Source organism: Mastacembelus armatus, chromosome 21, assembly GCF_900324485.2.
Source record: "Mastacembelus armatus chromosome 21, fMasArm1.2, whole genome shotgun sequence".
Classification (NCBI taxonomy): Eukaryota; Metazoa; Chordata; class Actinopteri; order Synbranchiformes; family Mastacembelidae; genus Mastacembelus; species Mastacembelus armatus.
This window is the reverse complement of record NC_046653.1, coordinates 15639360-15748031: the sequence shown is the minus strand read 5'-3', so window position 1 is coordinate 15748031 and position 108672 is coordinate 15639360. Positions and strand designations below refer to the sequence as shown.

Sequence of the window (108672 nt, the reverse complement as noted above, 5' to 3'; positions counted from 1 at the left end):
TGTCTGTATAATAGACATTTTCAACCCCCCCCACCCATTTAGCTGCAATTTGAGACACAAACCAGTCTTTCAGCTTTAGGCTTTACGTGCTGTTTCTCAATATCAGAACACCAATGGCAGAGAAATGGGTGTCATAAACAGAATGGCAATTGCAATATTTCCAAAGGCGCTGTTTCATTCCCTTTTGGTGGCCCACTAGGACAGATTCTGTCTTTAATGTGGGTTATTAAAGGTTCATAGCACTATGATGCCATGGGATGCTTTAGCTAAATCTGTGCTTAACAGTGCACCAGCACAGACAAGTGACAAAAAGAGGGCACTACATTAGGGCAGGGTGTGGGCTAAATTAGACTAAAATGCAATGTTCCTTTATTTATATTTTTCCATACAGTAGTTATAGGACATTATGCAGCCCCGCTTACCTGCAACAGAATGAGCCTGTAACATTTTATATCATAGATAGACATGTTTGAGCTCAGAGTATCTTGAGAACCTAAAGGGGAACTTCACCAGTGGAAAAGAGGATGTTTCTGAAAACTAGGTCCCCTTTGGTGCTTTGTGTTTACCAGGTGAGGATTACCTGTCACAGCTAATTTGCATAGGAGGACAGACAAAACAAAGCCCACAGTGCACATGTCTTACAACCACTGTCAATGTATGGCATTTTAGTTATATCACAATATAAGTCATATTGTTATTCATTATTGTCAATGTGACTACATTGCCACCACATCAATGAATAGCCACACCAGGGCCTAAAAAATGTGTTGAAACAATGCATCTGTCACAGTAAGTAAATTAAAAACGAGCCAATAAAATATAAACCTCACAAAGGCAGGCAATTGCTGCTATTGTATTGGATTGCATTGTTCAAGTATTGGTTTCATTTGGTCAAAATCCTGTATCACCGAACAAAAGCACCTGCCCCATGTTGCTGGGTCCCAACGGGCCCTACACACCCCCATGTTCATTATGTGGCAACTAGTGTGTGACCGTATAATTATTTTGTGTCAAATATGGGGATGTCATACTATATGCACCACGAGAACACTGTAGAGATCGGCAGGATGAGGTCTTAAACATGAATCATTTCACATCATGTGGGTGTACTACCGCCATCTAGGGGCTAGTAGCATACCAGTTGATATTTCACAAAAGGAGCATACTGTCTCTCGGATCATGCCCTGCTGACTCATACAATCATACATACAGTTATTAACCTGTCAGCTGCACAAGAGCAGAGATTCCCATTTAATGTCCTACAGAAATCACATACAAGTCCAAAACTGCAACTGCTCATGTACAACCTATGCCTAATGTAGCCGGTTCCCAGTGTTTTAAATAGAAAAAAAATGAAATTAGGTCTCATAAGAATTTTTTTTTTTACCTAATATCCCCCTCAAAATCTACTTGTACTAGAGAATTGACAATGAATCACTAGAAAAAAATTACCGCCCACATGTACCTGTGTGGTTCCAGTGAGACAGAAATCATAAACAGCAACCCTCCCAGCAGGTTGCTCACTGTACTACTTATTATATTCCTACTCTACTGTATAATTGTGCTCTGTACTGTAAAGTGCCTCTTGGAAAGCTGTTAAGCTGATCAAAAGAGCAATTACCATTTATGTTCAGAAATGTGAATTATATTTTACAAAAGCTCATTATACTGTTGTTGCAATTATGTTCAACACTTGTCAAAAATGGCATCGACCATCAGAAGTGTTAATGTAATTGTCTGAAACCAAACCAAACCTCTATTTTGCAAGCCCACTCACAGGACCTGTGTGGGCCAAACATGCATTCTCTCATTCTTTAGATGGTTAGTGGATGTAAGCTCCCAAGGCTGCACCTATCCCACTGAGAAATGACATAACGGGAAGTCTGATGAGAATCTGCTAGGAGTCCTACTCAGAACCTCGCCACCAAATAAGTGGATCAAACGCAAAGCCGCCCTCTTATCACCACTTCCCCTGTCTGTTTGGTGGACTCTGGTATCTGATGAAGCCTTATCATGGTCATACAGTGCTGGTTCACATGTCATGTTATCACAAAGGTCCCTTCCCCCCAGGTCTCCCACAGGAAGGGTCTGTTCCCTGGGCACTACATGCCAAGTATCTCAGCTGCCTTATGGTGAGGCAAAGAAATGCAGTCAGAGAGGTCTATGAATTTGGCCATGATCCGACCAATGTTTCTGTCAGACTTCATACTACTCAACTTAAATGAAGTCCATTAGAAAAAAGATGAGCTTTATCACTTTTTATTGAAGTTAATCTGACGTATTCTGGTGCAGAATGTTCGGCATTACTTAGTTACACTCAGATTTTAACAGAACACTTGCCCAGTTAACCTGAAAGTGAAAATGTCATATAAACAGATCACACTAAGTGCCAGGATGATGTATTCAGTATGTCTTAGAAAAAATAAGCTTCTTTCTGTCAAGATTAACTTTTAGATTAAGTCAATATTAGCATGTTTTGATTAAATAATAATAATTTAGTTACAGTGACTAGAATAAAATAGAAAATGGAAATGTGAGATCTAGTTTGTAATGTATTGTTTTGAGCATACAATGATTATAATTTGATTAGCTCTCATCCACATATTATTAACGCCTCTTAGCCTTGGCTAGATTTTAATACATGATAAATAAATAAATACTGCTGGAATCAACTTGATTGGTTTGTATTGGGCCTTTTTTTTGCAGTGTGTTCTGTTTCATAAATGGCATGAGTCATATGTGACAGTAGCCTATAATTACCTGTGTGAGTGGATAATAACTCACCTTTTTAATTAACAGCAGGAGCAACTTAAACAGGCGCTTCACACAGATTGTGCGCTCCATTCTTACTTTCTGATGTTTGAGGGAAATTAACTTAAGCGTGTGACGTTGTTCTTAATTGTGATTAAAACTGTTAAAGGGGGAAGATCTGAGTCAGAGCATGTGGGAGTTGGACGGACGGGGTGTCTCTTGGGACTCCAGGCGCGTTATTTCATAATACTCAGCATGGTGACGCGCAGGGAACCTGCTGCTGCTGCTGTGAAACTGTGCTGCTCCGTCCTTCCGTCTGGACGCATGGCAGAGATATGAATCTCATTTTACACCTCTTTATTCGCAAGCTGATCAGATAAAAAAAAAAGATATGTCCGCTCAAGGATTGTTAAGCAGTGTCTTTTCGTGCTCGCTAAGCCCCAAAACTATATCTAAGCGGGGGCTGAGGCAGACCAGGAGCTTGGACCCGGCGTTGATAAGACACTATGGTACCGAGGCTGACGAGACGTGGTATAAGGTCAGTGACCTGACGGTTTCATAGCGCAGATCTCTCTTACCTGTTTTGTGATTTTATTGACTGAATTCTGTGACCGCAAACAGAAAACCTGTTTTTACTAAAGATATCTGGACTTTACTGAACTTGTCGATTCGATTCCTCCACAGTTACAGGTTTTAGATCCGCTCACAGACGTGTAGGCTTTTTGGGGGATTACATGGTTTTGATAATGATTTTTGAAAGCTTGGCTCACAGTGTGATGTTATTTGGCCATTGCCTTAAATCCATAGCGCAGAGAACTTGCGCACATGAAGCCAAATATCCAAGCAGCTACAGGATGGTTGGCTCTTAAATGATGGTTGGCTCTTTCTTCTAAATGTACACTTGGTACAAAGACATCATAGGAAGGAATCAAATTGAAAACGTGAACTGAAACTATTGCAACAAACCAAATCTATGACTAATGGGAGCAACACAATTCTCTTTGTGTGGACCTTCGATGCTCTAGATTTGTTGCTTTTGTCACTGGCAACTAAAGGTGATTCAGCTCATTTCTTTTGGTTAAATAATGTCACCAGAATTCTTTGCTTGTCCTAGCTTGCTGATATTTATTGAAAAGTGGTATGACTGGGAAACTTTGTCACATTTGGCAAAAGTTTCTGTCAGGTAAGCTTATTTCTCACATCATTATATAAACTCTGAGGTGGAGCTCTGGAAAAAGCATGGAAGTGGCTGTGGTGGCTGTCGATTTAACAATTTCTTGCAGAGTATCAAGCCTCCAAACGGATAACAACTTGTGTATTGTTAATCTGTGCAAGACCATTGCTTTTGAATATCTGTATGAGCCTGAAAACCCAAAGAGTCGTGGTCATCCCACAACTGTAACTATGTTTTCAATTTAAAAAAAAATGTTTTAAGAAAAAGAAATAACATATTGGCCTGAGAAAAAAACAATTTCTTTACATTTTCTAAAGTGATGCATTACCACATCTCATGAAACCATAACAGTGTATTAAATGCTCAGTCAAAAGCACTGTTACAAAAAACTTTCTATATTATGAAAGGAAGCAAACCCCCTGAGTTCTCACTGCACATTAGCTAACACATACTTTATTTAAAATCCAGCAGAATGTTCATGTGCATGTCTTTTTAAAATAAGCAATAAATCTATTTTACAGTAGACTTATAATATCTGGCAGTGTTACAGCTTCAGAATTAGCACCATGCTTGTACTTCTTTGCTTAAGCTGGTTTTAATGGTAACACAGTTTGTTTAGTTATGGAAATGTATTAAAATGTGACATTATAATAGGCTAGTGACAAATACCTGCTCTCTGGTCTCTTTTACAGTAATTCAAAAGAACCCCAATCCTAGAGCAATGTAATCACAATAAGTCTGAATGAAGATGATTAATATTGGAGACATGTCTGTGTCAGAGAAGATATTTAATGTGATTTATAACTTTGGGGAGTGCTGATGTGCTCCACCCAAGCCTTGTAAAATTAGAAAATATTAAGTTCAATGCATAAAACTACCTTTTCACATACTGTGAAAATCAGGTTAATATATGTATTTATGTAGAATGTAGCCTAATTCTTCTAATAACTACTGATTTTTACCTCTACTAATATCTTTTGTGGTATTTGTAGGCAGTACTGCTGTACAGTAGTACTGTACAGTAAAAAACTCTAGCCAGTTTCCTCAAATCTGAGGTGAGAGATTGTTCCTGGAGAATCACATGGCCATGCTGTCAGCTTAAGCTTACAGTAAGTAAGCGTCTTACAGTATAAAAAAAACCCGTTCTGAGTCACTAATTTGAGCCATATTTTCTGTGTGCAATGTCCAATCAAAAGTTCATTCAGCAGCAGATAAATTCATGATTACACTGAAGAAGCCATTTTCTCCTTTGCATATATAGCACTGCTGCATCTCGACCCATAAGAGCCCCAGCTCTACAAAACTGTCATAAAAGGAGATCTACTATATGTCTTGTAACTCAGGTTGCTAATAATGAATCTCAAGGGCAGAGAATGGTAGCATAACCCTGGCATGGAAATGCATCTTGTCCCTTGTTTAAAATGAGTGGAGGAGCGTGGTATTTTTGATCTATGTTATGAATGACCTTGTGTTTTCCTGAGGTTTAATACCACTGTGGTCTGTTCGAGGTGTACTCACCCTATATCTCGGTAGTCTCAGCAGCTGAGATGAAAAGCAGAGACATCTGGTTTACATGAAGAAAGCCTCAACTCTTATTTCTCACAATACAGCAGCATGACCTGATCCTTTGCTGCAGTCCCTCAGGCACATATTTATTCCCACAGCAGACTGTGTCTAGTCATATGGGATGGAACTAAACCTGCTGGTTTGCAACTGCACCATCACTGCATCCAGTTTGTGTGTGATAAGAGAAAAACTAGATATAAACACAGGTGTGATATAATTGTGCCAAATCAAATTTTTCAACTTCCACTGTCAAGTACCATTGTATGGTTACACAACTGACATATATGATCCAGCATCAATAGCTGGCTGTAAAAACCAAACTCAGCTCACCCTCACATCACGTTGGATTTTTGTTGGTTTGGAGAGGACATGTCCACTTATACTTAGATTTTTTGTTTTTACCTAACAACCTGCAATACTATAATCTGCACTAATCTCCTGTGTACAACATTCTAGCATCTTGCACTGTGCAACTGATCTCCAATGTTCTGCAGACAAAAAGCATAACAGTCCCACTGCAAGTCACTTACTGTTTGATATGAATGAGGTGGATCATTTATCTCGTTATAGTCAAATTTCATTCAATCTGATTTTGCATTTCATTTTGATCAGTTACTGGACTAGCTTCTGGATATCAGAGACATAGTGAGATAAATGAAAATACTGGCTTTATATATATTATGAATTAGCATTCGGTGTCAAATTCTTTTTCAGCATTTTATTTTAATAACATCCATATTAAATCTTGTCTATATAAGTGGGCGATTTTGACAAGACCCAAGAGTGTGTGATATATTTTTCTTTTCATCTGATGTTATAGAGAAATAATTTTGAAAGCCTAAGAAACTCAAAGTAGCCAGATTAGATATGAAACTCTAAAATGTATCCCCACTTCTTATGTCTGCCTTTGGAAAAAAGTAGATTGCAAGAACTTGTAAGGCCTTTAGAGGGAGCCATTCATCATTCTGACGTAGTGAAGTAGTGACAAAATGAGGACATTAATCACTAGGGTTATACCAAGGGTTAAGGCTTGATAGGATGTGTGCACAGATCTTGCATCAAGCCAAACTTAAAAAACTTTAGTTTTATCAAATAGACATGTCTTTCCTGTTACTGTTGCTGTCATTCATTTTTACACTGCTGCTGTGGCTCGTTGATTGTACTGTGGTGGAATCGATCAATGACACACAGAGAGAAAAGCCTGAGAGTACTATAGTGGTGGAGTGTTTAGATGAAAAGGCGTCCGCATTCCTCTGAGCTCCACTGAGGAGAGGTGGCCTGAAGGAGAAAGAGTTTGCAGGAAACTGAAAATGGTTCTGCATTACAAAGCCTCTTTAATCTCACAAAGGAAATTAAATTTGTAAAATGTAAGATGAAAATGTACCGTGGCTTCAGAAGGTAATGAGACCACTTCACTCTTTTGCAAACCTTGTTGTGTGGTTAATTTAATTCTGAAGCATCTGAACTCCATCTTCAGGTCTCTGCACAGATGTTCTATGAGGTTTAGATCTGAGCTTTGGACAGTCCACTCAGACAGTTAGAGACTTATCCCAAAGCCACTCCAGTGCTGAGCATGTAATCATCAGGTCATTGTAATGCTGAAAGGTGAACTGTCACCCAAAGCTCAGGTTTCAAATCTCACGAAACTCTTTTATTTGGCTGAATTCATCTCTGCCTCAACTGTGACCAGCATTCTGACCACAGCTCCCCATAGCATGATGCTACTAACCCCATGTTTCACCGGGTGTTAGCCCGATGATAAGTCTGGTGTTGACCAGACATAGTACTTGGTGTTTTGCATAAGGTTTTGAGTTTTGGTCTCATGTTATATTTTGGATAAAACCCACAATTAAGGTGCAGCATGTTTGCTGTTTTATCAACAGGCACTGCACTGCTGTAACTCACGCGTTTGACTTGCTCTCCACAGCAGCAACGACTGCTGAGGCTCATGGGTGTTGTAGTTTTTAGTGCGCCCCTTTTTTTTCTTTTTTTCTTTCTTTTTTTGACTAATAAGAAACAGTCTTGATAATAAGCATAAACATAATTCTGCCACTATAGCCCTACTGTTTTTGTTGACTAATATCACGTGTGTGTGTGACGTGAAGGCCACCCACAGGTGAAGACATCCAGGTTGCAGCTGTCTTTCGTTAACTTCTGACCTGACACCGCAGTATTGGCCTGTCCTCTCCACCCCTCCCTGTCTTTATCCGCGCGGGGGGGGTTGCGTCTCGCCGCGGTGTAAATCTGAACATCTGAACCTGCTGCACTTTCCGGTGCACGTTATAGCTCAGACCTGGATCCAGGCTGTGGCTGCGAGCATGTGCGCTGTATTTACTTTTGGGCGTTTCGTCTGAAAGTCAGATGGCGTCGCTCGGTTTGTTTTGGCAGTGAGTGGTGGGCTGCGAGTTTGAAAGAGGTGACCTGTCGTCTCTGTAATGGGGGATCCCCTTCTCCAGCGGAACATCAAGTATCTCGTGAGTACCTGCTGTTGTTGGTGTGGCACAAAATGACTGTGTTGGTTTCCCACTGGCTCTAAAGTGGAGGAAACAGTGAAATGTATATTACACTGGAAAAATCCTGGGTTATCAGAAAAACAATCACTTTTTTTTTTTCATCGAGCTTTGCAGTTTTATTGAAGCCCTCACAGCTCAGCTCATATTATTTTTGGTGTTTTTTGCACACTCAAGTCATTTCCTCTCTTATTTAACAACTGCTATAGCTTATTCATGTTCCACTGCTCCAAATAGCTTTTAATAATAACAGAGGCTTTCAAGGTTTTATATGGCATTACCCTGAAATACTGATATCTGCCTTTACATGCCAAACTGTATAGGGCATATGTTTATCTGTGTTTATTTTAAGAGCAGCAGGAATGAGCAGTCTAATTGAATAACGTTTTGTGTTGATGCATGTAGTTTTTATGTTTTAAAGGACACTGCAATGTTGTTTTGGTTTTGTCAGCACTGTTTTGTCAGACACTTGTAAAAAATAAAAAGAGGAGAAGATAATGGGTGAAAGGTTTGTCAGCGAATGCTGTTTTTAAACCTCCGACACAGAATTTATTCCAGATCTCCAAACAAACGATGTGGACAGGGTCTAAGGGCTCTTAAACATTTCCCTAAATGTCCTATTTAACGTCTGATGTAGCACTGGGGGGACATTCATCACTGGATCTAATTCAAGTGCAGCTGATTAGTGGAATTTGAACTTTCTTTCAGGCTATATTGTATGAACTACCTTGCACGTTTCCTCTTATTGTATTGCAGTGAGCGATAACAAAAGCTTTGTCTTTCAGCAAGCCCTTCAATTAAAATGAGGTCCTGTATAGCCAAGGAAAGTGCTCTTTGGTGTGTATTAAACGGATTATTGGTAGATACAGTACATCGCAGCAGGAACATTTGCTCTATTAATGGCTTTGTCGTAATGTTATATAAATAGATTTGAAAAGAATGATTACTATTGCTATCAAAATCAATTCATTAGTAGTATTAAGTACTAAATAGCACTAACTAGTTAGAAAAAACCTTCTACAAGTCAAAAGTTATTTAGAATTATTAGTTACAACCATTGATTAGATTTGATTTGATTTTTATTCACTTATTCATCTTCTATATAATTACCATGTCTTGTAGTGAACTGAGTTTCAGTCATGTACAAAGTGATTGTGCACTTCATGTCTGGGCATGATACTCTGAATCCTGTTATTTTGTAATACCTAAGGGGTATTGCATAAAAATTGTCTACACAGTACAGGGAATTCCACAAACGAAGTGAGAAGCTGTGAGATAGGGGCATCACTTCGCTGATGGACAGAAACTGTGGTAACCCAGCTCACCATCACATCAGATAGGAAGATACTTTCCACTCCCATATAGTCACTGCACAAGAATGTCTGAACAAAATGGGTAAATAACAGTAAACATGACTCATTCATGTGACTTGATCAACTGCTGCCATGCAAAAAAAGGCATAAGGAGATTACAGTCTGTGTGTCCTCCCATTCACTGCTCATTCTATCAGACCAGTGCTGGTGTCTGTCAGCCTGTTGCATATTATTTTAAGAGAGTGCATGTTAGTAGAAGTTAATCTATTTAAAATATCCAGTTCTCTCTAATATTCTACTGTACTTTGTCGTACTGTTTGTGTACCAGATAAAAGTATGCCAATGTAGCACAGTCCTAATTCTCATTTAATGGAAAGGAGCCACCTTAGTGTAAGCCTTATCCTGATAAAGAGTAACTAAGCCTCTTTGGAACATGGTTCATATGATTGGCTTGACTGTGCTGGAACAAAGTTCTGTAATCTCCAGCATGGAGATGCTCAAAGGTTGAGGATTTCAAATCAGATTATTTCCCCTGTCATTAGTACTGTGCTAAATCTTCAGAATGGCTCATCTGTAGCAATGTTTACTAATGTAGTATTGGTTATTAAGTGTTTTTTCAATTTGGATAGCTGATCAGTTATTCAAAAATCAGAGAAGTAACAGCAGATGATCAATGTTGTCTTTATTATGAGCTTGAAAGTTCAGGCATACTTAGGAGTCGGTAGAGTGACTGGTCATGAATTTTGATAGATATATCTCATTTTGTGTGTGTGTGTGTGTGTGCATGTGTGCGTGCATGTGTGCGTTCTTAGGGTGACTTCACCTGGAACAGCGTGTCAGGACACAGCGTTGGCCTGAAGCCCGTCCCTCTGCAAAGCCTCTCAGAGTTGGAGAGGGTTCGTCTGCAGGATGTGGCCTTCAGGCGATTGCTTCGGGACCGCGACCTGGGCTGCCACATCACCATCCCTAAATGTACTAAAACACACACACACACATATACACTTACAGTGCCTTTGTTATCCACCAAGCTGTTTTATATATATAGCTTGGTGGTATAGTTTGTCCCTGCATGTCTTATAAAACACATGCAGAACAGCAAAAATGCAGGAAATCTTTCCCTCCCTCATCTTGGTTGTGTAAGGGTGGTGTGCTCATAAGCTCCTGCTGCTTTATGATTTCATGCCATGGTGCAAGCTTTTCTACTTTTACCATACAATACTGGGCTGATTCATAACTGCCCACAGAAATCCTTTTAAAAACTGGATTAGTTTTCCACATAGAAACCATTTTAGCAGGGTGTCAACAAAGGTTGTTTTGTCACATAACTCCTTCATAAGGGTTGCGCTCACTTTACATCTTTGTCTTGGCACGTTCTAAACAGCTCGCTTGTGTTTACTATCTCTTTTTAAATTGACCCAATAGTGGTTTAGGAAATTAGCCTTAGGAATATCAAGTGGAGCAAGAGAGTACATGAGCTTATTAACTAAGACTTGCATTTAATTGCAACACCCCTGCTTTGTTTCAGGTGGCTACAAGCACAAGAAGTTACTTAGGAGGACGTTTGATTCATTATCTAAAGAGAAGAGCAAAGACAAAGGTAATGTGGCTCAAGATATACTCAAATTTGTAGCCACATACAGCATGTTAAATTGCATGGTCGTTTTGTTCCCACATTTTTTTTTTTTTTTTATAAAGAACATTTCACTGCCTTATTGCAGCATTGTATAATAGACATATGGAAGGGATCTCAGTGCTTGTCTTAACAAATTGTGTTCACATAACACACTTCATAATTTTGTTAGCTCTCTTTTAGGTTTGTGAGAATGTCACTGAGTGCTGTCAGACTCGTATTCCCCTCCACTTTGTAGCCCAGTCACCCTCTGATGGTTGTAAATGTGCTCTTTGATCCTCTTGGCTGAAGCTGTGCAGACACTTTTAAGCAGCTGCTGTCGGCTGTTTATACCCATGTAACACTGAGTGATCAGAATCTTCATAGTAGGGTAAAGAAAATCCCAAGAGGGAGCCCTGATCTCCAACCACTGCACTGCCCCGCCCGCTGCAACAATTTAGCAGGAAAGTGATGTTCTCTGTCAAACAGGCAGTTGAGGGAAATAACAAAAACAATCTTAAGTGGTGGCTCATTCATTACAGCCTGTCCTCTGGCATGGCCAGCCCCCTCTTTCCTCTTTTCCCTTTTTGTTTACAAAGGCACTTCAGAAAGTATGTGCTCCCTCATTGTGAATATTGCAAGTGTACGGCAGAACACTGATCATGGCATGTCTCTTATCGTATTTCATACCGCAATGAATGAAAATATGAAGTGAATGCAAACATAATAGTTTTGGACAGTTTCTGTGAAGAGTACAAGACCCAAAAGGTTAATATTCTGTCCTGACCAACCATCAATTTTAAGTCTCCGTGTCTTGTCCTTATCCCTCATACAGAGACCGTGCCCCAGGTGTTTGGCATACCGCTGTCACAGGTCATTTCCAATGACCGTACAAACAAACAGCGCCATGATTCCCCACGGGTGGAGCACAGTGACCCTACTGAATTGATGCTATCCTTCCTTCACCTCACCTCCAGCTTCAAAAGGGCAAACAAAGAGTTCTCCAGCAGCACCTCATCTCTTAGCTCCGCCTCTGAGCCACCAAATGAGTCATCTTTTCTAAGCCCACCAGACCCACGGACACGTAGGAGGGTAGGCTTCTGTGTCCATAAATCTGACACACTATTGTAGAGCAACAGGGGATCTCTCTGGTTCCATTTGTACACTCGATTCTCCTGGGGGTTTAACCTATTTGGATAATTACTCAGTGGGTGGATGATCCAGCCATTAAATTCCTGTACTGCATTTTATCAGTCACAGCAGTGACTCTATGTATGGTTGTTACCCATCTGCCTGACAGGGTGGAGTGTCTGTGGATTGCATCACTGACCTTGATGATAACCAGTCTCGGCTCTTGGAGGCCCTCCAGCTGTCCCTGCCAGAAGAGGCAGCTGGCAACAGGAAGAAGCACCACGACAAAAAGCTCAGCCTTAACCCTATTTACAGACAGGTGCCCAGGGTAGTGGACCTCTGCTGCCAGCACCTAGAAAAATACGGTACATATTATCAAAGTTAAATAGTCACATTCTGATGAAGTAGTGATAAAAGCCTTGTGAATCAATTTGAATGTCTTTGAGGTTGAACATTAGACACGATGTTGGCACTAAGAGCACATCTTTAACTTCGCCTAGGTTTACAGACAGTTGGAATTTTCCGTGTTGGGAGTTCCAAGAAGAGAGTACGACAGGTACAGTACAATGCCAGCCTGCTTCGTTTCAAACAACTCTGCACTTTCCTTAACTGCTTGAATGTTGGGCCGTATTTTTGCTGCATTAGTTGTCACAATATTTTATCCAGCTTCGGGAGGATTTTGACCAGGGATGGGAGGTGCGCTTGGACGAAGAGCACAATATCCATGATGTGGCTGCGTTGCTGAAAGAATTCCTCAGAGACTTGCCCGACCCACTGCTGACAAGAGAACTCTACATGGCATTCATCAACACAATACGTGAGGAACACACACGTGCTTGTATATACACACAAAAACAACTCACTTCAGTCCCTCACTGTTAATGGGATAAATTATTTTGTTCCCTTGTTGTTTATGTGAAATTGACCTCAGCTGGTGGGCTTCTTTTTTCTGCAGTGCTGGATTTTTCAGACCAAGAGAGTGCCATCCAGCTCTTGATATTTTTGCTTCCTCCCTGTAACAGCGACACACTGCAGCGCATCCTCTGCTTGTTGTCCACTGTGGTAGCAAATGCTGAAGACTGCCTGGACAATGAGGGGCAAAAGGTAAAGAAACTTAACATACCCTGTTTTTATGGCGGTATAGAGAGGAGTGCAAGCAACATGTAGCAACATCAGATCTACTGTACAGTGTATAGACAGAGACAAGCTTTTGATGTTTCGATTCAATTTGGGTCTTTAATCTTGTTCTAACAAAGTCCCAAGGACCAACTTTGCAGACAGCACATCACGCATTTGATAACTCCAAACAGCAAATACAGAAATTGTGTTAAGGAACTAAGAAGGCATCACAGAATAATGCTGTGAAACTGTTGTACAAGATGAATGTGATTATGATGAATCCCAACAGTTACTGGAAGGTAGTAGGACAGATGTATGCTACATGTGCAGCCTCTGATTTGAAGAAAGTGTTTGTGCCACAGTGTAGTGCCATTATGCATGATGATCCATTTTGGATGTCTTGATTAAATGATGCACAACCAGCAGCGCCCTGCATTACAATAAGCACACAAACTCTGTGCTTCTGCATACATCATACTGTTTGCCATAATTTGTCATTCCCCTAGTTTACATGCAGTAAACAACAGGAAGTGCAGGGAAACTGTGACATTGTGGGAATACATTCTATAAACACAGTTTATTTCAACGCTCATGTTTTTTTTTTTTTCCAACTGTATACTCTGCACTTATTAGACAATATTATTTTCTCCATTAAACCAACTCCTCATTATATAGTGAACCATTTTTTTAAAAATAAGATTTAAAATAAGTAGCGTGACAGGCTGTGAATATAATAATGATTAATCCATGTTTCATGTGACCACGTCCATGTTTCTGTATTCCATTTCAGCCAGTGCTTTCATGCATGGCGATATTCATTTCGGCACATGCATTTAAATATGAACTCATTATCCTCGTGCATGTGACCTTGCACTCATCATCTGAATTCAGCCAAAGTCCCTTTAAGTTGTAATGATCATCTATTAATGTTAATCTTACTCTTTGAGTGCTAATCCTTACAATGGAGATTAATAGTTTCCCACGGATTTAAAGCCGTTTTATTCTTGGCCTCGATCCTAGGGCATACATACTGTACTGCTGAACAAGAGGCCAGCTTGTTCACTTTGAACAAATGTACGCAGGGCCAGCCTTATTGAAGGTGATGGGCATGTGTTAAATGCAGATTTCCTACATGCTGTAAATACTAGGCGAACGGAACGGTGTACTGAGCATCTTAGCTTCATTGTTTTCTTTTATAACTTTTTTTTTTCAGTCTCAAAAACATTTCAGATAAAAATTAAGTTGTCATGTGTGAAGTTAAGGAGCAAAGCTGCTGTAAGATAAGACTGAATAGATCCTACTCATACTCTACTGTACCATGCAAAAGTGTTTTTGGAATGACCACATTACTGTAGTTGAATAAATACCAGCCACCCTATCCAGTGGAAGTTTCTGTGTATGCACATGTATGTTCAGCAGGATGTTCAGGCAACTACATATTCTCCTCCTGTTTTTTTTTTTAGGTCACAGGAAACAAGATGACATCACTAAATTTAGCTACCATTTTTGGACCAAACCTCTTACACAAACAAAAGAACTCAGACAAAGAGTTTGCTGTGCAGAGTTTTGCTCGTGCAGAAGAGAGCACAGCTGTCATCAGCGTGGTCCAAAGGATGATCAGCACATATGATACACTGTTTATGGTAAGCAAGTGCAGACCAAATGGCATAAACCCAGACTCAAACAATCTCAAGGTCTTAGTCAGATATATATATATTTTCTGGGCAAAAAAAGTGTTTATGTGAAATCCTTAGGCTTAATGGAGTGGAATCACCTAATGAAATGTGAACATTAGCTTTATAGGTCTAGAAAAACACTAAGCTTTTACAGTCACTTATAAAACAGTATCACAGTAAAACACAGAAATCCATGCAATTTGTTTTTTGTTCCTCAACCTTGTAAAATTAAGTTCAGTCCATGGCAAATGACAAGCCTCGCTGCAGAGGTTAAAAAGAAGCATTCCAGACTGTGTTATTTATAAAAAATGACGGAGCAAGGACATCTACTTACGTTTTCTGCATTTCACCAGAAACCTAAGTGGAGATGCACTTTGCTAGAGTGTCTGTTAAGCTCATCAGACATTTTCTCTGCATCATTAACACTATCTTTCCAAACTGCTGCTAATTGTTGTCTCCTTATACCATGCAAACATCTTCATATCTCTGCATATTACATATTGCATTAAAGATACTGTGCAGCTACTGGGAATGCAAAATTATAGGTGCACAAGAGCAATACACAAAAGGGTAAACCTTATTCTGTATACAGTATAGTATTATTAACTCTTTCATATGGAGAAGTGTAATTTTTTTTGTCATTGTCTTTTCAGTTGAGATGTGATATAAATGCTTTGACAAAGAAGACAATTTTACAACAGCCGTCTCATTATTATTATAAGGTTCAGTGAAGCTGCGTTTTGGTTCTTTCAGGTTCCCCCTGACCTGCAGAATGAGGTGCTGATGAGTTTGCTAGAAACAGATCCTGATGTTGTGGATTATTTACTCCGGAGGAAGGCCTCACAGTACTGGTTAGTTCCGCCTTTTGTCTCATTGTTTGCAAGTGGGTGTGTGTCTGTGTGTGTGAGTGAATGTGTCCCTGAATGAAACGTACATTATGTGTAACGATCACTCCGTGCTGATATGTTTTTGTAAGACAGCCAGACATATTATTTAAAGTAAAATAATTAATTTGACATTATTTGTTTCTGCAGCGATCCAGGGCTTCACAGGTCCGAAGAATCCTTCCCTGTAACTGAGAGACGCTTGTCTGAAGACTCCATCAAAGCATCCAGTGGAGAGGTGTCTCCCTATGACAACAACTCCCCTGTCTTGTCGGATCGACTGCTGTGTAAATACCCAGATGACAACAGTCCTCTGTCAGACAAGGTCCCCAGACTTTCTGGGCAGTGCAAACTCAGTGACCATTCCAAAGAAGGATCTGGCAGCACATCACCCACGCTTTCTATTGACAAAGGTGAATCTAATTAATTACAGGGTTGTAGTATTATAAAGTATATATATAATATATAACTATTTAACTAAGCTAAGCTAACCAGCTGCTTGTTTTCATTGTTTTGTTTTCTAAAGGCAAAATGTTTTAATTTTGCTATGCAGAACAGCAATTGATCATGTGTCTTTGATTATGAACAAACCAGTCTTGTGTTTTAGCTTTTGAGAAATAACTCACCTAAAAACATGAGTACTGTAAAATGATTAAGGCTAGGTGAACAGCTGCCTTTATAGAGGTAGCACAGATACAATGATCTGTTAAACTGAATGAGTAATCCTCCTCATTCTTTTGTTTCTTTTAGAGCCCTCAACAATTTGTGACAATGATCATTTCTGGAACACCTGGCATGAGCTGCTGAATAAGGATTTCATGGACAATCACGTCACTGGTAATATAATACTCTACATGGTGCTGAAGATAGTACTTGAGATGTTTGCTGATGTTAATGAATGGTTTCTCCCAGGCTCCCCTGGAGGAGACGTGTCGGAATCTGAATCGTGTGGATCATCAGAGGAGCTGAGCAGTCCCCAAGGTAACAGCAGCCTGCCTATCAGGACAACACAAACCTCATTGGGTGCTTTGGAATGCAGACCACACCTCCCTGTGACTCGTAGCAGCAGCGGTCCTCATGACCAGAGAGGACAGACACAAGCAGAGTTATTACATCAAAGACTGAGTGGCCAATCAGGAGCCATTAGCGTGGACAACTTGACAGAAAGGACAGAACACCCTGTGTGTCCATTGCTTAAGGTCAGGACTGATAATTTGCCTCATCTTCACTACACTGGGCCACTGAGGGAGACCCATATTTCTCATTCCACACACTCTCTCTTCAAGTATCATCCTGACCTCCAATCACCACAACAGTCCCAGCAGAGCTCAGGCCCCCAGACTGTAGATACAACAGATTCCTCTGTGCCTGAACCAGAAAACGGCACTGGTGCACCAGAGTGGCAGACAGAGAGGTTGCATATGTGGCAGATACTATCCAAAGGAAACGCAGATGCCATGCCAGAAACCTTGGTCTGATGTACCTTAGGACTTTAAACTATACTGAATATAACTTTTAGAGGTGAGGGTCAGTCTCCAATTTTTTCCCTTTGACAGACTTTGACAGATGTTTTTATTGTTCTATTATTTTGCAGGGATGTTTAACTGTGTATACATGTTTTTGTTGTGTACATAAACATGATATCAAATGATTGTTTTATGTAATTGTGTATATTTTTATAGTTTAGAGATGTCTCTATTTTGATGTGTTGTCGGTTATTTGAAACCCAACCATCAAACACATGTATTACTTATGAATGTCACAATTAGACTTGAAAGCTATTAGTGTTCAGTTTGAAGCAATGAATGTTTTTAATGCTGAATGTAAAAAACAGAAATTCCATTTGTGTTATCATGTTGTTTTAAATGTATAATACTTTGGATATATACTCTGGTACTTTATTACTGAGCTTTGTTACAGTCTCTAGTTGTAATGATCTTAGATGCAGAAATGCTGCAGACCATGGCTATGTTCCCACTCATGTATTGATTATTGTATATTTTTAAGAAAACTTAAACTAGAGGGTGTCTTTTGAATAAGGGTTATTATAGTACATTAATTATAATATGGTCGATTGCTAGAGGTTAATGAACTGTCACATTTCAGAACTTTTCTGTTTATACATAGACATCTACTTTCTCTATTTAAATGCAGGAGTGACTATACAGCAGCATTATTTACAGGAATATACATTATTTGTAAATTTACAGCCCTTTGTAATTTAATGGAAAACAATTATATGCAGCCCTAGCAGCTGTCACTTTGCAGCAGCAACAGTGATTTGTTTCCCGCTTTCCTTCATAAAACTAATCTCAGCGTGTCCTGTTTGATACATCTAAATTCAGTGGAAACTAAATAGCACTCAGTAAAGTAATGCATTGTTTTCCCTAATCATTGGCATCAGTCTGACTGGATTGGCCACGCTCCTGAAGACATAGCTCTTTGTTCTGTTTGTTCTGTCTTCTAAACGGTGCACACATCCTGGGTTTAACAAAAAGGAAAAATGAAGTTGTATCAGTTCTGTCAAGTGACAAACCACTACAGAGACAAGAGGCTGTCTTTATATTTTGAAATTCATAAGGCCTCTCTATTTCTTCAGGGTAAAGCAATGAATAGGAACAAAAAAGGCAACATGCTTGTGGTAAACCTTGCCAAATCTGATTTTGACAGTGATGTAGTATTGCCAAAAATGATATGCTTATATCAATTGCTCCAAATAATAAGTATAAGTTAGCGGTGCTGCGGTGGTTAACACTGTCACATCACAGGAAGGAGGTTCTGGGTTGGAATTCGTTCAAAACGGGGGCCTTTCAGTGTGGCATTTGCATGTGCTCTGGTTTCCTTTAGTTTGGGGTTAAATTAACTGGTGACTCTAAATTGCCTGTAGCTGTGGATGTGAGGGTTTGTTTGTTTATGTATCAGACCTGTGATAGACTGGCAATCTGTCCAAGGTGTACCCTGCCTCTCACCCAGTTTCAGATGGGATTGACTCCATCCCCCCATGATCCTGAATAATAAGGATACCAGGATAAGCAGTAGATGATGGATAGATGCAGGTTACTTTTATAAAAACGAACCAATGAATTTTAATGGGATTTCTGTGTCTTTATTATGTCACAGTAGGTAGCCTACTTACGAAACATAGATGTAATTGTATGCTATTTCTCTTTATACATATTAATGTGTACCTTTGGGAAGTGATTGCATAATTAAGTTCATTTCAACTCATTTATTATTTCTAATATTAGTCTATTTTTCATATGTAATGGCCTATTATATAGATTTGTGTTATTACTAATTTAAAGTGGCCACAGCTTATAAATTCAAATATATTAGCACCAGTGTGAAAAGGGAATGAGAAAGCGAAGAAATGCCTACAGGGCGCATATTGAACTCTTCTAGGAGCCATGTTGTTTGGTGCCAGCTAACAATCTAACTTGACCTTTTCCCCTAGGAGTTCATTCAGGAATCAGCATGAAGTTAAATCAATGTTTCATTGTAGTGTCGTGTAATGCATCTACCCTTTCATCCCGACAACACAGAAGCAATTACCTTAGTTGGCCACATGAGGGCAAGATGACACCAGGAAATGATTTTCTTTGGTTTTCTTGCCTCTTCAGGCTGATCACTGTGGATCTATACAGTGGGTATGAATAATTAATTCCACAGTTAATAGTGTTAGTTAGGATTCATTCTTTTTAGACTCCTTTTCCCACCATGGCAGAGATGGTGGTGATTTCATCTCATATGGCCTGTTTTTAAACATCTAATTTTACATTCTACATTCATTCATCTTGTGATTCTATACTTTAAGGGTACGTGCTGTTTTATTAAATCTTGCTTCATGTGAATTAAAATAAATTTGTGCTGAGCAGTGATTGCACACTAACATTTGTGCACGCTAACAGTGCACAAATGTTTTAGCTACACAAAACTGCAAGAAATACTCTAAGTGGGCAATGATGAAGAAAACGTGAGCCATTGAAATCTGTTACAGATTGCACATAGTTTATATAAGTCTGCAAGTGCATATTTGAGGATACACCAGAATAATTACTTTCCTTAAAAAGATGGAAATGATTATGATTACTGGAACTGTGTATTATAATTTGCAGTTTAAAAGTATAGTATGTATAATCTGATTATGTTTTGATTGTGAATTGTTCAGCCTTATTAAAATCTTGCCCCATTAAACAAAACCAGGGGAATTCCTCAACACCACGATTTGTGGTAAAACTTTCTAGGCCACCACACCGTCCCATTCTGTTGAGACCAAAGGGACAGAACAGGATGTCTGGATGTGTTTTACAGAGAATGCAGCCTCACTGTAGTTAGCTATCCTTTATGCATCTGCACCACAAATGGAGTAGTCTGCCTTCACACTATCAAATTTAATGTTTTAATCACCAACAGGCAAAGCTTTGCCAAAAATAGTCTGGGGATGCTTTTTTTTTCTTTATTTCTGACCTGCCTCCCAAAAGCAAACAATTAAGATTAAATATTTAATTTCACATCTTATCTTTGCAGCACTAATGGATGTAAATTGATCCTTTGGCAGAGAGCTGCAACTGTTCCCAACAGGGGGTCCATCCTGTCTGAGTCTGCTCACTGGCATCAGAAGCAGCTGCGGGGAGGACAGAAGAAGGTCACAGCCAAAATGAGGCTGAATGTCCAGAAACAAGAGAGCCCCGGCCCTGGGGTTTCAAGGTCGAGATCGATATACAAATCTCTGCAGAACCAAAATAAAGCTCGGTGGAGCTCATTAAGGTGTTGGTTTGCCACAAAACACTTTCAAATGCTACAAAGCCTCAGGCCATTTTCCATCACTTTAGACACCCACTCTGGACTACATAATATGCTGCTTTTCAATAAGTTGCTATACATCTTAAATGCTTACTGACCTCAGGGATGTACTCCCAGATTTTGTTACAGCACCCAAGGGCAGATCTAAATTTCAAATTTTCCTCCCAGTTTCCTGTTGATGTTTTGAAATTTAACACGATCAGGGACTGTACCTTTAAGTGAAATAAAAATTCTTCCCATCAGTCACTGTTGCAATAAGTTTATGTGCTGTGCTCACATTTTGAAAAGTTTAGACAGAAATTATTTTGTGCTGATTTATGATTCCACTTGTCCTCTTTTGTATTTGAAAATGCATTTATTTGGCCTTTGTTAAGAACGCCACACAGCAATAAAAGTGCATGAATGTCCATTATTTCAGTAATGGAAAAATGTGAAACACAATAGTCAGCAGGCTATTAATAAATGCAAGAGTGACACAGGACCCAAATGTCAATAAGAGTGGCTTAAAGGAGTCATGGTCATGACTGGGTAATGAAGTTTATTTAAAGGGGGAAAAAAAGTGCAAGATTAAGGGATTAGCAGTGATTGCATTAAGCCTCTCAGCTTAGTCCAGTTCAACACTTTATGAACTAAATGTGAAGTTTGAGATAACAAGTGTTTCACTGATAAGACAAGTTCAAGCAATTTGGTGCAATTTTTGACTCACTTTGGATTCTGAGCGACACTCCAGCCTTCTTTAGGGGAGGGTGTTTGAAATAATGCTTTCGAGTTGGATTTCTTTAATTTTTAATTCAATTTCAGGCTTTCAAAATTGATTTATTTATCTGTTTTGAGATTATCAGGCCAGTATAGCGGGAAATATGTTCTCATCTCCCCCTATTTTCTACAATCTCAGTGAGGCAACACAAGAGCTGTGTTTATGCAGCCCACAAAATCTAATTTCATTCACCCCATCTGTTCTGCCTCATGGTCCAATTGGAATAAATTTGATTAATACTTCTCATTTTGAAACAAGGACCATGTTGCACCCAGTAAAACAGTAGAAGACATGTTAAATTTTGTTCATTTTGACGCTTTGTTCAAATGATCACTGTAAATGAAGGCTATGAAATGCTAGACAATATAATAATGTAATAAATGCAGCTGTGTTGTCCAAAATACACCACGGTTTTAGTGGAGACACATCCTCTAGTCTCCTTGAGTCCACATGATACAAGGCAGCAGTTCATTTGGGATGCATGCTGTGTATCGGGTGGGACAGGGGATCAAGTTGGGTCAAATTCAATATGTCAGCTCTTTGGCAGGCCGGGCAGTGAATTATTCGCTGTTTCAAACAGTGTTAGCAACACACTTCATAGCAACCAAAAGGCATTTTGCAACAGGCAGTTTTATTCAGCTTTAAAACTTGCGCAACAAACTGAAAATTATGTGGCTGACAATGACGCCCATGCAACACCAGAAATTAGAGCATCCAGATGTTTCCCTCTAAAGCTTGTTGTTATCTGGTTTGTTTTATGGGGCAGCTATGAACACAGAGGGCCAACTGATTCTTTCCCTTTCTGATTTTATGTTATTATTATCCTCTGACGGTCGAGTTGAGACTGAGACTGTCATCAACTCATTTAGCCACTTAGCATATCTGTGTGTTTTAGCGGGCCCGTTTTGCAACTGATACACAACTGACGCACTGTGCTGTTACATGAAATCTGTTCCATATGTCAGACATGCATATGATTCAAGAAGGTGCAGTAAACAAAAAATGGAAACGACAATGCCTATGCAACTCTTTCGTTTAAGTATTTTGTAGCGAAATACATTAAAATGATAGTAACTTGGAGAGGAAAAGGCAGTTCCCAGCATGCTGTAGGTGAGGTCTATTAAAATTCCATGTAATTCCTGCATGTGCACAGACTGCAAGAGACATTGTTGCTTAGAGACTCTGGAAGACACAACATTAAATCAAGCTTCAAACATATAATCTTGCTGTTTATGCATCAAAAAAAAAAAATGCCAGCAGTTAATAATTAAACAGGGGATCAACCTGGGTAATTATCGCAGAGTGACTTCAAAAGTGAAACACTTCTAAGAGCTAAAATGCAAACACAAATACACCCAGTAACATGGCTGTGTGCCCATGAGTCAAGAAAGGATTTAATCAGCAGCTTCAACATTTCACACTATTTTCCTAAAGAAGACAAGTGAGCAGCAGTTGAAGTTCTCTCTGTCCTGCATCTTGGTTTTGCCTTGATTTCTGTTGGTTTTAATATTAGTTTTGAAAAACATGCTGATTTGGCAGAATCCAATAACGCGTCATGTTTTTTTGTGATGCCGTCATGTATTGCCTCGATTTGCAGGTTATCCAGGAGAAATATGTCATTTTTGTAGCCCTGAGAAAACACTGAATACACAAAATTATGCAAAAATACATAAAGGGGTAAAATCTGTGCAATAATACCTTCCAATTTTAAAGTGTTTAGTTGCTTCCAGGTTTAAGGAGTCCATGATTTAGACAGTGCTCCCTTGGTCTCAGCTAAGTTTTATAAACTGTAAGCTTTTATTGACTAGTCTTTAAAGAGCATTGATTTTCTAGTGTAACAGAGTTCAATTATGAATGCAGCTTATTAATAAGAAAGCAGAAACCCCTTCCAACAGAGAAGGACTAACAGAGCTAAACACTTAGAGCATCACAGGTTATAAGTGTTTTTTTTTTTTGTTTTTTTTATCAGTATTTGAATATCTGGCACCAAAATCATCAAATTAGTTTCAGCAGATCTGAGCACATGGTTCTGATTTGTAAGTGACTTCTGAAAGATGACACAGCCTTTTTTTAAGCTTCCTTTCTCTATTTTTGTTCCCAGAAGGCAAATGTGCCAGCAATCTCCAGCAGCACATCTGTTGCACATCTTCAATGCAGATTATTTGAAGATGTTCCGCTGTTTCTTCAATCTCAGCAGCGACGGCCGGAGCAATATCGATAAGAAACTAATGAAACAAAATCTCATTCACAAAGTGCAGCAGCACAATCTGCACAATTGTTTAAAAGCAGTCTAATAATAATAAACTTCCTGACCACTTACTTTCAACACTCATGGTTTGATCCTGCCTATATAATATTTCAAATCGCTGCACAGCCAAACACTTTGGTTAATCTGGTTGATCGGATTTCTGCTGAGGTTAATGTTGTGGGTTGGCTGAGCTAAAAACTTGCTGAACCATCAAACACAATTATGCTCAAAGCAATGATAAAGGTGTAATTATCCCACCTTAACAGGTGTGTGAAAAGCCCCTCTAACCCCTAAACTTTTTTCCTACCCGGTGTCTTCCTATGTAGGCAGAGACCTGGAATGTGAAACCTGTTGCAAACACTTTCTGATCAAAAAAGCAGATGGCACGTTTTGTCTTCAGTAATTTAGACTGTATGAATGCTCAAAACACAACGCAAACTACTGCTGAATTGTTATAATGAACTTCACTTTTCAGCCCATGCTGTTCTGATCTAATAGATGTTGATTGTTTTTAGTGGAGCCAGTGACACTAGAGGATTAGCCAATATTCCTTTCAAGCCAGATAAGATCAATTCAACGGATCCTATCCAAACCCACTTTCAAATATTTCATTATGAAGCTCCAGTGACTGCTCCTCAACCTCGAGCTCCACATGAAGAAAGTCTCGAATGTATTTGTCTCCAGCAAAAACAAGCATGACCTGCAGAAGTATGAGCAGGGGCGTTGTCGATTAACTCCGAGAACAACTTTGTCTATGTTTGACCCTGAGACAAGCGAAAGCATTATGTGAGATTAGTTCAACATGAGCTTGCTGATTTAGTCTTTGAGGTTGACTACTTCTGTGGAGAAGAGATTTTTTCATGTATTTTCAATGCTATAGCCCGCCACAATGCTTCTAAACGATTTTAAGAAGGGAACTGGCAACATCATTTCTAAAGAGTTTTTACAAGAACTTTTGCACATGATCACACATGACTTGTGCACCTCCTACACTGTTTTATTAATTTTTTAGTAAGGTGGTTTTAACTTTACTGGATAGCCTGTGTGGTTTGTACTTCTGCTTTCTTTGATCCAATAAAAGCCGTATAGGCCTACAGAGTGCTAGGTTTCTTATATCTCCCCAAGTGACCTTGTCAAATTCCAACGCTTTCCAATCCATTTTTCAGTTGTGTTTTTAGCATGTGGCCACTTGGGCTTTGAGATTTGCCCTCTAATAGAAATGATTTAAGAACCGAAAAATTCTCTATTTCTTTTTTCCATTCAAGCAGTCCTTCTTTTTGGTCTGTCATGGCCATTACAGCCTCACAGCGCCTTGGTGGACAAGTATGCATTGTTAATACTAATATTCAGATTTTACTTTGATAAAACTTTATCTTGGAGGAAAAGATAAAGTTCTGTCTCCTGAAAATGTTGATAACCAGGACCTTTTTCCACTTGATAGATGTACACCCAATTCCTCAAATATGATCTCATTATTGCAAGTATGGAATTGTGTTTTCAGACTGACTCATCTATCTCACAGGATGAATGCTCATTAGGGTGGAGGAAACCAATTCTCTCATGCTTAATAACAAGCTTTTTTTCTTTGTCACTTTCTGCTTGCCGGCGGCTGTCTGTGCTTTAAGCTTGAGCCTTATTTTTCTCTGCTCTGTATGGAAATGCCCAAGGCGATGAAAAAAAGCCCTGTACTCCTATTATTTAATGCTGATCTACAATGTATCACCAGCCAATTCAGCCTTAGACACACATTTTCATAAATTTTATTTTCTCTTTACCCACATAAAAGATAGAAACCCACTCATTAACAACACCATTGCTACTGTGACTATAAGAAATGATACAAGTTGTTATAGTCAACTTTTCATGGTACTGTCGATGTACTATATGTCTTTCTCTAATATTTCATTTAATGCCACCTCACCAAACTATCCCTCCCAGGAAGTTTTTCGTGCTCCTGTGTAAACCTGTAGAGCAGATGAGAGTCAGAGTGTGTGTCAGTGTGGTATGTGTGTGTACACACCCCAATGAAGGGGAGTGTACATGCAGACAGAACACCTTCAAACTTCTGTCTGGTTTACCTCAGGGAAAGTACCAGCTGCTGGAGTCATATTCTGTATTAGCCTAGTATTTATTCTGTGGGGAGAGACACTGAACACCGCAGCCATGGGGAAGCAGGTAAGATCTGATAAAGAGATGTTTAGTGGTAATGGGTTAAGGGAGGTTAATTGGTGTTAGAGCTTGATTCTGATGGGCAATGCTAATCCTTCCAAAATGAGAGGCGGAACAACTGACTTGCACTTTTGTTGTTTTGACTCTAATGACTTAAATCCTGATGCATAAAGTTTGATAAAGTATCTGCCAAAGGTGAAGTTGTGGCGAAATGGATTTTTAATCATTTTTTACAGTAACAGTCGTTAATTCCACATTATGTGAAATAAATGCTGATTTCTTCTAAGTGACTCTAAAGCGGTTTGCACAATCAGGAAAAATACTAATGGCACACATGCATGGATGCACAGGAATGAACAACATATTCGTGGTGTGTTTGTGTCTCTTAGTAAAGAAGTTACTAATGTTGTCCTAATAACAGGTTTTGTCCTGTTTGCACATGCATCACATCAGATCACATCACATCAGTTACATACATTTCTGAGATATCAGCTTCCTTATAAACCCACTGCTGCCAAATTACTAAACTGGCAAAACTACATTTCCTCTGCACACAAAATACTTTGTTGTTGCACTTTAGTTTTTCAATGATTTTTTTTCAAGGACTGTGGCATTGCTCTCCCCTTGACTTTTGTTTTGTTGAGGACCAGAGCAATGTTATGTTGTTTTAAGAGAGAACAGAATGTGTAATTGTGCCAGATAACTGTGGATAGGAAACTCTGGTGAATTCATTTTGGTTTTCAGTACTTTTCTTCATGCAGACATCAAGGTCTGCTATTGTTCTGAAATGCCCCCAATCCCTCTGTTTGAGGAGACTGGAACTATTTTTTTTTCTTGGTATGTCCTTTGTGATTCTTTTTTTTTTTTAATGTTGTAAACTGACAAGGGAAGACAATTTATTTGCATGTATTATTATTTCCCTTAGTGCTTCGGACATCTGATGATTGTTTTTTTTTTTAAATCTATTTTTTATAATCTTACATGGCTCTGTTTCTTCGTTCTTCATTCCAAATTATAAACACCACTGTCTCCATCGGTTTAGTGGTGCCAGATCCATCAGCAGCTGTGAGATATCTGGGCCTGCTTGCTGTGACAGGGTGAAAAGCTAATGCTGGTTCATTCTCATTGTCAGTGCCAATAAGTGTACATAGGAAAAGGGTGAATGTGTGTGTGTGTGTGTGTTTGTGTTTGTGTGTGTCTGTGTCTGTGTGTAAACGTACCATACTGTGCAGCTGAATCATATTCTTTTATCAGCAATACTTCAACAAGAATACCAAATGTTTAATCCATTTGAAACTCAAGAGAATGTGCTTCACAGGCCAAGATTGCAGATTGAGCAACGTGTCCTACACTGTCTTTAAGGAATGCTTTGTTGACATGTAGATGGCGCGTATATGGGGATATTTTGCAGGGCCACACCGAGCCAAGTTTCACAGCAAAGGCAGAAAAGCGATCAGTTTGACTGTTTTTTAACCCTCTCATCTGTAACACAACAGAGACAGGCCTTTTACATCTATGTGTTTTATTGACTGGGGGTTATTACTGATAGTGCAGGATGTAACAGTGACATCACTGTCAAAAGTGGCTGTTCCAGAGTGTTTTGAAAACATCCCTTAGTCCAGATACAGTTGACCCAGATCCCAGCAGCTGGGCTTCTGCCTTTGGCTCTGATGGTCTCCTTGGACACAGGAACACAGAACACCACAACAGATGTTCAGACCTCCTCCAGCATTTCTTGGTGTAGGAGGTTTTAGAGTAATTGTGTAGTGTCTCTGACTGCAGGATAGAGAAACACTGTTAAACTGCTTAAGCCTTAAACCTGTTTATGGGAGGTAAAAGTGTAACTCTCAGTATCCAGTAACTGCCTATGTTGGATAGGTACTTCCTTTAAATCCTGCTTGTAAAAACACAGTTTTGGGTGGAGTTAGAAAATGTTAGAGTGATTCTCTGAGAAGATAACTTCAGTGGTGTTCAGTGGAGATTCCTGATAAAGATGTGACACAAGTTTTCTGCATAAGATCTCTCAGAAGCTGGAAGCAATTACAGAAACTACTTCTCCAAACAAAAAAAAAAAACAAAAAAAATGTAGCAGCCATTCACCGCACCCTTTTAAATGGATACACAGGGAAAAAATATAAAAGCCAAGACTTTCAGGCTGTGAGGCTGTGGTGTGGACTAAACATGACACGTGATCATACTTTCCCAAAACTCCTTCACCGTTTCAGTTCAAAGTGAAAACCAAAGACAGGACCATTTCTCATTGTGTTGCTTTTAACCACAATGGATACCTGGTTATCTTGGTGAATTATGTATAAACTTTTTTTTTTTTTTTTTTAAATCTTTTGATCATGTCTTATTATAACTTCATGTTCATCAGTCTATGAAAGTAAATAGTTACCCACTACTACAGTTTCATATATGGAGAATAATGGTATGTCAATGTAAGCTTTTGCCTGGATGAGCCTTTCACGTCATATTCAGTCACATGAGTAAGCCTTTATTTGTTTGCTAAACCATATTAGAGATGAGAACTAGGCTCACAATTGATCCAGTTGTCGGCAAAACCATGAACGCAGTGCCAACACAGCTGCAGTATGCACAGCGGAAAAGAATCAAATCCAGGTCAATGCCCACAACAGTCCTATAAGCGCTACCAGCTGATCATAAAACACAGAAAATGCATATCGACACTGGCTGAAGTGATGTGTGCAGCATTTTTTCAACATTTCATTTTGTATGTTTCATTTAACAATGAACCGATTAAAAGGCGGCTGTTTTCTCTGGGATACTCCCTTAAATCACACCTCTGTTGAAGGTTTAAGATAAATCACCTTAAGTGTTAATTGGCTTGGTACTAAGGTGTTCATTTATTTGGTTAGTGTTTGAATTAATTGTGTGCTCAGTTATGGGCAGTATGCCTTGGGGATGAAAGCAATTAAAATCTTGAACCTTTGCCATAGCGGGGGCTGGCTATGCTTTCATCTTATTGTTTATTAGCAAAATGATGATTTGCTTTTTTGGACTATGCTATTTAGACTAAACAGTTATTACTGTTTAGATCCGGATTTTCTTGATGACAAAGCTTGTGCTAACTCAATTAGACGTGTGCAGTCAGACTTTAATTACTGTGGTTTCTGAGAACTTAATAACAAAAGTACACAAAAAAGACATTCTGTTTTGTGTTGCCTTGCCTGTGTACGAGGTCAGCGATGTGATGAGTACTGTTTCTGAGCGGCTGAATACATTTATTGTGATGATGTATAGAGCTGTGTGTTAAATGCAATGATGCAGTGCAGCCCTGGAGACTGAGCCCATCTGTTCGGGCCTGGTTGTGCAGTCAGAAACTCATCAAAATGTGATCCCCAAGGTTTACTGCCCCCCACCCCCACACCCAACCCCTTTGTCTCTTCATTTTGTTACCTCTTTGTTTTATTGCTGAGAGGGTGATGTGCCCCGGGTAAGAGCTCAACCCCAGACGGGGTTGACGGGGGGGATTGGTTGCTGGGCCCAGTCATTAATGGAGACAGTAGCCATGAAATGACCCAGTGGAAGTGACGCATCCTGGGCATGTTTTATGCTCATGTGAGCATAAGGCTGAGTCTGTGGCAGGGTGGGGAGCACTACCAATGATAGAGGGAGTGTAGCCAGGATGAGACTAGGCAGGATGCTGCTGTACTGAAAAAGAAAGCTGAGACATCAATCTGATTTTCACAGGATCACCTTGGACCATAGCACCAAAGTAAGGTTTACTGCATTTTTTTCCGCTATTAAATTCAATGGCAAAAGTACTGTAGTTTGCTTTAGGTAACAATTCTGGTGAAGTTTTTTTGATTATATCCAGTCTGTCTTTCTCTGGTCAGTGTGAAAGTGTTTGCTTACATTTGCTTTTCTGCTTAGTGTAAATTGGTACACCTCAAAATAACATAGAATGGATACGTAGAATTTCTTTGATCACTGCAAAGATGAGTTTTCAGTCGTTCTGCAGCTGAGCACCATACTCTAGTCTCCAAATGTCTCCTATTCTGGTACCGAAGAGAAATCCTGTTTCTTTTCCACACATCGCAGTTTATGTAACATTGGATTTCACGCCCATTTTATTCCAACTTATCTTCTCTTTCAGGAGGGCTTTTCTGGCCCATTTCAGGTCTTTTATCAATTAATACAGCTCGCTGTGCCAGCTGCCACCAAGAGAACGCCTCAGGCCGCAAACGGCCTTATTTAATGAGGATGAATATTTGTTTGTTTTGGGCAATAATTTCAAGAGTCCTGTTACTTATTGATAATGGAATATGTGTACAGTATAATGCAACATATTCTCTTGAAGTAATTGTTTTAGGATTACATCATGAAAGCACCAGTTACACAAATACATAAACAATAATAATACATTATATTTGATGAAATATTTTTGTCCATTTGCTGCCACAGAAACTTTGTGTGCTTGTCTGGCTCAAGGATGGAGTTTGGATTAAGTGCGGACAGTTGCTAAAACCGCAGTCCAGACAAGTTTTCTTTTTGGGAATGACTAAAACAGAAACAGACATTTTTCCACTTAATGGTTGTGACAGTCCAGAAGGGGTGTGACTTTGGGTTGACCCTAGTAAACCATTTTCACCTTCAAAAACACACTGCCCTCAAATGGCACTGTGATGCCCCAGTCCATGTAAATGTCAGTTTTATGGCATTTTACTGCACTGAAATGAATCTCAATATAAGAGTTGGAAGTAGCAAAGTCATTTGTCATACACAGTTTATGGATGTATAGCAGTGTATGGCCTTGGGTGGTGCCAGTAATACTTTTTTTCTGTAGATTTCCTTGCTGTTGTAAAAGACTGGAGATGCGGCATACATATGAGAATATGAGAATTGATGTGGGAATAATGTAACATTGTCTGTCTGTGTTTGTTTGCGTTACAAGGGAAATTGATTTTTGCTGTGCTGTTTACAAGTCCATTAGTGTGTTGACAATGTGTGCAGAATAAGCCAAGTAAAGGAGTCACACTGGAAGCCATGTTAAATTTGTCTATTGTTTCCCTTTACTTGTCAGCCCGGTCACTAGGAGTAGAGTGACCCTTCTTAGGTATTGTTGTCCTGCTGACACTGTTTTATACGCCTATCTTTTCCATACAAAATGCAGCAGACTTTAGATTGGCACTGGATGTTGGAAGGAACTGAAGAGTGACAGACAGCAGTAGGCTTGACTGAGAAACAAACAAGCTGTGAAGAGAGAGCTGAAGGTTTGCCAGTGAAAAGATTAGAGTGGCATTTGGCTCAAACGCCAAGATGCATCGATGCTTTTGCCACAGTGTCATGGCAACGCAAGCTTTATGCTTTCCTCCCAGTCCCCCTACTGAGTGTCCAGACTGTACCAAAGAGCCATTTAAAGATCTTGTGATTATTCACAGTGGCCATTTAAATAGCTGATCATGTACAACAACATTTTTGTGAATTCAAACAGGCATTAGCTATGTCAGCTTTGATTGTTCACTCATCTCCATGACTATAGTTTATTATGAATGGAGTGTAATGTGTGAGTGTACTATAACAGAACACATAACCTCAGCTAAGTATCTCTACAGGCCCCTCTGCCCCTGCACTCCCATTTGTCATGCATGGCACCTCTCTTCCCTTGTGACCAATCAGGAGTACCTCCTTGGCATCTAGAAACACCAACCCCCCTTACCACCTCATCATCAGATGTGATTGACAGCCTCCCACAGGAAGGAGGGGGGTTATTTACCTCTTTATGTTCTCATGGGACTAAGTTAATGATCCCAGCCAGCAAAATAATACAAAGAGGGAAAAGCCTGAGAAGTCGGCGCCTGGTTGAGCCATTTGGAGCAGTTTCGGCTTCTTTTACAGAGGATTAGAAAAAAGAGGCTGTGTGAGGAGAATTTCAGAGATAGAGATGAGACAGACGAAGCAGCAGAGCCTAGACAGAAAGTAGGAGCTAAAGAGAGGCTTCAGAGGAAATCTGGTATTTTCGCTTCCTGGTCTTTATTTTGGCATTCATCTGTCACCCGGACTATGCACTGTCTGATTGACTGACTAACAAACTCCAAGGTAAGGGATCCTAGCTTTATTTCCAGTGGGTGATGATTTTAAGTCTCCTTTAATTCTGTGTTTGACTTTAAAGTTAGGCTTTGAAAAGTTTTTGTGTGTTAAAATAAATGTGCTTTGCAGAAATTGAGAAAATTATAACTGGATTCCATGATTTCATTGTGAAGATTACAATGAAAACAAAACATCAGTGGTGATGTTATGGTCAGCAACGGTTGTTTTTTTTTTCAGTGGTTTTCTCTGCAACTGAATTATTTTTAGGCTTCATTGCGTGTGATTCCATGCTGCACATTTTCTATATACTGCCATAACAATTTGATTTGCATTGGGTGTCTTGCAATTACGAAGATGTCAGTGTGTTTATATTACTTTTTCAAGTCATTACCTGCCTTAACATACCATACAATCTAAATTGTTTTCATTGCACTCACCTTTCCTTCAATACTTTATTGAACCCTCCAGGCTAAAGTGAAATGCATGAACTCCTGGCGGGGGCTCTGGGTTATTCTCAGTCCAAATCAATCCATGCCTTATGCACTGTGGTTTTACCACATAACATAAACATTTGCCCTACACAGACATAGTGTATCAAAAACACTGACTTGGTGGTGCTGATCAGGTCGTCTTAGCTAATGGCCTCTAAATACAAACCTCAAACCTCATAGTTAAACTATTATCGTGGGCTTAAACCCAGAACTGCGAAACTGATCAAACTTTATATGATCAGCATCACTGTTCGGGTGCCAATTGTGTTAACCAGCACATGTTCGTGTTGGGAACATTTTCCATGCAAGAGTGGTGAACAGATGCCAGCGATCTGAGACAGCTTTCAACACTATCTAAGTCGGCTGTTGCAACCACACTACATTCCTATGTGTTTTTATTTCAGGAAAAGCATTCCCATGTAAAAACAAAGGGTGTGATCACTTTGAGAAACAAACTTGCTACAGTATTTGATAAAAGGTAACATCCATATCCAGTGTGGTGTAGTTGATCAACATCTATGCTGATGAACATGTCAGCTGCCATTAGTTTAAGGCTGTTCTGCTGCTGTAAACAATGGATGTATTGATTATTTTAATATACAATATTTCTGTAGCATTTAATCATCATTGATTACTGCTTATGCACTATTTAATTGGACTGTATTGAGTCTTACAATAACCATTAAACCCATTTCCAAATGCAATAATCTAGATTATACTTATTAGTAAGAAATAGACATGTTGCCTTAATGTGATCATTACGCATAAATATTTTTGTACCAATACGCAAAATTGTGCAAATATCACGAAAGAATGTGTTTTAATGCACTGATTGTTTTCGTTATTAGGGTGAGCCCTGAGTGACAGACCAAACCAGCATAAGTCCCACCCCTTTGATATGATTGGCTACTACAACAATTTGCAGCACACTGTGTCTACATGGGATAGGTACAGCTCTCAGTGACAGGACAGAAAGGGTGGAAAGTTTCAATCCTCTTGCTGGTTTTCAGTAGACTTGGAGAACAGAGAAAACTCCCAGAAAGCAGAGAGTTCAGACCACTGCAGTGGATCAGCTCTGCAGAGCCCCAGACATCAGCACTGACTCACTTTAAAGGCGGCTCTTTCCTTTCTTGCCTTTTTATGGATGTAATCATGTGGCGGGTAAGTCATAGGGGTCATTCTTACCTCAGTCCGTATTTTGTGTTACTGTGGCCCTATGTTTTGCAATCAAAACAGTGTGTCATCATTTGTTTCCAAGCCTCCAGGCAGGTTTCTGTACAAGTGCTGAGGTTGTTTGGCCTTGTCATGTTCACAGATTCCTTCATGTTTTTAACTGTGGAGAAATACTTAAAGGATAAGATGACTAAGTGAAAAGACTGAGGGGAATTTTCTGATTAAAAATAGTCAGTGAGAGAGGGAGTAGCTTTCCAGTTTCAAAGCAGCTTTTCAGTATATGTTGTTGGATTGTCTAAAATATATACTACTACATGAGTTGTAGCTAAAAAAAATATTGCCAGAGAAATCATTGTCTGTGTACAATCAGAGAAAGGCTACGCTTTCCCTCTTCTCATCATAAAAGTTTTGTATTACCTTTACTCAAACATAAAGCTCCACTGCAGCACAGAGGGAGATAAAACCAACCTTTCATCCATAACCTGGAAACCTTATGACCTACAAAATACCATTTACTCAGCTGATAAGATAAAAGATACAGACATTTCTCCTTGCTCCAGATAGAATATGCCCTGGTAGTACCTCAGGACACAGTTTGTGACAGATCTACATAAATAAAGACAGACAAGAGTCATTTTACATGAAGCTAATGAAGTGTAAAGCTGGGACATTGCAGTCAAGTCTCTGGTTACCCTTATTAATTAGTAACTTATCTTGTTCCTGTGAGGAGGAATGTTAGACATCTTCCCACCAGAGTGCACTGCCTTTGATCACTAGTGTGACAAATAGATATAAAGCTGTCACCATGACAACATACGGATAAGCACTGGTTTTAAGAGAAGGAGAAGGTACCATTTATTGGAGAGCAGACATACGAATATTAATGGGTACTCTTATTATTAATATTATTATTATTATTTAAAATAGAGTAATTAGATTGATTGAATTTGCAACTTGTCTTAATTGCAGTCATTAGGTCAATTCGCCTTTAGCCTAACTGTTAAATGTTAATAACAGTCATGGTAATTTTTAAATTTATAATAAATTTTAATGTCCTCTCTTAGGATCAATGAACATATTTGCTGTATTTTCTAAACCAGCCACATGATGTCACTCTTTGAACATTTTCCCCAGAAATAAAACCTCATTCTGGCTATAGGGTAAATTACTTATCCACACATGAGGTGGGTCAGAGAAATAGGTGTTTTTTTGTGTGTGTGTGTGTGTGTTTTGGTTTTAAATAAAATGCGTGCCTCAGTAATTTAGAGCTCCATGAGACATTTCTTTTTCTGTATGGACTTCTAAGTAGCAGGCTGCAGCTGCATGCTTGGAAAGTTCCTGTGGCTGTGGAAATGATAGTCTTTTCCCGCTGATGCCACCTGCCAAGCCGCGGAGAGGAAATGAAAGTTTGGTGAAACTTTTGATGCAGACCATGATGACCTCCAGAGCCCAGACATAAAAAAATGAAAGTCAAAGAAACATTTTGTTTAGATGACCTTTAGGTCTCTATTTCCAACTCTAAGTCTGTGAAAAAGTCATTTGTTACAAATACTATGCACATACATTTTTGTTGCTACTACTTCATCTGGAGCTTCATTATAAAACATCCTGCTCAGTCGGGAAGGAAGCTCAAGCCTCTGAATGGAAAGTTGACTTGAGTCATCCCTTGTTTTCACTATAAATGTGTGTTAACATCAGCTTTCCAAATGAGTGCACAGCAAAAACCTATAAAACTGACACTCTTTTCTATGTAATCCTGTCTGTTAGATGAGTTCTGTAGAGTCAGTAGCATGTTCAGATTAGTTATTAACTTGCCCTCCATAATGATTTCAATAACATAAATAAATGTGGGTTCAGGGCCTGGCTCTGTGAAGCTGATTTCAGTAATGTGTGCAGCTGCAGATCAGGTACAGTTGTCAGTCTAATCAGCTGGCTTGTGCTACCACAGCTGTAAATTACATTAGGTCTGAGTGGGCCACTGCTGAGCTGGCTGCTTTAGGGAGCAGCAACAGGCCACACATTGGTCACAGCTATGCTGTGAAGACAGGATTACAGATAAATATGTTAGGTGTCTGCCCCGGGAAAGAACACAATGAGCAATCACACACGTTCAGTCTGTGAATACATGGTTCAGAGCCACCATTAAGAATAAGACCATAACCAAAACTATTAGAAAGTGCTTGAGTAGAGAATTGCCTTTCTATCTATCTTGTAATTGTTCCATCTCTAAATGACCCATTACTTCCCAATGAAATAAAACTACAAATGTAAAGTTAGCACTCCATTTCGTCGTTAGAAGCGCCACACATTACAATTTCAACAGATACATTACAAAGAATAGTTGAATGTAAATGCAATTTGTTGTCCTAAAGGACACCTCGAGTTTTCCTCCTCACACTGTCTGCAATAGCAGACGTGGCTGTTAAAGCAATATAGAGATATACTGCTTTAGTGATATAAGGCTATGACTTTACAGAGGTTTATGGTTATTTGATTTAAATGTATATAGCTTGTGCCATTTCTGTCTTACAGGCGGTTTATTGTAGCTGAGTGAATGGAGATTGTCATTGATCATTACATTTAATACATTTTCATATTTTAACTCTTCTGCCTTCTGCATGCAACAGCAGCCATAGTGAAACAGTGCATTAATATATACTACTGTCTATTAGGATTGAGGTAGGCAAGGTAATAAAACTTTATCTACACAATATTATGAGGCCTTGCATGTGCGTCACTATAAGGAAAGCAATTTTCCTTTTCATTGAAGCACTGTATAAATTCACCTGATCAGTCAGACCTTTGCAACTCAGTGCTTAAAAGTGTTACCTCAATTTGATAAGTCTGATGGTCTCATGATACTAAATTCCATCCCAGTTGGAGACTATATAATAGAAACTTGGGCAGTGCCTGTTGCATTCCTATGTGCGTCTCCCAAGCCATGTAACTCACACCCACCGTTCTGTCTGAACTTTAGCATTTCTTTCATATTTCTCAATGTCTCAGAGAGGATAGTCACGCTGGGGACTTGAATTCAAATAGAGCACAGTGGGGGTGTGTCTAGAAATACAGGCACATGGTAACCAGATGGTACCTCAGTGATTCCCACATGAGGGCCAACTGGGACAGAGTTGGATGTAGCAGATGATGTTATGTAGTGTGTATTAGTGTATGTCTTCATTTGTAGCCTTGTCTAACAGAGGAGATGCTTAGTGCTTCTTTCACATTTTGCTGCTAGGAGGTTTATTTGGAGTTTTATAAAGTAGACAGACTATTAGTTTAGTTTTTGGAGTTGTTTGATTTTTCTTTTTAAATTGTGGCACTCGTGGGGTTCTACATTTCCTGTTCCTGTGGAGGGACATAGAACAGACCATGGTGTAATTAAGTGGTTCCATGTCATCTTGTTTGTTGGTTGCTGAGGGTATCACAGAGCTCTGTCCCACATAGATGGGTTTTGCTGCTTCTCAGGCTGCCTCTCACCTCTGTTTGTGTCTTCAGCCTTTCTCTCTGAATCCCCAGTGGCATAGCCAGGAAAAGTTCCAATCCACAGCATTGTGCTGCTAGAAGCAGAGGGATGGTCACACAACGAAATCTGAAACTGATCCCGATGCTTTGAATTTCTCAATGGGCAGGGCAGAGGACACTAACCTGCCTGTGTGGATGGGCTGGGGCTCTGTTCAATCCTGCCTTCACTTATTTTCTGATTTTGACCCTGTCTCTCTCGCTCTCTCTCTCAGTCTCTCGCTGTTGTCTGCTCTCTCTCTTCTTCCAGTACTGGCCAGAGCTCCAGCAGTAGGTGGAGCTGGCTTTCCTGGAATTGTCGGGCAACTTTTCCTGTTGTGCTTGCTACCTCTTGCTCAATCTCTTGCTTAATGACAGCTCTGCTGCAGGATTACTGGGGCTGTGAAGACTTGTGCCATCTGGATGCCCGTCTCTACAGCATGCTGGTGTTTACGGCTAGTGCATTTGTTGTCATAAATATATTTTCATGATTCAGGTCAGAAGTTTTCCTTCAGCAAAAATGTCTCGGCAGTGCAAAGTGGGGCGAAATCCATCGGTGGGTAAACTGTATGAATGGGAGAGCTTTCAGGAGTGTGTATGCACTTGGGACTGTAATGCAGTTTGGAGTGGCTCTTTACCACAGTCTTCTTTTACAGGCTTTTTATAACTTCAGGGTATTTTGTACCACAGGCAATGACATCAGAGGATTAAGCTTCTTTGCATTGTCTTTGTCATACAAAGATCTTTATTCATTTTGTATTTAGGACAGCCTGGTTGAATTCAAAACTTAACCTGTTTGATGAGACTTGCACAGATTCAGGAGCTGCTTCACTAAAAATGTGAATGTCTTGTATCTTAGCATGAAACACTGTCAAATAACGTGCAAATAATTCTGTAGTTTCATGTCAAACAGTTTACTTACTCTGTGGAAAGTAGTTTGGTTTAGACTATTTATAAAATTGCACAAATTAGTTAAAAATTGATCTCCACAAACATAAAGTTTAAAATTGTACCTGAAAAAAAGGCGTTTGCTGGTAAAATACCAGCTTTATATATTTGTGCAAATGGTTGATGTGGTTAATATGTCTTGTTTAGCACTGAGAGGTTTACGTAGTGAACTGGCTGTCTGTGATCCTCTATAATAATTTGTAGACACCTGCATTTGCGCTTTGTCTTTAAAGAACAGAATAACAGAGAAACAAAGGCCCACAGATCAGCCTCATAGTCACTAGAGACAAGTGCAACAATCACCTCTTGTCTGGCACAGTACAGTGGGATAGCTGCATGTCTGTGAAGATTTGAATAAGAATGGAAAGAACAAACCCAGGACTGTATCCTCACAACTTCAAAAGGCTACTTGTGTTCGACGATCCTGATAATGAGCTTTTGCCTTCTTCACACATAATGAGTGGAGGTAGAGAGTTCACATTGAGAGACGCTGTGAGCACAGTGTGTCCACTCGCAGCTGGGGTGTCTGACTGGATGGGAACAAAGGCTTAGTGTGTGTGAAAGTGTGGAGCCCCAGCCATCAGCAAGCAGGCCAATAGACTTCTGCTTGGCTGAGCTGTCAGTCCTCAGTGGCCTGCTGGCCTGCAGACTACAGTAGGAACACATGGGGACAGGCAACTATTCCTGTGCCAAATTAGAAAGAGTCACCGCAGCATTCTCTAAGTTTTAAGTTAAGCCAAATAGAGCATGCAGAAGTCTGATCTATGCACTGTATGCAAACACGCGTTTTGGATGCAATAGTCTCCTGCTTGCTCGTTTTATTTTCCCAATTTGCTTCATTACCATAATCAGATATCTTACAAATATTTACATAATATTCATATTCAGATTCAGCTTGGAATGGAAATCAAATGAGACTTACTTAAGATACAGATGAATAATTTTGTTATTATTATCATAAGTACTTGATAATGAAGAGAGAATATGCATGATGTGTGCTTTGTTCATAAAAAATAGTAAGATGCCTGGTAGAATTTCTTCATGCAGTTTATTTTGAATGTCCTTCAGTCCAACAATATTCAACGAAAAATTCAAAATCTTTACAAGACAAACTTCAGTAATGGAATGTTTTGTATTTCTGCTTGAATTTGATTATTTGAATAGTTGTCCACACGTTTTCTGTTGATTGACTGTTAGTCAGATAATAATTTCAGTTCAGCTAGACATGATGCAAAGTAAATTATAAACTTCTATTCAAGGTTTGTTTACAACCTCTTTTTTTAGCTACCATCACTTTCTGATTCATTTCTTTGTCATCTTTACAGATAGCTGATCAGCTTCCCTGGATTTCGCTGACAACCCCTGTTTGTTTTGCCTGAAGATGGAAACACTGGAGTCAGAGCTGACCTGCCCAATCTGTCTGGAGCTCTTTGAGGACCCACTGCTCTTGCCCTGTGCTCACAGCCTTTGTTTCAACTGTGCTCATCGTATCCTGGTCTCCCACTGCACCCCCAGTGAGCCAATTCAGTCCATCACCGCCTTTCAGTGCCCAACCTGTCGCTATGTCATCACCCTCAACCAGAGGGGCCTAGAGGGACTCAAACGCAACGTAACCCTGCAGAACATCATTGACCGCTACCAGAAGGCTTCTCAAAGCGGACCTAATTCTCCCAACGAGACTCGGCGTGAGAGAGCCGTCCCCATCAGCAAAGCCATGACATCTCCTAATGACCGGGTGCAGTGTCAGTTCTGTGAGCAGGACCCGCCACAGGATGCTGTGAAGACCTGCGTCACATGTGAGGTGTCATACTGCGATGAGTGTCTGAAGGCCACCCACCCCAACAAGAAGCCTTTTACGGGCCACCGTCTAATCGAGCCCTTGCTGGACTCCCATCTGCGAGGGCTTATGTGCCTGGAGCATGAGGATGAGAAGGTCAACATGTACTGTGTGACAGATGAACAGTTGATCTGTGCATTGTGTAAGCTAGTTGGCCGACACCGAGACCACCAAGTAGCAGCACTCAGTGAGCGATATGACAAACTCAAGGTAAGAAATGATCTGTAGTTTGAGAAATGCTTGGAGAGCGAGATCTATTATTGAAAAAAAATGCCAAAAACCCCTTTTCAGCTGACACACATTTTGACAAAAACTTGTGAAAAGAGCTCCGATTAGAAAATGTGTTGAATTTACATTTTATAAAAAATTGTATGCCTTTGAATCCCCGCTTGATTTTTGAAATCTGTGCTGTCACTGAACCACAGTTCATTAGTAAATTCTAAAAAGACCATAGATACAGAAAATTTCAAAGATTCATTCAGAAATTTCCATTTATTCAAAAGACATAATGTTGGTGCATAAAACAAATCCTCAGCACTTTCAGTTCTTTTCCCTGTACAACTGTGATAATGAAACTATTTTAAAGGGAAATTCTTACTTTTGAAGTGTTTTTGTATAAATATATATATATTAATGGCTAATATAATCTTACTTGTAAGTGCAATGCAATTACAATTGCAAGTTAAATGCTGAATAATACTATGGCGATTTAGAAGTATCTCTGTGAATCAATTTACTGTTGAAAATCAAATGTGAAGAAAGGGTTTTCTTTAACCAAAGCGAGACGGTAACAGGATTACAGACAATTGCAAGCTTTATCTTTTGAGATCAAATTTATCGAAAGAAATGTCATTATAATTAGAATATATACAGTGAAATAAACTCAAAGCTAAATGTTAGGCCACCTAAAGAGTAAGAATGCTGCCATAGTTTGAGCTTAGGTGGAAATGCTCACTTTCAGCAGATGGGGTAATATCAATAAAGCATGAGAAGAGACTGTTTGCTGGAGTGTACAAAAAAAGTGGATGTGCATTTCTTCCATTGTTGATGTGAATTAGGTCTTGTCATAAGAGCAAGAGTGAGTCTCCATCATGGCTCTAGCAACCTCATGGGATCATTTTATTGGCAATGCAAGGCAATCATCCCGTGGAGCTTAATTTTGAAGCCTTTAACAGAAAAACAACCAAGGAAGGCAATTTTTATTTGGATCTTCAAAATATCTACTATTTGTTAGGGAATAACTTAGTTAAGTCAATATTTTGCCCAAGTTCATCTTAATGTTTATCCAGAGAACTGCATGACATAGAGTGCATGAAATAAAAATGAGGGTGCTTGTTTTCACAAACACTCACAGCTTTGCATGCCTCTCAAAAGGAAGGTTTACTGTATCACAAATAATACTCAAAACCTGCTTGTGCCTGTTTCTCTGTTTCACAATACTTGGTCACCATGGGACTGGGATGCAAATGACCTTTTTGCAACATTTTGGCAAGATAAATCAGAGGATCAGTCTTAACCTGTCTCCTTTGTTTGATCATGCTGTCACAATGCAGAAATCTCCTGGCCGCTTTCTCTGTATGGGGCGTGATCGTTCACACCAGGAGACAGACCAGGTGATCAGCATCATTTCTTTCATTACACATTCAGGGCCGGTTTATGTGATGCAACGGCCCAAACCTGAATGTTTCCAAGGGCTCTAATTCATTTAGTCACCCAAAACCAACACCACAAGGGAGTGATATACATCCTGTGCTGGTTGCAAAAAGAGGGCACATAGTAATTGATATGGTAATGTGGCCTTGGTGGTTCTTAATATGACTAATACGGTATTCTTCTTTGTGTTTTTAGCGTTCATTCTAGTAGATAATGCATTGTTCTTTCATTTTTAATAAGCACACCCTCCAAAGTGCTAAAGGAAAGTACATTGTTGGATGAATTGGCATGAATAGAGTCCTTTGTCTTCTGTTAGGCGTGACTAGCTATAATCTCTTATATATGCTGTATATATCTAGTTCCTTGATGTAATTTTACACTGAGAGCTATTCTACTAATTTATAGTTTTATTTGCTTTCATGTCTCATTGACCTCACATTACGTGCAGTTAGCTGCATTGTTAGACGTCTCAAGTGACAGAGGAAACAGCATTTCCCATCTCAGAGAGAAATTGTTTTTTTCTTGTGGCACGCAGGCTAGGACCCAGGCGGCGTGCAGCTGAGCTTGTTCATAATTGTAGTTTTTTCCAAACACATGTTTACACCAACAAGGGCCTCACATTACTGAAAAATTCCCACTGTGACAGTGTAAAAATGTGAGTATATGTGCATGAATGTGCAAGCACATATAATACAATAATTTATTTGGTCTGTTTTGTCATTCTGTGAAAAAACCCTGGTCTGGTATTATATTTGTGAAAGGGAGAAGAACCTTTTCCCTACATGTTGACAAGAAAAAAACCCAGGTTGCCAGCCTGTCTCAGAGCTTATACCATTTGTAAACAGAAAAATAACAGTCATACTTGCAGGCAATTTCAAGTCTCGACAGTATTTGAGATGAATAGCTTGAAATGTGGGAAGAAACCCATGTAAACACATGGAAAATATGCAGATTTAAGCACCAGGAATGAAATTCAGATCCAAAACCTTTCTATAGTTAAGTGACTAATCCACAGTGCTGCCGTATCTAATAGTAAAAAAGGCTACAGCAGTTAAAGTCACAGCCAAATAAAATAACCTTTTCTTTTTTAAAAGGTTTACTGTCCAAGTCTTAAGTAAGTTTATACAGTTCTCAAAAAAGACTCATGTCTAGGTATCATTAGTTTTTTCAGCTAAACCCTTGAAGATATCTTAACTACAGTGCACTGTGTTTGAAAGGCACCAGGGACCCTCTGGCCTGTACCTTTCTCATGCAGAACTTGCATGTCAGTAAAAAATTGCTGACAGCTCACAGTATTTCTTATTCTTTAACTCAGAGAGATGGCACCTTGTGATTTTAGCAGTCAATATATGCCATGGTAAAAAAAATAGCATTACTCTACACATTACATCTCATGTCATAAAGACCTGGTAAAAAAAAATCATTCAGTATCTTCTATGATAGATTATTTAATTAATGTCATTCAAATGTACGTCTTTTAAATTCAGTCAAAAGGTGAATAAACCATTGTCTAAATTCAAATTTCAAAGATGTTTGCCTTCACTCCACTGACTGACGTGCCTTTTAGAAGACCTGTATTCACAGCAGACATTTTGACTTGTCAGAGGAGGAAAAGCAGTTAATGATGGCTCTGTTCTTTTTAAGTTCTCCAGTAAACCGTGACAGCGAGACAGTGAGCTTCTATGCACAATATGAGCCATGTCTTATTATTTGCACCTGTGCTTTTCATTTTAAAATAGGCTACAGTTTATGTATCCAGTATATAGCCTGACATACAGAGCGGTACGAATATAAACACGTAAAGTTAATAAATGTATAAATGTTATTTTTGCCGAAGTAGTTCTTAAGTAATATTTGTAAAACAGACATATATTTGAAATGATCAGAGATAATTTACAATAGCACCACTGTTCTGTCCAGTATGATCACTATAATGTGTATTTGTGAAGCTCATTGAGAGCAGATATGTAACAGGACCTGTGGTGATTACAGGATGAAGTGACAACCTTTGACAGTGGATACAATTTTCTAATGTTGACACAGGATAAAACTCCAAGTTCTGACAGTGACCTGTCAGGACTGTGAGAGGAAGGAAGAGAGACTGGCCACAGCAAAGGTGTGGGACCAGAAGCATTCGCGTACAAAAGGAAGCTGCTTTTCTTTCCTCTCATCAGCTTCAAATGATTTTAGGAAAGAGACGTCCATTAGAGAGAGCTGTCTAAACACATTCAGAGTATTAAAGTTGCAAGAGAAGCCTTTTTTTTGGTGCACTGAGAAAATCCAGTAGGCTACAGCAAAATGAGAGGAACCCACTTTATCGCTCCCACTTTCTGTCTTTTCCGTTTACTCTTCCTCTCTCTCTCTGGCTGTAATGATGCGATACTTGTCATAATAAAAAAACACTCACAACAGGCTTTTAAGTTTTTAGATTTGTCAATAACTTCAGGTTGATATGTTGTGTTTCATGTGTCCGTTTTAAAATCATCGCTACCTGCAACTCAGTATCTGAAATGGCTTTCAACACCTTCTTTCCCATAAATAAATCATATATGTGGGAGCAGTAAAATAAAGCTTCTGCTATTTTAGTACACTATGACGCACACATCTTATAAAATCACAATGGGAAACATCTAATATGAAACAGGTCTCCCCACTATTTGCTCCAAGCTTTGGCTTTCTTTGGATAAAAGGAAATCATGTTGAAAATTATATTTTTGGTTCAGTTAAGTCAATCCAAATTTTATTTATGTAGCCCATAATTACAAATTACAAAGTTAACATTAAAATCATTTTTTGAAGGAAACCTACTTTTAAGTGAATATTAACCCCATGCTTTAATCAATGCTTCAGTGTATGTTTTTCTTAAACCTTGCGTTATAGTGTTATTTCCTGGGCAGTGCATGTTGAAGAGATTGTAAGTAAATATGACAATACGATTACAGACCATTCAGATATATGAAAGTTTTAATAATAGATTAATACAATAACTTTTCTCCTTTTATCCGTCTGTGCAATTAAACAGCGGTCACTCAATTTTGGAACTATGCATCCTTTTCTACACCTATGTTTTTGATTTTGGAGTAACCACACATTTGTTTTCATTTAAATCATTGATAATACACTTTAATGAAATGACTCATTAATCTTTTATTTAAGGAAAGTAATACTTGCAATATCAAAAGGCATTTTGTATCACCACAGTACACAGTCATCATGCTGCCCAATTACAGTAAGAGATTGAGTTTGAAACATAAGCCTTTGATCTGAGTCAGTGATTAACACAGCCAGGGTTTAGTTGTCCAAATCACTGGCAGATGCTCTGCTAAGCTCTGTGGCCTCAGCAGGCAGGCAGTATGATGGGATCTTTGGCACACAGAGAGGAGTGGGGGGCTGCACACTCAACAGAGACTAAATGTAACCAGTCATATCCAGTAGCAACCTTGTGTGTCCTCTCCTGAGCTTGTTACACCCAGGGCAGATATGGCCCTTATGTCCCCTATTCGCATAACTCCCCCCCAAGATTTATTCATCTGTTTACAGTTCGGGGGGGGAGGGTACAGTGTGGAATGAAATATTCTTTTCAATTTTGTTTTGCAGCAAGCCCTGGATTCCAACCTCAGCAATCTAATCAAGAGGACCAGTGAGTTGGAAAGTCTGATGAGCAAACTTATCCAAACCTGCCAACATGTGGAGGTGAGGTTGTTTATCTGTTCCCTTTCAGTTGTGCGCTCTTAGTTTCTGTGGTATTTCATGGACAACAATCCCTTAAATTATTTACACCATGATGAATTACTGTATCTGAGAGTGGCTTTTCATCATGTCAACAAGATTAAGTGCTCAGTAGTCTATAGATCAATAATATCTGTAATATGTCAGTAGTTTGCTGCAAATTGAGTATTTTCAGAACCAGTGTGGGCTCACATTTGACTAGATACTATTTGAGTCCTCGAAAATCAAATAAGGGATGGTCATGATGTGTGATCGGGTGACCTCTCCAGGGTGTATCCCTGCCTTCCACCCAAAGAGAGCTGGGATAGGCTCCAGCAGATCCCCGTGACCCTGGTTAAGGAATAAGTGGGTATAGATGATGGATGGATGGATGGACGATGTGTGATATAGAACACATATTTTTACTACATGCATGTATTTGCGGCATTATTTCACCATAGATTCATCTCTGACCTTGCTTAACACAGATAATGAAGCATGCTGGGGGCGAGTGTCACTTTATTAAAGATAAGCCATCACTTCATGCTGCATGTTTACCACAGTGGCTGTGATGGTGCATGTGTTTGGGATAAAAAAGACAAAATGAACAAGGTTAGCTGATGCCCTACTTGAGAGAATGACATAAATTAAAGACACCACTGTATTTCTGTCATATGAGGTTTGCATGAAATTAATTGTACTGTTAGTAACACACTTTATATTTCCAAACTTGCAGATGTGCAGCAGGGAATTTTGTCAAAGCAAATGAATTAGACTTCCATCATTGACCGGTTCTTATCTGTGCTTATCGTTCTGTCTAGGTAAATGCGTCGCGACAAGAAAACAAGTTGCTGGAGGAGTGTGACCTGCTGATTAATATCATACAGCAGCGAAGACAAATAATAGCTACCAAGATAAAAGAGGGAAAGGTACTGTTTATCACCTTTTGTGTCTTGATAACCTTTGTTTATGTATCACCCTGTGTTTTGGCTTACTTCCCCACATGGCTAACAAGCTATTTTACAACTCACCTTCTGAGCACAGTGTTTTTACAATGCAGCAATTACCAACCACACTTACTGGATAAAATCCTGTAGCTTTGAAATGTTACACAAGCAGGACTAGATATATACTTCTAAAGAATCAATGACACATTTTTCTTGAATTCATTAGTAGTAAAACATCTTTGCACAGTTTAAATTGATATTTCTGTGTATGTGGCATTATTGAAAGTATATACTTAAAATTATACTTTTTAGCTGTACAGACTTTTGAAGAGGATCCGTTTTGGAAAATAAGCTTGAAATTACAAAATGAAATTACCAAGAAATTATAGGGTCACTGCTAATTTCCCTCTGCATTCCAGTTGGAAATGTATACCTACGTTCTTAAATCTATTTTCAGTAGGAAAAATATGGCAGTGCAGTCAACAATTTTTTTTTTTTACCCAACATGCTTTCAGGTTGTGTTGTTGTACCTTTATAGCCCAGGGTAGCTTCAGTTGCATGAGAAAATGTGCAATGCACTGATGGTTCAGCAAAAGCTTTCTGACATTTCAGCTTACTGTCAAGTCTGTTCTCCTTTCTGACCCTAAAGCTCAGACAGCTGTCAACATCTCCTCAGATGTGTTTGTATAAATTCTTTTATTTGGCTTTGTGCACTTGTTCTGACATACAAACCACAAAATGTATTGCTGTGCTATGTCCAGTATCACTCCTCAGCTCTGGAGTACTTCTGGCACAAAGTCCATACATTTAATGTGAAGGTGCAAAGCTATCGTTTCCCTTCCTTTTCCCCTGTTAGTTGCTATTAGAGAGGCCCTGGCATGCGGTGCCATACTCAGTGTCAGTAGGATGAACCCTGCATCCTGTGATCGCCCCCTCTGGAGGAGCATGCTTTCCTTCCTCACCCCGTGCCTCATGTCACGTTCTGAGGTCGCTTCCAGTCACTAAACCAATGAGGCACAGATGGGGTATAAGAGGGTCTCCTTACTATGGCAGTGTCATAAATACACCTCTCATGCCAGTGTAGCATATGGAGTAGAACAGGCTGCAGCTCATAGTGTTGTGAGTGCTACACAGCTGAAAAATCAAATTGTCAAAGGTGTAAATCAGATTCTTCCCCAGTAGGGTTTTCTAATAGGCAAGGTCAAATCAAATCTAGCATCTGGCATGTGGTGCAACATACAGGAAGTTGTACGTTGGTTGGTTTATTTACCAAGCTTTTCATTTATCGACATGCCCAGGCTGTGAGATTGAGGAAGCTGGCCCAGCAAATAGCCAGCTGCAAGCAATGCATCGAGAGGTCCTCTGCCCTCATCTCTCAGGCCGACCAAACCCTCAAGGAGACAGACCACGCTCGCTTCCTTCAGACGGCTAAAAGTATCTGTGAGAGGTGAGGTGACAGTGAAATGCAACACTATCAACATATACAGTATACAGTGAATAAAAACGTAACGATCTCTTGTATGTACTTCTTTATTACAGAGTGTCAATGGCAACTGCATCCTCCCAAATACTGTTACCAGAAATTAACCTGAATGACACGTTTGATAGTTTTGCTTTAGACTTCACAAGGGAGAAGAAAATGCTAGAAAGCTTGGATTACCTCACAGGTGAGTGTGAGGGTCATTTAGCTACTATGCAAATTTTGATAAATTTGGTGCAGACTTTGCACTGTGTGGTTCCTTTATCCAAACAGAGCACTTAAAATTATCCTCACCTTATCCTTCATTCATGGATTCATACAATTTGAAGGTTTTAGCATTGATAGAAGTGGGGAGCTTATATTTAAACTATAACTGCTGGGGAGTGATGAAAAAACTAAAAAGCTAAAAATGCCAGGCTGCAGTTAAGCTTTATTTCCCACTGAATGAAACAGGTTTGATTGTTTATGCTCAGTGCCTGTTGTGCAGTGTGAATTTAACTCTGCATGGGGGCTGCAATTCTAATCGCTGGAGGAACTGCTACCTAGCTTAATTACACTTGTCAGGATAAAAAACACAAATGGATGGTACTATTTACCACCGCTGGACTCTGCAATGTATTCCTGTTTGTTATTTTTATGTTGTTGTGCACAGAATGGAATCCACTCAGCTTTCGTTATTGTCTTAGAACACCGTTTATCTTTTGTATTCCCTTTGCAGCACCAAATCCACCAGTAATCCGGGAGGAATTATCTACGGCTTCATATGACACGATCACGGTTCATTGGACATCAGATGATGAGTTCTCTGTTGTATCATATGAACTTCAGTACGCCATCTTCACCAGCCAGTCTAATGTTGTCAGTAAGTCTATATGCAGTGCTCTGGTGGGATTACAGTATAATGTTTATGGCGGAAAACATGAAAATGCTGCAGGGATTTGAAAGGGATTTCACTGAAGGACTTGTTTGGGGGCTTTGCTACAACATCCAAATATAATAATGTATTGTAGCTACAGGAGAGGAGAGCTCTGTCCTGGCTCTTATGGTTAATTGGATGTTACCATAATATAATGCAATGTTTGTAGTGTCTAGGAAGGGACATGGAAAAAATAACAGCTCAGATTGGATTTAAATCCAGATGCACATCATACGCTCAACATTATCTCGGGGGGTTCGAATGAGCAGCAGACCGTTTGAACTGATTGCTCTAACAAGGCCACAACAGGCTTGCTCAAGCAATTTATTCTCATCTGCCTCAGTGCTCAAGCTCAAATGAGTGGTAATGTGACTATATTTGATGACACAAAAATACAACACTGTTGTCTCGCTTCTTAGGTTTTTGTGTTAAACTGGTTTGTTCCTTGTCAGTGATTGTTTGTATTGTATGTCTGGGCTGCAGGTTTGTGTAACTCAGCTGACAGCTGGATGATTGTACCAAACATCAAGCAAAATCACTACACTGTGCATGGACTCCAGTCTGGCACAAAGTATATTTTTATAGTGAAGGCCATAAACCAGGCTGGAAACCGTAGCAGTGAACCCGGGAAACTCAAGACAAACAGTAAGTGAAATTCAGCATCTATACAAACTTTGATGTATCATTAATTACCCCTGAGAATTATAACACACTTTATAAATCAGCATTTCAGATTGTCTCAGAAATGTCATCATTTTTTTTTTTTTCTTTTTTTCTTTTAAGGTCAGCCATTCAAATTAGATCCAAAGTCTGCTCACCGGAAGCTGAGAGTGTCACATGACAACCTGACAGTGGAGAGGGACGAGACATCATCCAAGAAGAGTCACAGTCAGGATCGCTTCTCCAGCCACAGCAGCTATGGTGTCACGGGAAATGTGTACATCGACAGTGGCCGACATTACTGGGAGGCTCTGATAGGAGGAAGCACATGGTAAAAACATTTACCTATTGGTCTGTCCACCGTTTTGGTCCAGGTTAAAATATCTAAACTATTAGATGGAATCTCATCAACTACACACATTCATATTTGCCACAGAACAGCAGTAGAATACCAGCATAGCAGAATTAGCAGCACCTAAATACAAAATTTGAAGCCTAACTGTAGACTTGTCCTTCTGTTTATTTCATCATGCATAGGTTTACAGTTTAAGAAATGTACCAACATTAATGATATTGTCCTTTTCACTTTTTTATTGGTGCTGCAGGTTTGCAGTGGGCATTGCTTACAAATCAGCTCCAAAGCACGAATGGATCGGCAAAAACTCAGGCTCCTGGGTACTATCTCGTTGTAACAACTCCTGGGTGGTTCGTCATAACAGTAAAGAGATTCCCATCGAGCCTTCACCCCACTTGCGACGTCTTGGAGTATTGCTGGACTATGACTCTGGATCTCTTTCTTTCTACGACGCCGTAGGCTCTCAGCACTTGTACACATTCGACATTGCCTTTTCTCAGCCAGTCTGTCCCGTGTTCAATGTTTGGAACCGGTGTTTAACAGTCCTCACTGGACTGCCCATCCCAGATCACTTAGAGGTGACAGATTACAACTAACAAATCCTATTCTACTGGATTTTCCGGGTGTACCCAAAAAAAAAAAAAACCCAGACTGACTGCACCTTTTTAACTGTGATGACCACTTTCCTAATGTTGGCAAAAGGAGAATAAAAACAGCAGCTGACTGTGATGCAATTAATTGACTTGTACATTCCTGATCAAGCCCATCTTTAAAGTAAATGTAATTATTTAAGAAATTATTTCCAGGAATTTGTAAATGTATTTCTTTGCTTTGCACATTTATATACATTACGTTGCTGGATGGTTTATGGGTTTTGTTTCAGTTTAAAATTCATAATGATATTTTCAAATAGGGTCCATTTTTTATTTTTAAATTAATATTGAATGTCTTTATATTCCTGTGTTGCCAAGGGGGTTGATGATAAAAGACTAAGTTAGAAGCAGAATTTGATTATATTGTTTTTCAAACTGTTGTATTACAGGCTATTTTAAATGTAATGTTTTTTAAAGATCTTTTTAAGTTAGAACTTAATGACAAAGTTGTCACTGTAACGTGCATTTCTAAGCCACAATCACATTTCATTGTCATTGCTTTTGTGAGGAAAAGGCGCATAAATGGATCAAATAATAGCAGTTACCAACACTTTCACTTAGAATTTTTTTCATTTGAAATCACTCAATTCAGAAAATTTCACATATTTATAATCTTCAAATCTTTACTCCAGCATTATAAGATCATTCATTTTCTCACTGTAGCAGTTTCAAACAACTTCTAAATCCATACTTAAGTTTTCTGTCCGATAAGATGTAATAAAAGTGACTTCATTCACTTACATGCGTGACTTCCTCGTCTTCAACATCTTCATTTTAAGATGCACCTCATGCTAAAAATGCCTCTCAGTAAGAATATTATTTAATACACTGTACACTTGTTTACACTCATTTTTACTTGTTAATGGAACTAGCCTTTACAATAGCACAGTGAAAAGGAAACTTTATCACCACAGAGGAAAGTGTCAGTCTTGTTTTACTGGACTCTCTATGACCTATACAGAGCTAAAATACAACTTCTGACAAGATCTGCTCTGACATCTCTCTTTGTACCAGAGTAACATGGCTTGAATTCTGCAACGTCTCCTTTCAACTAAAGTAGACAAGAGCCAAAAAAAAAAAAAAAAAAAAAAAACCTGAACTCTGTGTGACCTCCCAATAGACACCCTGCAGGCAGCTGTAATATGTGAACACTAACTCATCCATTTAATACCATCAAGATTTGTTTTACATTTTAAGATATTTTGCATTATACTGAGGTAATACAAAATGTTATAATGTATATTCCGTGGCACTCGAGCAGAAAAACTGTTGTGGTGTGCCTAAATAAGAGGCACGGTGCAAAACAAAATTACATTTCTTTTTTGTATAATTTTATCATATACAGTGCGTACTGAGGGAAATGATATAAAAGATAAATGTTGTCTTAAGTACAAATGGTCATTGAGTGTGTGGAGTCTGTGCAATGATCTCATCAGTGATGGTACAGTATATTAAAACAAAAACACATATAAAATATGTAACCATATTTGTCTAGTGACTGCTTTCTACTGTCCATTAGAAGATAGAAAAAAACAATGCAGCAAAGAACAGAGACTCATAGACACTATTTTTGTTCTTCACTGCTTTCTCTTCTACATGACTGAACAAAGACATACAAAGTAAGGTTGGCAGCCTAAGGTTAAAGCTCTGTACGTTGGGGGAGAAGAAAATTTGTCTTTACATGTCTGACTGCACTAACAATGAGTCTGTTCAAATACTTTTTGCTGAGTGAGTACCTGGACAATAGTAAGTAATTTGCCAATATGATTAAAAAGAACAGAAAATCTCAATTTGGAGTATTTAAACTGTGCCCCAGGGCTCCACCTGCTGGATTTTGATTTGCTGCTGTCGGACACAGTCTGTCACACCCACAAATAGAAGTTTGGCTATTTTTCCTGTGGTGTTAGTGTTGTAATGATAGTATGGGTTTCAGCTATTACTTTGGGCATATCTGAGACTGATTTAATTTAAGACAACTACAGAATAAATAATAGTCAGGAACAATAAGAAAAAAATGTAAACTGGTTACCATATACTCTTAGATACCACATACTATTAACTGTTAATGAAACATTGAAGTTCTGAATGAAGTTCTTGTAAACAAAAATAAAACAATATAAGACAGTTGTATGCTTATCACTTATCTGTTATTTATCTATTTATGCATCACAGTTTAAACCTGGTAAACTTTATTATGCATGGACAGTTAATTATGAAGTGACTAATGCACTTAACACAAATATGATTAGTTTGTTAAGAGCATTTTACTGCAACTTGTTGAGCTGACTCTTGTTGCAATCACTTTACCCCTTTCAAAGGGTCATCTGAGGGCTGCTGAGCTATGGGGCAGGAAAGAAGAAGATGAAAACATGACAAAATAATAATAATACAAAAAAAACAAATAAGCAAACAAAAAGAAATTTCTAATTCGTAAATATATTTTAAAAGTCTTCTTGAACCTTTGCTTTTGCAATGAAACATTAGAAATTTCAAGAATAATACTAATATGATATAATATTTCTCGAGTTTGTATAGCCGGTCACGTGGTTTAAACGCTCACTTCCCCCAAGCCCCGCCCACACTCCCGGAACAGGAAGTATCTGCGCGTTGCTGGTGACGTTGATGGTGTCCACACTGACGATGGCGTCCACGGATGTGTCCCTGCCAGAGCTGACTGATAAAGAAACTCGGGAGAAACTGTCCCTGTGGGATCGGCGCACTGATGCCATGGCTCCCCTTACGGAGAAACAAATGGACTCTGTCCTGGAGATTCGAACCGCGGCTGAAACGCTTTCTCTCCCCTCTGAGGTGAGAAGACTCCAGTATCAGCTAGCCAGCTAATAAAGCTGCTAACTTACTTTCTAAACGCAAGTGAGGTGAACTTAACCCCGAAACCGTCTCCGTGCCAGCTTATTTTACCTTTCTGCAATGTTAACGTGATAGTGTGGGACTTAATGTATGTTATTCTGTGGGCTACCTAACGTCAGCGGGGTTACGCTTGCCTCGCCACGTCGAGCTCTCCAGCTAGTTAGCTCCAAGCAGAGGTTTGTTGAGTCCGCTTTAAAACCCGGAGACCTGTGTTGTTTTTGCAGCTTCCCATTGAAGACTTGTGTAGTCTTTCCTCCCGGTCCCTGCAGTCCCCGTTCACAGCGACTGTACCCGCCTCAACAGAGGACGTCCTGCTCAAGGGTTTCCAGATGCTTGACATGGAAAATGATAGGGTAGAAACTGCACAGCAGGTGATTGTTATTATTATTATTATTTTGATCAGCAGAGAACAGAGCTTAGTCTTTTAGACTTCCTACACCGTGATAACATTTCTGTTTTTAATATTATGCCAATTTGTGTTGCAGTTCTTTGCCTGGTTTGCCAAGTTACAGGCAAACATGGACCAGGACGAGAACGCGAAATACAGGTGCATACATTTCAAGAGCTTTATAGTAGACTGTGGGGCTTGTAAAGGTTATAGCTTATATTTTAGAGGAGGGTGCGTCCAGAAACACACACATGTATAGATAATCACAAGTCTGCGATGAGGAAGGTTTGAAGTTTATGTTTCAATGTGGACTCAGTTGTAATAAAAGGTAGAGATCTGTTACTGCCCTGCTCTGTGTGGCTTTAACCACATCAGATCTTTTGCCTTTGACAGTTGATAGATTTCATTTGCCTTGACATTTGTTAGTAGTAGAGCTGCGTTACTTTGTTTCTCTGGGGAAGCAAACAGATAATATATCTCCTTTCCATTCAGGAAAACAAGAGATGACCTAAACTGCTACCAAGAACAATGCGATGCAATTCTGAAAGATGTTAGCACAGCTCTAGAGCACTTGGACTCCCTCCAGAAACAGTACCTGTTTGTGTCCAATAAGACTGGCACCCTACATGAGGCCTGTGAACAGCTTTTAAAAGAACAGGTAAGATCACTACTCTTCTTTCCTTTTTTTAAAAAAAAAAAAATCCAGCTTATTTGATATGCTTATCAGGTTGTATTCTTAGTTAACATATTTATTTATAGTAGTCCATCTAAGCCTTTTAAGATGAAAGATTTTTAAATGTTTATAAGCATGAAAATCCTTGTCAAACCAAGAAACTGCAGAATTATCTGTAATGTTGGTATGGTGTTAACTTCAGAATTGTGAGGCTATAAAAACAAGTGTGGTAGCACTCAGAAGAGTCTCACTAGGTTTCTGGAATTACTGTGCATTATCTAGTTCAGAACAGCCTGACATAAATAAAAGCTTGTCTGAATATAACACGGAATACCAAGCATTCTGCAGTCTGCTGTTTGTTCTTTCTGTGGCATGTTTAATCTTATTGACACTGCAGTTTTCTTACTTTTTTTCTCGCTTTTTTCCAACTCTCGCAGATAGCTGCTAATGTTCACAAATATATGTAGATTGGACCATTCGAGGAACTTGAAATGAACTGAAATTAAACTGTCACGCCTTATTGTGTCAACTGTGCTTTGTTGTTTTCTCTCTTTGCAGTCAGAGCTTGTTGATTTGGCAGAGAGCATACAGCAGAAACTGTCATATTTTAATGAGTTAGAAAACATAAACACGGTAGGCTGGATTTCTTTTTGTCTTCTTTGAACATTTGATAACTTAATCTGAGTAGCATGAATTATGTGTCAGTGAGCTGGTTAATTAAAATTATTGTAATTATTAAGAATGAGCAACTATGTCTTAGATTAAAAGCATTCCAAAAAAACTTTGATTTCAACTACATTTCTTATGTAATTATCGAAACAGAGCTTCACCCTCAAACCTTACAAATATAACAGAAAATCTGTAAAGCCAGTTTTGCTGATTTTACTTTGACTTGAAAAAACCCCACATTTTCTGGCAGTGGTGACTTTCAAATGCAAAAGCAAACATGTCGATGATCAAGACCAAGAGCTGGAAGATTCCAGTTATATATGTTTTTGGAATGAATTCCAACGTAGCTTTTTCTTTGTCTTTATAGAAACTAAACTCGCCAACTTTGTCTGTAAATAGCGAAGGCTTTATACCAATGCTTTCAAAACTGGATGACTGTATCGAATATGTTGCTTCACATGTAAGTATTTTGCTCTCTTGACAGAATTTCACTTATGGCTGTGCAGGTCTAGTTATACTTCCAGTGACACTCAATCATGTATTTAAGCAGTAAATGTGCTGTAATGTGTGTGTGTGTGTGCGTGTGCGTGTGTGTGTGTGTGTGTACACGTATGTATATATAGCAATGGTGTTTGAAAGACTTTTTGGTCAGAGATGATTTGTAAGATAATTGCATTGTTAAGATTTTAATAGCTCACTGTTTACTTGTTCCAACTGCAGAAATGTGCTGTCTTTACTTTATAATATAATTGATGCACTTGTGTGTACCACAATTAAAACGGTCTATTTTTATTTATTGCAGCCCAATTTCAAGGACTATCCAGTTTATTTGGGCAAGTTTAAACAATGTCTTTCTAAAGCTATGCACTTCATGAAGATCCACATTGTAAACACTATGCAGAATCTAACAAGCCAGTTAACAAAAAGGGTAAGAATACATCACCTGTCTTCCTCCTACACAGTCAGCAGCCTTACATAGAGGCATTGATAATGTATGAACCTAGTCCCAGTTGATTTTATTTTTTTCTTTCTGTCTCCCTCAGGATCCAATGGGCTTGACTAATGCAGACAATGCTTTTACACTTTACTATGTGAAGTTTAGAGCAGCTGCACCTAAAGTTAGCGTGAGTGTACTGCTCTATTTTATCCAACTCAGTTTATACAGGACAACATTTTGCACAGATCATTAGGTGTAATGCAGTGATATTTTTATTGACCTTTTTTTCCTTTCAGTCACTGATTGAGCAAATAGAACAGAGAGCAGAGAGGATTCCAGAGTGAGTATCCAAAAGTGAAAGTAGTAGCATTATAGTAGAATCTGTTTATGTATATATAGTTTTATTTTTTTTTTACATCCTTGTGCTAAATTAACTCCTCTCCTTATATTGACGTGAGCAGATACCATCAGCTCCTAGATGAAATTCATCAGTGCTACCTTGACCAGAGAGAGCAGCTTCTCAGTCCCAGCATCACGTCCACCATTACTGACCTAACCAACCAAAACAGCAAAGACCACTGTGCTCTGGTAAGGCATGACTAGTTCAAAGCAGGAGCTGCCCTTTAGATGTAGTAAAATGACATTTAAGCTTGCAATGAAATGGCCAGTATGGACCCTCTGTGATATTTTCTGGAGTGTCTGGTAAAGGCACAAAGCTGTGGGCATGATTAATGAGCATAATTTGGGATTGTGCACATCAGGCATCCAGAGCTTTGTCCTTTTTTTTTTTTTTTTTGTTCATTAGTGCATTGCTGTGTAGAGACATGCTGTTGTTAGTATACCCTCTGTCATACCTCATCTAAAGCTGTGAGTCACCTCACTGTGGTCCTCCTGTGTTTGAAAATGTAATTGTTTAATTCTAATTATTGGTCAGCTTTTTTAATTCTAATGTAATACTTTAGACAAACCAGTTTTGACACCTGGGCAGCCTATGTTTAGAGGGTTTTGTGGCATTTCAAATATTTCACTAATTGGCTTGATGGAAAAGCTACCATTAAAGGTCAGAATTTCATGCAGTTAAACATCATAACAGCAGCCTAGTGTCCTGAGATTTGTCTTTTTACTTTAAAGGTTATGCATCTTGTTAATGATTGCTGAAATAGGTTGCTACATCTTCTATGTATGAGGATGTGTTTGCTTCAAGTGGCAGCCAAAGCAGAGTATTGGCAGAAACTGCAGCGGGCGATTATAATGTGTATTTATACAGGTTCGCAGTGGCTGTGCCTTTATGGTTCACGTGTGCCAGGATGAACACCAGCTGTACAATGAGTTCTTCTCTAAACCTACACCTAAACTAGAGTGAGTAGCACTTACTGTACCTCACTGGTAACATGAGCAGTTTGCATGTAGATGTGTCTGAGTGTGGTGAGATAGGTGTGTGTCTGGTATGTATTTGTTTAAGGTGTGATGTTTTCAAATGCATGATAGCCATTGCAGGTTTTGCCTGGCATGTTTTTTGTTTGAAATGGCAAGCATTACACAGTATTGGTAGACTTGTTACTGTTTAAGAGAGTACTTTTTTTTTTTTTTTTCTCTACACTTGCATATTCTTAGTCATTGTTATTCATTTGTTCCTTCACTTGAAGCTTAAAATGAGAAGAAAATGTAATTTTAGTCTTCTCCAAGTTGCACAGATTAAATAAATGGTTTTCAATCCCTAACAGCGAGCTGCTCGAGAAGTTATGTTTGTCCCTGTATGATGTTCTCCGGCCTCTAATCATTCACATCATCCACCTGGAAACACTGTCTGAGCTCTGCAGCATCCTCAAGAATGAGATGCTGGAAGACCATGTGCAAAACAACGGTAAGTTAGAGCTTTTGTTCTACTCGAATCTTGTCATATGTCACATGTGGTGTTTAGAATGTAGTCACTAGGATGCACCTGCGCCAGAGTTGTTGGGACTTAATACAATGCCATATAGTTAGGACATTCTTTCAGTTGTTGGTGTTTTGTTAGCTGCAAAAGTATCCTTTAAATAAATTTTTTTTCAGCTTTTATCCTGAAGTGATTTTTTTTCCAAACACTAAAGAAAGAGAATCAGTATTTTTTTCAAATGTAATGAACTATGATTAAATGAAAAACACAGCTTTCCAAAGCCTATTCTTTTATTGTTAAAGCCTGTTTTCAATATGAAGTGAGAAATACTGAATTTAATAAAACTGTAGCTCTGTGTCTTCAGCTTTGATAACTATTCCAAAATGTACATTTTTTGCCAACAAAAAAAACAGAAAACATATTTTCTGAATCTAAGACAAAATAGGCTTCATCACTCATCAATTACTTTGGATCTTGGTCCTTATTTAAAAGAAAAAGCAGATTGTCATAGTCCTTATGCTCACAAACAGACTGTGCTTATTGAAGTTTATAGTCTACTTTAGTGGTTTGTTGTCTGAGAAGTCAAATTCCACTGAGAGTATACTGTTTTAGAAAACACAAGGGAACATGATTTCTTTGTTTTATTTCTTTGAAACTTAAAGACTGGGGGATTTTGATACAGATGGCATGATACTGTGTTCTCATTCTTATTCATTTCTTATTGTAAGCCCACCATATCTAACATCACTACACATCACACACACGTGTGTATATACAGTGGGTACGGAAAGTATTCAGACCCCTTTAAATTTTTCACTCTTTGTGTCATTGCAGCCATTTGCCAAAATCAAAAAAGTTCATTTTATTTCTCATTAATGTACACTCAGCACCCCATCTTGACAGAAAAAAAACAGAAATGTAGAAATTTTTGCAAATTTATTAAAAAAGAAAAACTGAAATATCACATGGTCATAAGTATTCAGACCCTGTGCTCAGTATTGAGTAGAAGCACCCTTTTGAGCTAGTACAGCCATGAGTCTTCTTGGGAATGATGCAACAAGTTTTTCACACCTGGATTTGGGGATCCTCTGCCATTCTTCCTTGCAGATCCTCTCCAGTTCTGTCAGGTTGGATGGTGAACGTTGGTGGGCAGCCATTTTCAGGTCTCTCCAGAGATGCTCAGTTGGGTTTAGGTCAGGGCTCTGGCTGGGCCAGTCAAGGACGGTCACAGAGTTGTTCCGAAGCCACTCCTTTGTTATTTTAGCTGTGTGCTTAGGGTCATTGTCCTGTTGAAGGGTGAACCTTCGGCCCAGTCTGAGGTCCTGAGCACTCTGGAAGAGGTTTTCTTCCAGGATATCTCTGTACTTGGCCGCATTCATCTTTCCTTCAATTGCAACCAGTCGTCCTGTCCCTGCAGCTGAAAAACACCCCCACAACATGATGCTCCCACCACCATGTTTCACTGTAGGGATTGTATTGGGCAGGTGATGAGCAGTGCCGGGTTTTCTCCACACATACCGCTTAGAATTAATGCCAAAAAGTTCAATCTTGGTCTCATCAGACCAGAGAATCTTATTTCTCATAGTCTGGGAGTCCTTCATGTGTTTTTTGGCAAACTCTATGCAGGCTTTCATGTGTCTTGCACTGAGGAGAGGCTTCCGTCGGGCCACTCTGCCATAAAGCCCCGACTGGTGGAGGGCTGCAGTGATAGTTGACTTTGTGGAACTTTCTCCCATCTCCCTACTGCATCTCTGGAGCTCAGCCACAGTGATCTTTGGGTTCTTCTTTACCTCTCTCACCAAGGCTCTTCTCCCACGATTGCTCAGTTTGGCTGGACGGCCAGGTCTAGGAAGAGTTCTGGTCGTCCCAAACTTTTTCCATTTGAGGATTATGGAGGCCACTGTGCTCTTAGGAACCTTGAGTGCTGCAGAAATTCTTGTGTAACCTTGGCCAGATCTGTGCCTTGCCACAATTCTGTCTCTGAGCTCCTTGGGCAGTTCCTTCGACCTCATGATTCTCATTTGCTCTGACATGCACTGTGAGCTGTAAGGTCTTATATAGACAGGTGTGTGCTTTTCCTAATCAAGTCCAATCAGTTTAATTAAACACAGCTGGACTCCAATGAAGGAGCAGAACCATCCCAAGGAGGATCAGAAGAAATGGACAGCATGTGAGTTAAATATGAGTGTCACTGCAAAGGGTCTGAATACTTATGACCATGTGATATTTCAGTTTTTTCTTTTTTAATAAATTTGCAAAAATTTCTACATTTCTGTTTTTTTTCTGTCAAGATGGGGTGCTGAGTGTACATTAATGAGAAATAAAATGAACTTTTTTGATTTTGGCAAATGGCTGCAATGACACAGAGTGAAAAATTTAAAGGGGTCTGAATACTTTCCGTACCCACTGTATGTATGTATATATATATATATATATATATAAATATATATATATATATATATATATATATATATATATATATATATATATATATATATATATATATATATATATATATATATATATATATGTTTCTATTTTTACACCTCTGAGGACTTGAATTTGTTGCATGTGTTAATAGTGTTGCTCTGGACAGCAAAGTTTGTTGTGATTCTGATTTTGGTTGAACTGTAGCTTAACCTCTGTGTGCTTTTATGCTTTTAAGCTGCTCAGTTGGGGGCTTTCGATGCAGTAGTGAAGCAGATGCTGGAGGATGTCCAAGAGAGGCTCGTCTACAGGACACACATTTACATCCAGACTGATATCACAGGTTACAACCCAGCTCCAGGGGATCTGGCCTATCCTGAAAAACTAGAGATGATGGAGGTAGGTCTTGTATGCTTAGATAGATGCAGAGTTTCAGTTTGATCTTCACAAACACATACCCAATAAATTCAGTCACATCAGCTTCTGCAAATAGGGCTGCAACTAAGGAATAACTTTCATCATTTGTTATTGTATTTTTGGTTAACTGTTTAGTAATCATATATCAAGAAATAGTGAAAATGACATTGACTGGTTCTAAGAGCTGAAGGTTATGGTGTTCAATGTGCCTCTTATGCATGATGGAACTTGGTATAAAACAGAAAACGGCAAATCCTCATGTCGAGAGCAGAAACAGTGAACATTTGGCTCTTCTGCTGCATAAACAACTGGCTCAGTTATGAAAAATTCATCTGTAATCTGTTGAATGTTTTAGCACGGAAAGTATCACTTGAACTTGAAATTGATATTATCTTTTGTTTATTAGTTTAGCTTGGGAAAAGTAAACAGTATGTTTTAGTGTTTTTAACTGAGTAAGATATCTATAGGCTGCATAATGTCTGCAGGTCTTTGAAAAGCTTTGTTTCTGTTTGAATTTTGCAAATGAAAGGCATAATGAATGAATTAATGCATGGATATGTTGTTGAATATGCCTTTTGAGTTTTTACTGTTTTAAAGTTCCTAAATGAGCGATTGTCTCATTTCGTCTGTTTAACTGTCTTCTAAATGTTTTAAGTTTAGTTTTATGCTGTTTATAAAAAAAAAAAAAAAAAAAAAATTCATGTTTTTAAAGAAACTGTGGACTTCCTATTTAACCAAAAGAAAAAAGTGATTCAGTTCTCTAAAATCTTTTGTCCTTGAAAAGCCCCAAAAAGTTTAGGTTGAATTGGTCAATTATAGGATTTCTGAAGGTTTTTCAGCTTCTGAATTTCTATACATATTGTTCCATTTACACAATATTTAACTAATATGCAACCTCTCTAAATAAATACACCTGGTATTTATTTAGATGTTCATTTGTCTCTGTCCACTGAATTTCTTCTGTTAATTTATGCTTTGAACAGCTTTGTTTCTCTTTTTGAAACAAACATTTGACTGAACACCAACTCCAATATCCAATACTTTCTCTCTAATATTTTCTTTCTTTTTATTGATAGAGAATTGCTCAGAGTTTGAAAGAAGAGCAGATGAAGCAGATGTCACAAGAGTCAATGTTTTCTGATGTGCAGCTTGAGGATAGTGGCAGTAGAAGAAACAGTAGCACTGGTCTGTGTTTCCAGATTGTGTCACTTACTATTTTACAGCTTTGGTGCTACTGTCACTTGCCTGATGGCTCTTCTTCCTTTGTACCATAAACACAGGGAATGTAGAAACATCACGCCTACAGACATCCATCTCTCCTGCTGATCTGCACGGCATGTGGTATCCTACTGTTAGACGAACGCTGGTGTGCCTGTCCAAGCTCTACAGATGTATAGATGTGAATGAGTCTTCAGTTTTTATTAGTAGCTAATGAACATTTCCTGTTCTAATGCATGACAGAATGTGTAGTATTTAGTGTGTATAGTTTCCATAGATTTCTTTTATTATTCGTGTTCCTTACTGTGATTTGGTCTTTTTTTTTTTTTTTTTTTTCCAGAGAGCAGTCTTCCAGGGTTTATCTCAAGAAGCCTTATCTGCCTGTATTCAGTCCCTGCTTAGAGCATCTGATATCATCCTTAAAAACAAGGTTAGCATGGTTAAGATTATGGTTTTGTAGTTTTACCAAACTTTGGCCATTTGGAAAAATCTATTCTGTTTTGCTCAAATACTTAATATGCTACATGATTCTTAACTAAAGCTGCTGTCATTTAAAGTTTGTTTTAGTAGGTGCTTCAGTATGCTCTACGGTGTGTCTAGCAGACCATGCTTTATTTATGGCCCTCTGTCACCTTCAGATTTGCTTTCAGTGATTGTGCTAACTGGCCTGTTTTAACCTAACACTTCAAATTAAAGTTGCAGAATCAATCTCAGACAATATGTTTCCACCTCATGTTGGTGATGTCTTTTTCCAACATTTAGGTTCTTAGCTGAGAAATAAACAGCTTCATCTAATATGTCCCTTTCCAGTCACCGTTAATCAGCAGTTATTAATTAGGCATATTCCCTTATCTCTCAGCCTGTGCTTTTTATGTTGTCTGTACCGCGGATAGTCAGCAGATGCCCTTGTGTGCTGGCAGCCTACAGCGTGGATTTAACAGTGTACTATCACTTTCTGTAGACACAAATAGATGGGCAACTTTTCCTGATCAAGCACCTGCTGATAATGCGTGAACAGATTGCCCCATTTCACACCGATTTTGCCATCAAGGAAATCTCACTGGACCTGAAGAAAACACGAGGTAAGATAATTAAAGGTGGAGGGAACATTGGTGTTCAGCTCCATAAAGCCACTCATTACATTCTCATGCTCATTAAGCAACTTGTGCCTATCACATGCACCAGTGGTAACAATTAATGTGGAAATTACAGCGTAATCCAACACCATAATGTACATTAACCGATGGCTCACAGGGCAGATTTCACTCCTCCCATCACCCTCAGTCAAGGTCATAATAAATTTGTAACACTAGAGGGCACTCTAATTCTGCATCAGCCCAGATTTAATCTATCTGCTTTGTGTTAAGATGCTGCCTTCAAAATCCTGAACCCTAGGGCTGTTCCCAAATTCTTCAGACTTAACAGTCACAACGCCATACTTGAATTCCTGTTGGAGGTAGTTTTTTTTTTATTATTATTAAACATACCATACACTCTATATACTTTGATAGCATGCTGCCTGAGGGAAACGCGACTTGATAGTGCTAAACCCTTTTGCTTTGTGGCCCCCAGGGAACACCAGAGATAAAGGAGCACTACATTGACTCTAAGAAGGATGTAGACCGACACCTGAAGTTCAGCTGTGAGCAGTTCATCCAGCAGCAGACTCAGATCTTTGTGGGGAACCTTGAGGAGTTTCTCACCAAGGTAACCGTTAGAGCGAAGGCAGACTTAGCCGCAGGCAGCAATGGCTCATTATGACCTTCATTTTTGAGTTTTTTTTTAACCATTAAAAGCCTTTTTAAAAATCTCTTGCTTATTCACTGAAGGTCTCGGGATTTTACTGACAACTGCAGACAGAATGGCTATTTTTCATGTAGAATATATAATTTTGTTGCTAGGCATTAGTGTGTGTATTTTTGCATGAGTTTTGATTTTGCATTGGGTTCCGAACTTCTTCACTGCCGCTGTAATTCAGCTGCAACTATTTGTTGCCTGTCCTGAATTCTCCCAACCGAACTGAATCAAACTGGCTCGAGTAACTGCACATTGTCTCGTTCTTGTTTGCACTAATTACAGTAACTAGCAAGTTAAGTCTTTTCAGTCTGTAATGTTTTGTTTTGACTGTGTCTGCACTCAGGTTGCAGCTCTTAAAACTATGGCTGTCCAAGGTGGTCCCACATACAGTCTGTCTCAACAACCTTGGGCACAGCCAGGTGAGATTTGTCTTAGGAAACGCCATTGGCACCATCCAGTAATTTATCAAAACTTGTATAGTACACGCTAGAGGGCATGTCAATGTATTTTTTTTTTCTTCCCCTCAGTACTTTTTTTTTTTTTTTTTTCTCTTTTCAGCAAAGATCAACGATATAGTGATGGCTACCTACCGGGTGATGAAGAGCAAGCTGCCAAGCACTTTACAGAGCATGTCCTTGTACTTAGCCAATAGAGACACGGAGTTCATCCTTTTCAAGCCTGTCCGGGTGGGTGGCAGAAATGTTAGGGTGTAGCATGTACTGCATGAGTCACTTTCTTTTCAAGTCATTGTCAAGCTTAAAGAAACCTTTCATGTAAGATTTGCAAAGCAGGACTAACATATTCTTACAAAAGTCTAACCTGTTTATGTTTTTGTAAATATTATAATGGATAATGAAATTTTAGGTTTATTGGACTGTGCTGTTTGCTGACATTACCATGTAAACAAACCTCTCACAGTGTCAGAAATCATTCTGATGCTGTGCACTACATGCATTTATTCATTAGTGAGGGTTAGTCACTGTAGGAAGCAGTCTGTCAGTCAATTTTGGAAAGCTTCAGATAACAGTTTTGTGTTTTGACCCGTTTGTTTCCATTTGGCTTGGGCATTGTGCCTTTAGCTATAATTTATCAGTGTGACTGAACCCTAAAAGAGAAATCTTTGTGCTGCCTGTGTACTGTTCATCAAAGTGCCAGGTGAAGCTGAATGAGAGAGAAACAAAATTCTGCCGTTGACATGGAAACAAGATACTGAGGGGACATAGGCCAGATGGAAATGTAGCGTTAATTTCCCTCCAGTGCTCAGTAATCTGATGGCTTTTTCCACAGAATAACATCCAGCAGGTGTTCCAAAGACTGCATGCCTTACTTCAGGAGGAATACAGTGGAGAGGACCTTCAAATCATTGCATGTCCATCTATGGAGCAGGTATAGTTCTGTGAGATTAGCGGAGCCCAAAGGCAACCAACATGATTTTAATAATGTTGCTGCAACATCCAAAACTGCTGAGAGCAATTTCACTTGGGAAACATTAGATAAAGTATGCTGGCTAAGTGCATGGTGAACTCTCATCATTTTCACGTCTCTCTTTCAGATTAACTTACTGCTGTCTGTGAATAAGTAATGCCAAAGTTTGGCATGGCGTGCTGGTGAACACCCTCTGGATAGCAATGTGATCCTACAACTCCAGCCCTAACCAGGAGAGAACTGCACCTGAGGTGAACTGAACAGCAAAAAAAAATAATTCTGCACAAGGCCAAAGATTCTCAGACAGAGGCTCAAGTAGCTACGAGTATGAAGAGGTTCAGGTATTCATCTTGAAGTCCATAAGAAACTGGGAAGTGGATTGTACTTTTAGTAGAGAGGCCATCATTTTGAATAAATTTGTTTAGGGTTATTTTTGTGGCAGAGAATTCTTGTTGACAAAGATGGAATGGGATCAAGATTCTAGATTTAAAACTTCCTTTATTGTCTCACATAATGAAGGATCCCTGTTACATCTCTCTTAACAGCAAATTGTTGTGAATAAAAAGGATTTTGCACGCTATGTGAGAGTGGTAGAGGGGGGATTTATATGAGAGTGTTCAGACAAGGACACTTTAGGTGTGCAAATAGAGGCACTAAAGGGTTGCTCATCAGCCAGGTAGCTAATGGCCAGTAAGGGGCTTGCTTTTAGATGCCTAGATTCCCTTTATGGGTTCAGAAGGATAATGAGAAAAATGCTGCAACATATTTTATTCCTCTATTTTAATTTTAAACCCACTGAATGAAACTCTACAATGGCCTGATGTGCTCAAGGATACTCAGGTCCCAACAAGGTTTCCCCTCTGATCACAGCGAAGTCTACACAGCTGTTCTTTGCCCGTCAGATGTTTTCTTGAAGATTCTTCCATCTTTTTATTGTGAATGGTTTTGTTATTCTGTTGCAAATATGTAAAAAGACAATGAAATCTTATGTTTTATACATTTTCCTTTTATACTTAGGTTGATTAAAACTAATACACTTTTACTCTGGCTAAACAATGGACCGTTGACTTTGGCAGTTTTGCACTATATGACTTAAGGGTGTTTTTCCTAGTGGTTCTTACAGAGTTACAGAGTAACAGGGCACTATCAATGTAACATTTGCTTTGGTGTGTCCCATGTATAATTATGTGTAAAGTTATACTATTTATGAACATTCTAATTAAAAACTAAGATTAATGATCTTTGGTTTTATTTCTAGAAAGCATGTTGTCAGTGAATTCAAATTCAGGGAACATTACAAGTCATTTTAAATAAATGAGAGACTGTCATTCAAGGACACCATCGACTTTAGGGGGTCTTCTTGGCAGACTGTTGCTGTTTCGTTGGCAGGCAGTATCTTTCCATCTGTGTGATGAGACTTTGCTGGGGCTTGACCTTCTGTGGACTGACAGTCTTTTGATAGGTGATGAGGGACTGGATGTTCTGGAGCAGGACATTGATCTCTGCACTCTTCTGCTGCAGATACCTCTGAGGCATGTCAGGCCCTGGCCGCATTAGACCTTTGCCTCAATGTGGCTGCGACAGCTTGGAAATATAAAGTACAATCAAATATAAATATAAAGTAGAATCCGGCGTTTGGCCTAAAATTGGCTATCTTCTTCACATTTGTATCTTTTATACTGCTTCAAATAGATATTAATAGCACAAGTCACACCAACCTACCTTCAGTTTGGCCCCTACATTAAGCTGTTCAGCATGTTTGCCAGAGGTGAAAGTAATACAGATGTATTTGTGGGATAGGAGGTGGATGCTGAGGTTAGGGCTCAGCATCAGGCAGAGGTGCCGTTGGGGCATAAACATGATGCTTATTGTTCAGCTACCTCCAGTGTTTCTTCAAATCTCCAGTGTCAGTGCAATAGGTGCAGTCAGCTTCACCCTAGCGAAGAAAAGCAGCTTGTGAATACTAAGCCCCTCTGGTTTTTTATTGCTTCACCTAGGCTGATTTTCATTTCTGTCTGCTGCCAGTCTTATTAATAATTAAAATAAATTAAACTTTAAATGCATCTGCAGAGAGCTGCTGATAGTAAGATAGATTTTAATTACAAAATAAAATACTGATCTTATGTCAGGTGTATTTACACTGTGAAATAAAACATTAAGAATGATTGAACACTAATCATACCAAACACAGCCACTGTTGTGAAAACAGGCACACTACCCTATGGTCACGAACACAGCCTTAATATAAGGCTGCAGATGTTTGTCTTCCAGTACCACCAAACATCCAGTCAGCCGATTTTTGGTACACTAATAATGATGTGTAGCTTTTAAATGTGATTGGGGTCAAGTACCAAACATTAAGTCAGTAAATTGTCAGTTAGATTCACCTTGAAACATACCACACCAGTCTAGTTCTGTTTGGAAAAAATCGGAATAAATATTTGACCGTAGCTGCAGTGAGGTGTTTTTCGAATACACGTTTTTTAAATAGATGTAGGGTTGTATACTCTTGGCTGTAATCATGTTAGGGCATTATATGACCTAACATGTGAGAAACCAGCAATTTAAACATGTGACAATACTCCAGCATTTTCTTTTGAAAGATTTTTTTTTTTCCCGAATTGATGATTTCTACTTCAGCAGGTGAAACTTATCTTCTTGGCAGTCCAAGGATCATCTGAGAGTCGACCGTGTGGGTTGGCAGGTACTTGATATCCTGTAATGTAGTTAAAGATCTAATGGTGTGAAAGAAGTAAGAATCTGCATGAAATGTGTGTTATTGGGAGATGGTGTGTGTAACCTGCTTTAGAGGTCTGATGCTCTGAGCTCCTTTCAGTTTCCAAACCTTTCAACCTGCAGCGTTATCATTGAAATGGAAAACCATTTAATGGTGGAAGGTAGAAATGGAAAAGAACAATCCTGACCTTTGTTCTTTTTCTGCATTGCTCTGTCCCCATCAGGCTGGTGAAAACTGCAGCACCCTATGGCAAAATCTTTGATAATTTCTGTTTGAAAACATGACACAAAGGTATCAGGAGACTAGTGTAAATGTAGAAATACCATCAAATTCTAAATTCTGTCTTTAACAATTATTCATTCTTAGATTTTAAAGAATACTGATGGAAATCTGTTACTTATTTCCTAGAGAAGCAATCAGTAATAGCCTATTATCCTTCAAAATGATCAGTTCATGAACTCCTGTGGTTAGAATTCCCCTCTGCTGATTTTACAGCCAGCTCACAAGTTCAAACTACAAAATTCAGGTCTGATCTTTCAGTGTAAATATTCAGTTTGCTCAAATCCAGAGTGTCACATTCTGATTTCCTTCAGACCTGTCCTGGAACTTAACCCTCAGAATCAAAAGCCTATAGCTGTGTAATGTTTACCCCATTGCTAATTATCACAAAATGTAGTGTATAACTAACCCTGAAGGGAATGTCATTGGTTTTGCAGATTTTGGCCATAAACCAAAATATTGGACAAATTAAAACTTCTGAAAATTCAGGAGGTCACCAAGGTCATTTTGAGATTTATCTCCCCAGAAGCTTGGATAGATGTACCAAATAAGAACGGCATTCCAGCCAGTAGCTATAGGAGGATATTTTACTTTGAAATATGAATGTAGCAAATCCTTTTATGAGTCTGATCTGTTTTACCTTGCAATCTGTAGACGCTTTTTATTTCCATCCATCCATTTTCTGGGGGCCCCTGCGACCTAGGAGCAGTAGCCTATTGCTTGTTATTTCTTTATTTTAAAGTCATGATTTGCTCTCAACTGATTAGTCTGTCAGAAATATTCCAATATATCTAAATATTCCAGGTATTGATGTGTTCCAAAAACAGGCTGGCATGATTTTAAAATGAGCAGTGACAGGCATGTTTTGACACAAGACATGCAATTGCATGATCCAGAGATGAATCAATATTTATATTAGAAGAAGAAAAGACCAGTTTAAAAGTGGCGTTTTCCTCCTTACCTTGTCCACATCAGTTAAAGATTTCAGTTTCTCCTTGGCAGGTTGCTGAGTTTGGGGAGTTTCCTTTGCTGAGTGAATCCAACACTTCATTATCTGGGGATATTTCCAACTCAGAATTCATGGTTTTAGGAACGCTCTGAGGGGAAAAAAAACAAAAAAAAACAAAGGCACTTCATAATTTATTAAATTCTTTGAGGTCTTTAGCTTGTGCTTCATGAATAAATCAAAACCTTGAAACTCCATGTCTCTGGATACCTCGTCATATCATCTTTCACAAGATAAAACTTATACTGTGACAAGGATAGACAAGGCTATGAAAACCCATTCAGTATTTCTTTGGCAATAGTAAAATTATCTGTAAAGCACACAAAAAGACCTCATATATGCTAATTGCATCTATTCACCATTTGTCTGAGGTCTCTCTACAAAGTGCATTTCAAATGTTGGTTTATTAACATAAAAATACCTGGTCCTGTTCAGAGAGACCTCTCCTGCTCCTGAGTATCCTAGCAAAGCTTTTACTTTGTTAAGGACATCTCATCAGTGCAATCGAGAAAGAGGTTGGTTTTACATGCTAGAGTACCTAATTATGAATTCGTTGTAAAACCTCAATGTTATATACTAGAAATTAGATATCCAACTTAACAAATGCTAACCCCAAATTCTTATGTACAGCTTCTTGGTGTGAACATTTATTGTCAGCAACAGGACGAATTACTGCTACCCACTGTATGGCAAGCATAATGTTCTTTTTAAAAATGCGATCAATTAATGTTTGAAGTAGATTTTTTTTCATCTATTTGAATGATGATTATGTTTATCAAAAGAACACCCCTGGTTTAAGGTTTTCATTTATTTTTAGCCTTTAAAGGTGATACAGTATCACCTGCAAGCAATTTTTTTTGTTCTCTGTCTTGGATCCTTAATTAGTTGCCCTGATTAGTATCGGCTCTTCATGATGCTGTGACTAAACTCTGTCGTTTTGTGGCATTCCTTTCCTAACCTCAGTGTGTTTACAAATCCAGGATTTGCTGCTGACACCATCTCACTGGACCATTGCCTGGTTGGTCAAGTGTTTGCATCCTGGTCTTTCTGGTATCCTTGACTTGTAAAATCTTATAGTGACAAGAGCAACATTTTTTATTTATTTATTTTTATTTATTTATTTTTTAAACCAGGCTAATACACTAATGGTCAAATGAAAACAGCATCTTCAAAATCCGCCTCTTCTCACCCTTGCCATTACAGTACATTTGGTTTTTCAAGTCATAACATTACATTGTTAAACTGCATCTTATATGCAATACACTCTCATTAAAGAATAAGAATTATTATATGGCATTGCAAAAATGTGTGCTTGGGCAACTTTATGTTGCTCATGCACATTAAAGTAAATGTAAAAAAGTAAAAGCAAGAAAATAGAAGAGAATGAATATTCATAACTCTGTAGCATTTTTCCCCATCTACAGTCTTTAAGGGTAAAATAAATATAAATTCACATTCAGTGGCCATGTGAGCCCAGTATGTAGTGGTCTGGGTATACAACACTAAATAATAACCTTTCAGTGGGTCATAAATAGTAACCCAATAATAGAAATAAATGATCACAGCAGCCTGCATTTTACTAGAAGACTAGACTAGCTGTGGGAGATTATAAGAAAGCTGCCAGTAGATAGAAATGTATTTAAATATAAATGTGTTTTTTTTTTTTTCATGAATATGGAGACTGGGGAGCCTATATGATGTCCCATATGATGTATCAGTTTTTAATTGATACAAGATGCTGCTAAAATGGTTTATTTATCACAAGAACTCTGAGAACTCATTTTGATATGTTTGCCTAAGCTTTGCAGCTCTTGTCATATGTTATTCCTTTCTGTCTCTCCCAGTGTTTACTTCTTCTAAGATGTCTGCTAAATAACAGCCTAAAAACCCCAAACTTTTGTCAGAGAAACAAAAGATTATCAGTTGTTGAGAAAAATAGCTACTTTTCATTTAAGGGTAGGTCTGTGAATTTTTATTTATTTATTTATTTATTTTTGGCAAAACAAGCTGAAATAGACTGCAGAGGGATAGCAGTCATCTCAGTTTGCTTCAGAGCTTACGGTATCTGTACTGTGTTTTGGTAAAATTTACACCACAAAGCATTGTTCTCTAATGGGTGCAGTTTAGCTTTTGCAAAAGCAGTACTGTTTACTTCCAAAATAAAAGAGAAATTCTATATATATTACAGTGCAATGTGAGGATCACATGAGGTTTGTTGTTGTTGACATGTTGAGGGGCTGGGTATGTTACAATAGTAAGTGCAGGGAAATGCTTGAACAGGTATTATGGCTACTGTTCGGTGTGTGTCAGTAGCTGGATTTTATATAAATGCTACAGTATGTAGTCCCTAGTTGGGTAGGATGGGATAAGTGGTGCTTCGATTGGGAAAATGGGCATGTGATGTTTTTGGGAGATAAATGGTGTGGTGTGATGGACGGGGGGAGAGAGGGATGAGGAGGAGTGTATTTAAAAATCAATGTGTTTATGCTTTCATGTCTGTTTACTGCTGCTGCTGACCTTTTTGTATTCTTATTAAATAGGAGATATTTGCAAAAGCCAAGGACAAGAACTAACTGCAAAAACAAAGGTGTTGAAAATATTCATATGGTCTCCTGAAATCTTCTTGGTCATGCTGAGAGTTAACCTGCATTTAGTTTTTGTGTGCTGCAGCTATTCTCTTGTAAAAAAATAAAAATAAAAGCAATGCACAGAAAAGATGTGGTTTCCACTCAAAGTATATTCTCCTGCCAGATTTCCTTGAAATTTGATCTTGGCAGGAGAATTTAACTGTGAATTGATTGTTGATGTTTACTGGATTGGCACACAGACTTGACTCCTCCATAGATCTTTTTTCTATAAAGCTCTAAACCCCTTTACAGTTTGGGTGCGACTGTAAATGACTAGTATCAGATGCTGCTTTAACACTGCTAGTGTTTGCCAGTTCAGTATTTATCTCTTTATATACATGGGTCTTTATTGTTTTTGGCGATTTTTCCGTTTTCATTTGCCTGCTAAGCTTCTGCATCTGGGCAGTGAAACTGTCATGTAGCTTAATGCAGGGCAGATTTGCAGAGTGGTGAGACATGCAGGTCTGGATCTGGCCAAGCAGAGACTAAAGCTCTGAGCTCTTCATTTTGATATATCTCTCCAGTGTGTCTTGTTCTGGTTTGGCATAGCTCTCTAGACAAATGAGCTGCATTAAAAGAAAAAAAATTGAAAATCTCTTTTCAAATCTATTCTTTTATTGTTTTTGGTTTGTTTTTTGGGGGGGTTTGCCACATATTGCACCTCTTCAATATAAAAGCCTAATTTGCTGCCTTCAGCTGGACATGCAGGCAAAGTAAATCACTGCATGCACAATTTGCAATACATTTATCATTTCCTACTTCAGGCTTTAAGCGTAAACTGAAGCGCATAGTGTTTTTCCCGACGTGCAAAGGTGACACATACGTTACAGTGAGGTTACAGTGAGAGGCTTGAAGGGAAGCTTCAGTTCCAGCGCCCCGTTGAACCTCCTATCTCACTGAGGCTGGGACCTCCAATAGGGGTTACTTTAAATCTTAAGATGCAATGTAACTGGTTAAAAAAAGTTTAAAAACAAAAAACATGTTTTATCCATTTCAAGTTACAAAAGAAAGAAAGCAGTTTAATTGGCGTTTAACATGGAATAAAATATAGTGTACATTCAATTTCTAATTAACTAATCTAATTAAAAGGAAGGTTTCACATTTTAGGAAATGTGTTTATTTGATTTTAGCAGAGAGTTAGATGAGAAGATGGATAGCACTGTCATATTCATGTCACACATGTCTGAAGGAAACTAAAATACACCTCTGAACCTAACTGATTAATATGCTGTATCTCATTTGATTCATCTCCACAAAATATAAATGTAAAAATGCCTGTTTGCCTTTTTATGTAGTGTGCCAGGCTAGTTAAAACTAAATTGGATGTGTTCATTTGTGAAATTTGGAGGTGCTGCTCACTGAACAGAGCCAGCCTAGCTGTTCCCCTTATTCCCACTCTTTAGAAAATGGGCACATTTTCCAAAATTAGTTATTCTTCACAATGACTGAAATCTTCTATTATTCTTTAGTTAGAACATTGTTAAAATTATAAGCAGTTATCATGGATTAACACTTACCATATTATTCCAGTGGGTCCAGTGGAATAGGCAGCATGTGGAGTGGTCTTTATGTGTGAAGATGGCATTGATACTGGGTGTGATTTCCTTGTCCTCCAAGACTATGTAAGTGCAGACAGCAGCTTTTGCAGATGATATTATAATGGCTGTTTTCGCAGAAGGATGACTTTGTGTATTAAGGATCATTAACATTGTGAAAACCTTTAATGAGAAGGAACAAATGTGTACAGTCTCATTACTATTTTAACCTAGTACCAGTTGATCTTCCACTTTAAACACAAATATTTCTCACGTTCATAGAATTAAATTTTTCCCCTGTAGTTGTGATACAAAATAGTCCAGCTCTCTCTTTAATTTCTAAATAAGCTGCTTTAGCAGAAGCCACAACAACGACAACGTCATTACGAAAGCATAAACATACCTTTAGCCCACTACATGTCTCTACCTGTAGTGTAAACATGCCAGTGGTATGTTTGATGCCTACCTGAGGGATGTGAGGTTCATCATTGATGTAGGAAATCTCTTTTGACAGCCTGTAGGAGATTTTATGTTTGATCTCTATACAGCCTGAGTAGACAAAGGGGGAAATAAATCAATTTATTGAGATTTTGTCAGTGAGTAGCATGAAAGACTATACACTTCATGTTGTCATCATTTGTACTTATTTGTCTAGACAAGGCAAGTTGTGTTTTGTGTCTATTTTTTTGCCAACCTATATTAAAAACTGACCAGGTTATTTTCTACAGAAGTGGAAAAATCATATAATACAAAACTCTTCAACCTCAAATTCTTGTGCTACTTAATATTTTTGACTACAGTAAACACAGAAAAATGAAGTTATATCATGCAATACAGTGCAATCAGTCACATGTATGTGACAGCCAGATAAAAGTAAATGCCAGCGCATGTTTTGTTGTCAGAAGGGACAGAGCACAAATGCTCTTGAGTGGTCTCCCCCTCCTCCTTGCTCATGACATCAATCTTTCTGTTGGACTGAAGTATTTCGCTCTCTTTCACATTTCTTTCTCTTTTTTTTTTTCAAGCAATCCTTTTCCTTTGAATCTTTCCCATGCATGGAGATCTCTTTTTCTAATTCTGGAAGGATTATCTGATCAATCATTATTACTAATGTTTTTATTTTCAGTTTCTTGTTGGAGGCAAAGAACCTACACCACCTCCCTCTCAAAGTCAGTTTCATTTGCCAGTAGTTCACGGTGTATAAAGAGCTGGCAGAGCTGCTGGCAATAGTCACACTGAGCAAGATGCACGTCCTGTTTAGATTCAACCTCTGGAACCTACAGTGCAGCAGAGAACAGATTCACAATCACCTCGCCACCTCTGATATTATAGCCTCCACACACTGTTATTACTGTGGGGAAAATGAAAAAGGCCGTCACTGTCATTTCAAGGCACTATGGGCAATATAGAGCTACTGCACCTTTGTTTTTGCTTTGGCTTATATACTATGAGATGAGACGGACCCACACAAGGTATATCATACTCTGACATATTTTCACCCTTTGTCTTCTTACTTGAATGTAAAAAATAATATTTATATATGGTAGTTATTTCTAAGCTGCACAATTTATAATCTATAACTATAACATCAGTAAAACAGTTTTACACCTCTGCAGCACATGGATTATAAAGTCCTTTGAGACAGATTTTGATGATTATAGACTATGAAAATGAAAATAAACAAACTTGACTTGAACATGTATAACACACATTTTAGCCACAAGCAGCCCCTGCCAGACGAATCCGGGACAGTGTCTATGCACTCCACCGCTGCCTGCAACAACTGAGGATCGGTTTCCTTTTGAACTGCACAAAAAAGAAATAATGAGGAATTTGACAGATGTCTAAGTCATGAGAGCCAGTGGGGGTGGGGAGTGGGGGGGGCGCAGGAATAGGTGACCTCTTCGCTCTAAAATTGATGACATAGCTTACCTTGACAGCTGAAAGAGAGGCTCTGCTCCACCCATTCCCAATCTGTCGGGATTTGAGAGCACACCAAAGTAATGAATCTTCCATCCAGCACATGTACCTCCATGAATTCTGGTGAGACTGGACTGCCCAGGACACAGGAGACAGGAAACAAAAAAATTACAGCAATTACACCTTTACCAGAACAACTCTATTCATCTTGGAGCTGTGTTAATAGGTTTTTTTGGCCTCTTGGGGGCAGAGAAACTCCTTAACAAGCTAAAAAAGACATACCTCTAATGTATTTTCATTTGGCTAACATGCTAAAAAAATATATGCACATTTAGCACAACCTAGCAGCACAGTGGTTCCCAAAGTCAGGGGCGGGGCATGTAGAGGGAGCGTGGCGCTATAATAGGAGGGTCATGAGGCATGCTTAAGAACTGAAAGCATAACAGTGTTTGTGTTTGGGGGGGGTGGGGTCTTGAGAATATTCTTATTCTAAAAAATGGTGGGTGGGTGCCAGAAAAAGTTTGGGAACCATTGCACTAGCCATACTTTAGACTCATTAAGTAATGTTCCTTGTCACCTAAATTACAGTTCCTTCTACTTTTGTTTTTATAGATGTGCTTAATCCTTTTGGTTCTGTCCAGTGTCCTACTGTATATGGAAATGACAAAAAAAAAAAATAAGTTGTATTAGTGTAGTAAGTATAGCCAGCCTAGTTCTGACTGGTTCTGTAATATCCAACTCAACCAACTCACTTTTCTTAATCCTCTTTTTTTTTTTTCTTTTTCTTTTGGAAGCATGACAGCACGTAGTTTCCCAAGGCCATTTGTCAATAGCTGAGCACAGATTTGAGCGTTCAAAAGAGCGCCGGAGTAGTTGTCGGGGTGTTATATTTACAATGGGACCTTTATGGCCATCACATGTCTCATGCTCCTCCAGGCTCTTCAGGTTGTCATAAAGATGTCAAGGGGAGAGTCACCTTCTTTAGGACTCTCAGGAGGTCTCTCTGCTAGGATAGAGACTGACTCATGTTTTAAAAACGTGATATGACAGCTAAAGGGGAAAAAAAAACACCTTCTTAATACAATGCTCCATTTGCAACATTTTTGTTATCGTTTAAGTGCCGTCGCCCTGCAGTAGTAGTAGTAGTAGTAGTAGTAGCGCATCAGGAACATGTACATCCGAAATGACAGAAAGAAGACAAGAAAGACAGTTTTCCAGATGCTATTATTTCACTAATGGTAGCGGCTCTATGGGGCATTTCACTAAAATACAGATTTGGCCACATTTAGATTTGATGTGGATTGTTTATGTTAAAAAGGATGTCAACTTTTTAGTGAATGAGCAGCAAGCATCTGTAAGATAATATCCCTACTGAAGCCTATAAAATGATCTCACTCTGTGATAACAGACAATACCCTTCAACACCATCCTTTCATTCAGGGTGATGCATCAAGGGAAGTAATTACAGTCAGTACTGACAGATCGATGACTAATGCTGACAACAATGCCTTAGTCTATAAAACCCTGATTTCCCTTTGCTGGGTTCTAACATTTAGACACAGCAACAGAGAGAGTAGTCCTTTGTGCTAAACCACAGCCGGTTTTGTAGATATCAGAGACTTGTTTTGTATAGTCTCTGTGTGTACATCTGCAGGTAAGGTGTCATAATTCACTGTATTAGTGTGTATCAGTGTTGTTAATGCATTTCTTTTTAAACTAAACGAATCACATATTTCTCCTCTTTCCAAGTTAAGGTGCTAATTATTTTCATATTTTTCAATTCAGTGCAAACACATTTCAGGATCTTTTGAGGATATCTTCAACAATGTGGATTGTGGCTCTTGTTCTTTGTTTGGGAAATACTCTCCTAAGAGGAGAGGCTGCTGCTCAGCATTCAGAACCACTCCTTGCAACTGAACTCTATGAAATGACCTCCCCTGGTCGTTTAATACTGGAAAAACAGAAATCCAACAGCTCAATCCGTCCGACCCAAGTGGCAGGAGCAAAAACACCACCCCCTCCTATGTGCTTAGAGTCAGCTGGAATCAGAAACACCTTCAAATATGTCAATACAGTGGTCTCTGTGCTTGTGTTTGTTGTTGGAATAGTTGGGAATGCAGCCTTACTGAAAATCATATATGCAAACAAATGCATGAGAAGTGGACCTAACATCCTCATTGCGAATCTTGCCTTGGGCGATCTAATCCATATTGTGATAGACATTCCAGTCAACACATACAGGGTGAGTTATTTATCTCATGGTGTGCAATTACAATGAGATCCTATTTCTTTGCACTTTCTATTCATTTTATTGTGAGGTTTTGTTTTTTTTTTTTTGTAACTGGACATATCCTTTGTATTTGTTGCAGCTCATGGCAGAAGATTGGCCATTTGGTTTAGTACTGTGCAAACTCATCCCCTTTATACAGAAAACCTCTGTTGGAATTACAGTGCTGAGCTTATGCGCCTTGAGTGTTGACAGGTAAGGAGATAAGCAGCACTGTCCTGGGGCCTGCAGGAAAATAGTTTTTGCTGGCTACTATCTATATTTCATCAAGCAGACAGATTTGTTTCGTATTAGCCCTTGAAATGTACTTTAACTGAAAAATGTATCATTGTTACAGTCAAAATGTATCCCCAAGCCATAACATTTTCCCATTGATTTTTTTTTTCCCAGATACAGAGCTGTAGTATCCTGGAATCGAATCAAAGACATCAGAGTCACATTGTGGACAGAAATTGAAATAACTCTGATATGGGTTATTTCAATCCTGCTGGCTGTGCCTGAAATTGTTGGCTTTGATATGATAACCATGAATTATAAAGACAAGCATCTGAGAATATGTCTGCTTCATCCTATGCAAACCACACACTTGATGCAGGTAATGTAATTGAAAACACACCCCCATGTGTTTCACTTGATTGTTTGAAATCTGATCTGATATAATTGTTCGTAACTTCACCCAACAGATACCTAGCACATTTACGCAGATGTTCTTGTAGACCTATGCTTGTGTGTTTAATGTTGTTGTTAACTACGGTGTAACAATGCAACTCCTGAGCAGCATGCTGTCTGCAGTGCTGACTGAGCCTCTATCACATTTAATCAACAGTTTTATAAATCAGTTAAGGACTGGTGGCTCTTTGGCTTCTACTTTTGCATGCCGCTGGCTTGGACCGCCATCTTCTACACGCTCATGACCAGGAAAATGCTGAAGAATACTAAGAATACTTTAAGCGACCACACCAAGCAGGTTTTTAATTCAGTTTGGACCTTTTTGCATTTTGCAACTTTTTGTCATTTCCCATTTTGAAAGTACTGTACGGCAAAAAATATAATACTGATCTTTTTTTCTTTTTTTTTTTTTAAAGAGACGAGAAGTTGCAAAAACTGTCTTCTGCTTGGTGGTTGTGTTTGCACTCTGTTGGCTGCCTCTGTACCTCAGCAGAATCTTGAAATCAACCATATATGATGAGAAAGATCCCAGCAGATGTCAACTATTGAGGTGAGCATGAAAAATTAAATACCCATTTTTTTTTTTTTTTTAACAGTTCATTAGCTGGGCTTTGCTGTTTTTATTTGCCATTTATTGTGTGTTTACTATTCTCTTTTAGTGTCTTTCTCGTCCTGGACTATTTTGGCATAAACATGGCATCACTCAACTCGTGCATCAACCCTATTGCTTTGTACATAGTCAGCAAAAGATTCAAGAAATGTTTTAAGGTGAGATGTGCTAACCCTTGTTTTCTGTGGTGCTATTCAGTTTGAGACAACTCTGGTGGGGGGAGATGAAAACACTGTGATACACACTGGAAGAGATATCATATGTGTCATCAAGGACATATGGAGTCATGTCTCTACAGCGGCCATGACCTGGGGGAATAATTGGTAAAAATGGTCTGGAAAAACATTGTCAGAGAGTGCAAAAAAGACAGCCACCTGGGAATCTTCTAGACAGTCTATCACTGAATCAGAGTGATGTGTGATGAGAAAGAAAATACAGCTTCAAGGCAATTTTTATGAAAACAAATGTAAAACCATGTTCTATTCTTTACTTTATGATAACCTTTCTGTTTCATTTAAGACAAACAAGAAAACTGTTTTTGACAAATCTCTCAGAAAATGAAAACATAACTTCTATTATGGCCTCTTTGAATTAATTAAGACTTTTAATTAGAATCATTATTGAAAGGCACAACATAGACAAGTTGCCTTCTACTTTATTATATTCCACATTATTAATGGACTTTGTAATGAGCTGTTTTCTCTATGCGAAACTGATGGTAAATGTGTTTTGTCCTCTGACCGTCTTTGTGTGTGCGGTCCTTCAGACTTGTCTGTACAGTTGGTGTGTGCCTTGCCAAGCTGTTACCCATGACGAGGTGCAGTCTGTTTTGAAGTCCAGAATGCAGGATCAAGCCTCAGAGCTGAGCTGCAACATCAAAGCTCAGAAGGAGACGTCTACACCCCTACCTGAGCAAGAGAACACCTTACCATGTTAACAAAACCAACATCGAACTGTGCAAATACTTTGTGAGTTCTTCACTATTTTTTCATTATATATATATAGATATACTGGGCTATCAAAACAGATACCAAAGGAGCCCTATCAGTAGCTCAGCAACCTTGACATGCTGTCCTAATAATATGAAATACCTTGTGAATAACATGCAGCACTGTCTTTTGTACTGCTGTCATCAGCTGAACATCTGCTTTGGCATGAGCAACCTGGAGTTAGACTGTTCAGACTATTTGCCCCCAGGGCTTGACTCACTCCCAAGCATTACATCAGATTTTACCTAGTACCTATCCGGTATCATGCATCACAGTTCTCAAATCACTGTTTTGGGCATGATGTTAACCTGGCAGCCATCAACAGAAATCTTGTCACAGCTTACCGCCTGCATATATATTATTTTGATTCTGTTTCTGGATTCTAGAAAGACACTGTGCCGCAGGAAATTCAGCAAATGAGAATTTAGGATTATTACGGTGGCTTTTACAGGGCATGGTGTATTATTAGCACATGAATGTGTGTTTTCATTGCTGTTTAGTTTCCCATAACCAGCATCCTAAGAGTTTATAGCATTTCTTTCGTTATTGAACATATCAAATTGGAGCCACAAAAATATTCTGTCTCCCCTACTGAATGACTGATTGATGGCGGCCTATTTTTAATGCATTGTTAAATGTGTAATGCATGGAGACACTTTATAAAAGACCTGAGAGTGGGGAAGAAGGAAAACGAAGATGACAGAATGAGGTCAGGAGGAGAGAGGGATGGGGGGTGGTAGAGATGAGCACCTGATAGGTCTTCCTGTCACAGGACAAGGCAAGCACAAATAGAGTGCTGTTCTTCCAGTTAATGCTGTATCAGTCTGCAAAACTGTCTCGATGCTGTGTGCTGGAATGCCTATTAAAAGTTTATCTTGCCTGTGAAAGAGCATAACTCTCAGCTCAACTGTTCGTAAAGATTCAGTAGTTTGAAGAAAACCGTGTGATGTTTATGATGCTTACACAGAAGAGAGATGTAATAAGGACATGACTTCATGACATATTGTAAAGCCAGTTATTGTATTGTATTTCTCAAATGAAACTTTATTTTCAACCATGTATGGTAAAAATACATGCATAACCTCATTTAAATCTTAAAGAACTGATATCTCACAATTTTTTTTTTTTTTTTAAATTTCAATCAAGGAATCAAAAGAAAAACAATTTTTTTTTATTCTAAATTAAACCATGTAGTTAAAAATTGGAACTTAATTTCACATGATCATTTTTTCATGCTTTTCCATTATACGAAGGAGGCTATTTGTCACTCTAATAGCACTTGGCACTTCAAACAGAGAGCACAAGGAAATGCTGTTTTCATGTCACATCATATGAAACCAGAAATCAAATCAGGTTTATTGAAATTATTAAATTCAGGTTTATGTTTGTGGTTGAGACAGAAGGAAGAATAAATGTAAAGAAATTATATTTATTACAGAGCTTAAAATTGTATATTTACCTTATAGCATTTAAACATCATTTAGAATAGTTTTTTAACAGAGTGTTTTAAGCCATCTGACTCAAAATGTGTGTTTGTGATTAGAGATGCTAAAGAAAATATATTTCAAGTGAACAGACATGCATTCCAGCCTATATAGTCACATTGCCTACTGCGCTGCACACTCGTGCACCTCTCTGTTCTGACATAAGAGAGGCAGTGTCTCTCTGTTTCTGAGGTTTTGACTGTCTCATAAAACATTGTTGGACTAGATGCAGGGGTTCAGTATGCTAATTTACACTGAAGCCAATTTGTGTTGTTTTTGATCTCGAATGTTTTGTTTTAAGTGGTTTTGTAGATGTATGTAAATCAACCCTGTTGGGTTATGCTGTGGTTAGACCCTTTTTTTATTTTTTATTTTTTAGCTGGACTTGATTTGTATTTATCTCACTTAATCAGACACTTGTGTCTAATACTAATTTGTGTCAAATGCTACCAAATGCTCCAGTGTCCTTTGTTGATGTAAACGCCAGCAGGTAATCAACAAATGTTGCAGTGTTATAATGACCCAAGCAGTAAAAAGCTCATAACTTCCAGATGACATTGACGCAATCATGCGCTGCTATCCAGAGAGGAGTGACATCAGTGTCAACATCGACGAGAGGGTGGGTGTTTGAGACCTTCTTTAGTAATCTCTGTACACTGAGGCTCAGAGTGGGCTCCCCACGGTGCTGCCCAGACTCCCCAGACTGTGGATTTAATTAAACAGTGTGAAATTAATTAATCAGTGGGGTGGCAGGTAAAAGAACTTCTCTCTGGAACTGCTTACACAACCAAGACAAGCATTTCATGTGCGGTGACAGTTATTAATTTGCTGTATATTTTATTATAGTGTTTCTATATAGAGATGCTGAAATTCTGGGAGATTAAAAAGCTTGGCATGCGAAAAAAGTCATGCAAATTATCAAAATAGCTGCTCCCGAAAATCAAAGTGTAAACCTGTGTTTGATCTGTTCTATCAATTAATTAAAAATTTCAGTTCTCTATAATAATGTGTTGCAAATTAGATGGAAATGAGATAAAATATTCATTTAGTTATCTGGGGAATCTGGCTGGAGGGCTTTTTAGTCTTCAGTCTGGCTCAAAATGCTGTCCATATGGCAATTATGTACAGTAGTGTTGCAGGAGGATTGGTCTGATGCCTACTGGCAGAGAGGACCCTGCCTGTGACAAACTGCTGCTAGGATCTGATGTGAGTTGAGGGAGATAATGAGGCTGCTGTAAGCCTTAAGTATAGAGCCTGGCCCCAGGGTGGCATATCTAAGTGCTCAGGCTTCCTCAATTGTTGCTCGTGCTGCTGAGGATTAAAAACACATTTACTTTTTTTTCTTCATAAACTTTGTCAGTACTTCCCACAACTCTTTGGACAACTTCTGCTTTCATGTGGCAAGCCTCTTGACATTGCTTTGTGGAGGAGCTGTTTTTTTTCCTTCCAGTTTGTAGATGTGAAGTCTTGATTTGGTTCTGCTTTGAGCTATCTATAGCTCCTTTTAAGCACCCTGCCAGAGGATGTGTACATTCTGGGGTACATCCTAGGATGACTGAAGTTTTGACAAATGCCATATATTGATAGGAAATCTTTTTAATATTGACCCCACTGACATTGCTTTTCAAAATAAATTTCACTGACAGAGTAAAAAGAAATGATGATACTGGCTGAGGTCATATGTTGCTGATTATGCGGCACTCTCTCAGAGAGCCCATGCCCGCTGTGTTATAAAGATAACTGCCCATCTCTTGTGGGGGACTCTTGACATCCACTGTAGTTTTTATTCCCTCCTCCACTGTCACACATACAGGATGTGTCTCAAGGAAAACAATGGTGCTAATTCCGGCTCTGTGTCCAATTTAGACCTACACCACATTACAGGTTTTTCTGTTTGAGTGTAACAAGGCCACCAGGCATCCAAGTGCAATATACAGGGGGAAAAAAAAGCTCCTGCAGTGTGTGCAGAGTAATTGAGTCACCCAGGAGAATTTGTATAATGTTTCATTACATAGAAATATTGATACACTGAATGCAGACAGGTCTATGGACACTATATACGGTTTTAACGTAGTGAAATAAACAAGGCAGAGTTCTTTATACAATACCAGCAGGCGTTTAATTAATGACCATTTGGGCTTGCATACTAAATAGGAGGGTGAGAGAGGGAGCGTATGTGAAGTGGACACTCGAGCCAATGGCAAAGAAACTTCGGCGAGACCTGCAAATGTCAGACTACTGGGCAGAGCTGCAACTGGTCACTCAACCATGTGATTAAAAAGCATTTAAGTCTTGTACCAACCACCCCAATCCCCCACACCCCTTCCCCAACCTCCTTCATTCAGCCATGTTTCTTCTGACCATTCACACGAAAAGACAAATATTCTGTGCCCAAGTTGTTGTTACCAATGCAAAACCGCATTATACAGATTTTTCATGACATCAGCATCTATAAACGTATTGCAGTGCTTTCTTGCAGAAAAAAAAAAAAAAGAAATCATAATGAGCTAGTCTAAAAGGCTTTCCGTGTTCTGGTTAAGGTGCAAAATGGGCTGTCACTACTGTTTATTTCATTCATGTCTGAATGTAATGGAAAACATGCAATCAAATGTAGGACACGTTTACTAGAGTGGTTCACTTCACACATGTATTCACACTTCTAATGCCTCTTGGGCAACTGCAGACAAATTTATGACAGGCTATTGATGTATTTATAGGGAACTCTAGTCAGTTCATAGACTTACATACATTCCACAAAATATAACACTAGGTAAGGTATCCCAAATACATTCCCCCTGTGTGTTGGTGCCAGGGAGATGTTGGTGAAAAAGATTTTTGATAGGTGGTCAAGAGAGCACCACAGCACTGTGCCTGCCTGAGCTTGTTCATGGCGAAGATGAAAGCGCAGGTGGATGCGAGAAAGCCCTCCTCCCTAGGCTGCTGCGGACGAGGAGTCTGTGGTTTCCTATTAGCACGGGAGTGAAGGTTTGCAGTCTGGCTGCTGGGCACAGTGGGTCAGTACTCACAAAGCTCTGTTTGTTCCCTGGCCTGCAGGGCTCCCAGGGTAAGCTTGGCCCCAGAGGGGAGACAAACAAAAAGGCACCACTGTCTCACACACTGAAGCTGCTCTCCGACACATTCATCTTTTCTACTCAACGGGAATATATTTCTCTTCTTAGGAGAGGAATGGCAAAAGGAAACAAGTTTTTTAGAAACATGGCCTCAGGATAACAAAACTGCTGTTGTTCTGAGCTATGTATTTTTTTTCCCTCAGTTTAAATGCCATTTTGAGTTGTTGCTTGTGGTGATGGGTGCTTTTTTTTTTCTTTTTGCTTTGTGTTTTTCATCTCCTTTTGTCTAGCCTAGACTCGGAGTGCTTTGTCTTCTGCAGCTGTATCAACATATTCTGGATGAAAACCCAAGGAAGCTGCCAACAGCAACAGGCGCAAAACACATCATATTTAAATTCCAGCTGCAGTTGCAAAGTTTGGAGATTATATATAGCCCTGTTGAACTGCAGCTAGTACAACTAATGTACTAGAACGTCTCTCAGTTAATTAATATTTTCAGTGTATCATTTGTGCCCATACACACTGTCTGTCTTTGATTTTTAAAGATGAAATGATGTGCGGATACTCTTATGGCTGCTGTCAGGTCAGACATTCACTGTTGTGCTGCAATCTGCAGACCAAGTATAACTCCATTATTAAGGGGACTTTAAAATGGGAGCTGTGTGACACACAGCAGGATGATTTAGTTTAATGACCATGGCAGTGACAGCGCTGTGATGGAAATTGGACTCCCCCTGCAAATTTACATCACTTGAGGGTACTTGGGGCTCTTTTAGCGGCTGCACTCCAGAGCACGAGCCATCGGGAGGTCCTGGATATGTCATGCTTGTCACCTTCCTTTAAGTGCATCTGCAGACGTGGGAGAGGGATTAATATTATATAGCCTACGGAAGCACAGAGGCCGTCTTATCAGCTCTGCAGATATGATAAGCACCTCTACCCCCATGAAAACCAGGAAAGATCTCCAAGCAAAGAGACAAGCATCTCTTTGTGTTGTTTTCTCACAGTGCTTCAGTTTCAATGTGGTTTTAGTGGAGATATGGTGCAATTTCACATCTGTTGTAATTTGATGTGCCTGGATCACCCTCTGTGAAATCGTCTTGATCGCAACATGTCTTCTTTCAATTATTTAGAAAGTTGGCATATGGCTTTAGAGATAGTAATCAGATTTTTTTTTTTTTTTTTTTTTTTTTTTGATTTGAGGTATTCAGAATAGCCTACACCACAAACCCCAATAACAGCTGTGAAAAAAAAAACTGTCTCTGTGATCATGTTATTTGGTGGCTTAACATCACCACTCCTCTTTTCTTAGCAAACCTCGCTGATTTATTTATTTAATAAAAATGTCACTTTTGTGGAAACATTTTCCATCACCGCCATGACACTCATCTCACATTAGTTCACATCAATGCAGATGTCAGTGTGCACAAATTGCATTGCCCTCAGACGGATTTTGAGCTGTGAATGGAAGTTATGGCAACCCTTGCTGTCACTTCAGTTTTATCAGAAAAGCACCCAGTGGAGCCATGGAAACAACATGTGACACACATAAAAAAAAGACAGCCAAATCAAAGCCAGCATATACTGTGATTAGAATTTATTGAAGCCTATTCAGTTAGAAAAGGTACATGATCTGCTTAGTCTTTGGTGTCAGTCCCCTATCCTCCATTAAATACAGCACAGTGCATTAAGCCTTGATACTACATGATCCAAAAAAAAAAAAAAAATTGAATGTGCTCATTTGTGGTTCTCTTGCTGCAAATAGGAATATAGCGTTTATATATTCAATATTTCTGTATCTAAATAAGCAGTTTGCAGAGAGAGAAAAGCACTTATTTATATGTATAATTTATACATAGAAGAAGATATTTTGTCTGGACAAAATTTGCCACAATCAAACATCATGTTTTGTGTTAACAGGCATGGCATTCTGACAGTATTTACAGTAAAACTGTAATATATATCCACTATATATATACATATACATATATATGTAAGAGCTGATCATTAGAGACCTTTGTGATATTTGGGAATAACAAGACCCATTCTTGTACCAGTGTAGGATATTTTCTTACACCAATCCTAAAATGCGTGCCACCCACCACCGACAAGGCATAACGATTCGACAAGCTACCTGGCACCCTCTGTAGTTGTAAGGCCAAGGCCAGTAGCCACGCAGAGGCTCGCATATTCTCTGACAGTGAGTGTAGCTGCGTTGGCATTCAGAGCAGCAGATCCCCTGGTGGTCTAACATGGTGTCAAAGGTCATGCCGCCTTCTTCTCCGGTCCCTCTGCTGCGCTGCAGTTTGGTTTTGAAGCAATGTTAATTTTCAAGAGTAATCTTTTTTTTTTTTCCTTTTTTTTTTAATTTATACACATTTGCAATTCAAATGTTTTCAAAAACTTCTCATCCTCCCTAACACATGACTGCAGTTCTCTCAGGCAACATGAATTTTTATAACCACTGGGATTTTGCACTTCAGCTCATAAGTTCATCAACTTGGAATGGCAGCTGTTACCCCAGTGACCTGTAATTATAGCTACTAATATGACACATACTCAACAGCCACAGCAGCACTGTATACCACCCACAGCTGAAAGGAAGACTAAGGCCAGGTTAACACATTTTCACTCCATGTGCTTCTATTTTTGGGAGAATACATTTTTAACAAGGCTGGCAACTTAAGGATGGTGTTATGTTGTCATCTGTACAACTCTTGACAAAACAGAGAAACTTCAATTCATAATGTTACTTTAAGGATCGCTTCGGGGTTCAGTATATGTCTCCTGACAGTTAATCAAAAATTCACCACCTCTGAAGTCTTGTTTATCATAAACTGAGTTGTTGATGAAGCTGCTACTCACATGATAGGGGTTTTCAGGATTGTATGCTGACCCCGCGGCTGACTGCGCCCCCTCGTCTTGTTCCGCGACTCTGGTGGTGTCACCCTCCGCATGACTCACCAGGTCCCCATCATCGGCAGCTGCCTCAAACTCCTCCATGTTCAACTGCTGTTTGGCTTGCTGTGTGTCTCTCTTTCTCCTCTTCCCATCTGTTACAGAAGCCACAAGAGGCAAGAGTATTGGGTCAACATCCACAAGACGCCATACATGTCCTTAGAGCTCAATCCTACATAGCTGGGGCCGTCTCAGATGTCCTAAATTATTCAATTACCAGCAGTGATATCAGGCAGTCTTACATATTTCAAGATCATTCTTTTTTAATACAAGACCGGAGCCTTTTTTAGTGTACAACTCTAGCGTATGTTCAAATGTTTCACCAACTTCTCAGACAAGACTGTAAATTTAACAACTATGTCGCGGAGAAGCAGGGCAATCACAACCAAGGATTTAAATAAGCTATGAAGAAATATACAAAAAAGAAATCACGTGGAATGGATTTGCTGTATGATAGCAAGCCAGTTTTCCTCGAGTCTGTGGGATGGATTGAATGGATACATAACAGGTAAAAATGAAGCAACCTTCAGGATAAATAGGTTGGAGCCAATAAATGGGAAGTTCTCCACAAAGACTCAGAATTTTGTTGCTCAGAAAACTGGTCTCCTTCAGCGGTTGCCCTCCTGCAACCCATATGTGGAAGTCCTCATCAAACCTCACTGGCATTAATTCGTCTGTCTGGGAAGAAAAAGAGTGACCTTGAATTAGTCAGATGTAAAAAGACAGATTTACAGTGTAAAATGCAGCCAGAATATATTTTGCTTGTCTTTAACCTTGTAATTTCTTTAGCTCTCTCAAATTTGTAGTGTTCTCTATCAAGTAGTGTGCATACTGTACCAGGTCAAACATCAGTGACTCTTTGTTGTGAGCTCCCATGTGTGGAAGGTTGCCTTTGATTTGGGATTTTATATAGCACTTGTCTCCTCCAAGGAAGCGGATTCCAGTTATTCCCTGCACCAAATCACAGCGATGCCATGTTTACACTCATAGCTTTGCTACTTTCCTAAGCACACAGTAAAAGCTTCAGCTCAGCTACCTCATGAAGAGAGAACAAGGACACACTCACTCACAATTTGAAAGTCATGAATCTCCACAGCTTCCTCAGCTCCGCTCCCAGTTTTAAATCTCTCCAGGTTGTTGTCAGAATCAATTTCCACGGAGCCCTCCCTCACCTCTCCATTGATGTTCATACTGTAACGAACATTATAAACCTGGCAGAAATCAAAGTGGCATGTGAAAACGACTAGTGATTAGTCAAGTTAGGTAAACCACACTGTAGCAAACAAAAAGACACACACACAAAGAAATTACTAAGCATCATATTTCTTATGCTATTTGTCTGCACAGTAATTTGTGTTGTTTCTTCTTTTAGAGAAATCCTATGTAGTTTGAGTACATAGAGAATTGGAACAAAGCACCACAGGAGATGCTGTTGATGGGACTGTCTGCCCTACAGGTGAGCTCATTAGGACACAAAAAGCATTATATTATTTTTATAGGATAAAATACAGGAACTGTGTATGTAGCTTGTATCTGTTGTAAACAAAATTAAACGTGATTTCAGTGTAGGATTTGTGATGATTACAGACAGGGCACCTCAGTAAAATTAACATAAATATCGCTTAACAATTTCGATAAATTACAATCATACCTATGAAACTTTTTAGCCTTGATGTTTTTGGAAACTTTGAGTCTATTTCCTACCAAAAGAATCCCTCTCATTCACTTTCAGAGATAGATATTATTGTAGGAGCACTGTAATAACAACAGCATGGTCCTTTGGCAACACTTACATTTTTATCACTGACTTTCCACAGGTAGAGAGCAGCCATGGATGCACACAGCATTAACACAGCCCCAACAATAAGAACCGCAGCTCCAAATCTCAGGAGGCGGCTGACTGTAACAGATGTTGGCGTGCTGGATGTGCTTTGTACCTTAAAGGTTCAGAGTGAGCAAAGTAAGACACACACACTGAAGAATGACTGGTTATCCGGGAAACCTTCAAATTAACACCTTCAGACTGTGGCTGTTAATCATATTTTTAATCAAAAACATATTAAAAGTTGTCTTACCAGACTTGTGCAGTGTTCAAGACAGCCATTTCTGCCAGTGGTCTTTTGGACTTTTTCCGCAGCCTCTCTCATCATGTCCACCATAATTCCTTCTCTAGTAATGCCACTTCTCTTTGGAGAATTGGGTTATCCACCAGAAGCCTATTTGATGCTTCAGTGTGAATGACGTACGGTTGATATAAATTCTTTGAGCTAAATTCTTCGTCTGAATGTTACCTGTCGGGCCAGGTTGCGGCCATCCCGTGGCACCAAAGACTTCTGAAGCCATTCTGAGCTCATCGTAGATTGGTTTTGTAATTGTTTTCTTATCTTTTTATGACTAACCTCTAATCATCTAATGCCTATCATGATAATATAAAAATTCATGAGTACAAAGATTTCCTCCAATTCTTTTCTGCTTGCAGGTGTCAGCAGAAATGAACACACTGCAGTAAACTTGTTATGCAGAAGCGGGTCTTTATATTCACGCAATATCCTACAGCATGCAAGTCAGTGCAACATGTATGATATTGCACTGGTTTGCAATACCACGCATAATCACAGTCACATACAGACATAACCTTTTCTTAATTATTAACTTTAGGATTTGACAATGCTTGGTGGTCAAGGTTACTCATTTCTTATGATAGCATAAAAAGAAGGAACATAGCAGGAAAAGAGATTCAAATGTGCAGTGCTGCTGTTGCTTGGAAACAGATTGAACCACATTTTTTTGGATAATTGGTAAGCTGGGAGGCAATCAGGAAAGTTGAGGGGATTTTTTGACCTTTGGAAAAATATGTAATTGTAAGCGCATTTGATCAGATATATAGTATTTACATGCTTGAGGCCACATGGTGACATTGTGTGCCATGAAAAGAATATGACATTGGCTTTCTGCTTGCTAAAAGTTTAGCTGTGATTGTGGAAGTTCCATTTTACTTGTTGAGGCTTTTAAGCCTTTAAGGCAAAATGAAATGCATTCAGTTGGCTAATTGAGGTTATGATGTGTGCTTTATCCTCAGGACAATAGCTCATACTCTGTCTATAAGATGACATTTGAGTCCTGTAAGCCCAGATAGCTACATTTTTTTTTTTATTGCTTTTAACCTTTTGTTTGTGCAACAATGTGACAAAATCTACCACAGACATGGTAATCTTTCATATTGATTGTTTTCCACAGCAAAAAAAAAAAGAGCCCCTTTCAGCCTAAATGTCCATGTCCCTTAAATAGCAACACATGCTCTTGAAAAGTCATAATAAAATTTTTCTTTACATTGAATCATTATGAAAAATATATTATTAATGTACAAAATCTTGCATATTACACATGATACAATGAACAGTCTTATATGGGCCAAAAGACACGTGACATACTACAAAACACTGCAACAACCTGACATAGAGTCAATTACGATAAAAGTACTGTACAGTATAAAGACAAAATCCCTTGTGATGAGTGTTCGATCTTTTGTTTAAGAGTTTGTGTACTCTGGAATGGATATTTCATCTGTTTCCTGAATTCTGGCCGGTGTCGGTGGACCAACAAGAATATAATCAAATTCCTGGTGTTGAACTTTTTCATATACACTTTGCAGACCGTTGGTCTTGGGTATGTGAGCTGGGTAGTAATTTTCCCTTCTGGTATCCCGAGGAAGTGAAGATGTCTTAGAGAACGTTGACAGATGCGGTCCACAGGCCAGGCTCGTGTTGGGCCTTGTAGCTGAAGGACTCCAGCATCGGTCAGAGTGTCCCAACACTTTGCACTCGCTTGTACATGCCCAGAGACCTGTAGAAAACAGTGGTGCTGTCAGGATGTAATATGAACACAGTTGCTGCCTCATCTCAGTGAGGGTGTTTTATGTGGGAAGGTACTCAGTGAGCCCAAGCCAAATCAATCATAATGTATCACACTGGATTGGAAAATGTATTGTTATAAATAGGAATAATCTGCAGGGTATAGGGCTGTGATTTTGCACTATATTTAAATATAAATTCCAGTATAGGGGGAAACTGAACATATGTCACATAGCTGCATTGATTTGATGTTTATATACTCCCAGACTAATTTTCCCTCTGAATTTCTGTTTTATTGTTTTTGTGTGTTTTTGTGACACTCACTGTTTGTGGGTGGTGACTCTTTTTTGTGTACATCTCCACTTATGTCAGAATCACTGTCATTGAAATCACTGTCCCCTTTTCCACTGTCCTTGCCACTGATGTGAGGATCTCTTGCAGAGATTGTCGTGAAGGAATTGCCCTTCCATATTGTTATTGGCCTGACAGTTTCTTTTCCATATCCTGGCAGTGTAGAATAACCCTGCAAAGACAGAGATTGACACAAACTTTGAGTTGAGATGCAAAACACAACTAAGTAGTTTGCGATGAAGGTGAAATGTCTTACCTTTAATTTACCTTCCATTGCCCTGCTGTTGGACTCAAAGATGCCTGTAGTCTGTCTGCCATCCTCACAGCCTGCCTCTGTTGTGTTGCTGCTAGCCACTGGCGATTTCTCTGGAAATGGGTGCGGATCAAACGCTTTGCCTTTGTGGTTGGCAATCACTGAATCAATATGGCCGCTTTCCACTTTTTCCACATTTGGTATGTCTTCTTTTTCATCATATCCCCCCTCCCTTCTCTCTTTTTTCTGGCGGCTGCAAATGGTTGTGATGAGAATGATAGCCAGCAGGAGGAGAGAGCAGCTCCCTGCCAGGACGATGATTATGGCTATGGACATGTCCCATTCAAAGAGCTCCTCGCTGCCATTTTGAGTCAAGGACGGCAAGCTGGGTAGTGTTCCTTCTATGAAACTAAAGTGTATAATGGCTGTAGAGGTAAGCGCCGGGGATCCATTGTCACTGACCGACACTGTGACTTTGACATTGTCTGTGAGATCATACGTCAGCTGCTGGCTCACGTGCACCTTCCCTGTGTCTTTGTTGATAGAGAAACCCAGGTGTCCCCCCTCTGTGATTTTATAGGACAGCTGTGCATTTATGCCTTCATCAGCATCTGTGGCCTTTATTTGGGTAACTAAATAACCCACAGGTGCATCTTTGGGCAAGACAACCTCAGCAGATCCTTTGTATAGGGGTGGCTCTATGATAGAAGGTTGGTTGTCATTCTGATCAACTATTTTTAGTCTGATGACAGCTGTGCTCTGTAGCTGTGGTGACCCCCCATCACTTGCTTGGATGTGTATGTCCAGCTGTTTCATTATTTCATAATTAAAACTTCTTAGTGCATATATGGAGCCAGACACTGAATTCAGCGACACAAAGGTGTTCACTGGGGAGCCCATGATAACGCTGTCCACCAGCCTGTAAGTAATTTTGCCATTGTTGCCCAGATCCGTGTCGGTGGCCTCAACTGTGGTGATGTAAGCGCCGGGGGCATTGTTTTCCACCACTGAAACTTCATAGACAGCCTTAGTGAAGTGAGGGGCGTTGTCATTCTCGTCGCTGAGCCTGATGGTGTACTGAGTGATCTTTCTCAGCGGAGGTGACCCAAAATCCTCAGCCATGATCGTCAAGTTATACTCACTAATCCTCTCCCTGTCTAATGCAGCTGCAGTGACCATCATGTAGCTGTCCTCGTAAGCCTGCCGGAGTTTAAAATGGTCGTGGCCGTACAGCGTGCAGTGGACCTGGCTGTTAACACCCGAGTCTCTGTCCGAGGTGCTGATCAGCGCCACCAGACTGTCCTTGTCTGCCGTCTCGCTGATGTATGCGATGCCTGTCGTGATGGAGGTCATCGGGGTGATGCTGATTTCTGGGGCATTGTCATTAACGTCTGTGACATGAATTATAATTTTGCACACTGAGGGTGTCGGGTTAGGACCCAGATCAGTCGCCTGCACGTCTAGCTCATAGGTGCTTTTGTCCTCGAAATCCACCGGGCTCCTGAGCGTGAGGCGACCTGATTTATTATCCACTTGGAAAAGTTCTCGGATCTCAGGAGAAACCTGTTTTCCGAACCCGTAGACGACCTCTCCGTTTAGACCCTCATCCGCATCAACTGCGTTTAAGTCCAGTATAACAGTGCCAACCGGTGCGTCCTCTGGCAAACTGACAGAGAAACTGTTCTGGTCAAAAACGGGACTATTGTCATTAAAGTCAGTTACTTTGATAGTTATCTTGGTTGACCCCGATCTGAATGGGTGTCCTCCGTCTGTGGCCACCAGCTCCACGGTGTATAATGACTGAGTCTCCCTGTCTAGCTCTTTCATTAACACCAATTCCGCATATTTAACCCCATCCGCTCTAAGGAGCACATCAATGGTAAAATGACTGTTGACAGAAATTTGATAGCTTTGGATGTAGTTTGACCCCACATCTGCGTCCACAGCCGGGTCTAAGGGGATACGGGACCCCACTGCTGCATTCTCTGAGATCTCCACTACAGATTCCTTGTTTGGAAACTCCGGAGAGTTGTCATTGATGTCCTTTACTTCCACCTCAACGTGAATCAATTTGTAGCGCTCTTTGGAGAAATTTACCACATCAAAGCTAATGAGACACTGTGGAGTGTGTCTGCAGATTCTTTCCCTGTCGATTCGTTCCCCGACAGAGAGTTCCCCGTCGCTTTCTCTTACCCTGATGAATGAATCGTTGAATTGTTTCATCATCCTAAAATTGGTCTTGGAGGAATGAGACAGACTCAAGGACATGTCCTTGGCAAGGTTTCCGATGACTGTACCTGGTGCGTCCTCCTCACTGGTCTGGTATCGAATAGTATTTCCTTCTGACTGAGCCAGAGAGGCAAATAAAAATTGATGGATTGAGAATATAAAAATCCACCGGTGCCAATAAGTTATAAATTTAGCCCGTGCCATCTTCGTAGTAAAGTTCCCCTCGGTAAGCAGCCTCATTGTGAGCTGAACAGATGAGAGCAGATCACCTCTGGAGTGAGCTCCCCATACAGCTCCCGCCTTTATCAACTCAACTGTGCTGTAAAGTCAAACTTACTCGCTCCTTGCGCGCAGCCAGTCACACGCTTGTTGCCTCGCCTTCAACACGGCTCCAAATTCTGCAGTGGCGGGGTTTATACAGCTCCTCATGCTAATGAGACCAAGTGTGACCAATCCCTCGCTTTAGAATTAAAAATACCCCCCTATGATAAAAAAAACCCCCAAAACGCTCTAAGCCTGTTTTTGAGAGTCAACACTGAAGGAAGTTGCAAAAAAAGAGAAAAAGGGCAGAGAGATGTTCTGTTGCTTGAAGACAGTCCCTGCGCTTTTTGTCATCTTATTGCCTGATGGTTTTATTTAGCAAAAGCCTATTTCTCCTGCTTTTGATGTTTAGTTTATTGTCTGTTGGGTGTGTGTGTGTGTGTGTGTGTGTGTGTGTGTTGAGGTGAGCAGGGCTTTGTTGAGGGCTCGGCTCATTTGAAAACAGCTTAATTATCTGGAGACGCGTTCGCATGAAAGCATCCACAGCCTCTCAGGAGGAGGGCTGCTGCTAGATCGATCTGTTGATATAGGCTGATAACAACAGCACACATATTTCCCGTTACCTGTTATGTATTAACGAAAAACAAAACAAAAAGTAATGAGCATTGCCCCCAAAAACACCTTTATTTTCTAAACTGTAAATAACGAGACAAACAACAGATACGAAGATAAATAGAAATTCAAGAGTTTCCCTGAGCTCAAGAGATTGTTTTTTTCGCCTTTTTATCTTTCCAGTTTAAATTACACCTCAGATCTTGCCTCTCTTCTGATTTATGGGAAACACGAGTTTTGACTACAACCCCTGCTGTGAAAGTATAGCCCCCCCCACCCTGCCACCCCCCTGTTATGAATTTCAGATCACATTACATTCAACTAACATCTCTTAGATTTGAAGAGCCAGTCATGCAAATATTAAGAGCAAGAGGGAGTACACCATATGGCCACAAGTATGTGGACATCACTGTCCATATACTACACTTGTGTGCCATTTTGGGCTAGTTTCTTAGTGCTATTTAAGGGAACTCTTACTGCAGTCACATAGAATTATATTTGTGACAGTAATGTGCTTCCAGTATTCTGGCAACACACACTGAATCTTTTCAACATGACAATGCACACTGAGCTCCATATTGGTTTTTTATCCAGTGAGCTGGACTGCACAGAGCCTTGCAATTCAACCCCTTCCTGCACCTTTGGGATGAATTTGGAACACAGACTGTGAGACAGACCTTAATGGCCAACATCAGTGCCTATCCTCACTAATGATCTTGTGGCTGAATGGGAGCAAATCTCTGCAGACCCAGAAGGGTAGAGGGTGGTAAGGGTGGTAAAGGCAGGATATTATCTCCATGCCCATTCAGTGATGCAATGTTTATATTGCATCACTGAATGGGCCATTTATACCAGCTGCATGTCTTTATGTGCTGAAGTCAGACACAATGTATCAGCGCCACAGTCTATAGCCTCAAAATGAAACCACAAGATTGAGTCTATACACTTCTATAGCACAGTGTTAACAAAAATGTAACTGTATGCACTGCACTGATATTGCATTTACTGCAGTACTAATGGATTGGATTGCAACCCTCTTCTTTTGTTTGGCACAACTTTAATTCAACTTTTCTTAAGTTAATTTCCCAACTTTTCTGAAACATTTAATTGCGTGCTGAGTATCAATCTTAAAAAATACTGCAAATCTTCCGTAAAAATCTGACTTGGACTCCATCAAATATGTGCGAATTCCTTCTTTTCAGCTAATCCGTCAAACCTTTAGTGGAGCTTATTAGACTTGATGGACTGATTTTTTTTTTTTTTCTCCCGTGACATTATGTTTTTGCACTTCATTGTTCTGATGGATTACTCAGAAATACCAAGCAGGGTAACTGTTCTCCTACCCAGCATTTGGGCATACCTCGTCTCACATTATATCTATTTATATCGAACCTCTTCATGTACTAAAGAGTCATGGAGGAGAGCTGTTTAAAGTGACATTTTGTTTGTGTTTTGCTCACTAGAATTCATTAGTCCATAGAGTCCACAACAAACAATAATGCTAACAATAGCAGTATGATACCAAAATGATCTGAAGAATTGTAAAAACCCCACAGAGACATGTTGAAATAGTAGAGGCTGCAGTAAACAACAAAGGTAGGTGGGTGATTTATTTTTTTGCAGTACACTGCAAGATTTCCAACTAAGAAAACAGCTGTGACACAATGAATTTGTTCCTTCAATCAGGGGTTGCCACATTGGCGATTAAGCTGTCTTTTAAAAAACGTTTGATGGTGATATATTAAAATTGATCTAAATGCAGTCAGTTATTGACTTCTTCAATTATCTAATCAGATTCACATGAAGCGATCCAACACTTCTTATAGTTCTAAGGAGTGTTGGATCTATACTTCTAAGGTATAGTTTGTCTCTAAAAGAAATAGACGTTTTAAGCCTTAGATGATGTTTCCTGACTTTTAAATGTGTGATGAGTGAGGTACAGTGTAATTAGTGTGCACAGGTTGAAAAACTTTGAGAAGGAATTGGACTCCTACAGTCTGGAGGTCAGCTGCTCATAAATGTTTCACCCTAATAAATGAAAAGAAGAAGAATGGAGCCTACAGTACATATAGGCAGGCTTGTCATTGGTTTCTGTCTCATTCGTAAATTAATTTCTTCCTGTGCTTGGTAAAATTTCAGTCTTCCAGTGTCCATTAGAATACTTTTTAAATATCCAACCAGTGACCAGTGTCCCAGCTCACAAGGTTCCAGTGTTAAAGTCTCAGTTCACAGTTGGGTCAGTCTGAATGTTTGATGTCATCTTTAACTTCAGCTGTCATTAAACTTGGAGGATCTGCAGTGAGAATGGAACTGAGAAAAATGTTGGTGTTAAATCCACACATCTGATCGAAAACTGGTCCACCACTAAACCCCTGCCCTGCACCAAATGGCAGACGGAAAAGGTTAGCTTTAATGGGTATGTGGAGAACATAGAGGGGCATCAGGCAGATAAAGAGTCAGACATTTCCTGAGGAGCTGATGAAGAACAAACTACATCTAAAAGTAGAGTGAATATTGGACAAATGGACACAAATGAAGTGAATGTAAATGCTGTTCCATAGCTGCTGGATGTGATGGTGACAGTTAGTTGGTAATACGCCATTGATGTGTTTCCAGCTTGCTGCACTGCCTCAGGTAACCAAATAATGCAGGTTTAAGCTCTTCCAGCCTTAAAAACCTCCTCTCCTTTTTGGCTAAAGTGCCATCCCCAGAGTCTAGCAAGTGTATTAACCATGAAACAGGGAGACAACCTTATATTGTCATAATAATAGTTTAAAAGGTCAAAACGAATTTGTACAAGTGAGGGCGTCACAGTTTCAATGCTGAAGTGGCAAAAAAAGCAATCTAAAATATTTTGAATGCAGCAAAGGAAAGCGTGAAAACCACTGAGGATGGTTCATTAAACAGGTTGATAAACAGTTGTTTCCAATATCAGCTTAATTTAGAGCCATTTTACGTAGGCTGATTTTTACTCTAATGAGAACAGAGGTGATCATAGATTCAGCGTGGGCAAATTTCTTTGAATTACATTAAGCCAGGTCAAATGGTGGCGGTGATAACTAGATGGCTTATTAAACCATAATATAGCATTAGTTTGAGGTTTCAGTAAATAATTTATTCATTATTTATTTATAAGTAAAAGGTTGTTGAAAAAGGCTATTTACTACACTTTATTACTTTTGTTGTGGCTTCATTTACGTAGTACATTTAATTCTATTGTGTGGCAGTCTAAAATGTAGTGCGGTAGTGGAATTTCTGCCTATTATGACCTATTCAAGCAACGTGGATACCTGAGTTTCAAATAAGCAGTGTTTAATAATTAGAGATGATAATAGCAACACAGAGAAGAGGAATTTGATACTGAAAAAAATCTCTAATACATGAGCTGAAGGTCACTTCTACAGGAAGACTTTGTACTGCATCATGGAACCAATCTATATTTTATATTAATATTTGACTTGATATAACTTTATAACCGTTCATAAGTGATTTTATTCACAATGAAAGCAATCAACCATTAGAATCATTAGTTATTAAAAAATGTCTGCATGAGGCTGATGGAAAATTATGATAGCATTTTTGTGATTAATGTAATATAATTGCGTCAAGTGCAGCCATTTCCGTGAAAGTTACTGGCAAATTATTCACAGCCTCAAACAGATTCGCCAAGAGAGTGACGGAAGCAAGCAGCAATAAGAAAATGTATGAGAAAAAATAAAATGTTGCATAGAAAGATATTTCAAATTTACTGTTGGCCCACAGACACAATTCCATATTTAATGGGATTGTAAATGCATTCAGTTTCAAGGGATGCCTTTGCATTTTAAGTTCTCTAATCACTCTGGTCCATAATGTGCCTGAAGAAATACCATGATAGTCTGCATTTGTGGAAGGCACTTAGCTTCGCATTCTTTTACAAAGATTAGAAATCAGAGGCAAATTACACTGTGGTGGAGCTCAGCTCTACTGAATATTGCTCTAGTGGGAGATTCACTTGCCATGAAGAACTCAATATTCCCTGTCTTTGAGAAGCCAGATGCTTCTCTCTCTGTATTTCTGTCTCTCTCACACTCAAACTTTGTGTTTCCTGTCAGTTATACTGCCCATGTTCAGATTTGACATTAAAATATGACATTTGAGTTACGGTTTAGCAAATGGACCTTCTGGCACACCAGCAAAAGCTATTATCTCATGTAGCAGTGCAAAATTTAGACTTAATTGTTATGTTGCAGTTCAATCAAGTGTGCTTTCTGCTCAGGAAAGCTGTTAAAGGAATAATTCACTATTTTGGCAAATATGCTAATTCGGGTTCATGCCAACAGATAGATAAGAAGCTACCATATCTGTGTCAGTGAGTAAATAAGAGCTATCGCCAGCAGTCTGTTAGCTTAGCTTAATGCAAAGACTGGAAACAGGGACAACCAGCTAGCCTGGCTCTGTCCAAACAAAATCTGCCTTTCCTAGACTGTTATTTAGAAAAGATTTCATTTACATCAGCGATAACAAGGTAATGGGGTCATGGTCTCCTCCTATTTAGCTGCGTCCTTTTGTCTCCCACTGGTATTTACATATGTTGACCCGGTCTGCATAATTGCTACATTCCATTGTTAGACGTGACACACTTCACAGGGGTTTAACCTTCACACGAAAATTGTGCTAAACATCACATGCAGTGAGTTTATTTGAGTCAATGTATCGAGTCAGTCAATTTTACTGACCAGGGGGATACATCAGGAAAATGTGTGGTAAATAAGGAAAAAGACAGATTTTTGCAGACCAGATTTGAGAGGCAGTATGGATCGTCTTAGCTTATTATGGACTGTTGAAGTACATTCTTCAAAACATGCTTTTAAATACAGGCTGTGAAATCTCAGATGGCTGCAGATCCCACAGGCAACATCAGATCTTTTTGTTCTGAAGATGCTCTCTGCTGATTAATTCAAACATCAAAATAAAACTCTGTGGTGTTTTCATATGCAAGAGTAAAGTCTGCGATGTCGCATGGGGGGTTTCAAACCCCATCGGATGTCTTATACTCAGAAAGAAGCCAGTGTTATGTTTTATTGATTCTTCTCCTGGAGTTTGGAGACAATAAGATGGGTGAATATTTCATTTCTTTCTTTATGTTTGGACTGAGAGCTGTATCCCAGTGTTCAAGGTGTCTCTCCAGACATGTCCCATAGCAGACATAAACAAAGTTATTACATGAGGAAGAGAAGATTCAGAGGGAAATTCAGTGCTGGGAGATTTGGAGGAGCCCTCTGACAGTACGTTCTTGCAATCCAGTCTGTCATGCTTCATTGTTCTTTGGGGAAGATGATTGTTGTTTGACTTTGAATGTTACCACAGAGCTTATATACTCACAGGTGGTGAGTCTCCTTTTCCAATATTGTGCATGTAAATGAGAATTTATGTTTTGGAATGAAGTGGTACACTGTGGGTTTTGCATTTTGAAGGCAAATCAACTTAAAAGTGCTAAGCATTGTAGAAATTTAGGTCATCTTTCTCAGGCGGTGAGATTTTGTCTCTTTGTGTATATGTTTTAAGAGGGGGTGGTGTTATGTGTGTGTGTGCGTGTGTGTGTGCGTGTGTGTGCGTGTGTGTGCGTGTGTGTGTGCGTGTGTGTGTGTGTGTGTGTGCTTATATGAGGGGTTGAGGGGGTTATAACTGTAATCCAGTGAGACCTTTGTGTCTCATACAATGCAGATGAGAGAAGCGGCTTCATTTAGTGTTTTCTTGCCACAAGCATTAATATGGCTGCTTTTCCTCATGCTGTTTTTGCTGCGAGCAACATGATGTTTGAGGCATGTGCTTCACAGGACTAGATGAGGTATAATTATGTAAATTGCATTCAAAGGAATATGCAGTAGCTCATGTGGAATGGATGTGTCAACAAGGTGTCCACATTCACTGTGAGAATTTGCTAATTAAACATGACACTGTTTCTCTCTCAACACATGGGCACAGTGAGGCACTGGGATTTAAAAAAAAAAAATGTACTGGGTTGTATATTGTGTTTCTGTCTGAAAACTAATCTTCTTGTTAAAAAAAAAAGAAGGGCTTTCATTTTGCTGGAAGTGTAAAAAAATGTACCCCTGAGTTCAGTATAGGACCATTAAAATTTGTACATGTTGTTGACATGTGTGTAATGAAAGTGCCTAAACTTCAAACAGCCTGTCCACACCACAGCCTCTCTGGTGCCCTACTCCACAAAAAAAAAGGGATGATTTATTACAACACTGGTTATTTGTCTAGCACACTAAATGCTCGAATTCTATTTGACAGCAATTGCAGATAAGCTACTTTGCCTGAATGTCTGAAAAGCACTGTACCTGAAAAGCAAAGATTAATCCAGTCCATCAAGACACAGAAACACATTCTCCCCTTTTTGTGTGCTATCCTTCCCCAATGAAACAGTCTGTGCAGGCTGTTCCTTATCTATTGTGAACCTATCAACATACAGAACAAGACAGGGGGGAATAGTCGAGTCACAATCTGTTCAGTTTCAGTTGTAGTTAAGGCACGTGACGTGAGTGAAACCCCAAGACCATTAATGGAGAGACAAAGTGCTTATTAGAGAGCTTGTGAATGACACTTGAGCGCTGGAAAGGAGAGAAAAAATGAGTTTTGAAGTTTTTCTTTTACTCCCTCCTCCTCTTGCGTTTTCCCAAGATGAATTGGCTTTTCAGATTTAAGAAAGTGCATGGCTGAAATACAAAGAGAGGCTCATCTATCAGCCCCTGAATAGTGAGAGAAAATCCTATGGCAGTGTGGAAAGAGGGGAGCAGAAGAGGGGTGCGTTGTTGGTCTCTGATTAGACCCTGGGCCAGTTCTACTCAGGGGCTTGCAGCACAAACATCAATCCTCTCTTCTCCCATTTCAAATCCTTTGAAGACAATTTCTTCACTGTGAAACCTCCCTTTAAAGATTTTCTTTTACCAAATGTGCCACGATATTTGACAATGACCATTTATTGCAGCTTGACTGTTTAATATGTAAAATTTTAACTTGACAAAGGAAAACTCAGCAATGCGAGTTGAAAAAAACAAACAAAAAAAAAAAAAAACAACAACCAGGCTGCACTTCCATCATCCAGATGCAGACGGTCTGTCGTCCAATGAGTGAGCGAACGAATGAGGCTGTAGGAAGAAAAAGTGGGGCTCTACGCTATGTGGGGATATGTCAGTCTAATCACAAAAAAGAGAAAATACTGATAAATTTTAAAGTGCCTGCCATCCTCTTAACACACACACACACACACACACAAAAGCAGAGCAATTACACACAGAGCGGCATTTTAGAAAGCTTTTATAATGTTTCCAGGGCGTCAAGATCTTAATTTTTGATGCTGCTTTATGTGCATCCAGAGTATAAATTGGCCTCACCAGTTTTCTGAAGTGATAAGAGGTAAACACCAAAAACCAATAAATGTCAGCTGAACATTAAATCAAACTGACATGTCTCTTAAAAGGTACGGCCATGAAAAATTAACTGAGGGGATTTTGGAGGAGACTTTAAAATGTGAAGTTTCACAGCTGGTGCGATCTACATTTTTTCAAACTGTGACTGGCTTTGGTCTGAATGCAGGCAATTTCACTGACAAAAATTTCAATCAGTAACAGCAACAAAGTGAATTTTAAATCCCCCTTTTTTTCAGACAAGATTTTAAGTTGGTTTTTTTTTTTTTTTTTTTTTATGTGACAGCAGAATATTACCTCATGTCTTATTGTCATATTCCACAATGAAGAAAGAGGTTAACTTGACACGGATATACTGACTCAGGTCGAAATTGTCACCTTAACTTTCTGTTACACGGCCTCTGAACAGGCTGTCTTTGCGCGGCTGATTCTGTGACCCGTGAGAAGAGACTTTAAAGATTTTATGGGCTCAGTCAGTCTCAGCTGGGTCCTGGGTTCAGGAACACTGAGACAGAATCAAGCCAAACCCCGCCAGAGTACGAGTGACATTAAATCCTTAATAGTTATTGGTAAGATATTAAGGGATTACAGCACCACGGGATGCTGGGACCGAATGGAAAACTGTCTGTCAAATATCCTCTCTCAGATTACCATGTGACACGCTGATGTGTCTAACAACCCTTCTGCATATACCATAAATCTCATCAAAATGTGCGTATATGGCAGTTCTGGAAATGCAGACGAAAATTAGAGAGGGAGGGACGTCATTGCCCTGACACATGTAGGTCTTGAGTCACTTGGCTTTCCAGAGAGCAATCACACAAAGATTGAACAAAGGTACGGTTAACTTAAACATGTCAGCCAATTTCAGATGTGTGAAGCAACAGAGTGCTTCAGCACCACTAGCGGCTCATGGCCTTGGGCCTTGGGCTGTCTGAATCTGAAATTCACAGTTCAGAGCACACCCAGAGATGGAGCCGTAGAAATCCTTGATGCCCTGCACAATGAGGCCATTTCATAGCAGATCACGATAGTCTCTTGCTGGTGTTGAAGGCAGAGGAAAAGCATTTTGACAGGCCAATGAAGAATTTATTCGAAATGTCTTGTAGGGTTGAGAAGATTTGCGTGCTCTTCATAAAGCTATGAAGGAAAACATCGGAGGACACACAGATATGAGTTCTCCAGCCTGGTTCAAACACTTTATCAACATTTGCTCCAGCTACTATTGAGGATGATCAACCCTTTATCCACAAAATCATAGGGTATTTTTTTGTTTGTCAGAATTGTCAGTTTGAGTCAATGCTTCTTATCTGACAGTGTGTCCACACTGCTTAGGCAGATCCCATGGCATCTAGCTGTGCACAATAGTTTGTATAGAAACATGCAACCAAGAGCGAGGTGCTGAACATAAGGGAGCGTCAGAGAAAGTGATTTAGGCTGACAAGGGAGCTCTCTGCTTGATTTTGTGGTGACAGGCAGTGACAACGCTTAGAGTATCCAGGTAGGGAACAACAGTGGAAAATTTGCTTTGGGTATTTGTACAAAGTATACTTGTCACCAAACACAAACTGAAAGGACTGTGCTAGTTAGTTCACTCAAATTCTGAAAAAAAAAATAAACACGTTTTCTCACTTAAATAGCAAAGCAGATGATATTTTTGTTACTGTTAATAAAATCTCATGAAAAGGCCAAATCTGGTAATTGTGTCCACAGTTCTCAGACCCAAACTCCTTCATTCCTACTGAAGACAAAAATCTACAAATGGGTTAAAAAGGAGATCTCATTTTTAATAAAGAAAAAATGAATAATTAAAGTTTTAGTAAATAGTGCTGTAGAGCTCTAGTTAGTATTTATGGCTTGTGGACCTTCATCCATCCATTATCTAAACCCACTTATTCCTCTTTAGGGTCACAGGGATCTAGACAGGTCATGTTTTCCATCTCTCCATAGTGATTTTGCACCTGTATTTCCTTGTTTTGTATGTATTTTCTGAGGTTTTTCATATTTTGGTCATCACTTCGCAGCATTTGCAGTTGTTTTCACTCTCTTTTAAGTCACTGAGTTGCTGTTTTGAATGGTTTTGTATCTCTCTATAGGTGTTTTTCATCCATATTTGTCCTCTGGTTTATTGTTTGGAGACTTTCCAACGGTGAGGTTAACTTCATGATGCTCCTCTAAGGCCTCCTGACCCCTTGGGCCCCTGGGCTTGTGCCCAGTAGACCCATTCAGTAATCAATCCATGAGTCTAAGTAGAATTAACTTACAATAAACTATAGTATCCTTGTTCGCTATGGTAAAGGAAAATGTCAGTTAGTGTAACAGTTTGGATTTTATTGACTGTAAAAAAGATTTATATTATCACCTCACTTATTTTTAACATTCTACTCATGCAGAACGTTTTGGTGACATTTGCCAAGGTTTTGATCCATCCTTGAAATTTCAGCCTCCACACCAACACAATGGAAATTAATAGAAATATATTTGTGTTATATTTGAAAAATTTTAGTAGAATTGGGTCTTTCCAGAGGTACTCTGTCAACTATACACACATGACCAACTCTGGATACCTCAAAACTGAAAAAAGAAGAGAAATCCTGTCCTTTTAATTTGGGTATCAACCAAAGATCACAGCCTGTAGAGTAAATTGACTGTTAATAAACTGTAAAAGATAAGGCGAGGTGAAGCAGAGCCCTTTTTATGCAATTCTGACAACTGGTGAGGAAACTCACTGTCAGAAGGTAAATGCTGCAGGATGTTACATGAATGTGAAATGTAAAGTTTCAATAGTGAACTCAAACCTTTTTACTTCCCTGGAGAAAGTTGGTTTTACACAACATACCAAGTACACAGTGAAGGCTAAAGTCATTCTCTATGAAGTCTTATTTTACCTTGTCGTTTCTTTAGCACTGACAAAAACTATTTGTTCGAAGGCCGTAGGAACAATTGAAAATCAGTTAAAAAAGCTGAAGGGACCTGTGTCTCAGTCATGGTTTATGTTTGGAGGTATGTCATGCTAATACGTTGCAAATATGAAGCATTGGTTTGCTTATTGTTCTGGCCCTTGTGAAGATCACAGCTGTGCCTTGAGGACACAAACCTGTGGCTGCCTGGGCTTGGTGAATATCTGTGAAAGAGACAGTATGTATGAGCCGGGGGGCATGCAGAATAATTTACTTTTATGCTGTACTCCTGTCTAACTGTCAGTCTCTTTTATTTCCAGTTAACTGCCGATTATTATCTGGTAGATAGTTTTTTTTTTTGTAGCACTCTGTGTTCTTAATTTTAATGTGTGAGTGGTTGTATGCATAATTGTGTCAGCCCTGTGATAAACTGGCAATCTGTCTAGGGTATACCCCTACGTGGGAATGGTTCCAGCCCCCATTGTGACTCTGAACTGGAATAAGTGGATGGATGGGTGGACGGATGGATATGTGGATGGGTGGACGGATGGATGGATGGGCGGATGGATGGGTGGATGGATGGATGGATGGATGGATGGGCGGATGGATGGATGGATGGGTGGATGGATGGATGGGCAGATGGATGGATGGATGGATGGATGGATGGGTGGATGGATGGATGGATGGATGGATGGGCGGATGGATGGATGGATGGGTGGATGGATGGATGGGCAGATGGATGGATGGATGGATGGGCGGATGGATGGATGGATGGGTGGATGGATGGATGGGCAGATGGATGGATGGATGGATGGGCGGATGGATGGATGGATGGATGGATGGGCGGATGGGTGGATGGATGGATGGATGGGTGGATGGGTGGATGGATGGATGGATGGATGAATGGATGGATAGATGGATGGATGGATGGATGGATGGATGGATGGCCTATATGCGCTATTTTTAAGAATGTGCAAATTTATCCTTTTCACCTAATCAATTAGACTGTTAGTAACAGCACTTCAGGAAGGCATTTGATTGCTGTTTTCATTGATAATGTATTGATTTGGATTAAGGGGTATTAAGCTCCGGCTGCATAATGACTTTTGGGTTAATACAAGTTATTGATGTTTAAATCACAGCTGCTCCAAATTAGTTGACTCAGTTGTTTTGAACTACATGTTTATGTTGTGGGGTTAAGTCAGCCTTGTGTGTGGGGGGAGGTCCCTGGTCTGTATGTGAATCTTCACCAGCTCACAGATATAAACCCACACACACATACAAAGGTTAATTAGGCACAGGTGTGCTTCGCTGACCTGCTGGCTTGCTCGTGGCTCTTTTCAAAGCTCAGTGCGTGCCCTGCTGGTGATACAGGTTTAACCACAGACACCAGCCCCCAGCAAAGACAGAGCAGCCAATGAAATCACTCTCTACAAACATTACATTTTCCCTAATGCTGCAAACTAAGGATTGCTCCACAGCACTGGAGAATTAGTACTGTTCTAAAATATTTGATTTTGTTCTTATATAAATTCTTTTATACATGCATTCAGTTTCTAGTCTAGGATACTGGATAACTAAAACAGAAGTTGAATGCATTATATGCATGGGAGTCAGCAGCCTTTCTTATCTGCACTGTATACATCTGTGAAATTGATTGTCATGTCATGGCCGTTCAACCTACTGGGCACTGTTATTCTGTTAACATGAGGAGTACAAGGAAGAATTTGCAAGGCGCACTGAGTAGTATACTAAGAGCTCAAGCCTGTAGAAAGATGGTTTAAATATTAAAGTAGAAATCTGCCTGTGCTCAAAGCATAAAACAGATCTCCCTCTGTTCTCTGTCTCTGTGTGTTGTTGAATATATTCATGGGGACTGGCTGACAGTGCTGGTAGTAGGTGCATAAAAAAATGTAGGTTTATAAATGATAGATTGAAGAGCAGGGAACTGTTCAGATTTCCCCTTTTTTAAGGTGAACACAATCAGCTTATGTGGTGATTGTCGTTTTCTCTCCATTGAACTAATATCTTTAGGGCTGAGTTTATGGTCAAGGACAAAACACTGTGTGATCGTCTATTCTTTGGCAGGAATTAAGTATTTATTCTGTTGTGTGAGTAGGGTCATTTCATTTTGCTCCTGCAAGCTCTTCCAGTCTTTCTATTGCATAACTCACAAAGGAAAAGCTAACAATAGTTCATTTCCTGCTCCAGCACCAAAATGTACTTCACTATTACCTGGGTTTCAGCATCAAAGTTGAAACCCAGACTGACTGAACACTGCTTGTTGTCCATACCATCCCCTTCACTCTGCATGTGCTACAGTAACTTCTACAATTCATATTTTCTATGACAAGAAAATCTGACTGTGTGTAGGGTGAAAAAAAAAAAAAAAGTGATGCTTCCAAAATGCAGAGCACATTTCTATTGCTCTTATGCCGCAACGGTTTGCATTTCAAATGTAAACATGTTCAACGTTTACGATAGATTTCAGAAAACAAAAACAAAAATGTGATACACCTACATTTCCAGATTTGTTAAACAGCGTGCATTTGGCTCAAGATTCAACATACTAATTAGCCCCTAGGAGATCCATCTAACAGTTTGTGATTTTTCCTGATTTTTAATCAGTCTAATTTCTCTCTCCAACACACAGGCACGTTCAGCGCCATACACACAAAGCCTCTGTTTGCATAATGTGCTCACTGTCTGCTCCTCTGAGACTAAGCACTGTTTGTGCGTGGCTGCATCGATGTGTATCTACTGCTGTGTGTGTGTGCATGTCTGTGTGCGTGCATCTGTGTGCATTTGTGTGTGTGTTTGCGTGTGTGTGCAAACATGAGATTGTTCAAGTTCATTTGTATGTGTTTTGGGAAAGAGGACTCAAGCCCCCCCCCCCCACCCCCCCACCCCCCCCCCCCACCCCACTTCTTTTAGTCTGCTGCCCTGGCTGTGGCTCGACCATGATTGCTCTGACAATTTAACAAAAAAAAAAAAAAAAAAAAAAAACACCTTCTGCCAGACTGTTTTCCCTGTTCTGTTATGGAAATGAGATTTTCCATCTCACTTCATCTTCAGTACTTAAATACCTCTTTGCTGAGAACAGGGCCGTCTAGCCTGTTAACACGTTTCCTCCCATATAAGTGCTCCGTTGTTCTGCAAAGCTTAGTTGAATTTTAGCCTCTGTGCCTTCACAAAGGAATTAGATTTTCTACAAATTGTGTGAAATGTGAACTGTCCTATTAGGCGTGTTTTTATTGCTCTCTAAATCACAGTTAGTATATGTTGTCTTGATGGCAGACTGCTGTATTTCCTGTTTGTGTTATTCCCAAAGCCATGTCTCAATGTGAGTAGGATTGTGATTTATGGTAAATATTTTCAATCCCAAAAGCACATTATGTGATTGTAGCCTTCATAATGCCTTTTTATTTATAGTGCACTTTTCATATTGTATTTTAAAGAGCTTCACCAGATAAATGAAATAGACAAATAAGATGAGCATGAAAATGAAAACCATGGCAAAAACAAATTTATTAAGTTGTAAATGCAATAGAATATTTACTAATGGGTAGTCTGGCATTTCTTTGTGTCATGGTGGAGTTCATTGGTGGTTCAAAGCCTGAAATGTTTAGCATACAGGATGTCAGGTATACGTTGTCATATATCTGCAGGACCGTCAGACAAGCAGCACCATTCACCAGCCTCCTCATCTAAAAGATTTACAGCTGAGTGTGTAAGGAGAGGTGAGTGGAGGTGTTCTCAAGTAGGTGCCTTTTTCTTTTACTGCTGTTTTGTTGAGCTTGGAAACAAATCCAAACAACTCCAATGACACTGCCAACCTCCACTG

At 39.3% G+C, this 108672-nt stretch overlaps 6 protein-coding genes across 10 annotated transcripts; 4 read left to right on the top strand and 2 right to left on the bottom strand.

Moving 5' to 3' along the window:
* Window positions 1-7776: 7776 nt before the first annotated feature.
* Window positions 7777-19488, top strand: LOC113123986 (rho GTPase-activating protein 6). Its single transcript, XM_026296406.1, has 13 exons — window positions 7777-7965; window positions 10127-10286; window positions 10840-10911; window positions 11759-12015; window positions 12224-12419; window positions 12555-12610; window positions 12721-12871; window positions 13010-13158; window positions 14637-14816; window positions 15603-15700; window positions 15884-16146; window positions 16484-16570; window positions 16646-19488. The coding sequence occupies exons 1-13, from the start codon at window positions 7927-7929 to the stop codon at window positions 17209-17211; spliced, it is 2274 nt and encodes a 757-aa protein (XP_026152191.1). The 5' UTR covers window positions 7777-7926; the 3' UTR covers window positions 17212-19488.
* A 6095-nt stretch (window positions 19489-25583) lies between these two features.
* On the top strand, window positions 25584-50826 carry mid1 (midline 1). 4 transcript variants are annotated; one of them, XM_026295969.1, is made up of 11 exons: window positions 25584-25716; window positions 39203-39924; window positions 41268-41327; window positions 44965-45060; window positions 45897-46004; window positions 47321-47469; window positions 47562-47689; window positions 48221-48364; window positions 48902-49063; window positions 49202-49409; window positions 49684-50826. In XM_026295969.1, the coding sequence occupies exons 2-11, from the start codon at window positions 39259-39261 to the stop codon at window positions 50027-50029; spliced, it is 2067 nt and encodes a 688-aa protein (XP_026151754.1). In that variant the 5' UTR covers window positions 25584-25716; window positions 39203-39258; the 3' UTR covers window positions 50030-50826. The 4 variants fall into 4 exon arrangements, with proteins under 4 accessions (XP_026151754.1, XP_026151753.1, XP_026151756.1 ...); XM_026295968.1 differs by lacking the exon at window positions 25584-25716 and adding an exon at window positions 33220-33416; XM_026295970.2 differs by lacking the exon at window positions 25584-25716 and adding an exon at window positions 37286-37485.
* A 1869-nt stretch (window positions 50827-52695) lies between these two features.
* On the top strand, window positions 52696-76803 carry cog3 (component of oligomeric golgi complex 3). Of its 2 annotated transcripts, XR_003294959.1 has the most exons (24): window positions 52696-52894; window positions 53179-53325; window positions 53440-53501; window positions 53835-54000; window positions 54574-54648; window positions 55052-55144; window positions 55487-55612; window positions 55728-55808; window positions 55918-55961; window positions 56083-56209; window positions 56889-56980; window positions 57346-57485; window positions 60163-60323; window positions 61418-61526; window positions 61622-61740; window positions 61900-61989; window positions 62521-62641; window positions 62927-63015; window positions 63132-63266; window positions 63700-63775; window positions 63915-64042; window positions 64644-64742; window positions 64909-65032; window positions 76671-76803. XR_003294959.1 is itself a non-coding variant. In XM_026295421.1 (23 exons), the coding sequence occupies exons 1-23, from the start codon at window positions 52709-52711 to the stop codon at window positions 64936-64938; spliced, it is 2496 nt and encodes an 831-aa protein (XP_026151206.1). In that variant the 5' UTR covers window positions 52696-52708; the 3' UTR covers window positions 64939-66018. The 2 variants fall into 2 exon arrangements, 1 of the variants encoding a protein (XP_026151206.1); XM_026295421.1 differs by lacking the exon at window positions 76671-76803 and having other exon boundaries at window positions 64909-66018.
* LOC113123396 (endothelin receptor type B-like) lies at window positions 76063-80446 on the top strand. Its single transcript, XM_026295422.1, has 8 exons — window positions 76063-76539; window positions 76671-77127; window positions 77255-77367; window positions 77563-77767; window positions 77999-78139; window positions 78258-78391; window positions 78501-78609; window positions 79218-80446. The coding sequence occupies exons 2-8, from the start codon at window positions 76711-76713 to the stop codon at window positions 79386-79388; spliced, it is 1290 nt and encodes a 429-aa protein (XP_026151207.1). The 5' UTR covers window positions 76063-76539; window positions 76671-76710; the 3' UTR covers window positions 79389-80446.
* Window positions 80447-86066: 5620 nt separating this feature from the next.
* On the bottom strand, window positions 86067-89307 carry cnmd (chondromodulin). Its single transcript, XM_026294699.1, has 8 exons — window positions 89245-89307; window positions 89029-89139; window positions 88747-88890; window positions 88024-88164; window positions 87791-87904; window positions 87478-87631; window positions 86861-87048; window positions 86067-86294 (listed from the first exon to the last, which is right to left on the bottom strand). Exons 1-8 carry the CDS (start codon window positions 89305-89307, stop codon window positions 86067-86069), a joined length of 1143 nt encoding a protein of 380 aa, XP_026150484.1.
* A 1175-nt stretch (window positions 89308-90482) lies between these two features.
* On the bottom strand, window positions 90483-93877 carry LOC113123684 (protocadherin 8). The gene is made up of 3 exons (XM_026295916.1): window positions 91412-93877; window positions 91129-91327; window positions 90483-90796 (listed from the first exon to the last, which is right to left on the bottom strand). The coding sequence occupies exons 1-3, from the start codon at window positions 93875-93877 to the stop codon at window positions 90483-90485; spliced, it is 2979 nt and encodes a 992-aa protein (XP_026151701.1).
* Window positions 93878-108672: the final 14795 nt, after the last annotated feature.

Bases quoted from the DNA above. Each gene is read 5' to 3' on its own strand.
- LOC113123986 (XM_026296406.1), top strand. From the start codon at position 7,927: ATGGGGGATCCCCTTCTCCAGCGGAACATCAAGTATCTC. The intron at 10,287-10,839 runs GTACTAAAACAC...GCTTTGTTTCAG, and splicing joins CCACATCACCATCCCTAAAT to GTGGCTACAAGCACAAGAAG. The intron at 15,701-15,883 runs GTTAGTTCCGCC...TTGTTTCTGCAG, and splicing joins AGGAAGGCCTCACAGTACTG to CGATCCAGGGCTTCACAGGT.
- mid1 (XM_026295969.1), top strand. From the start codon at position 39,259: ATGGAAACACTGGAGTCAGAGCTGACCTGCCCAATCTGTCTGGAGCTC. The intron at 47,690-48,220 runs GTGAGTGTGAGG...TTCCCTTTGCAG, and splicing joins AAGCTTGGATTACCTCACAG to CACCAAATCCACCAGTAATC. The intron at 49,410-49,683 runs GTAAAAACATTT...TTGGTGCTGCAG, and splicing joins CTGATAGGAGGAAGCACATG to GTTTGCAGTGGGCATTGCTT.
- cog3 (XM_026295421.1), top strand. From the start codon at position 52,709: ATGGTGTCCACACTGACGATGGCGTCCACGGATGTGTCCCTGCCAGAG. The intron at 55,809-55,917 runs GTGAGTGTACTG...TTTTCCTTTCAG, and splicing joins CAGCTGCACCTAAAGTTAGC to TCACTGATTGAGCAAATAGA. The intron at 60,324-61,417 runs GTAGGTCTTGTA...TTTTATTGATAG, and splicing joins AAAAACTAGAGATGATGGAG to AGAATTGCTCAGAGTTTGAA.
- LOC113123396 (XM_026295422.1), top strand. From the start codon at position 76,711: ATGTGGATTGTGGCTCTTGTTCTTTGTTTGGGAAATACTCTCCTAAGA. The intron at 77,768-77,998 runs GTAATGTAATTG...TTTAATCAACAG, and splicing joins AAACCACACACTTGATGCAG to TTTTATAAATCAGTTAAGGA. The intron at 78,392-78,500 runs GTGAGCATGAAA...ATTCTCTTTTAG, and splicing joins AGCAGATGTCAACTATTGAG to TGTCTTTCTCGTCCTGGACT.
- cnmd (XM_026294699.1), bottom strand. From the start codon at position 89,307: ATGAGCTCAGAATGGCTTCAGAAGTCTTTGGTGCCACGGGATGGCCGC. The intron at 88,165-88,746 runs GTAAGTGTTGCC...GATTTCTGCCAG, and splicing joins GGAAAGTCAGTGATAAAAAT to GTTTATAATGTTCGTTACAG. The intron at 87,632-87,790 runs GTACAGTATGCA...TTTTCTTCCCAG, and splicing joins AGTCACTGATGTTTGACCTG to ACAGACGAATTAATGCCAGT.
- LOC113123684 (XM_026295916.1), bottom strand. From the start codon at position 93,877: ATGAGGCTGCTTACCGAGGGGAACTTTACTACGAAGATGGCACGGGCT. The intron at 91,328-91,411 runs GTAAGACATTTC...CTGTCTTTGCAG, and splicing joins CAATGGAAGGTAAATTAAAG to GGTTATTCTACACTGCCAGG. The intron at 90,797-91,128 runs GTGAGTGTCACA...TGTTTTCTACAG, and splicing joins AGAGTCACCACCCACAAACA to GTCTCTGGGCATGTACAAGC.